The sequence below is a fragment of the Dipodomys merriami genome, unplaced genomic scaffold, assembly GCF_024711535.1.
Source record: "Dipodomys merriami isolate MVZ:Mamm:240054 unplaced genomic scaffold, mDipMer1.0.p SCAF_81, whole genome shotgun sequence".
Lineage (NCBI taxonomy): Eukaryota > Metazoa > Chordata > Mammalia > Rodentia > Heteromyidae > Dipodomys > Dipodomys merriami.
Genome location: NW_027206413.1, coordinates 729,030 through 850,623, shown reverse-complemented (window position 1 = coordinate 850,623; position 121,594 = coordinate 729,030). Strand labels below are relative to the sequence as shown.

General features: G+C 41.0%; 1 protein-coding gene across 16 annotated transcripts; it reads left to right on the top strand.

Moving 5' to 3' along the window:
• Positions 1–32,373: 32,373 nt before the first annotated feature.
• LOC138819658 (protein PRRC2C-like) lies at positions 32,374–107,825 on the top strand. 16 transcript variants are annotated; one of them, XM_070011144.1, is made up of 36 exons: positions 32,374–32,585; positions 51,188–51,354; positions 51,918–52,095; positions 53,358–53,467; positions 54,687–54,812; positions 55,786–56,000; positions 58,435–58,517; positions 59,847–59,980; positions 60,057–60,144; positions 61,260–61,404; positions 62,884–62,937; positions 63,294–63,891; positions 66,667–66,836; positions 67,109–67,373; positions 68,803–69,013; positions 70,462–72,702; positions 75,250–75,458; positions 78,432–78,586; positions 79,472–80,324; positions 80,561–80,646; positions 84,599–84,784; positions 84,917–85,168; positions 86,646–86,738; positions 90,206–90,307; positions 92,160–92,361; positions 95,028–95,231; positions 96,686–96,798; positions 97,145–97,281; positions 99,798–100,029; positions 100,370–100,492; positions 101,773–101,991; positions 102,321–102,424; positions 102,536–102,680; positions 103,534–103,770; positions 105,467–105,519; positions 105,965–106,137. In XM_070011144.1, exons 2-36 carry the CDS (start codon positions 51,243–51,245, stop codon positions 106,035–106,037), a joined length of 8,508 nt encoding a protein of 2,835 aa, XP_069867245.1. In that variant the 5' UTR covers positions 32,374–32,585; positions 51,188–51,242; the 3' UTR covers positions 106,038–106,137. The 16 variants fall into 16 exon arrangements, with proteins under 16 accessions (XP_069867245.1, XP_069867240.1, XP_069867243.1 ...); XM_070011139.1 differs by lacking the exon at positions 105,467–105,519 and having other exon boundaries at positions 51,924–52,095; positions 53,358–53,452; positions 105,965–107,825; XM_070011142.1 differs by lacking the exon at positions 105,467–105,519 and having other exon boundaries at positions 51,924–52,095; positions 100,370–100,477; positions 102,554–102,680; positions 105,965–107,825.
• Positions 107,826–121,594: the final 13,769 nt, after the last annotated feature.

The following is a 121,594-nucleotide window of genomic DNA, read 5'->3' as shown; positions in this document are numbered from 1 at the left end:
GAATATGTAGGAATGATTTATGTTTGAGGAAATGGAAGTTGTATTGCCCTAATTTGACCATTATACATTCATTATATATACATGGAATTATCCTGCATACCAATATAGCATTAAAAGTAAACACACAATGTCATTTAAGCTATAATGCTATTGTTGGCTCTAGATGGAGACAGTGAAGGTCAAAAGGATCTGGCAGATTTCAGGTACATTTTGAAGAATAAATTCATATATTTCAAATCTACATGACTTGGAGATGAATTGGATATATATTGTAAAGAAGTTGTGAGAGATATTCCTGGTTCTCTAGCATGAAAATTGACTGGATAGGTGAACCATTTCCTGACATGCTCAAGATAGGAGGAAAGTCAAATTTGAGAGTAGGAGTGTCAATAGTTCAGCTTAAGATGGGAAGAAAATCGTTTTGAGTTTGTGAGACTTCCAAATGAGGCTATCCAGTAGGTAGTGAGAAATGGAAATAGGAAGATAGAGTTGACAGAATTTATATAATATTAATGTTTATTAATAACTTATAGAATATATTTTATATGTGCAAGTTATATAGATGCAAGTCATCTTCAGCTCTTCAGCTCAAGGCTAGCACTCTACCACTTGAGCCACAAAGCCACTTCTGGCTTTTTTCTGCTTATGTGGTGCTGAGGAATCAAACTCAGGGCCTCATGCATGCAAGGAAAGCACTCTACCACTGAGCCACCTTCCCAGCCCTTCAATGTTGTTTTGATTTGCATTTCTTTTATGGCCAGCGATATTGAACATTTCTTCATGTGTCTATTGGCCATTCTTATTTCTTCTCCAGAGAAGTCTCTTTTTAATTCTTTAGCCCACTTGTTAATGGGGTGGTTGTTTCTTTGAGGGTTTGTTATTGGGGGCATTAATTTTTTGAGTTCTAGATATATTTTTAATATGAGACCCTCCTCTGTTGTATTGCTAGTGAAGATCTTCTCCCAGTCTGTGGGCTTTCTGTTTATCTTGCTAGCTATGCCCTTTGCCATGCAGAAGCTCTGCAATTTCATGCAGTCCCATTTGTCCAACCTTTCTTTGATTTGTTCTGTTTCTGATCTTTATTTAGGAAGTTTGACCTGTGCCAAGGAGCCCTAGCATATCCCCTATCCCTTCCTGTAGTATTTTCAGGGTCTTTGCTCTTACCTCAAGGTCTTTGATCCATTTGGAGCTCATTCTGGTGCAGGGTGATATATAAGAATCAAACTTCAGGTTTCTAAATGTGTGTAGCCAATTCTGCCAGTGCCATTTATTGAAGAGGCTGTCTTTCTTCCATCTGATATTTTTGGCTCCTTTATCCAAGATTAGGTGGCCGTAGGTCTGTGGGTTCATTTCTGGGTCTTCAGTTCTAGTCCATTGGTCCTCAGGCCTGTTCCTGTGCCACTACCACGCTTCTTTTATAACTACAGCTTTATAATAGAGTTTGAAGTCTGATATTGATGTTCCTACAGCACTGTTCTTCCTGCTAAAGATTGTCTTTATATGAAAGTGATTCTATAGGATAGATTCCTACAAGTCAGAATAGATAAAACTTGGATAGAAACTGCTGAATTGCCCATTACAATTTATACTCCTTCGCAGTGGCCTTTCATTCACACTCTTACCAAATCTATATAGTATGAATCTTTTTATTAGCACCCTTACATAAATTTTAATGTCCTATATCACTATTTATGAATAAATGTGAAAAAACAAATCTGGCTTTGATTCACTTCATCCCAATTGAATAATCTTCAAAGGAAGTAAGCCAGTTGTATTTCAGCCTTTGTGGTCTTTACCTGACCTTTCTAAAACGATTATTAATGTTTTATAAGCATTAGCCCTTGCTGTTATGTTGCAGGCATTTTCTCCTAGATCACCTCTTGTCTTCTGTGCATTTGGGGCAATGTCTGTCATGAAGACACTTTCAATTCTATAAGAGCACATTTGTGTCTTGTGCCTGACCCTTCCAAAAACTCAAAGGTAAGCTTTGCTTTCATTTAGCATAGCAAAGATTTGGCTTTCATCCTTTGGGATCTATACTGAAAATTTATATAATGCATCCATGAGACAGGAATGAACTTTTTTGTTTACATGACTGGTTTTCTCAGTAAGCATTTACTGAATATACCATCCCCCTACTGATATGAAAAGCCATTGATATAAATGTTAAAATACTCATTTCCCATTGATAAACACACCAGTGTTAATTAATTAAAGTTGGTGTAAGGTGTTCTTTCAGCAATAAGAAAAAAAGAGATTTACAGAAACAGGACATTAGTTCCTAATAATAAAATACTGGTCTCAGCATATGTGCCCCTATCTCTTTGGCAGGAGGTCCTACAACCAGCTCAGCTAATGGCAATCCATTACAGAACCTCTGCTTTAAAGGCGAGTGTAGACTGTATCACGTCCTAACCCAGCTCTGCAGGGTCCATTAAGATTAAGATGCTGTCTTAGCTTCCATAGTTCCCTGGCTATAGGAAGCTCTACAGCTTAGTTCAGAGTAGATTCTTCACCTCAGAAGTAAATGTCAAAGGAATATCAATAAAGGTTTCAGGCAACCATATGCTGTTTGTATGAGGCTTGCCACAGGAGATCAGTAAGACGATGGTCAACAATGGATGAGTAGTTCTAAATCTCTGGTACTTGCCCTATGAATACCTAAGAGACCTCAACTGGAATTTCTCTAGAACAAAACTAACCAGCAAGAATTCTAGATTTAATAGCTAGTAAACTAAAGGCCTATTGTCAAAAGGGAATAGAGAACTGACCTTTAACACACACACACACACACACACATACACACACACACACACACACACATACACACACACACACACACACACACACACACACACACACACACACACACACACACACACACACACACACACACACACACACACACAACACCACATCCTAGCACTTTAATGAAGTTTAAACACAAGATGTGCTACTGACTAGAAGCCAGGCAACTTCTACCACTTATTTTCTTTATTGGAGCCATGCTATGTGAGAAAAGTTCTCAACTCAGAAAAAGGTCCATCTTATTTGGCTTTTCCTACTGTTATAAGACTAATAAAACAGGAGCTAGGATTCTGAGTTGAGTTAGTCCTCCTAGTGTTTTCATTCAAACCAGAGTGGTTTATTAAATACTTCTCAAAATCCCTGATAGCAAAATGGCCACTAGTTATTAAGCAATTTGTGTATGCCAGTCGGGATCCTAAGTACTACATTTTAATTCTAGTATTTCCAACAGCCCTATTAAATAAGTATCTTTGCCCTTCTTTTACAGATGACAAAGAAGCTTAAAGAAGCTGAGTGACTTAAAGCTAGCTCATGACATGGCCTGATTCAGACCTGGTCCAGCTCATTCTGGAGGTTATGTTCAAAGTAAGGACAAGATTGGAGGACTACAGCAATGCATGTTAGGCAAGTGGACTATATAATATCTGTATAGCAATAAGCATACTAGAAATTATGTTTTATATCATTTTTATTGAAAGAAACGATACAAAACTATTCCATTTGATTAAAAACCAGGTTCTATGAGTCATCTTATAGCTGTGGAGCTGTGGTTTTTATTTTAAGAGTTGATGCTTAGTAATCAGATGATTTTTTTTTAACTGAGTTTTTTTTTTCCCCCTCTTGGACAAAAGGCAGGCTCATTAAAAGGCAATCCAAGTTAACAACTATTTTGTCAAAATTTTCATACTCCTACTACAAATGTCTTAATTTTGTTTCCAGCTATAGTTAAAAGTAGATTGTCTTTCCGTACTGAGTGAAAGGGAATAAATCTCTGCTTAATGCTGGCGCTGACGCCATTAGATTTGTGTCAGGGATATATAGTTTGATTCTATTATAAGTAAGAGACTTGGTTCCATAGCCATGCAGTAAGCATAATCTGTTGGCTTCTAGCCAAATCTGCTGCAATGACTGGTCCAGGTTATGAGAGTGGAGAGCTGAGTAGAAAAGGAAGTCAATGGCTGGTGCATTTCTTATCTTTTACATAGGTGGAAACTATGCATCACATTAGGAAGAAAAGAAATAGCTGGTGAAATGGAACGATTTTCTTTAAAATCTGAATGAAATCCAGAGCTATCTTTTACTTTCAGAGTTCAAAAAACCAACGAAGGTGAATGAAATAAAGTAACTGGGCCAGCTGCCTCCCGTGCAGGCCTACACCTGAGCTATCAAGGCTACGCAGAGCCCCGACGCAGAGGCTAACCCCAGTACCAGGGGAGTGTCCACTGCTCCCTGCCTGCACCAGAGCCTCAACCTGATGAAGAGGAGGTTTGCCCCTCACAGCCTTGAACTGAAAGTAGCTGCGAATGATTTCACCACATCTTTTGTTCTCCTAGATCTAGCCAAGGATGTAATTCAAAACATCAAATCACACTCAGAATATACCTTTAGAATTTTCTTCCCTATCTATCCAATATGTCAGACAAGATGTGATCACAGACTAACCTTGCTCAGGATGTGGATGGTTCTATCAGTAGAGGATGGTAGGAAGCATTGGCACAACTGTCCTTCCTGAGAGGAAATTGTCCCAGAATAATGATCTTGCCATAAATTGAGAAACAGAAACAGGAAGATGAATGGACAAGTTAAGGGCATTTTCTACTTCCTGTACACATTCCAAATATCGTATTTCATTCTAAAAATCACTCTAATAGAGATATTGATAAAGTGGAATATAACCAGCAGGGGGTGCTCAGGACGGTGAACTGCCAGGATGTCAGCCTTTATCATTGGGTGATTCTCTCAATGGGACGCTGGATATGCCTGACTGGCCCAATATTCTGTCCTTGAACTGTTCAGACCTGTTCTCAAAACACTTCCTCCCCCCCCCCAAAAAAATGCTCCCTCTTCCATACACTCAACCCCCTCCTAGTCCCTGCCTACTGCCGCCCGGACCATAATCCTTCCCAAGTGGATGGCTTCCTTCCCCTCCATCCAGCACATCACAACAGGGATGGCACAGGTACTCTTGCTCCTCAGTCCTCCAAGCCAGAGTGTCCCCCGGGGCAGGACATGCACTGATAGGATGCCTCACTACACAGGCTGAAAGAAGCATTCAGAAACCCACAGAAGCCTCCGGAGATCCAGAGGTCCAGAGCAGAATCTCACCTGACCACTTCCAGGTTCTGAATAAATTACTTGAACCTGTTTCTCGCACAAGGGTTTTTGTAATAGTTACAGGCAATACCGAGCACGAGTAAGTGCTTGATAAATGTAAGTTACCAACATTAAAATCACCAGTCCAGCGATTCAATCCCCAGCCCTCCCCCCTGAATCGTAATCTCAAAGGCAAGATGCACGGTTTCCCCTTCTTCGCACAGAAGAACAAAGTACAAATGTGTGATTGTGTTGGCTGTGAACACAAAGTTAGATACAAACATCACTGCAACCACAGTCTCTTCTGTTGTGACTGTAGAACACGGTGTCTCCCCCTGGGATACAGCCTGTGGGGTGAGTCCGGAAGATCGGGCCTCTTGGGCTTCGACCCCATCTTCTCACCCTCTGAGAGCATGCAACTCTGCAGAAGCCCCTCGTTCTCTGCTGGGGGTACTGGGAATTTCAAGTGGTGCTCCTGTTTCAGGTGTGTCCACCCGCGCTGGTCCTGTAGCCTCCCACGCTGCAAAGCGTCCCACTGACGCACCGCACAGCCCTCACCCTCCCCGCACTCTCCTCACCCCCCCACCTGTACTTCCTGCCAGGGCCTGTCAGCAAGCCTGCCTTCCCCTGCCTTTTCAGGCAGAATCTGAATGCTTCCAGCGTACTCAGAAGTCCCTGACTGTGTGGGTCCCGCTGCATAATAAGAATCCTTGAGGGTTCTAGAACTGATACCAACAGCGAACATGCCCCTCCTTTAGGCAAGTACCCTAGAATTTGCTTCTAACCAATATCTATTGTCTCACATAACTCCAATCATCTCTACACTGACCTACAGTATCCAATACAATGTTAATGCCACATACATAGTTACTGTACTGTGTTACTTGGGGACAATAACAAGAAAACTATATGTGCATGTTTGATTCGGGTATTATTTTGTGTGCCAATCCTGGGACTTGAACTCAGGGTCTGGGTGCTGAAGTTTTTCCTCAAGTTTTTTGCTCAAGGCTAGCTCTCTACCACTTGAGCCAAAGCTCCACTTCCAGCTTTTTTCTTTTTTCAATGGTTATGGGCAAATAAGAGGCTCACAGACTAGATGGCTTTGAACCTGGATCCTCAGATCTCTGCCTCCTGAATGGCTACGATTACAGGCATGGGTCCCCCAAAACAGATGGCCCACTGTATATATTCTGCAAATATTTTGAAGTCATCTCAAGTTCCCTTATAAATTCCTTAAATTTCCTGAGTGATGTGTCTTTTACTGTAATATCTGGTTTTTGTAAACAGCTCCTAAGCTTTGTAATTTTCTAAGGAATGGAAATCTCTTATTGTCCACAATCAGCCCTTGGGATCCTTTCTGAGTTTAGTAAGTAACTTAGGAAACTCCTGGCCTCTGAATGGGGTCAGTTAGTTACCTGAAAGACCAAGTGATGAGAAGACGGAACTTTGGGGCTTTATTCACTAGCAAGCACTGGAGGTGGAGCTCCATAAACACTGCTGGACAGTGAGATGGTCTACACTTCTGGTTGCTAGGCACGAGGGGTACGGATGGGTGGTGCAGTCAGGACCTGCCAGAGGCAGGCCTCTCCCTCATTCCTTACCGCACCCACTTCTTCCTCTGACTGTACTATCCTTCACAACATCCTCTACACCTCTTTAGTAAATGTAAATGATGGACTTTCCCCAGCTCTGTGAATTGCTCTAGCAGAGACAGCAAAAAGAGGAAGAGGGTCATGGAACCCCCATTTGTAGCAGATCCATCCAAAGTATGGATCACAATCTATGGAATCTGACCCTCTTTCAGAAAGTATAAACAAACCATAAATCACAGTAAAAGTCCTTTTCACAAGAGGACAAGACATCCCATTCTGGTGGCTGCTGAGGACTGTGAACCTCGGTCACCTCTCCTCTGACTACAGGCAGAGGGACTGATCGCACAAGTACATGGGGCCTGAGGCCCAAGACAGGTATCAAGAGGTTTTGCAACATTTCTATTCTCTGTGCATCGTCACTTCCTTATCTTCTATCAGACAGGTAAGGTAGCCTGCTCCTTCTCAGCACTCAACTGCCCACTTTCCCTGCCTCCCTTGGGGCATTGGTTCAAAGCTATCTGATCTGGTGTCTCTCATAAGTCCCCAGATAAAGTTCGTGTTCCCTCTTGCAGTTTCAGAGTTTGGACTGATGGACTTAGGAGACTTGGGTGATAGCTGTTTTAGAACAGCTCAGTTGGGGGGCAGGGAGTTTCCCTACATGCTGCTCACAGAAAGTGTTCCATGCTGACTGTAAGAGTAGTGAGGGGAAAATTGTTAGGTTTTTCCCTAAGCACAGAGACCTAATCTCTTTCTCCTTTCCTGGGGTGCCAGGAAAGCTGCACCAAGTCACTGTGGCCACTGGTACAACTGTGGATACACTGTATCAATAGATACATTCCTGGGGGAACCTGGGCAATGCTTCCCTGGAGGCTCAGACAAACTACAGTGTCCACAATCCTCAGACAAAAACTACAGTGGCCACAATCTTTACACAAAAACTACAGTGTCCACAATCCTCAGACAAAAACTACAGTGTCCACAATCCTCAGACAAAAACTACAGTGTCCATAATCCTCAGACAAAAACTACAGTGTCCACAATCCTCAGACAAAAACTACAGTGTCCACAATCCTCAGACAAAAACTACAGTGTCCACAATCCTCAGACAAAAACTACAGTGACCACAATCCTTACACAAAAACTACAATGACCACAATTCTCAGACAAAAACTACAGTGACCACAATCCTCAGACAAGACCTACAGTGACCACAATCCTCACACAAGACCTACAGTGACCACAATCCTCACACAAGACCTACAGTGACCACAATCCTCACACAAGACCTACAGTGAGCACAATCCTCAGACAAAAACTACAGGAGGTAAAAGGAAACTTATAAGTAAGAAATTTTTTGAAACATAAATAGTATTTTTAAAAGGAGAGTGAAAAATGGAGTGTGGAAAGATTGTGTATACAAACAAGGTTTTGGCTTAAAAGCAAAGGATTTTGTAAAATGCAAACAAATAAGGACAAAATCAGGAGGATAAAAGTGTGTTGCAAAGAATTGTGATAAGGTTTATCATGAAATATAGTTGATTTTTTAAAATGCTATATTGATAAATTTATAAAAGACTCTGAAATTTCCTCCTCAATCCCCAATAAATCTGGGGCACAAAAAAAGTGCACTGAAGATTTTTCTGAGATGACCCCACTCCTTTTTGAGAGTACGTTCTTACTGTTCCTACGTTTTGCATCTTGCTTGACCCTTTTCTCTCAGAGGAATACAAGAACCAAGACCCTGACCAGAACTTTACGTAACAACAGACTCAAGTCCATATTGCACAGTACCTTTTTGTCTCCTCTTCCATCCAAAGGAATCAAGGGGAAAAGTCTTAAGGCCACAGGACCATTCTGTACTCAAAGTCTTTTCTCCAAGATCACAGTCTAGAAAGTTAGCAATCAATTTATTCGAGGTGATTAGAACTTGGGAATGTGAGTCATACAGCTCCACCTCATACAATGCCCACATCCTTGGAACACATCTTTAAACCTTCAATGTTCATGTCCATAGCCCTTCTAACATTCTAATTTTCTGGATTATCGGTTCCCTCGACTTTGGAGATGACAATTTCTACCTCATTCGGCTTCCCGTTATTATGATCATACTTGACTATCACCTGGAATTGTCCTACTGATTAAGTTTAAACCACAGTAATGCATCCTATGACAGGGACCTCTCTTCTTCCAAGGACCCATAGACAGTCTGTCTCCGACCATCTGTCACCCATCTCTTGATCATTTCATGTATAGCACACCAATCTTCTCCCGAACAATGAAACCAGACAATCTCTTGGATGCAAATTTTTAAACAATCACAGGTGGTCTGCCTCCAGTGGAGCCTTGTATTTGCCAAGACTTCCAGGACAGTTTTCCCTAATCTTTCTTCTTATACACCAATATCACGGTAGTGAAAATGTTGTAGGGCATGTTGTTTTAAAATGTGAGTGTTTCCTCCTCTCAGTAACTAATGTAAGTTAATAAAAAATAAAATAATAGTGCCTGAATTTCCACTAAGATCAGACATTTTGTAAAGACAACAACAAGACACCAACTTGATTTTTAGTTGGCATTACTGAAAGAAAAGTAATAATAATAGGCGTATGCCCAGTTTGAACCACACTTAAAGTGTTGGTTGAAAGCCCAAAGAAAAGGATAAGAGAGGTCTTAAAAAACAAACTAAAAGAAGTAAGTGGGGGGGGGGTAGTTGTGGAGGTGGGGAAGGAAGGGATGGAAGGGGAAAAACAAAGGAGGAGGCAACAGTGTTCGATAGGAAATGTACTCATTACCTTGCTCCTGTAACTGTAACCCCTCTGTACAGTATTTTTACAATAAAAACATACGAAAAAAAGAAATAAGTAGCATTTCTACATGTGAATAGCAAAGAAAGGACTTCTAAGTGAGGAAACAGCACAAAAAAAAATTGAAGTAACTCTTGGATGGCTGGGGCACAACCATATTGAGAATTAGCATATGTAGACCTAAAGGCCAAATCCTTGATCTTTATGTGTCATATTAAGCTCCATTAGGGCCAAGATAATTTCATTCATCCTGTATCTTTACTAACTCTGGTACAGTACTTCATGCATAGAAGCAGATTATTAAATATCTGTTACATGAAAGAACAAATAAGTGAAACTACATTTACTCATGCATAGTTGAGTCAGGTGACCTAAATGCTGTGAGAAATTCAGGCAAATGGAAGAGGCAGTGTGAGTCAGGCTAGGAAATTTGCACGAGTTATGTGTATTGCTTTATGAGCTCACTAGATGATTCAGAAACTGTTTTCCCAACATTCCTGTAAAAATCAGATGGCAGTAACTTCCTTAAAGTAAAAAAAAAATTTTTTTTAAGTATGCTCACTTCAGAAAATCTGGGGCATATCCCAAAATTTTAATGACTATTTAAATCCTTGTAATCTTTCCAACTAAGGATACAACACCATAACAAAAACATTTTCTCCTGTCCTCAAAGATTCCGTTAAAGAGTGATTACAGTGATATGATTTGTCTATTAGCATATACATGTCTACTTTTCATTAAATAATTTATCTATTATTAAACAGATAAACAATTTCCAAATGTTTACTTCACCTCCATAAATACATGTTTAAAATCATCTCTAATAATTTCCATACCTATTAACCCTAACTATACACTGGGCAACAGTGGCTCATGCCTGTAATCCTAGCTACATGGAAGACTGAGTTTGAAAGATCTGTACACAAGGCTAGCTCAGGCATATACCCAAGCCTCCTTCTCACCCAATAGCTGAGCACAATGGTATGTCCCTGTCATCTCAACTATGTAGGAAGCTGAGAGGATTTCCACGACAGGCCAGCCATGGCAGAAATGTTCATGAGACACTATCTCAAAGGAGCTGGGTAGAATGACAATGCCTGTCATCCCGGAAATGATAGAAAGTGTAAAACAGGCACATCACAGTCCAGAGATGCACCCAGGCAAAAGACAAAACTCTACCTCAAAAATAACCAATGTGGAAAAAGGCTGGAAGCCCATGACTCAGCGCCTGCCTAGGAAATATGAGATTCTGGTATCAAGCCTAAAAACCTAAACGTAGTCTTCCAAACTCCGCTGAAGACCTACAAGATGGCCATAAAAGATATATCATCATGCTTACATAAAACATATTAAGAGTAAAAATATGTAGGTTCATCTCAAAGGTAAGTAGATATACATTTCTAACATATTTTCAGTAAACATTCTAGCAGGATTTTGAGGGAGATGTAACAAGCTGATTCTAAAAAGAATAAAGAATACCTAAGATACAAATAACCAAGTTAACCTCCCTCCCTCTCCTCTCCTATACTGAGGTTCTGAACTCCAGGTTTTGTGTTTGCTGGACAGCTGAGCTATGCCCTCTGGTCCTTACCTTATTTTGAAACCCAAACTATATGAATGACAAAATGAAACAAGATTGCCTGTCTGTACACAGTGGTGGCCATTACACAGACTGTGTTGCTGCTTGGATGTCTACCTATTTTTTTTTTTAGCCTTTGGTTTTGAGTCTAAAAGTTTCAGATTCCAGCTTAGGTCAGCCTAGTCAACAACACTTGTAGAGGATCTGGAACAGAAAACCATTTTTTTAGTGTAAACGAGAAGGCAGAAGTGGGGATAGACAAGGGAAGCACCATATATTTAGGTGTTGCTCCTGTAGTTACATGTTAATCCTGAAATAAACTAAGAAGAAATGGAAAAATTTTACTTAGATGAATTAAGATAAATCACAAGACCACCACAAAGGAATTAATAGTGGCACAGAAACAAATAGATGGAACAAAATAGGAAGCCCCAAAGTAGACCCACATGTACGTGGAAACTGTATATAATATAGATGTCATCCAATTCTATAAGATTGATTATTGAGTAAATGGTATTAGGAAAACTGGAGACAAACATACTAGGTTTTGTAGTTTATAGGACTTTAACCTATACCCCCTCTAAAACTAGAATGATTATATGTATCATTATTACATAATTACTATATGTTAATCATATATAACATTGTTATTAAGTATATATTTAGATATATTAGTAATTTATGATATATTAAAGTGTATATATTTATAAATATAAATGTTATATAATATATATAATAAAATGTATGTTATACATTATATAGTATATAGTACATATCTAGTGTATTGTATATAATATAGTATATATAGTACCATATATGTGTGTGCTATATTATGTATGTACTATATCTCATATATTATATAGTATATAAAATATGTAAATATAGTATATAAAATATAGTATATATACCCTATATATGTATTCTACTATATTTTGGGGGAATAATGACAAGAAAAATGTATATAATATACAGTATATTATATACACTATAGTATATGTATATAGTATATGTATATGTATAATATACATATACTATATATAATATATATAGTATATTATACAGTATATTATATACTGTATAGTATATGTATATAGTATGTGTATATGTATATACAGTATATTATATACAGTATAGTATATGTATATAGTATATGTATATATATAGTATATGTATATGTATATAGTATATGTATATGTATATAGTATATGTATATGTATAGTATATGTATATGTATAGTATATGTATATGTATATAGTATATGTATATGTATAATATACATATACTATACTGTATATAATATACTGTATATTATATGTATACTATATAATATACAGTATATTATATACAGTATAGTATATGTATACTGTATAGTATATATTATCTATAGTATATATAGTATGTATAATACATATATTTATCATATGTAATGTATAGTATGTATACTAGAGTATATACTATCGTATGTGTGCTATATTATATACTTTGTATACATACTATACTATACATAATATGTATACATAGTACATATATATAGCTTTATATACTATGTATAACGTATATACTATAGTACATGTATTATATTAGTTGATCATCTCCTCTTGTATATATTTGCCATTTGTGTTTCTCTGGTATGATGTGAGTTCTAGATCTTTTTTTTTTTAATCACCATGCCCATGCATCTTTTGCCTACATGAGGGCTGCTGTTTCAAATCGTGCACCAGGTAAATTCTTGTTAAAACTTTTGAATTATTTTGAAAGAAGTCAGGGAGCAAGCAGTTTGCAACTTGAGAGAAAGAATATTGCAGGCAAGGGAAAGATAGCTGCGAAAGCCTGAGTCAGGAATGTATTTATGTTCTAGGATAGCAAAGGACCTGAACAGGCTGCAGAAGTGGCCAGGGGAGAGTCTAAGTAGATAAAGCTAGGGGAGTCACTGGTGTGACTTTGTGTGCCCTTTTGACTTTGCTTTAATTTGAGTAAGGCAGCAAACCAGATGGTCTTAAAGTGGGTGACATCTAATTTATGTTTAATAAGATTGTTCATAATGATCTGTTATGTAAATGTGATCACTATTGACTTCAAGATATCTCTTACCTGGTTAATAGTCTCCTATGATCATAAAACAATGTAAAAGAAAAATGTCACATAGTTAAACATTGTGTAAGGGAACAGAAAAGCACTACACATTACTCTAAACATAATGCTACCAACTAAACAAGCAAAAGTCAATTCTGATTGGTGCCCACCCATACTTTCAATAAATGAAAATTGTGTGAATCGTTAGAATGTTAGATGTGAAAAGCCATAGAAGTGTATTTTTTCAGTCTGATTTTAAACTAAGTATAACATATTTTAACTTTAAAAACAGGGAGAGAGGAATTCCTCCTTCCAATGTGTATTAAATTTTACAGAGAGATTTAAATAGTCTCAGCAGTTCACAGCCAGCTTACTCTAGATCCACAATGAAAACCTGAGTGACAAACAAACAAGGAAAGCAGGAAAGCAGCCCAGCCTTTGAAAGTAAGCCTTTGAAGTGACTAGTGTTTGGGAACCAGTTCCTTAGAGAGCTAGACAGAAAGTTACTAGGCTAATTATTCAATCTAGCAATGACAGAGAACCTATGTGTGGCTATTTTTCATATCCTCTTGGGATTTTATTATACAGACAGACAATAACAATAGTTTGCTGACTGGGTGTTATGTATGTTTTTCTCTTATGTATAATTTTTGTAGGGAAGTATGCAATTCTTTTTGTGTGACCAGCCAGCTGCTAGACGCTCACATCTGTAATCCTAGCTACTCAGGAGGCTGAGACCTGAGGAACAGGAGACTATTGTTCCAAATAACTACCAGAAAAGCCAGACGAGGAGCTGTGGCTCAAAGTGATAGAATGCTAGCCTGGAACATAACAGTTCAGGAACAGTGCCCAGGGCCTACAGCCAAGCCCGACTACAGGCACCATACATACATACATACATACATACATACATACATACATACATACATACATACATACATACATACCAATTTCCATACCTATAACTTGCATCTAGGTTCCTATTTTCTAAACTTTTCTTCATGTCTCTCTCATATAAATTCATATTTCAAAGCCAAATTTTCTGTCCCCATCATAATAAGCACGTTTGCAAGTCATGCACACACACTTCCAAAAATTTATCATGGTGGCATGGTCAAAAGTGGAATTCCACTCAGGCTAATGCATCGTGTAGGAGGAAAGTGGTCTGTGTGTCAGTAGTTCACACTCTGTGATATCACATTCAAATGAACGGTTTTACTTCGCCACACACTTTTGGAGTTTCAGTGATCAAACTTCTTATGCTGCTCCTCTGTAGTGCCGAGTCTCCTTCTAATATTTTAGGCAGCATTCCCTTGACTAGTTGGTCATTCTTCCCACTGTGGGAAAACCACACCCCGTCTGTGCAGGGCAACACGCGGAATTACACACATTCAAGCTCATTCCCTGCTGGAACAGAATCAGTGATCCTGGAAGTTTTCTACTGGGCAGGATGGTGAGGGTGAAGCTCAGACACCCCATTTTTTCCCCACAGCAATAACTGCTGCCTTCCCACTTAGACACAGGCACCATCCTAACGCTTTCACCAGGCCATTTTTATACACAGACAGCCCACGGGGAGCACATAATAACTTCTCCTCCTCTCACCTCCTCCTCCTCCTATCGAAGGAATTAAACCCTAAAGAAAGTGAACATGTGGATAAGCTAATTTAAGAAATTGTGGGTGAAGTTGCAAGCCTGTTTGGGGATGAAGAACTTCTAAACTAGCAGCTTTCCAAACCACAGATAACTGTGGTTCTTCACGTGAGAAGTCATGACACTTATTTATATTAATCAGATGACAATAGGAGTTGCTAAACATTCACATTTCAACTTTCTAAAATATTAAAATATGTGGATGCTCAAGTTGCTTATATAAAATAATCTAGTATTTGAATATATATGTGCATATGTATGTATATACACATACATATATATAGCCAGTCCTGGGGCTTGACCTCAGGGCCTGGGCACTGTCCCCAGGCTTCTTTTGCTCAAATCTAGCACTCTACCACTTGAGCCACAGTGCCACTTCTGACTTTTTGTGTGTATGTGGTACTGAGGAATCCAACCCAGGGCTTCATCCATGCTAGGCAAGCACTCTACCACTAAGCCACATTCCCAGTCCTTGAATATATTTTAAATCAACCTGTGCTTGTTCCTAATACATAATGCAAAATAAATGCTATGGAAATCATTGCTACATTGCATCTCTTAGAAGGAAAGAAAAAGTCTGAATGTCCTCAATATAAACACAATTGTCGTTGCAGTATTTTTGATATAAGGTTGGTCGAAACCACAGATGTAGACATCTTGGGTCTAGAGGGTGATAGGACTGATTTAGGTTGACTTGATGTTTTTTTGTTTTGTTTTGTTTGACTTCGTGGTTTGTTTTTTTAATTTTTTTTTTTTTGGGGGGGGTCCGGTCATGGGGCCTGAACTCTGGGCCTGGGCGCTGTCCCTCAGCTCTTCAGCTCAAGGCTAGCGCTCTACCACTTGAGCCACAGCACCACTTCCAGCTTTTTTCTTTTTGCTTATGTGGTGCTGAGGAATCGAACCCAGGGCCTCAGGCATGCGAGGCAAGCGCTCTACCACAGAGCCACCTTCCCAGCCCGACTTCATGGTTTTTATGCTGCCAGGAGAAAATATATGTATATCTGTCCACTTGTTTATTGTCTTTCCCTGCCAGAATGAAAGCTCAATCATCTCAGGGACTTTTTTTGTTTTTTGGGGTTTTTGGGGTTTTTTGTTTGTTTGTTTGTTTTTGCGTCCGGTCGTGGAGCCTGTACTCTGGGCCTGGGTGCTGTCCCTCAGCTCTTCAGCTCAAGGCTAGCACTCTACCACTTGAGCCACAGCGCCACTTCGGCTTTTTTTTTTCTGCTTATGTGGTGCTGAGGAATCGAACCCAGGGCCTCATGCATGCAAGGCAAGCACTCTACCAATGAGCCACCTTCCCAGCCCTCAGGGACTTTTTTTCTCTTCTTCTGCTTTGCATGCTACTTAGAACATACTAGGAGCTGTAGAACATACTAGGAGCTCAATAGTTATTTGTTGAGTGAATAAATACATGTCATTACCTAACTATATTGTTCCCTTCTTGCGTCTGTGTGAGCTACCTGGGTCTATCTTTGCCTCTCACTCAATCTTTAATGCTCTCCTAACTCACTACCACATTGCTTTAGAGAGAGTCAACTGCGGTTCACTAACAAACTACCTCAAAGGTATTCCATGGCGCCAGCATGAGTCATCAAAGCTACTATTCCTCAGAGTTTTCACAGTAGTCTCTTGATACAAATCTAAGACATTTACAAGAGGTGAGTCTACACCAGCTGAGGACTCTTGGGAAGTTTACAAACTGTTAAACTAGTAAAACCAATAGTTACTTCTCTTGCATAGACTGAGTTCCCCTCAGTTCACAAGCTGAGCATCAGCAGATGCACAGAAGTACTGAGCCAAGCTTGTCATTTGTAAACAGGATTTTTCTAAGATCCAGTCAGCCTGGAAAGAGAAGCAGACTATTTTAATCCATCTGTTTCATCCTCTCTGTGTCTGCGTGGTGATTCACAGAAGCAAGAGTGGATCTGAACCATGGTGGTTCTCAGATTCACAGAAGCAAGAGTGGCTGTTGTGCACCAAACTTCCCTCATTATCAGTCCTTCTCACATCCCAATCTTATCCAAACTTTTGGATGAACCTCTCCTGAGAGAGTATCTCTGGTGCCATTTGACTCAATTTCATTCAGATGGTTACAGTAGGAAGTACTTTTCCAAACTTGCCAGATTAGGAAAAAAATGTGAATATTATTATTTTTTTTTCTTGGTCATGGGGCTTGAACTCTGGGCTTGGGCGCTGTCCCTGTGCTCTTCAGCTCAAGGCAAGCACTCTACCGCTTGAGCCACAGCTCCATTTCCGGTTTCCTAGTGGTTTACTGGAGATAAGAGTCTCACAGACTTTCCTGCCCGGGCTGGCTTTGAACCAGGATCCTCAGATCTCAGCCTCCTGAGGAGTTAGGATTATAGGTGTGAGCCACCAGCACCCAGCGTGAATATTAATTTTTAAATGCAACTCCCAATGAACTGCAAAATGATCATAGTCGTATAAATCTCTAGCCTCCTGAAAAGCAGACAAGGCAACAATGAAGACAATAATAACACAGACATAGACACATGATGTGTACATATAGTGATGCTCATGGCACCATAACCCACAGCTGTCAAAAAAGCAAGTCTCCAACAAGAGCTGTATGGAGGAACCCAATGTGGAGCAATGCAACTGAGTATCATTCAGACTTCAAAGGAGCATAATTCCGATATATGCTATAACATAAGTAAACACTGAAGGTATTACACTAAATGAAATAAGCTATATACAAAAGGGTACATGTGTAATTTCACTCAAATTTCCTATAATAGTCACAGTCATAGAAATAAATAGGAAGTAGAAGGGTAGTTCCAGGGCTTTAGGGCTAAGATAGATGGGAATGAGAATTAGTGCTTCATGTTTCAATAAGAAACGAGAGAGACATCTCCAGATATCTGTAGTCATCAGTTGTAATAGTTACATAAATATCTGAATACAAATAATGCTATTGAACTGTAAACTTAAACATGATTAGTGAATGTTTTATATTTTATGCTTTAAACATGGTTGAAATATATTTTATGTTTTGTATATATTATTGTATAGATAATTAGAAATAATACACGTTTGGGTATATGCATATGCACATACATATACATATATAATATATCTATATATAGGTATATATGTATATATCTACAGAAGAAGCTCATTGTTGTGGTGTGTGCTTGTCAACCCAACCACAGTGGTGTGAGGTAAAAAGATCACAGTGTAGGTGCTGGCTCATGTAAAAGGAATGACTTTTAGCCAGGCACCCATGGCTCACACCTGTAATCCTCACTACTTAGGAGACTGAGATTTGAGGATCAAGTTTTAAAGCTAGCTTGGGCGGGAAAGTCCATGAAACTCTTTATCTCCAATAAACCAGGAAATGAAACAGAAATTGAGCCAAGTGTGTTCCAAGTGGTAGAACATAGTCCTGATTACAAAAGCTCAAGGGCAGTGCCCAGGAACTGGATTCAAGACCCGGGAGCAGCACGTGTGCGCACACGCGCGCGCGCACACACACACACACACACACACACACACACACACACACACACACGACATTTAAAAATAGCCAACACAAGATTAAACCAGAGTCATAGCTTAGCATTAGAGCCAATGTCTGGAAAGCACATGGCCCTGAGTTCCAATGCTAGTACTGCCAAATAAGCAAATAAATAAACCACTCCATTTCAACAAAACTAATTTAGAGATAGTAACTACACGCACCAAAACATGTACTAAAGCAGCTGACCATGCAGGGAGTGCCTTCCCCCCATGAAACCAGAAGGGAGGAAGGAAAGAGAAGTGATAAAGCTCTTGCCTAGCATGTACTAAGCCTGGGTTTAATCTCTAGCCCCCTGTGATGATGATGATGGTGGTGGTGGTGGTGGTGGTGGTGGTGGTGTCATTGTAGAAACACCTGCTCACAATGAACAGATCACACTCCTTTTGAATCCTCTCCTGTCAGCAACAGCTGTATTATTCAAGTGTGCTGAATTTGTACTTGTGAACAAAGAATAGGAAATAGAACATCCTTATTAACATTCTACATGTGCTTTTGGAACAAAGCCTTATGCAGTGAATGTTTGTGCCTTCCAAAGGCCATGTATTAGAGCCTTGGCCTCGAATTCAGTGGAATTCGCACGTAGGCGGTAGTTAGGTTTCGGGGAGTTTTGGGAGCCCCCGTGATTTGATCAGCGCTCTTACAAGAAGAGACATGACCCCTCTCCCGGCACCCAGAGCTCTAGAAAGCCCTCATGGGGAGGGACGTCAGCCGGCCTTGCTGTTGTACTGCCCGCCCTGGAACCTCGTGAGAAATAAGTATATCCGTCGGTTAAGCCACCCCATGGGTATTTTGTTAGGATAAGCTGGACACATTTCTAGAGAGGTTGAAGAAAAAAATAGTGTTGTAAAAGGTGTTATGGAGAAAAGCCTTTAGAAATATTTCATTGAGGTGAGGTTTAGAGAGAACATAATGAGCACCATATACGTGCGTCCCACTTTAAGCAATTATCAACACGTGGCATCTGTTGCATGTGGTTCTCTATTTTCGCTTTGTTTTTGTGGAGTATTTTTAAAGCAAAATCTTCACATGGTATCATTTTACCTATAAATATTTCTGTAAGGACCTCTACAAAAGGAAGATTACAAAAACCCAACATGACCACATTTAGCTTTATCATACCCTATAAAATTATTGACATCCTTAAATTAGCCAATGTCTAGTCCCAGAGAATCTTTAAATGGATTAGGTTGCCAAGCAATAATTTTTCAATGAATCTAAAAAAATTTAAGAAGAGGTTTAAAACTAATACTGCAATGTCATTTTTCTGTATTGCCCTGAAAATATAAATCTTGGTGTTCCGATGCTAGAAGAGTATAAAAATAGGCTGTGAATCAAAACCATTAATCACGTCCTGTTATTTTTAGTTACCAGTTTCTTCCTGATATTTTAACTTAGCATCAGTTTACTAAATTTAATCATTATTTTCCAGGGAAAACGTTGTAGATAAATCATGGAAAATTTTGACCAAAAGTAAAATTGAAAGCTAAAGCAAGGTAGTTTTCAGAACCTGTTTCCATGTCCTTGTTTACTTAGTTAATAGTCTGTCCTATAACTCAGCCATCTGCCACAGACATAGTATGACACAGTCTCAGAAACCTCACATCTAGAAATGTAAAAATGAGGAGGGAAGAGATGGTAGGGGAAAAACAAAGGAGGAGGTAACAATGCTCAATAGGAAATGTACTCATTACCTTATTCATGTAACTGTAACCTCTCTGTCCTGTATCTTTACAATAATAAATATATACTTAAAAAATAAAAATGTAAAAATTACAAAATACAAATGACAGTTGGCAGCAGTCCATAGGACCCTCCATACTACAGATAATAACAACAGAAACTTAAGAGGCCACTGGCCTATGAAATATTTGCATTTAGACAAATTTACAAAGTATCACTGGCTTTTTTAATGTTACTATGATCTTTAAGTAGTCATACACAGGAGTTGCTACAATGCATCTTGATCGATATCAACCTTTCCAACATTCTCTTATGCTGCACTCCACAGGTTCTCAAAAAATTGACTGAATTTTGCTGAACTCCAAGTTTCCAACATAACAACAATTAACACCTAATGGTGTAAAATATATCGCCTGGAACTGAGTAGGAAAAAGCTTTTTTTTTAATTAATACATTTTATCTGTATTCAGTGCATTTCCTGCTATGACACAGTTGTACATTTGTACTTAAGAATCTGTGTCAGCAGTCCAGCACTGTGACAAAATGGCTGTTATGAACAACTTAAGGAAGGGAGGGAGAGAAGGAGGGAGGGAGGGAGGGAGGAAGGAAGGAAGGAAGGAAGGAAGGAAGGAAGGAAGGAAGGAAGGAAGGAAGGAAGGAAGGAAGGAAGGCAGGCAGGCAGGCAGGGAAGGAGGGAGGAAGGCAGGCAGGGAAGGAGGGAGGAAGGCAGGCAGGAAGGAAGGAAGGAAGGAAAGAAGGAAGGAAGGAAGGAAGGAAGGAAGGGAGGGAGGAAGGCAGGCAGGTAGGCAGAGAGGGAGGGAGGGAGGGAGGGAGGGAGGCAGGAAGGGAGGAAGGAAGGAAGGAAGGAAGGCAGGCAGGCAGAGAGGGAGGGAGGGAGGGAGGGAGGGAGGGAGGGAAGAAGGAGAGAGAGAGAAAGGAAAGAAAGAAAGAAAGAAAGAAAGAAAGAAAGAAAGAAAGGAAGGAAGGAAGGAAGGAGAAAGAAAGAAAGAAAAAAAGAAAGAAAGAAAGAAAGAAAGAAAGAAAGAAAAAGAAAGAAAGAAAGAGAAACAACAAAAGGAAAGAAAGATAAAGAGAGTAAGGAAGGAATGAAAGAACGAAGGATGGAATGAAGGGAGGGAAAGAGGGAGGGAGAAAGGGAGGGAGGGAGGGAGGGACGAGAAGGAGGGAGGGAGGGAGGGAAGAGGGAAGAAGAGAGGGAGGAGGAGAGGGAGGAGAAGAGGGACAAAAGAGAGGGAGGGAAGGAGGGAAGGGAGAGAGGGAGGAAGGGAAGAAAAGAAAAGGAAAAAGAAAAGAAAAAGAAGGTTTATTTTGGCCCATAGTTTCAGAAATTTCAGATTACAATGTGAGCCTTGCTAGGTCTGTCCTGTGGTGGACAGTACCCTGCGTGAGAACACGTGACTGCATGCACTTGTGTGAGGAGACCTCCCAGGACTCAGGCTGCATGCACTTGTGTGAGAGAAGACCTCCCAGGACTCAGGCTGCATGCATTTATTTGTGTGAGGGGAGACCTCCCAGCACTCAGGCTGCATGCATCTGTGTGAGGAGACCTCCCAGGACTCAGGCTGCATGCATCTGTGTGAGGGGAGACCTCCCAGCACTCAGGCTGCATGCATCTGTGTGAGGAGACCTCCCAGGACTCAGGCTGCATGCACTTGTGTGAGGGGAGACCTCCCAGGACTCAGGCTGCATGCACTTGTGTGAGAAGACCTCCCAGGACTCAGGCTGCATGCACTTGTGTGAGGAGACACCTCCCAGGACTCAGGCTGCATGCATTTGTGTGAGGGGAGACCTCCCAGCACTCAGGCTGCATGCATCTGTGTGAGGAGACCTCCCAGGACTCAGGCTGCATGCATCTGTGTGAGGGGAGACCTCCCAGCACTCAGGCTGCATGCATCTGTGTGAGGAGACCTCCCAGGACTCAGGCTGCATGCACTTGTGTGAGGGGAGACCTCCCAGGACTCAGGCTGCATGCACTTGTGTGAGAAGACCTCCCAGCACTCAGGCTGCATGCACTTGTGTGAGGAGACCTCCCAGGACTCAGGCTTCATGCATTTGTGTGAGGGGAGACCTCCCAGCACTCAGGCTGCATGCATTTGTGTGAGAGGAGACCTCCCAGCACTCAGGCTGCATGCATTTGTGTGAGAGGAGACCTCCCAGCACTCAGGCTGCATGCATCTGTGTGAGGAGACCTCCCAGCACTCAGGCTTCATGCATTTGTGTGAGAGGAGACCTCCCAGGACTCAGGCTGCATGCATCTGTGTGAGGAGACCTCCCAGGACTCAGGCTGCATGCATCTGTGTGAGGAGAGACCTCCCAGCACTCAGGCTGCATGCACTTGTGTGAGGAGACCTCCCAGGACTCAGGCTGCATGCACTTGTGTGAGGGGAGACCTCCCAGCACTCAGGCTGCATGCACTTGTGTGAGAAGACCTCCCAGGACTCAGGCTTCATGCACTTGTGTGAGGAGACCTCCCAGGACTCAGGCTGCATGCACTTGTGTGAGAGAAGACCTCCCAGGACTCAGGCTGCATGCATCTGTGTGAGGGGACCTCCCAGCACTCAGGCTGCATGCATTTGTGTGAGGAGACCTCCCAGGACTCAGGCTGCATGCATTTGTGTGAGAGGAGACCTCCCAGCACTCAGGCTGCATGCACTTGTGTGAGAGGAGACCTCTGGCATCCCTGCTGACTACCATTCTCAACTCAGGCAATGAGTAATAGTGGAGACATTTTCCTTATGGAAGGGCTCCTCTCAGTACTATTTATGTGTCAGCAAAGTACAGATTCTTCTGAATGAACAGCCAATTTGATAAAGATGTCATACCTGTCAAACCCAATGCCTGAATTTGCTGTATCTAAAAAGTTTACCGGGGCTGGGAAGGTGGCTCAGTGGTAGAGTGCTTGCCTTGCATGCCTGAGGCCCTGGGTTCAATTCCTCAGCACCACATAAGCAAAAAAGAAAAAAGCCGGAAGTGGCGCTGTGGCTCAAGTGGTAGAGCGCTAGCCTTGAGCTGACGAGCTGAGGGACAGCACCCAGGCCCAGAGTTCAGGCTTCACGACCAGACCCAAAAAAAAAAAAAAGTTTACGGGCTTATATAGAAACACATTCCATCAGCCGGAGTACTGTTCCATAGGACAACTTTATTCTCAATTTTAGTAGCATAAATATATCTCTTAGCCAGAAGCTGGTGGCTCACGCCTGTCATCCTGCTACTCAGGAAGCTGAGATTTAAGGATCACAGTTCAAAGTCAGTCCAGACAGGAAAGTCCATGAGACTTTGATCTCCAATAAACCACTCAGAAAAAGCCAAAAGTGGCACTGTGGATCAAGTGGTAGTGCTCTATCCTTCAGCACAAAGAGACTCAAGGACAGCATCCAGGCCGAGGACTAGAAAAAAAAATCAACCTGCTATATGAAGTTTTAGGCTGTGTTTTTCAGCCCAAATTTAAAAGAAAGAGTTTACTTGGTTTTCTTTATGCAACATTTACTCTTCTCCTAGACATGTGAAGTGGTATAGTGCCTGTAGAACATTTCCCCTATCAGAATGATACATCAAAATCACATGCAATATCTTAATTGGTATGGGGTGTGTGTGTGTCTGTGTGTGTGTGTGTATATATACTGATACTGGAGATGGTACTCTAGACCTCATGCTGTTGTTTAGCTTTTTAGATCAGGGATGGGGATTTATCACTTGAACCACACCTGGATTTTTTAACTGGTTAATTGGAAATAACACATTTGTCTGGGCTGGCTTTAAACTATAATCCTCAAACCAGTGCCCTATATATGAAAACTTTGTTTTTAAAACAAAACGTGTGTGTGTGTGTGTGTGTGTGTGTGTGTGTGTGTGTGTATGTGTGTGTTCACCGAACAGCCCACAGAACAAGTGTGTGTGTGTGTGTGTGTGTGTGTGTGTGTGTGTGTGTGTGTGTGTTCACCGAACAGCCCACAGAACAAGTCATGGTGGGCACATACTTGTAATACCAGCACCAGGAGGCTGAGCTGGAGAAGGACAACTTCAATGCCACCCTGGGGCATGACACCGAAAAACACCTTCAGAATGGTCCTGAGAGGAGGTGAGCCTTTACACGCTTGTAGGGACCAGTCATCTGACAGTGCTTGACTCTGAAAGAAGGTCTGTCTACGGGCCGGAAGCTGCCTCTAGAAGGCGATCCTATTTGAAGGCAGGCCCTTCTCAACCAGCGCTCCCAGGAGCTAGGGAAACAAACCATTCCTTCCCAGAACGAGATCTGAGGACACAACTCAGGGCCCCCAAGATAGTGGCTCTCGCACAGACACGCAGAACACTCTTTCTCAGATTGATAATGTGGAACATGAGAAAGCTGCATCATCAGTGAAGTACTACACTAGTTTATTAGTGAGATTTTGACTATGATACTTAAAAAGGAGTTTTAGAAGCCTTGTCTTCTCCAAACAAATCACTGAAAGAATAACTTCCACGTCCTTAGGTGATTAAGGTGAGGTTTCTACAGAGTTCAAACACTGGGGGGCGCTGGCTCTGCTTCCTTCTCCCCATCCTGACAGCATTCAGTAGCCCCAACCCTTTCCAGCGCCCTCCCAAGTCCTGGCATTGTCATCAGAGGCTCCTACCAGAGCCGCTGTTCCACACACTAGAGCCAAACAAACGTTTCATGCAGTGACACTTACATCTCCCTCAGCTGGCACTGCCCCAGACACCGTGCAGGCTCAGTATCTCTAAGTAAATAAACCATTAAGCAATAGTATACATTAAGCTATATTTCAATAAAAATCATGCGGTCTGCCTGACTTACACGATATTCTAGATTAAACCTGACTTTCAGTTCTTGAATAGAATATAAATTCAATTTATCAAACTTTTCCAACTCTCATTTCTCCCTTTGAAGTTCTGATCTTTGTCTTTTTCTCCCTTTTTATTTTTCACTTTCTAAGCCACAGTGCTATTGGGAGACTTTAAAATCCTGAAATGCCAGGTACTGGTGGCTTACACCTGTACTCCTAGCACTTCAGGCTGAGATCTGAGGATCGTGATTTGAGGCCAACTCTGGCAGAAAAGTTCGCAAAACTCTTATCTCCAGTTAACCACCAAAAAGCCAGAAGTGGAGGTGTGACTCAAGGGGTAGAGCACCAACCGTGAGTGAAAGCATAAGGCCCTGAGTTCAGGTCCCAGTCAGTACAGGCACATACACCTTTCTTTCTCTCTCTCTCTCTCTCTCTCTCTCTCTCTCTCTCTCTCTCTCTCTCCTTCAGAATGAACAACCAGCCTTTCTCTAATATCACAGGAGGCTCCATTCTTGTTGGTGGTCCCTAAAAAGACCATCTTCTTGGGCAGACAGAAGAAACCACAAAGGTGAGTTTAATGTGAACTGAGCCTGAGACTATAATCTAGAAACTCCACTCCATTGTGGCCACCGTGGGGTGACCAACTGTCCTTCTTTGCCCTGGGTCAAATTGTTGCTTGGGTCATGGGACATCTATGCTAACCCAGGGCATGAAAACTGGGACCTTCTCAAAATCGGGTGAGTGGTCTGGTCACATGTAACCTCATCATTATAGCGATTGAGACTTCCCAATGCATTGAGTTGATATTGAGTATTGAAACTTTTTTAATGCAGCTTACCCAGGATGTTAAATACCTGAAACACTTTTTAATGTTCTTTTTCCTATTACTATTCCTACCAAGACTATCTGCCATATGAATTTAACAACGGCGCACAGGATGCAGTGCTGTATTAATTCCCATCGGAAGCAATTATCTCACCAAGGTTCTGAACAACTCAAAGAAATATTTCTGAAATAACTAATTAACCCCAGCAGAAATAAGGGAGAACACAAGCAAGCAAACAGAACAGAAGTAGGCATGGGTTACAGGTAGCTTTGTTAACACATGAAATTCCTTTTTGCACTAGGTATTGTTCAAAATACCTCGTTCCAGTGCTAATGAAGAAATGGACTGCCAACTTTATCTCCCCATTCTTGCATTTTGAATGTGCAGATGTTATATCAGAATGAGAATTGACACACTCAACCTTACTTAATTACCACGAAGCAATGAAAGAACTGCAACAAGGTAGTTCCACTCAGAATTGCTTGTACAATTGGTTAGGCAGGAAATTCAAAAGTACCTTATACCTTGAGAAATGCTAAAAGCAGCCACCAGAATTGCAGTTTCAAAAATAATTATTGAGAACTGGTCATAATTATATTCATCAGCATGATCTGAAGTTTCTATGCTCTGATCTAAAAATTAAAATCCCTTTTCTTCTTCCACTAGCTGACTTGCTATTTCCCTTTTTCCCTCATTTTTCTGTTCTGCATCTGCCGGGCCTGAAACACTTTCCCCTTGCTATCTCCCCCGTATCATGCTGGCTTCACGACCAGAACTTCCAGCCAGCCTAAGGCAAAGCTGTGCACCACTGATGTTTTTCCTCCCTCCTTTCCTCCTCTAGCTCCATGAGGGACCAAGTATCACAGATAACGTTCTCTGCTCCATAAAACACGATACCCTGTTTTATAACCAGGCCTCCAAAAACTTAGCTTCTCTCAGCCCAGAAAAAATTGGGGGGGGGGGGGAGAGATGGTAAATTAGAGTTAATTTTAACGTTAGCAACTTGTGACAATGACAACTTTTTTTACCCAAAATATACCTCTGATCAATTATAAAGGGGCTGGGAAGGTGGCTCAGTGGTAGAGCGTTTGCCTTGCATGCCTGAGGCCCTGGGTTCCATTCCTCAGCACCACATAAGCAAAAAGAAAAAAGCCGGAAGTGATGCTGTGGCTCAAGTGGTAGAGCGCTAGCCTTGAGCTGAAGAGCTGAGGAACAGCGTCCAGGCCCAGAGTTCAGGCCCCACAACTGGAACCAAAAAAATAAAATAAAATAAAATAAATCAATTATAAAATGTTTGCTGCGTAGATATGGTGACTTATGCCTGTAATTCCAGCTACTCACAAAACGGAGATCAGGAAGATTATGCCTAGGCTGGCCAGGTTAAAAAAAAATCAGTGTGAGTCCCATTTCAACAAACAAATTAGGTGTGGTGATAAATAGTCTATGAGCTATATGGAAGGCATAAGTAGGAAAAAGGGTCCTACTTAGGCATCCTTATTTTAAAACACACTAAAGCAAAATGTGGTATAGCTTAAATGATAGAGTGCTTGCCTGGCAAGCACAAGGCCCTGAGTTCAAAACCCAGCACCTCCAAAGGAAAACAAAGGTTTGCCTCCAAGTGTGGTAGGACACATCATTCATCTCAGCACTTGCAGATGGAGCAGGAGTACCGAAGTTTTGGCTCAGCCTGACATGTCTAGCAAGGTCTTGTCTCAAAGGAAATGTGCCAAGACAATTAATGATAGACTAGTAAGTAACAATATTTTATCCAACTTCATATTTAGTGCAAAATTTTACATACTATGTATATGACAGTTTAGTAAATAATTTCTTACAAGCTGGCAAAAAGTATTGACAGTGTTGTCATTATCTTCATTTGCAAACTTACCACTTCTGGCAACAGTTATAAGACAAGATCACCTTTTCTTGCAGTGTTTAGGAATTATGCTGTTCTTTTGCTAGTTTTTGCCTGGTTTTGGCAGAACTGGGGTTTGAACTTAGGGCCTCACACTTTGTAAGCAGATGCTCTACAAGTTTCATTATATCTGGCATATGATTTACAGTAAATATGGCTTACTGGGCCATTAATATTGTGAAGTGAAAATTGTTTTGTCTTCATAAGCACTTAAGAAACAGTATTATTTGCATGTTTGGTGCTAATGGCTCAGGTCTATAATTTTCACTACTCAGGAGGCTGAGAATCTCGGTTCCAAGCCAGCCATGGCAGACAAATCTGAGAGACTCTTACTTCCAAGTGAAGAAGTAGAGGTGTGGATCAACTGGTAGAGCTCTAGCCTTGAGCAAAAAAGCCAAGAGACAGCATGAGGCCCAGAGCTCAAGCCCCAGTACTACCACACACGAAAAGGATGAAAATGACAGGGGTTTTTGTTTTGTTTTGTTTTTTGTTTTTGTCCATTGTGGGCTTGAACTTAGGGCCTGGTAATTGTCCCTGTGCCTCAAGGCTAGTGCTCTACCACTTGAGCCACAGTGCTATTTCTGGGTTTTGAGTGGTTTAATTGGAGATGAGTCTCACAGTGACTTTTCTGCCTGGGCTGGCTTCAAACCACAATCCTCAGATCTCAGCCTCCTGAGTAGCTAAGATTATGGGCATAAGCCACTAGAACCTGGCTAAGAAAAATAATTATTTGCAACTTACTTTCTCATAAAATTTCAACAGCCATGGATTGGCAGTTACAAAATCAATCCCAAAGAAAATGTAAAATTAATAAAAACCATTTCTAAAGAAGGCAGGGCAATCACAAGTAAGACCATCAATTTGTTTTCAGGAAGAAACTAGTTTGCCTGATTTCATACTGCTAGGTAACAATTTGATAATGTTATCCTAAAATTATCATTTAATAATCTGTACTGAAAGTTAACTGGTAAGATCTCATGTAATGTGCCATAAGGTATTGTTTGTGTGTGTGCAGGTACTAGGGCTTGAATTCAGGGACTCACATTCTTCACTTGGCTTTTTTGCTCAAGCCTGGTGTTCTACCACTTGAGCCACAGCTCCATTTCTGGCTCTTTGCTAGTTAATTGGAGGCAAGAGTCACACAGACTTTTCTGCTCCTGTGGACTTCAAACAACAATGCTCAGAATCAGTGTCTCCTGAATAGCAAGGATTACAGATGTGATCTACTGGCACCCAGCCTCTCATGAGGTATTTTTGTATCACATCTTCTTAGCTTGATTAAAAGTGGCATTAAAAAAAAACTAAGACAAAGTTAAAAACACATTTATTAGCTGGGCAACGGTGGCTCATACCTGTAATCCTAGCTACTCAGGAGGCTGAGATCTGAGGACCATGGTTCAAAGCCAGCCCGGGCAGGAAAAACCATGAGACTCTTATCTCCAATAAACCACTAGAAAACCAGAAGTGGTGCTGTGGCTCAAGCGGTAGAGCGCTCACCTTGAGCTGAAGAGCTCAGGGACAGCGCCCCAGCCCAAGAGTTCAAGCCCTATGACTGTCAAAAATAAAAATAAATAAATATATATATATATATTTTTGGTCAGTCAAGGGGCTTGAACTCTGGGCTTGAGCACTGTTCCTGTGCTCTTCAGCTCAAGGTGAGCGCTCTACTGCTTGAGCCACAGCACCACTTCTGGTTTTCCGCTGGTTAACTGGAGATAAAGAATCTCACGGACTTTCCTGCCCGGGCTGGCTTTGAACTGTGATTCTCAGATCTCAGCCTCCTGAGTAGCTAGGATTACAGGCATGAGCCAAAAGCATCTGGCCTTTAAAACATATTTATTGGGTTTTTGATATTGTACCAATACATGAAGGTTTCATTCAGATATTTTCCCCAAGAAATTGAAAACAAAAGAAATAAGCCTGAGAATTGAAATAGATTTCCTACAATGAATAAAAGCAAAAATAAGTAAAGTCACATTTAAAGCATAAACTGGCATGACTTAACTGCTACTTGGTTTTTATTCCAAGAACATTGCTAAGAGGTAGCCATGGACACAGAAGGAGGAAGCTATCTCAGCACTCCACGGCTGCTGCCCAGCGAAGTTTTGTCAAGGAGGAAAGGAGCTTAAATCAAGAACAGAGTTAGAATATCCTTACAATATTGGAGATCAGTGCAGAAAATTGCAGCCACTGGAAATTGAGTACTTTTTTTTTAATCTTTGGGTCAAAATAATCCTGCTGTGAAAATAGGAATTGAGAAGTGTGTGTGTGTGTGTGTGTGTGTGTGTGTGTGTGTGTGTGTGTGTACATATGTGTATCACTCTACTTATTTTGAATCTGTGCTATCATGCACCTTTGAATCACGCCTTATTTTCCTGAGGAGGTTTAGCTACCCAGCTGCTACTCAGATGTACAAATTATAGCTCTTGGAAGTTAACACACTATTCTGCTTCTATATGACAGTCTCATAACTTTGATTAATATAAGCTGATTTGATTGCCAAAGGTACTCTTCTTTATTCAAGAAAGATTTCAAGCCAGGAGCAGTGGTTCAAGGCTGTAATTTGAGAGAGAGAGAGAGAGAGAGAGAGAGAGAGAGAGAGAGAGAGAGAGAGAGAGAGAGAGAGAGAGAGAGAGAGAGATCAGGGCATCATGATTCAGGGACAGCCTTGGTATAAAGGTTCATGAGACCTCCTCTCAGGCGCTGTTGGCACATCAGTTATCCTGGCTACAGGGAGAGCACAAGGCTGGTACGGTGGTGTGCACTAATCAGCCAGTGGTGACTCAGAGAAGTACACATGGGAGGAGAGCAGCCCAGGCATAAAAGCCAGACCCTGGGCTGGGAAGGTGGTAGAGCGCTTGCCTTGCATACCTGAGGCCCTGGGTTCGATTCTTCAGCACCACATAAGCAAAAAGAAAAAAGCCGGAAGTTCAGGCCCCATGACCAGACCCCCCCCCCAAAAAAAAGCCAGACCCTACCTCAAAAATAACCACACAAAAACGAGGCTGGAGGCATGTCTCAAGTAGAACAGCAACCTACTTGCAAACACAAGGCCTAGTTCAATCCCAGGTTGACCTAATTCCCGCCCCCCAAACCAAAAAAAGATATTTCAAGACCAAGACACCCTAGACCAGGTTCTAGAAATTCATCGAAGTTATGCTTCTTTGTTCTCTTAGGGACAGCCACCAGGCCTTCCCTTGATAATGACATAATATCAATCTGCCAAGCTTTCCTGGTTGCTATGTGGTTCAAGGCTACAGCACCTGCACGGCATGGAAAAAGGCCTGCGTCCAATCCCTAGCGGAGTCGAGGAAACAAGACGAATCAGGAAAGGGATGCCTGTACTCTACCTTTCTGTGTCTCTTCCTCCTCCTTCCTCTTCCTTCCTTCCTCCCTCCCTTCTTTCTCCCTCCCTTCCCCCCGCGGCCCCCCTTCCCTCCCTCCCTTCTATTTGTCAGTAGCAGGTCTTGAAGTCCTGACCTCGTACCTGGTTCACATCTGTCCTTCTGTCACCTGAGTCGCGCCTCCGGCCTGGCCTTGTGTTGGCGGGAGACGGGTTTCCTGGGCTCTTCTGCCCGGACAGACCCGGGTTCTCAGGCCCCGGGCAGCCCGGGCAGCCCCGGCAGCCCCGGCTAGCAGGCCCCGGCGGCCCCGGCAGTCCCGGCTCGCAGGCCGCAGCCCCGGCTCGCAGGCCCCGGCAGCCCCGGCTCGCAGGCCCCGGCAGCCCAGGCTCGCAGGCCCCGGCAGCCCCGGCTCGCAGGCCCAGGCGGCCCCGGCTCGCAGGCCCCGGCAGCCCCGGCGGCCCCGGCAGCCCCGGCTCGCAGGCCCCGGCGGCCCCGGCTCGCAGGCCCCGGCGGCCCCGGCTCGCAGGCCCCGGCAGCCCCGGCTCGCAGGCCCCGGCGGCCCCGGCAGCCCCGGCTCGCAGGCCGCAGCCCCGGCTCGCAGGCCCCGGCAGCCCAGGCTCGCAGGCCCCGGCTCGCAGCCCCCGGCGGCCCCGGCAGCCCCGGCTCGCAGGCCCCGGCGGCCCCGGCTCGCAGGCCCCGGCGGCCCCGGCAGCCCCGGCTCGCAGGCCCCGGCAGCCCCGGCTCGCAGGCCCCGGCGGCCCCGGCTCGCAGGCCCCGGCGGCCCCGGCTCGCAGGCCCAGGCGGCCCCGGCTCGCAGGCCCCGGCAGCCCCGGCTCGCAGGCCCCGGCGGCCCCGGCTCGCAGGCCCCGGCGGCCCCGGCTCGCAGGCCCCGGCGGCCCCGGCCGCATTACAACGATCGGTATTCCCCTCAGCCTCGGCCGCCACGGCCCAGCGGGCCGGTCATCCGGGTACTTGCTCTGTTGCTCGCCGGAGAGCTAAACCCTGCCAACCAAGCCGCGCTGAAAAGGAAGAAGATTCCAGAAGGCGATGCTCTCCACCTGCTCCCCGCAAGGCCTTCCAGGCCGCGCCGCAGACTCCCCGCACACCACGCCTTCTCGGCCTCAAGAGAACATTCTGGAAAACTCCCGTCAGCAGTGTGACAGGCCCGTCCGTCAGATGTCCAGTTCACTGAGGTGTGCCAATTTGTAACCGAGTTCTAGAACCTTCCCGGCTTGAGCAGCTTTGTCCCGCCAGGGCTCTGTCTGCAGGAGCCGCCTTTCTCCAGTAGGAGGCGCCATTTCCTTCCGTCAGCTCGCGGGGAGGAGGGGCGGGCCCGCCACGGAGGCGTCACGTGACCCGGCCGCCTCCACGCCAGGGGGCGGTCTTGCGGAGATTACTTTACGTCCGTGCGCGGCGTCGTGACGTAGCACGCCGGGGCTGGCTGGCCGCCATCTTGCCTCTTTTTCCTCGCTCGCTCTCTCTCCCCCTCGGCCAGCAGCGAAAGTGCTTGTGGCGGTTTGGACGTCCGCGGCCTCGGCCCCGAGTCCCGCGGCCCTTCCCGGCCCCTCCTCGCCTCCCCGGCCCCGGCCCGCCCGCCCTCGCCTGCGCCCCGGGCTCGGCGCGACCCTCGTGCGCGGACCTGACATCCACCCTGGCGGGTAAGGAGGAAGCCGCGGGCGGAGGAAGGGCCCCGACGGGGCGGCGTGGGGCGGCCGGGGGGGGGGCGGAGGGAGGGGCGGCCGGGGGGAGGGGGGCGGAGGGAGGGGCGGCCTGGGACCCCGGGGGGGGGGGCCTGGGACGGGAGGGAGGGGCGGCCTGGGACCCCGGGAGGGAGGGGCGGCCTGGGACCCCGGGAGGGGGGCCTGGGACGGGAGGGAGGGGCGGCCTGGGACCCCGGGGGGGGGCCTGGGACGGGGGGGGGCGGAGGGAGGGGCGGCCTGGGACCCCGGGGGGGGCCTGGGACGGGAGGGAGGGGCGGCCTGGGACCCCGGGGGGGGGGGCCTGGGACGGGAGGGAGGGGCGGCCTGGGACCCCGGGGGGGGGCCTGGGACGGGGGGGGCGGAGGGAGGGGCGGCCTGGGACCCCGGGGGGGGCCTGGGACGGGAGGGAGGGGCGGCCTGGGACCCCGGGGGGGGGGCCTGGGACGGGAGGGAGGGGCGGCCTGGGACCCCGGGAGGGGGGCCTGGGACGGGAGGGAGGGGCGGCCTGGGACCCCGGGTGGGGGGGCCTGGGACGGGGGGGGCGGAGGGAGGGGCGGCCTGGGACCCCGGGAGGGGGGCCTGGGATCCGGGGGGGGGCCGGAGGGAGGGGCGGCCTTGGACGGGAGGGAGGGGGGCCTGGGACCCCGGGAGGGGGGGCCTGGGACCGGGGGAGCCGGAGGGATGGGGGGCCTGGGACCGGGGGGGGGCCCGGAGGAAGAGGCCGCCTGGGACCCCAGGGGGGGGACGGCCCAGGACCGGGAGGGCCGGAGGGAGGGGGGGCCTGGGACTGGGGGGGGGTGGCCCGGAGGGAAGGGCGGCCTGGGACCCGGGGGGGGGCGCTGGGACCCAGGGGGGGCGGCGGGATCGGCCCCAGGCCGGGCGGGAAGGCCGAGGCCGCGCTGCGAGCGGGAGTGCACCGGGCCGGCCGGCGGGCGGGAGGCCCGACTCCATCCCGCCCGAGCGGGCGGCGGCGCGCGGCCTTCCCGGGCGCGCGTGTGCGTGCCTTCCCCGAGCCCACGCGAGGGCCCGGCCGCGGGTCGGGCGTGTGTGCAGGCGTGAGCTGAGCGTCTTCCTTCCGGAATGGAGGGTGCGGCCCCTGCCGGGCCCGGTCCCCCTCCGGGCCCGGGCTCCCCGTCCACCCGGGCCCCGGCCCGCCCCGGCCGCCGTCCCGAGGCAGGCCCCGCGGCTCCCGTGGGGGCGGGGCGTGCTCCCTGGCGCCAGGCCGCCCGGCCCCTCGCGCCCGCGGGTGGTGAGGGGCCGGTCCGTCCGCCCCGTCCGCCCCGCCCCGGGGGGAGGCCGGTGCACGTGGTGGGTACGGCCGGCCGGCCCCTCACCTGAAGGGGGCTCGCCCGGCAGCACGGCCTCCTGCCCTCTGGGACCCAGTGTTCGGGTTCCAGATTGGGGAGTCCGAGGCGCTTGGCGTGATTGGCGCCACCATTTTACTGTGCGTGAGTCCAGCAAGATGGACAAGGCTCCGCTCGGGAGTTGTTCTTGATTCCCAGACTCCTCAGAGGCGCTTCCCCTACCCTTATTGTACCGACAGGGAAATGAGTTCAGATGAGAGAAATTCGCCCAAGGTCACACAGCAGTTCCTGCTGACATTATATATACATCCAGACCCGTGGGTGAGACCCAGCTGTCCAACTGCCTTCTTGTTCCTTTTAACTTTATCTATCTCTGGGTTGCAGTATGTACAACGCCGCTGTATTGTAAAGGTGAATGCGTTGCTGGGTCTCAAAATGGGCTATAATCTACATATATGTCTCTCTATATAGATCCATCCCTCGTTGTTTAGGGGGTGTGTGTGTGTTCTCCTCATTTTAAGAATTTGAGAGAATGTTGGTAGAGTATTTCTCATTTGTGAAGTGGGGTAGTAGCTCTTCTCAAAGATTTGCGGGACAGGTTAAAAAGATTGTGTATGTAAAAGGCTTATTTCGATTTCAGTACATTGAAAAAGTCCTAATAATGAAGGGAGAAGAGTAATCTGTATTCTCAGGTTTGAACAAAGTTTTTCCTGGGTACTTAACATAATTTTTGTTCTCTTTTTCCTTACATTTAGACTGGATTTATATCTTAAATGTTTGTTCTTTTTGTTTTATATATTAGATAGCTCTGAGATCAGCTTCTTCTAAGGAAAAAATGCAGTATTTCTGCCTTCAACTTTTCTCCTTTCTCTACCTTATGGGAAAAAAATGTCTTTGAAGGTTATATTATGTCTCCAAGTACCCCTACCACACCTACACTGCTCAGTTTGTAAATTTGTTTGGTAACGTGTCTTTATGCTATTTATGTCATACTGTCATCAGCAAGAATTGACCATTGGTAAAATTTTGAACAGAACTGTATTCATAAAAGGAGATCCAGAAATTGTGCCTGAATTATGACTAACATTCTTTTTAGTAAAGCAAAACTTGTCATCGTATGCATTGGGTAATAATGAAAACTTAGTCATAGCACTGTAAGTTTTAGGATAATGCTGTTGGTGGAGCAGTCAGAACATTTTTGCAGTTCAGAGTATTCTGTAGGGGTAACTTCAGCTTTTTTCCATGAGAAAAGACAGAAATAGTGCTAGTTCAAATCCTGACTTTGCTCTAGATTGATAGAATGCTAGCCATGTTTTGTGGCTTGTGTCTGCATTTGTTTGCTGGCATGAGCTGAGTTTCAGCAGGGAACTTGTGTCTCCTTGGCAGATGTGGTTGACATACACTAAGAGTCTGGGGGCTGGGAAGGTGGCTCAGTGGTAGAGCACTTGCCTTGCATGCCTGAGGCCCTGGGTTCGATTCCTCAGCACCACATAAGCAAAAAAGAAAAAAGCCGGAAGTGGTGCTGTGACTCAAGTGGTAGAGCGCTAGCCTTGAGCTGAAGAGCTGAGGAACAGCGCCCAGGCCCAGAGTTCAGGCCCCACGACTGGACCCCCCCCCCAAAAAAAAGGGAGGGGCTGAAATTATTGCTGCCAAAATGATGTAATCATCCCTGTGTGGTGGTCTTGGTGCACCATATTAAAAAGGGGATAATCACCATGTACAGATCACATCTAGTATTTTTAAAACACAACTGTTTATTCATGTAGCGTGCTGTCTAGTTTTTTTTTTTTCAGTTTACCTTCTGTGTTCCTAAATTTTTCTTTACTGAGCTATTTCAGTGTTCTCATCTTGTGTAGTGATTGGAATATAGTTTTTGTGGATTATTTAGTGACAACAGGTTTGAATTACCAAAGGATAAATACTCACCTAATGATAACTAATACGCATAGTAGTTCAAAAAAAGCACTCACCTTGTCTGTTGTTTCCTTTTATTTTCCCATTTGAATAATGTTGCAGATAGTTATTGTAGAATTAATAGATTTACTTGTACAATATTTTCCTTAAATTGTAGTTTTATCCAAGAACTAAACATCCTTACAACTTTACAAGGCCCACAGAATCATGGAAACAGAAATAAGATTCTACCAACATATTCACAGTTTCAAAGGTTAATATTAACTAAATGTTATGTTGGAACTAGGGTGATAGAATACTTGCCTTAAGGTATTTGAGGGCCTGGGGCAGTCCCCAGTACTGCCCTATCTTCCCTCAAAAAAAATTTTGGAGTCATGCCAAAAGGTGAAAACAAAGGTATATAAGAAGATAATAGAAATTTGGTGGAGATAAATCCATAAATAGAAAAATGTCAGAGTATGGATCTGGTTTATTACAAATGAATAGATAAGATTGGTGGCTAAAGGGTAAAAATAACTGTAGGTTTGTTTTGTATTTGTGCAGGCTACCTTGAACTCAGGGTCCTCTGGCCTTGGGGCTTGAAGGGTTGGGAATTTTTGGCCTATGCCATCACACGTGTCTGGTCTGGCAAGGGTTTCTCTATTCCTTGTCTTCTTGATATGGATCATCAAAGCCAAGCTCTTGCATGTGCGAGGCAAATGCTCCAGTAGACAGTGTTGGGGGGGAGGGGAACAGGAAATTTCCTCTCCTTCAAAACTATTAGCTACTGCAAAGAGTACCTGTATCTTCCCCTCAAAGATGGGTTTTTCTGTTTGCCCAGAGGCCAATGTACATTAAGAAAAAGCTCCTGGGGGAAAAATTAAGAGTACATTTAGAACAGCACAGAAAAAAAAAAAAACAATTGAGAGACTGGAGAAATGGTCACTAAGGAGCAAACATTTTTGAGCATTTTACTTAGATTACAGGTGGCTGAGCAAGTTTAGAACTGAAATTTTCCAATATATCTTCAAGTTAACTATTTTATTAACATTTTTTAGTAAATGGGAAATGCTATACTAAATACCAAACATGATCAGATTTCAAAGGAGCCAGAGAACATGTAAGTGCAGTTAATACACTTCATTCTTCAGATAGAATTGTTGATTTGAATTAAAATTGAGAGGGGGGGGGGCGCAATATGGCTATTGTAGCTTTGTCTGTATTTTTGAAGTACCTTGACATTAGATTTAAGTTTTGTAGATCTTAATTGAAGGAGCACAACATGAGGAGTACAGAATTACTTCTGAAGGTTATGGAAATGGAACAGATGGGGAAATTCTAGTTTAAAAATAAGAAAAAGACTATTGGAGGATGGTTGAAACAGTTTTGTTATGTGACCCAAACTGTCGTTGAACTAACGCACCCCAGTCCTCTTGCGTCTGCCTACCAGGTGCAGGCATTACCAGATATATGTGCCACTACACCCAGCTTAGGGGAAGAATGTAACTGAATGCAGGTGTTTGACCTAGAAGCGAGGGTTCATTGTATTGCTCTATGCGTTTGTCAAGTTTGTATTTTAAAAAATGGACTCTGGTTTTATAGTTCAGCCAGTTTTTATCACATCGGATTTGTGTATCCCCCACTAAAGTTAGGATATTATATAGGCTGTAGAAAGATGAAACACCTCTCATCAGTAAACAGGTTTTTTGGCATTTTAGAGGCAAAGTTGTTGCTGCTGTTGTTTCATTTTGTTTTTTTGTGCTGAAGAGCTCTTAACAGATGGGAAAGGCCAAAAGTTGCCCACATGTGCTGATGAATTTTCTGACCAGAAAGAAAGTGAATATCTGATGCCTAGATTGTTTAAGAAATGTCTGTTTTTACTATTTTTCTGTAATACTATTCATATAGAAGCATTCTACATATGTATGGCAGTATCCTTAACTTTAATATTATAGCAGTTGATAAAACTTTAAGACCATTTCCCATTCTTTACACAAAGCAATGGTAAGTGAGGTGATGGTTATACCAGTTATCTAATAATCATTACTCATTATGTGTGATTATGTGGTACTTAAAAATAAACGTTTGAAATCCATTTGATGTTATTTTAGACTTTAGAATTGCTGATTATAATACACTTTAGAATTACTAATGGATTATAACAATTAGATATGGAAGAGACCTTAGTAAGTTAGTGAGTTCAACTTTTTCCCAAAACAATTGCCATGACAACAGATTAACTTGATTATGCTAGGATTCCTCCAGTCAAAAAAAAAAAATGGATCAGGAGTTCAGGACAGTTGACCTTTAACATTCACAGGGCATGTATTCTACAATCTTCTAATTTTCTAGATTTGTAGATATACTAACATTCAAACCCCTTCACTTTGTCTCTCTTCATTTCTTTTCTGTTATATCTCCCAGAAGAAAACAAAGTGCCCCCGGGGCCTGGGGAAGGCCCCATGAAGGAAATAATGTGAAATACCTCCATTTTTCCCTTAGAAGCATCCACCTAGAAGTATATCTGGTGTCATTGGATGCAGATTTTGTGTTTCAGCAAAACTAAATCTTTTCACAGCTCTCTGGGTTGCCTGGCAAATTGTATAAATGGAATGCTAAGAGTTTTAAGATAACTCATTTCTACTCATGGATAAATGGCCAGTTAGAAAGATTTTACTTTGTATTCAATCTAAATGGTTATTTCTAGATGGTTAAGCCTGGAATTGAGATACTTTAAAGCATGATGAATATGAAATTTGTAGAAGCTTAGAATTTCAGATTTGTGCCTAGGTATTTATTAAAATAACAATTTTTATAGAATAGGGATATAATATTACTAGCTGTCACAGACCTTAGAATCTTTTCTTGCAGACACACTGGGTCTGTATTCTGCATTTGGAAATTTAGTGTATGGGGGTTTGTTTTTTGAGACTGTGTTTCCTAGTTCTGGTCTTCGATTTCTGAGTTTAGGTTATCCCCTGCCTAGCCTCTTCAGTTGCTAGAATTATAGTCACCTATCACCAAGGGCAATGACATTTTGGTTTTGATCCAAGAGTGATCTGCATGCCATTCCAAGACCATTTAAAAGAGGGTAGACACATGCACACGTGCACATGCCAGTGTCCTGAGGCTTGAACTTAAGGCCTGGGCACTGTCCCTGAGCTTTAAAATAAAGCTCCAGGCTAGCACTTTACCACTTGAACCACAGCTCTACTTCAGGCTTTTTGCTGGTTAATTGGAGAGTCTCATGGACTTGGCTGCCAGGGCTGGCTTCAAACCCAGAGAGATCTTCAGATCTCAGCTTCCTGAATTATTAGGATTACAGGCATGAGCCACCAATACTGAGCTCCGATACCTTTTTAAAGCTTAGAAAGTCATCGAAAGACTGAATTCATTGTTCCGATGAATGTATTTCATTCACCATATCTCCTTTACAGTTCTTTATTCAAACTTAACAAAAGTCATTGAAATGAACAGTGTACAAAATTGTTTAATTGTTTAGACCATGTTATAAGCATCCTTCGGTATCTTTAGAAATAACCCTCATGCCAAAATCCACGAATGCATATATAAAATGTGTTGTTTGCATATAACATGTACAGGCTGTGTATTCCAAATCATTTCCACATTGCTTAATACCTAAGATAATATAAATACTGTGTGCGTAGTTATACTGTAATGGTTTTTTAACTGGGTTTATCTTTCATTTAAATATTTGAAATATATTTCAGGAATTTCAGTCTTTATTATTATAAAAAATATTCAATGTATTTTTTAATATTTTCTGCCCACGGTTGAATCTGTGGACATGGAATTTGTGGATACCAAGAGTTAACTGTAGTTCATATTGATCACAATCTTTATTAAGTCTAAATTGTTTTTCTCCTTCAAATACTCTAGTTCTCATTTGTGTTGTATGCATTTAATGAGGGATGTGTAGGGACTTTTTGAATAATTGGTTTATAAAAATTAAACAGGAAGGAGAAGTAGGTGTATGTATAGAACACAGGCAGATCTCTGATGTTAGTTTGTGAAAAGTAAACATCAAAGATTACCACGGTGTAGGCTGGAGGCATGGAACAAGCAGTAGAGCACTTGCCTAGCAAATGTGAGGCTGAATTCAAACCTCAGCACTCCAAACAACAAAGATGAGCAAGAAATAACATGCTTGGGAGAACAGATTAGTGTTTGGGGAGTGGGGTAATCACTTCAGTTTTATAGAAAAGTTTCAGTAATGGTATAGAATTCCCCTATTGCTTCATCTAGATCACACTGTGTGGCGTTTTTTTCATGTTACCTTATAGCATTCTATATGCACCAGTTGAGGTGTGTCCCCACACCACCTGATGGTAAGGGAGGAGGGAGGTGAAGCTAAAAACTTAGGTCGACCTAGAAATCAAAGAGAATGCTTTCCGTTGAGCCATTTGCCAAACTTTGTGTTTGGTATTTGGCTCTTATAAATAGTATGTATGTATATGTGTGTATAAGATCTTGATATATTCAGTAAATGTTTGTTAAATGCCTACAGTATGTTTTTCTGAAAATGGTTACACATTATTTTTTATGTTAACACAACTGCAGGACATTAGTTCCTCTTGAAAATACAGTCTAAACTTAGAACCATATGAATAATTAGGACAACAGTAAACAGATACTTAGAAACCCTCAAATGATTGAAAAGATAATTGTGTTGTTAAATTTGGTAAATTACAGTTTACTGAAATTAAAAAACTACTTCTCCACATATACTAGATTTTAAATGTTAATATTTTCAGTATTGAAAACTGGAATCTTACAAGCTTGTATGCTAAAGGAATTTCAGGGATCATAGCTAATTTTTTTCTATAGATGTAGAAAACAAAGGTTTTCTTCCACAGCATTTTAAATGATAGCTTTTAAACAAAACCACTGAAGCTTTATTACATGGTTATTTACAAAGAAAAATGAATCAAATATCCCAATTCTGCTGATTATAGAAAACGTGCTTATGAGAGCATTTCTACCATATAGAAATTCTTTTTCTTAACATTTGGGGTAAACTTGTCCTTTCTGGTTTTCATGAAAACCATCTTTTTGTTATCACTGTTTGGTGTTGTGTTTCTTCTTTTTGTCAGTCCTGTGAACTCAAGGCCTGAGCTTTTTTGCTCAAGGCTAGCACCATACCATTTAGAGCCACAGCGCCACTTCCTGTTTTCTAGTGGTTAATTGGAGTTGTGTCACGGACTTTCCTGCTCTGGCTGGCTTTGAACTTCCATCCTCAGATCTCAGCCTCCTTAGTAGCTAGGATTACAGGTGTAAGCCAGGGCTCTGGGCCCATCCTTTCATTTTGAAAGGTTGATACTGCCTTCCAAATTTCTAAAGCTTTTAGGAACAATGCATTTGCTTCAAAAGCACTGGCTTCCTTCTTTTCCCCCTTTATTTGTTTCTTTTTCTTTTCTCTTCCCCGCCCCCTCCTCTTTTCTTTCTTCCTGCTGGGGTTTGAGCTCCAATACAGTGCTAGGCAGGCAGTCTACCACTTGAACCCTGCTGCCGTGGCGGTCGTAGGGTTTTAACTCAGGATTTCACACTTGTTAGGAAAGTACTCTTACTACTTGAACTGCACTGCCAGCCCTTTCCTTTCAGTGCTTTTCTGCTAGAAACCTGTTAAAAGACAAATATACTTTTTGTGCATAATTTGGAAAAGGTACCTGTTTTGTTGTATCTAATTTCAGTAAAAACTGTTGGGGTGTTTTTTGGGGTTTTTTTGTCATTGCTATTTAAACAGTGACAGGATTTTTTTTAAGGCTTTGTTTTTGCAGACATGCTGGACTTTAGTAATTTAGATGTTAGGGTGCATGGTCAGCAAAAGGGTAATCTAGAAGTATTGTTACCATTGTATTAGTAAGGAAAAGCTTTTTTGATGGCTATAGTTTCTTTTGAAGTCAATTTGGCAAGCTGAAGACAAATGCGCCTGTTGAGCTCATTGTTTGAAGGGGGTTAGTGTATTAGCTGTACATGAATCAGTTTAAGATGTGTTTGTTATATTGTGTGCAACCATGTATTTAACAGCAGTTCAGATGTTTTAACCGGTGTTTTCCTCTATTTGCTCTTGATAGCATTTAGAATAAATGCTAGGGTAATACTTTTTCTTAGTCTAGTAGACTGTGAAGTTTGACAACTCTGTTTATTTTGGCTTCATCTTCTGGCTCTCACCCTTAACCATAATTTTTATACTTTATACTTCTAGATCAAAATGGGTTTATTTCAAAAGTTCTCATTTGTGGCTATACTGTGGATAGACATTCTTGGAGAGTTTTTTTTTTTAAAGAATACTTTGAAATTATTCCATAATACTGTCAGATGTAGTCCCAGAAGTTCTGCTTTGTCTGGCATGCAGCTTTGGAAAGTGTGTGTACACTTGCATGTGTGTGTGTGTGTGTGTGTGTGAGAGAGAGAGAGAGAGAGAGAGAGAGAGAGAGAGAGAGAAATCTGTGCAGCCTGCATTGAGAATTCGTTTTTTTCTTGACTCATCACCTAATCAGAAAGGTCTTACTGAGCTTTACTACCCCTCTACTAAAGTCCTTCTCTCCCTTTTTGCGGTCCCTTTACCTAGTTATGTTTTTTCATTGCTATGATTTTATATTCTTGTTGAAAGTTCCAAATTGCTCTAGCAGGTTTAAAAGGACATTTTCATTACTTAAGGTTGTAGTATTCAAGAATTACAACATACAGTAGTAAAGTGTATTATCCTTTAGAATAATGGGTAGAATAATGTGGATTAGGTTCCCATGCCAGGAGCACATAGGCATGTGCACGGTGATGGAAGAAGAGTTAATGGCAGTGATATAGTTAATGTTCAGGTAGTTATGTGCATGTATTTATAAATAACCTTTTGCTCATGTTACTTGTTGCCTAAGTACATAAGAAGTTGGGGTTTTTTTTTAAGCTTTTGCTTATCAACTACTTTTTTTCCATGTTCACCTGTGGTTTTTGTTAACATTCTTATGTTGTGTATGTATTGGGACTGCCAGTATGGATAAATTTGAATCCTTTCCTTTCCTCTTCTATTTCCTTATTTTTGAGATTGGTTCTCACTAAGCAGCCCAGGTTGGACTCAAACTCAGATTCTTGGTCTCAGCCTCCTCACTGCTGGGATTACAAGTGTGACCAGCATTCCCAGCTTGACTAATAAAAATATATGGTTATTACCATGTTTTAAGAGAACATAGAGTCTTAAATACTCTAGTGAAGCACTTAAATGCTTTTTCATTCTATCCTTTGGGATATAGCTGCAGTAACAAAGGAATGTAGCATAGGATTAGGAAATAATTGTAGTTGATTAAGACCAAATTCTTATCCTTTTCATATTCATTTGTTTTTATATGGATGTATTTTTTTCTTTTTTTTTTCTTTTTTTTTGTTTTGTTTTGTTCATCATGGGGCTTGAACTCAGGGCCTGGACACTGTCCCTGAGCTCCTTTGCTCAAGACTAGCACTCTACCACTTTGAGCACAGTGCCACTTCCGGTTTTGTCATAGTTAATTGGAGGTAAGAGTCTCCTGGACTTCTCCTGTCTGGGCTGGCTTCGAACCATGATCCTCAGATACCAGCTTCCTGAGTAGCTGGGATTACAAGTATAAGCCACCAACACCCAGCTTAATATGTATATTTTTAATTTTATGGTCTTGAAATCAGTTGTGGGTTTTGTTTGTTTCCAAATCACCATGCCTGGGGCTGGGAAGGTGGCTCAAAGGTAGAGCACTTGCCTTGCATGCATGAGGCCCTGGGTTCTATTCCTCAGCACCACATAAGCAAAAAGAAAAAAGCCGGAAGTGGTGCTTTTTAAGAACCATTTTGGTATTAGGGAATGATGGGTATGTATGACTTCTCATCCTGGTAAGCGGAGGACTAAAGGACAAAATAAACCAGATTGGGGTTGAAATTTAGATTTGCAAAACACCAGGAAGTGGTGGGGTTACATGAAAGAGATGAAGTGGGGCCAAAGGGACAGTGGTAGACAGATGAAGCGTAGAAGAAGGGGGGAATGCAGTCAGGAATCCAGAATATCTTACAAAGTGAACAAGAGTGAGAGAAGGGCTGAGTAGGGGAAGGAGGTGTGAGAATATTGAAATTTGTCACATTGATCAAGATATATTGTATTCATTAACCAGTTTGTTAAATAGCAGTTTTTTTTATTTTTATGTATTTATTTATTTTGTCGGTCATGGGGCTTGAACTCTGGGCCTGGGTGCTGCCCTTGAGCTCTTTCTTCAGCTCAAGGCGAATACTCTACCACTTGAGCCACAGCACTACTTCCAGTTTCCTAGTGGTTAATTGGAAATAAAGAGTCTCATGGCCGGGCGCTGGTGGCTCTCACCTGTAATCCTAGCTACTCAGGAGGCTGAGATCTGAGGATCGCGGTTCAAAGCCAGCCCGGGCAGGAGAGACCGTGAGACTATCTCCAATAAACCACCAGAAAACCGGAAGTGGCGCTGTAGCTCAAGTGGTAGAGCGCTCGCCTTGAGCTGAAGAGCTGAGGGACAGTGCCCAGGCCCAGAGTTCAAGCCCCACGACCGACAAAAAAAAAAAAAGAGTCTCATGGACTTTTCTGCCCAGCTAGCTTTGAACTGTGATCCTCAGATCTCATCCTCCTGAGCAGCGAGGATTACAGGTGTAAGCCATGGTCACCTTGCCCCAAGTGTGATTTAAAAAAAAAAAATAGACAATTGTATAATTTGCATGAAAAGTATATAACAGAGGAGCCATAGTTCTAGCTTGTTTTACTCAGCATAATCATGCTGAGAGTTATCCTTGTTATTATTACCTGTTCATTGTTTAGTAAGATTGTACAAAAATTAGTTGCTTTTCTTTGTAACATCAGTAACAATCCAAAACTGAAAGTAAATGCAATATTTAAAAAATTCTGACAATCTATTCTGTTAAGATGTATAAGATCTGTATATTAAAAACTACAAAGCATTAAACCCTAGATAAGTGTATGTATGTCCCCATGTTAAAGGTGTCAAGACTCAAAATTAAACTGAGAATTCCTACAAATTCATCTACAGATTTAAAACAATTACTGGAAGAAAGCTCAGAAGAAAAAATTGTGGTATAAGAGACAGGGCAGGCAGAATTTTAAAAGCTTATTCTAAAATACAGAAAGAAGTGGACAAGGACCTACAGTAGTCTAATAGAATAAAAATTGAGAGTTAACACCTGATTTAAGAGTCAAAGTAGTAAAGTTGTGTGGCTCTGGTTGTAAAAATAACAATTAGGCCAATGGAATATAATAGAATCTAAAAATATCTGATTTTTGACAATTAGAAGGAATGCCCTGGGTAAAGAAAGATGGTCTTTCCTATAAATGATATAGGAACCATTAGGTGTGTATAATATAGAAAAAGAAACATGTGTATGTGGTTAGACAGGTTGTGCATAGTGCATGTCTTATTCTATACGTTTTGATCTATTCATCTTTTATGTCTGAATTCAGCCATTACTGAACTTGTTGGACAAGTAGTATGATATGCTTACTTTATTTTGTCGGTCATGGGGCTTGCATTCTGGGCCTTAAGCCACAGTGCCACTTCCTATGATACGCTTATAAAATAACATTCCTGTCCACTAACTATAGTAACTGCAAAAATGCTGGGCATTTTTCAGTGGATTGTTCTTTTTTTTTTTTTTTTTGGTCGGTCATGGGGTTTGAACTCTGGGCCTGGGTGCTGTCCCTCAGCTCTTCAGCTCAAGGCGAGCACTCTACCACTTGAGCCACAGTGCCACTTCCAGTTTTCTAGTGGTTTTATTGGAGATAAGAGTCTCCCGGATTTTCCTACCCAGGCTGGCTTTGAACCTCCATCCTCAGATCTCAGCCTCCTGAGTAGTTAGGATTACAGGTGTGAACTACCAGTGCCCAACTGATTGTTCTTTTTTTTATTGTTTTGTGTTTCTTGCTTCTTTGCCTACATGATAATACTTGTTTTTGAAATAGTGTCTTGCTACACAGCCTAGTATTCTTTAAATTTGTTTTGGGACACACCCCCTACCGTTGCTTCTCTGCAAATCTTTACCGTTTTCTTGATGCTTCTAGTAGAGCACTCTTTCTGGTGGCTGCCTTGCTCTCCCTGAACTATCAGCTTCAATTTTTTTCAGCTGAAGGACCTACCAACCTTCAGTTTAATTTCTTTCCTTGTGCCAAGCTTGTAGACCTCCCTTAGACAGTAAATTTAGGCAGCTGGATGGTTCAACCTCATTGTTTCCCAGGTATCAGGAATCCCTGCCCTTTTTTTGCTTCTGTTCAGTTCAGTACCTTAAGCTGTTGGTTCTATACGTGTGTGGGTGTGGGTGTGGGTGTGGGTGGGTGTGTGTGTGTGTGTGTGTGTGTGTGTGTGTGTGTGTGTGTGTGTGTGTGTGTGTGTGTGTGTGTGTGTGTGTGTGTGTGTGTGTGTGTGTGTACCTATACAGTTTAGCTTTTGAGTTGTTTCAAAAATGGAGGAAATCTCACTTCTGTTACACATCTTGACTGAACGTATAAGGCTATTAGTGTGGGTCTAAAGAAAGTCTTAGATAGCCATGGTTCTTTGATTCATTCTAGGTATCCAGACAGGAGTCAGGTCTTTCTTTTTAATCTTTAAATAAATTGTACAAAACAAAGTTAAGCCCTAGTATGATACCTCTTCTGAGTTGCTTGGATTCTTTTGATAGTCTTTCCTAGAAGTAGTCTTCATTTTTAAAGAGTTTATTATCATTTTTCACATGTATAGAGTGAAAATTCAGCCTAATTCAGAATTTCTGGGTGTTTCCCAAGCCTTCAAAAAGGAAGACACCAGAAAAGGAAAGAAGGTTAAGTTAAACTTTGGCTGTAAGCTCAAAACACCCACAACTGACTAGCAAGCCATAGTGGGATTGCCTTTCTCAGTTATCCAGTCAGATCCCTTTTTGGGGTACAGTAAGTCATAGTTCCTCTTTATATTTGATGGAACTGTCCCCTTGCTTTGCACCTGTACTGTGATCATGAGCTTTTTGATGTGTTCTTTTTGTGGTATAGTTGGTACTATAGAACTTAAGATTGAGTTTCTCATAACCTTCAAGAAGCATAAATATTCTGTTCTAGTGCTTTGAAAATAGTTGATTCTTTGTGCACTTTTCTTACCTTAGAGAGTGTACCATGTGTGTACTTTGTTTACCTTTTCTTTGAGAAAGAGTGCATTACTGAAAAGTATATATAAACTAGTTTATTCATAGTGAAAGAAGAGACTTTACAGAACTTTGATCTAAAACGCACTACTCATTATAGCATAGGAGCTTTTATTTTGGTTTTTTGTAGAATCATCATTTTGTGACTTTTAGGAATAATAGTATGTTCTTTTTTGGTATATGCAAATTCCTTATTTATAGAAAAGTTTTGTTTTTGCTCTTTTAATTTTTTCATGTGTGTGTGTGTGTGTGTGTGTGTGTGTGTGTGTGTGTATGTACATGCTGCTTGAAACACTGTGAGATGACCCCTACAGTTAAGCAAATTAACCTCTTGTTAGCCACCATGATTGTCACTTGAAATTTACTCAGCAAATTTGAACAATACAGTACTCGGCTATTACCTGTAACCTTCACATGGTGCACTAGATCTCTGAGTCTGTTCATCTTACGTGAGTGAAAAGTTGTTTGTTTCTTTACAATTCTGTATGCAAGATTGTAGTATTTGTTATGTTCCCTTTGTACATCTGGTTTGTTTCACTTAGCATAATGTCCTATAGGTTCATCCTTGTTGTTGCTAATGTTGTTTTCTTAAGGCTGGAAAATTGTGTGTGTGCGTGCACACATGCATATATGCATGTGTCATGGCCATATACACATCACAATTTCATTCATCCATGAATGGATTGTTTCCATGCCCTGACTAATGTGAATAAAGCTACCATGAACATGGAAACATATGTCCATGAGGTAATTATTTACATCCTTTTGGGTCCCCAAAGAGGGATTTAGACAGTCATTTACCTGCTATACTGTTGTTATCTGTAATAGCCATACTAAATTACATTGGGACCAACAGTATACAAAGGTTGCCTTGCCTCCATGCTCTTGGCAGACTTTTTCTTTTATAACAACCTTAATTACAAGTGTTTTTTTGCTTTTTTCCTTTGTAGTAAATTTCATTTCCTTCACAATTACCTTTTCACATTTATTGGCTATGGTTATATTTTTTGTCTATTCAAGTATCTTTATTTCTGGGCCCTTTGTTTTATTTCATTAGTCTATTTGCATTATACACTACTGGGATTATAACGATGTTATAATTGGAAAAGAGAGTTTGCTGTCTTAGGCTTTTTCTTTCTTGAAATGAATTTTAGCCTGTCACAGTTGGCAGGCTTGGGTAGGAGACTTTTTTGTGCCCAGGAGTTAAAGCATAGCAACTGGATAACATGCAGATTCCATCATAAACAAAGATGATGACTTTATTTGTATCTTTAATTTCTTTCATCGGTGTTTAATAATGTTCAGTGTACAGATCTTTACAGATCTTTCGTTTCCTTTGTTAAATTTGTTCCTAAGTATTTTGTTAATTTTGCTGCTGTGGGAAATAGAATTGTTTCTTGATTTCAAATAGTACTGGTGAAAAGAAAAGCAGCTGAATTTTTGGGTGCCTTACTGAATTTTTTTGAAATCTTTAGTGTTTTGCATGTTAACTACAAATAGGTAATCTTACGTATTTTTTTTTCTTTTTCTTTTTTTTGTCAGTCCTGGGGCTTGAACTCTGGGCTTGGGCGCTGTCCCTCAGCTTTTCAGCTCAAGACAAGCACTCTACCACTTGAGCCACAGCACCATTTCTGGTTTTCTGGTGGTTTATTGGAAATGAGAGTCTCACGGACTTTCCTGCCCGGGCTGGCTTTGAACCGTGATCCTCAGATCTCAGCCTTCTAAGTAGCTAGGATTACAGGCATGAGCTACCAGCGCCCAGCCAATTTTACTTATTTCTTTGGGGCTTGGATTACTCCCCTCTTTTTTTATCTTTTATTGTTCTTGCTATAGTAATTACAGTTCTTCATTGAATAGAACTGGTGATATGACATACTAATTTATACCACATCTTAGTGGAATTGTTTTGGGTTTTCTATTTGACTCTGTTAGCTTTGGTAATTCTCATTCCGTTGACACTATTTTCTTGTGTATCTATTTTGTTGAGCTTTTTTTATTAAAAGATGAGAGCTTTTTCTGCATTTACTGAGATGATCAATGTATTTAACTTTCTGATATATAACATTGACTGGTTTTGTTTCTCTGTGATAAATCATACTTCATCTTGGGTGGCATATAATCTAGATGTATTGTTGAATTCAGATTTCTGTTGTTGGAGATTTTTGCAAATGTGTTCATAATGGTCTGTAGGTGCCTTTGTCTGGCTTTGGTATCAAGAGGAAAATATCCTCATAAGTTTGGAAGTATACCTGTCCTTTCAATTTAGGGAAGAATTTAAAGGTTGGTATTAATTGGCTCACATTTAATGAGGAAGTTAAGGTTCATTTTATGATTCTCTCCATTCTGTGACAGCTAGAGTTAAAGCAGATAATGTGTAATGCTGTTTAAATTGTGTGATGTTGCTAACCTCGTGTAAGGAAATGGACAAACTAAACATGCTATCTTATTTTGAATTTGACTTATAGTATGAAATTGACTTATAGTACATTTGCTCACTAGTTTTTGTGGTAAGTTATTTGAGATTTAATGTTTATGATTCTTGAGTGTCGGGCACTGGTAATATATTTACGGGTTTTTATGTTTCATCAACTGTTTATATTACCTGTCAATGCTTTAACTACCATTTTCTTCTGCTAGTCAGACTTCATTCTTCACCCTTTGATATGAATAGATGTCCATGTTCTAGATAAAGTCAAAACTACTGGGATTGAAACTAGTACTGCTAACCACTGTAGCAGTAGGTAGAAGAGAAAAAAGATAGGTATAGATTCAAGTGGTCTTATAGATTTGCTCCTAGGAAGTTGTATTGTGATATTGTTGTCTCTTGGGTAAGAGAGAAGGAAAGGTGTGCTGCTCAAGATAGTTGGCTTGAGTAGTGGTGTTCTAAGAGTCTGGTATTGAATGATGTTTAGTTATGAACCGTCGAGTGAGGGTGAAAGAAAGTGCTCGCGTTGACTTTTTCATGATGCATTAGTTCCCTTTTTTTCACCTAGCAAAGTATCTCTTTGAATTTTAGCATATAGTAAATATTTGCTGTCCTTTTTTGTCACTATAATTGTTCTTCCTTTTTCATGCTGTTCGTGAGAGCTTTTCCAATGGGTTAGATTTCTAGGAGTACATCTCTTCAAATCAAATTACCCCTGAAGATAATATTTAATTGAACATGACAGTAAATGCACAATGTGTTATTGTAGGATTTTGTTGTTGAGCTGGAATTTTGAACTAAAGCATGTGCTCACATGTCCTGAGGCTTGAACTCAAGGCCTGGAGTGCTGTCCCTGAGCTTAGCTTTTTTCTTCCCCCGAGGCTAGTACTCTGCCACTTGACACAGCTCCACTTCTAGCTTTTTGGTGGTTAAAAGATAAGTCTCACAGACTTTCTTGCTTGGGCTAGCTTCAAACTGCAGTCCTCAGATCTCAGCCTCCTGAGTAGTTAGGGTCAGCACCCTGATTTCAAGCCCTAGGACAGGCTTTAAAGGGGGAAAATATATATATCTACTCAACATTTAGCACTTGCCTAAATAGTATGCACAAGAGTCCCTAAGTTTTAGGGCATGAAAAAACCTTGTTCTCTGACATGTTTATACTTTATATGATTTTTTTAAATGTATATGTGGAATTTACACTAACTTTGATTGTTCTGCTTCTATTGTCAGTGTCTTTCTTAGTAGTTTCTGTGGTTGAATTAGCCACTTAATTCAACCGTAACTTCCAGAACAAATGTTTAGGTTGTAGGAATAGTATAAACTGTCTTTCTCCTACTTATTAATAGGCTAGTTTTAGGTTGGTATGCATCTCCCAAAATTAGGATACATTTTGGGGAATGATAAAAGTTTAATTATATGGATTCTGTATATGTACGTAGGCTGGTGGTGCCAGTCATTTACAAGCCTTATAAGTTATATTCATCTTTACTAAGTAGACAATCTCTACAAATTCTTTATATTTGAAACATGCAGTATTCTCTGTAATGCCATTAAGTGAATATAAACCATAGATAATACATTCAAGTGTTTATTTTGATTAACTTCAGCACATAGTAAAATGGTTGGTAAAATATTGATGTTAAATTACTGCAAATAGATAACTTCATTTCTCATTTAAAGAATTGTTAATATATGAGTATACTGTTTTTAGGCAGCTAATTCTAAAATATTTCTTCTTTTTTTTCATGTACATATTAAAGACTGATTTTAAGGGGTGTGACCAGGAGGTTTTGGACTAGATGAGTTTCCACCGAAATGTCGGAGAAGTCAGGCCAGAGCACAAAAGCAAAGGATGGGAAAAAGTATGCAACACTCAGTTTATTTAATACTTACAAGGGAAAATCATTAGAAACTCAGAAAACTACAGGTGAGTAAAATGAAGTGCCATTTAATATTTTCTGTGCTTTTGTTTTCTAAGTTTAATTCAACCTTACATTGGCCTTTTTATGAAGGCATTCAGTTTTCAAGATACACAAATTAAATATGCTAAAATTGAAAATTCATACCTCTGAACTTTACTTAAATGTTTTCGCTTTGAATTATGTCACAGGTTTGTAAGCTGAGTCTTACAAATCCTTTTCTTAGTATTAAGAATAATCAAGCGGGCACCAGTGGCTCACGCCTGTAATCCTTGCTACTCTGGAGTCTGAGATCTGAGGATCGCGGTTCAAAGCCAGCCCAGGCAAGAAAATCCGTGAGACTCTTATCTCCAAAAAACCACTAGAAAACTGGAAGTGGTGCTGTGGCTTAAGCGGTAGAGCACTCGCCTTGAGCTGAAGAGCGCAAGGACAGCCCCCAAGCCCAGAGTTCAAGCCCCTTGATCAACCAAAAAAAAAAAAAAATTCAAAGAGTCTGTTAATTCTTATTGTTCTATATGATTGGAAGAATAAAATAGGTCTTCTAAGAAAGTTGATGTTACTGATCTTTTAGTTGCAGCTCGACATGGGTTACAGAGTCTTGGAAAAGTTGGAATTTCGCGGCGTATGCCTCCACCAGCTAACCTCCCAAGCCTCAAAGCAGAAAACAAAGGCAATGATCCTAATGTAAACATTGTGCCTAAAGATGGCACCGGATGGGCATCAAAACAAGAGCAACATGAAGAAGAAAAGTAAGTCAGAATTACTAAGGAGTGAAACCCTACTCCTTTCTTTGTGGAGAACTTAGGCTTCCTACTGGGCGCTAAATAATACACTGCTTATCTTACATATTCAAAACTCTTTAAAGTCTTGATTGCATAGTAGCTTTTGGTTAATTTTCCCTTTGGTCTAGTAGTAATATCTATTTGTCATAGTAGAACAGATAATAGAGTTGCTAATGAACTTTGCCTATATCAGTCTCTCCTTTCTCATCAAATCAGATGATTTGATGCCTGGTTCTTTTTCTAATATGAAACAATTCTGTCACCCTAATTTCATTGATGCTAAAGATTTTGCCTGCTTAGTTCACTGTGTATCTTTAGCGTTGACATTGTACATGAAGCATTAAAATACTCTTTATTGAATAAAGAGCAAGAAAGCAGAAATCAGTTTTGTAGTGTCTCTCAATCATGATTCATTCAGGTATTTGCTCTTTGTCAAGCATTGTGTAGGACTTTTAACTGACCCAGCTAAATAGCAGTAATTTTACTTAAAAAGAAGTCAGCTGTTGAATACTTGATTGGGTTTGAGGGCTTATATCTATTATCAAATTCCTGCCCTACTTATATAGAGCTTGAAATAGTGAATTTGATCACTTGTTAGTGATCAAATTTGTAGACTATTGTGCTCTGAATTTTAGTTATAATAAAATTACTTTATAGTAACAAGTCAATTGTAGGTCCTAAGTGTGCTAGAAATGTATTGACATTTGCATCTCTTAACTACTTTTTTACTTTTAAGCATTACCACAGCACAAGGATTGTGTAAAACAAGATTGTGTAGACCATTTTAAGTGTCTTTTTCTCATGGGAATGGATCAGGCAGGTTGCTGTTACCTGTTTGAATTACAGTATAAGTGCAGTGGTGAACCTGTTGACTGCCAAGTGGAGAGCTTGCCTAGCCTTAGCCTGGCTCATTGTACAGATTGTATGTATTTACGTATATATTTAAATTTCTGCTTACCAGTGTTTGCTTCAAAACATTGTGTTGCTGTGGCTATTTCTAATAATAAGCCAGCATTGGGAAGCAAAGCTGTCATTTTTACCATTGTGCAATGATAGAGATAAGTAAGAACAAAAACAGCTACGATTTTAAAGGGATGTTGCAGAGAGAAACCATCTGAGTGGATCTGTAGCTCCGACACCTAGCACGCAGATGTACCTTACATGTAATACTGATTTTATTTTACTTAAATATGTAATGTCTGAAATAATGGATTCACATTTTTTTAAAGAGCACCAGAAGTGTCACCAGCACAGCCAAAACCTGGGGTAACAGCTCCCCCAGAAGTAGCTCCTGCTCCCAAATCATGGGCCAGTAACAAGCAAGGTGGGCAAGGAGATGGTAAGTGGCCATTAGCTGGGGAATATGGTCAGGTCTGATAGTTACTGAACAGCCATGCAGAAGATTAGGTGTGAAAAGCATTGTCAACAGATCTATTCAGATCTTTTTTTAAAAAATTATCTTTAGTTGTATAAAGGGATTTCACTTCAACATTCAGATTATTAAAATGGACCCTTTAAAAATCTGAGGTAATTAAATTTTTTTTAAGAGGCATGCATGATCCAGTGATACTGCTTAAAAAGGGAGTCTTTAAAGGTCTTTCTTCATCCCTACGCAGCAAGAGAAAGTCTGTACTGTCAATATTTTGAAACATACATATTTGTAGCCATACATTGTACTGATTACTCAAAACTCATTTCTGTCTGTTTCAAATACTTTGTCATGAGAGGAAGAGCTAATAGTGAACACACTTGCCTCCAAGCAATTGTGGACTTGCAAAACAGAAACTCAGTAAAGTAGAATTCTGTGAAAGAGCAAGTCTAAGCACTAAGCTAGTAAAATTAGCAATATAAAGACATATAAAAACCAGTACATAAGTGGGGGTGAATAGTTAATAGTGAAGTACAAGTAGTTACTCAGTGGTAGGTTAAAGACATTTCCAACTGCCAGTACAAGGCTGTTTTCAGTAATAACAATTTAATTGTTACTGTTTTCTATTTGTTTCCTTTTTGTTGTTTTTTTCTCAGTCCTGGGACCTATGAACTGTCCCTGGGCTCCTTTTGCTCAAGGCTAGCACTGCCATTTGAGCCATAGCACCACTCCAAGCTTTTCTGTGATTAATTGGAGTCTTAAAGACTTTCTTGCCTAGGCTGGCTTTGAACAACAATTCTCAGATATCAAGCTCCTGAGTAGCTAGGATTGCAGGCATGAGAGCCACTGTTGCTCAGTTGGTTCAATTTTAATAAAGGAATTGGTTTTGGCTTGTGCTGTATTGTCAGAGAGTCATAATAAAAGAGGAAAAGGGCAGAATTCTACTTACATGGCAGATCTTCATGAATGAGTCCTTTAGGATATACCTGGCAGGCTCTTTAGGTTTTTATCTCTTCATGGCTGTTCAATAACTTTGCAAAAGATTTGAGGAGATAAATTTTTTATGGATATGAACAGTATTGAAATAAGGAATAATTTATAAGAAAGATGAAAGAAACTATCCTGGGAGGGCTGTTTGAACTACTATTAGTATAAAAGTTATCTTTAATGTGTTTTTTAACAAATCTAGGTATCCAGGTGAATAGCCAGTTTCAGCAGGAATTTCCTAGCCTGCAAGCAGCTGGAGACCAAGAAAAAAAAGAAAAGGAAGCAAATGATGACAACTATGGACCTGGACCCAGTTTACGACCACCAAGTAAGCGTATGCTTTCTACCTACCTATGAAAACTGCACAACAAAATCGTACTGTTTTATCTTGGATGTACTTTCTAAATGTTCTTGGATTATGTGACCTGCCTAGTGTGAAAACACAGACTACCACTGTACTATTGTTATTTTTTTTTGCTGCATGAAACATTTTGTGATACATTTTTCCTATTGCATCTTGGGATCATGAATTCAAGAGCAATTTATGGGTTATGGCTAATGGATTCTTACAGGCCACAATAAAGCTGGGAGCTAAAGCTGTCTTGGATTGGGGTGTACTTCCTGGATCCCTTGCACAGCTTTTGGCTGAGGCTGTTCACAACACAGCTTCCTTAAAATATGTGAAGAGAAACAGGCTTTCTGAACCCCAAAAGAACCCCCCACTGTTTTTGAAAGGGACACACACTGTTACTTCCGCTGTAATTCTGCAGGTTTGCAGACCGACCCTGGTCTACTGTGAGGAGGCCACACAGAGTAAGTGTGAGGTAGAGGCCGGTTAAGCCATCGAGGAGGAGGCTGGCCACCATATGGGGTCTCTTGGCTTAATACCACATAGTGATTGTACTTGGTTAAGCCAGAGGTTACTAAATTTGGGCACCTGGGCACATGGTGATTAGCAGAACTGAATGAAATAGATGAGAGCACTGCCACCACTGGTGGGTGAGAAATTCTCACCTCTTCCTTAGAAAGCTCAGCTGACCCCGTCACACAGGTCAGATGAGAACCGTGATTTTAGGATGCACGGTCATAGATTGGAATGTGGAGTGCACTGAGTTTTAGTCTCTGTTTTGGAAGACACTACTCTAGACTACCTAAATATTAGCCTTAGTAGAGTTCATTAAATAACTAGCCCTCCTCCTTCACTGTACTGCTTTGCTTATTTTCTTGAAATGTGCTTAAGTTGCTTTCAGTGTTCATGTTCAAATATTTCCTTAGTCCTTTTTTTTTTCTTTCCACACCAGATGTTGCTTGTTGGAGAGATGGTGGTAAGTCTGCCGGCCCATCTGACCAGGATGAAAAGCTTCTTAACCAGGATGAAAACCCAGCTATATCATCAGAACAAAATGACATCCTCAAGGTTGTGGAAAAGAGAATAGCTTGCGGTCCTCCCCAGGCCAAACTCAATGGGCAGCAGCCTGCCCTTGCTTCCCAGTACAGAGCTATGATGCCTCCTTACGTAAGTATGTTAGTCTATGGTATTAGGAGAGAATTGGAATGGGGATAGGTTTAAGGCTATCTAACTGAAAATTAACATTTAAAAAAATAGTAAGCATAGTAAAAAATTGCACGTGTATATCAACTGAAATCACAGGTTGTTTCACTTCATATTACATTGAACATTTCTTCAAAACGTAATTGATCCCGCATGTATAGACTATTTTAGGACTTAATAAAACAGCATGTAGCACAAATGTTTATTTTTGAAAAGTTTTATGGTTAGTAGAGTTTTAGTACAATTATTTTTGAATTACATATTTTAGATAATGAGTGTAAAACATTTCTCTGAGAAGAAATCTTGCAGGACTAACATTGCCAAAGGGATGTGTTTTATGGCACAAAAAAGAGCCAAGAGTATTTGCTTTAATTTGAACGTTGGGTTTTGTTTTGTCAATGTGCATGTGTTTGTTTTCAGTGTATTGCTATATAGCCCAGGGTAGCTAGCCTTGAACTTAGAACCCTTATACCTCAGCTTCCTGAGTGCTGTGTGTGTGCTGCTACGCCTGTATAAATTTTTAAGATCATCGTTAGTTGTACAAAAGGGTTTCAATTCAGCATGCCAGTTTATAAGTACAGTGTATCTTGATCAATGTCAATCCTTTTAATTGCTTCCCCACCCACCCCTCATACTAAACAAAGTTTAAACAGCTACAAAAAGAGTGAATTTTCCTTCCATCATTTTAGACTACTAAAAAAAAAAAAGATGTTATTTTGTCGCTACCGCCTCGGCCGGTAATGACGACGCGACACCGGACTCTTCTCTCCGCAGTTTATTCAGGACCTTTTAGTAATCTTCTGACCCCAACCCCGGGGAGAATTCCCCACAGCCTTAAATACCCGCTGGGTAGCCAACCCTGATACGCCACGTGGGAACCGCCAATAGGTTCAGGTGCACAGAAGCAAGCCAGATTCTTTGCCTTAGCCATATCAGGAGTTGTTTACCACGAGAGCACTCGCCATCGGGAAGGCGGAGGGCGGAAGCCGGCGCCATCTTCCAGGTGCGGCCTCTCGCAGCTCTCTACATTATTTCATCTACTAGTAGTTTGCATTGTATTTTTAAAGGTTTTTCAGGGACAAATACATAATATTAACACATCTATAAAGCAAATAATTCCTCACCATCAGATTTGAAACTTTTTGTACTGCAAGAGGAAAGACATTAGAACTAAAAAGTTCCTGCACAGCTAAGGATGTAGTTCCCAACCAGTTGGGAAAGGATCTTTATCAGCAATGCATCAGACAAAGGCCTAATATTTAATATATACAAGGCGCTCAAGAAATTAACCCCTCCCAGACTTAATAAACCAATCACAAATGGACAAGGGAGCTAAGGAGAGACTGCTCAGAAGAAGGTGTAAGAATGGCAAAGAAACACCTGAGCAAATGCTCATCCCTGGCCATAAAGGAAATGCAAATCAGAACAACCCTGAGATGCTGTCTCATCCAAGTAAGATTGGACAACATTGTGAATTCAGACAACAACAAATGCTGGCGGGGATGTGGGGGGAAGGGAACCCAGGGAACCCTGCTGCTGGTGAGAATGTAAACTAGTACAACCACTCTACCCTGAGCATCACGAGCCAGGATATGATAAGGACACCTGCACATCCATGTTAACTGCTGTACTATTCACAACATCCAAGATATGGAAACAGCTCAGCTGCCCCCCACAAGAGAGTGGATCAGAAAAATGTGGTGCTTGTACATAATGGAATTTTATACAGCCATTAGAAAGAATAGAATAAGGTCATTTGCAGGGAAATGGGTAGAACTAGAACAAATCATGTTTGATGAGGTAAGCCAATACCAAAGAGATACAGCACGTAATTTTTTTATATTTATGTAAAATAATATGTATACTGAAACAGACTCATGGAAACAAAAGACTTTGTTTTTTCTTTGTCTGATGATTCTGTATTCTTTACCTTATATATGGTGTATTTACATGTATATCTATGGGAGCAGGTGAGGATTAGCATAGAACTCAAAAAAGGGTGAAAAAAGTGGCAATGGAAAGTACTGGACATTGATGAAAGTGAACTGTACAGCTCAAGGGAGAAGAAGGGAGAGAATAGGGGAACAGATGACACTGCAAAGGAAGTGTACTTTCTACTTGACCCATTCAACCCCTCTGTACATCACCTCTATAATAACAGTAAGTTTTTAAAAGAAAATATGTAAGGACAGATAAAATGGCTCAAGCCTAAAACCCTAGTACTTAGGAGGCCGTGGTCCTGTAAATGGCTTGGTTTGGGGTGGGAGGTTGTCTATACCTAGTAAATAAAATATGGAATTAGTGATAAAAAATAGTATTAATGTTATGATTTTACACCTAGTCAAATTGAAAATATTTGGCAAGTAAGTGATAAAATGTATTTTTTTTCTTCATTCAGATGTTTCAGCAGTACCCAAGAATGGCATATCCTCCTCTCCATGGTCCCATGCGTTTCCCACCCTCTTTATCTGAAACAAACAAGTAAGACTATGAAAAGAAAACAGCAGATGTCTAGAAGAGTCACATGTGCTCATGAAACTTTCTGAATGCTGTATGGATTGAGGATTTATTTTGTGTTCTCATGAGTATAGTTGCTGTTCATACCTTACAGTGATAAAGCCTCAATGTTTAAGAAGTGGAATTGTTAAAGAACTTTGTTGTCAGGCACTAGTAGTGGCTTAAGCCTGTAATCCCCAGGTACTTGAGAGGCCGAGGTTGTTTAGACCGAGTTCCAGACCTACCTAGGCCAGGAGAAGAAAAGCTCATTGGACACCTTCTCAAGGAAGAGATGCAGTGTGGCAAGAGCCTGCTGTCTTAGCTTCCAAGCCTATCATAGGTGGATTGTGTCCAGAACAGGAAGAGAGGCCCTATTTCAGAAATCACAGATTAAAAACTCAGGGCTGGAGGTGTGGCTCTATGATAAGAATGCATGTCTAGCAAGTATTAGGACCAGAGTGCAAAACCCAAGTATTGTAAAAAATAATAATAATTCTGCCTAAAATTGACAACACATTTTTTTCTCCCTTTTACTTTCCATGATATTAATCCCTGTTCCCTTTCCCTCTTCTTCCTTCCCTCCCTCCCTTTCTCCTGAGCTTATTTTGGTGGTGTGGAGGTAGTATTTAACAGGATGTGGTTTGAGCTCAGCTGACACTCATTTGAACCACGCTTCCATCCCTGGTTGTGTCTGGTTAGTTATTTTTAGGGATAATAGTCCTACCTAGGCTGGCTTTGAACTTTGATTATCTAGATCTCAGTCTCTTAGAATTACAGGCATGAGCACCAATACCCTCCTTGAACATTTTTTTCTTTTTCTTTTTTTTTTTCTTTTTGCTAGGCCTGGAGCTTTAATTCCGGGCCAGGGCACTGTTCCTGAGCTATTATTCTTTTTGTTCTTGTTTTTGCTTAAGGCTGTTGCTCTACCACTTAAGCCACAGTCAGTCCCATTTCTGGCTTTTTGGTGATTAGTTGGAAACAAGATGCCTAGGCTGGCTTTGAACCTCAGTCCTTAGAGTAGACAGGATTACAATTAACTGAGCCACCGGTGCCCTGTGTTGAAAATTTCCTTAATATGGTAGTTTTCTTTATTACGGTTTTATATTTTGAAATTTAGTTTAATGTTAGCCTTTACCATATTTCATATTTGAGTCTATAAGAGTTTTTAAAACTTTCCAGCTATTATAACAATTGTGCATTATTACATTTGTGTGCCAATACTAATTAAACACTAATTTCCTATCTTAAACGTGCACCTAGTTTTGTATCATTAAAACTTGACCTTTTTCCACCATGCCCTCTCTCATTCATTAGAGGACCTCGAGGAAGGGGCCCTCCCCCTTCATGGGCCTCGGAGCCTGAGCGCCCATCCATCCTCAGTGCATCAGAACTGAAGGAACTTGATAAGTTTGATAACCTAGATGCTGAAGCTGATGAAGGTTGGGCAGGTAAGATGCAAAATTAGTTAAGTGTTTGAGGTTGTTTACTTTAAGCAGTCTGTCTGAGTTTGCCTTGATTTGACAGGTGCTCAGATGGAAGTAGATTACACAGAACAGCTGAATTTCAGTGATGATGATGAACAAGGAAGTAGCAGTCCTAAAGAGATCAGCAGGTAACTTGTGATATTTTCTACTAGTACCAATTTGAAGTTCACAGAAGAACAACTTCTGAGTTGTTTTTCAAGGAGTTTTTACGGCACTTAGGAAAGTAATAACTCATATTGTGCAGCTAACGAAATAATTGAGGTGGAATTTGCATAGGAAGGGACAGTTTATAAAGGATATTTGGGTGCTTGACATTTGACTAGAGATGTTTTGATATAAGGTATCAGGGACCATTTTAGATTTTTACTTGGATGACCCCGTATTTGAAAAACTGGAAAAAAATTCCTTGGGTTTACATAGCTGCTTCAAACTTCTTGATTTTTTTTATTTAAACATTCAAACTGACTACTGGATAGACACATAACATTGTTACAAAACAATTGCAGAGCATAATAGTGCTCTGTAAAAGTCTTTCCTTGATTTTATTAAACTTAGCATTAGGGTGTTAGAGGAGCTTTGTATTTTCTGCCTTTTTAAAAAAAATAAAAAGAATAAAAAATATGGGTTATGTATCATAAAGGTTGGGAGTTAGATTTTTTTGTTTTTTTGTGTGTTTTGTTTTTATTGCCAACCCTGGGGCTTGAATTCTGGGCCTGGGTATTACCCCCAAGCTTCTTTTTGCTCAAGGCTAATGCTCTACCACTAGAGCTATAGCACTACTTACGGCTTGTTCAGAGTAGTTTATTAGGGATAAGAGTTTCGTGGACTTTACTGCTTGGGGCTGACTTCAAACAGCAATTCTCAGATGTCAGCCTCCTGAATTGCTAGAATTAACAGGTGTGAGCCACTGGCACCCAGCAAGTTGAGCTTTTAAACTATTCAAGGAGTTTATACTGGTATAGTTACTCAGATATGGCATTGTGATTTGTTCAGATTTATAAAAACTATAATTTGGTTTATGTTTTCTCACTAAATCAATAAATTGAAATGCAGTTAATATTAAATGATGGGCTTATATTCTTTTGTAGCAGGTTTGAGTAATGTCACTAAGCCATACTCAGCTCATTCTTTTGATATATTTTTGCCCCCAGAGCCATACAGAAACTGTTGTTTTTCCTAGAAAAATCATATTTGCTTATATCATCCTTCACTTTCTTATTTCTTATATTTTTTCATTTTTCAGTGAAGATCAAACTTCAAAAGTCTCTGAAAATACTGAAAACCAGAAAGAAGCAGAAGAAGTTCGCAATACTAAATCACCTTCCCAGACACCTGCTCAACCACCAGTGACAAAAGGACCCTATGCGAAAGGACCTACGTTTAGTCAGGTCTGCTGAGCTCATACAAATCTTTCATCATTACTGATAATGTGGGTGAATTAGTTTTGGGATGGGGACTTTAAAATGGGAACTTCATCTTTTTTGTAAGTTTCCTGGATCTCTGATTTATTACACTAAATAGTGGCTAACATGACCAAGCAAAAGCTAAAGTTTACCTTTTTTTTTTTTTTCCTTCTTCTTAGGTATGTCTAAATGGAAGGATAATACTGTTTTTCTAAAGTAAAAGTAAACATTTATCAATTACTGAATATATTTTACTATCTAGTTGGGTCTATGTATGAGGTGGTATGCTGTCTTTGTAGATAAATAACACCTACTGACAATGCTTGTCAAAGAAAGAAGTCTGGATCATTGTTGGGGAAGTATGGGGAACAAGTATATTTGATTCTATTTATGTTATTGTAAATGTTAATGGGAACTAGAAATGAAGGGTACCTTCAAGAGTTCACTTAACTCTCCTTAAGGAATCACAACATAGTTGGTCTATATTTGTTGAATTTGTGCAGAACAAGTATTTCTCTTTTTGGGAAGCTAAAAGAAGGTAGCTGACAGTCTCAAAGGATAAAGAACAGCTAATAAGCATGAGTATATTTAATGCACTATGATATATAGTAAGGCTGAGTTCACAGTGTGATGTCTTAAAGATTATAAGTTCAGGCAAAGGCTTTGCAAAGACTTAATACTTGAGCCAGTTCTTAAAACAGTAATTGCCCATTAAACAAAAGTAAGAGTGTGGTTTCAAGTTCTAGGAAGAAAAAAGAGGTAAGGAAGTCAAATTTAAGAAATACTGAGCCGGGCACCGGTGGCTCACACCTGTCATCCTAGCTACTCAGGAGACTGAGATCTGAGGATCACGGTTCAAAGCCAGCCCGGGCAGAAAAGTCTGTGAGACTCTTATTTCCAATAACCCACTAGAAAACCAGAAGTGGTGCTGTGGTTCAAGCAGTAGAGCGCTCACCTTGAGCTGAATTGCTGAGGGATAGCACCCAGGCCCAGAGTTCAAGCCCCACAACCAACAAAAAAGAAAAAAGAAAAAAAAAAATACTGAGTAGTAAGCTATATAAGAACCATTTGTTGGAGCTGAATTATGTAAATGAATGGTATTCAAAGGCATTAAGTTTGGTTAGTATGTGCAAGGGTCTGAGTTCATTCCCAGCAATGTCAAAGAACAAGAGGATGCTGTAAGAAGAGTTTGGATTTTATTCCAAAGGCATTGATGATCATTGAAGAATGAACTAAGGAATCCTATCAAAGGAGGATTTTTCACATACTACTAAAGTTTTTGTCTTATATAACATTAATATAATCAGGAATGAGGGTTTCTTCATGGAAGAATGGAGAACTGCATCTTGAACTTTTTGCAAGTTTAATCAAGTAAATATTCCATATATTATATCTAGGTCTCATAAAGAGAAAAGGATAGATGGATTTTACTGTGTTGTCATTGAAATTCTGTCTTTATAATAGGAACGAGGACCATCTTCACACCTACCACCACCTCCAAAATTGCTTGCACAGCAGGTAAGTTTTTTAGAAGTCTTGTTATGTTATTTATATTATGTTTTAGATAATAGTTTTAAATATACTTTTCTTGATATTTCAGTCTAAACATAGATCTGTCTCCACCCATGTTGATTTCTTCTTGGTGTTAATAGCCCTTCTTTCTCCATCTTTTTAATTTATCTGATTCCTCCACACTGTTGCATGCTGACCTTCCTAGGCACATGTGCTGCTATCCTGAATATTTTGCACCTACTAAAGTGCTCACACTCCTAAATATCCTCGATCTGTCCATTTTTTCTTCATACTTTTCCATACCTGTGACGCCCAGTAATGGTCAGAATTCCTCATTCTCATCTAAAATCTGAATGTTCTAGCATCCACCTCCAGATCGGCAGCCAGTGTCTGGAAGACCAGGCTCCTTTCCTCCCAAGCAGCAAGTACCTGATGAAGATGAGATATGGAAGCAAAGGCGAAAACAACAGTCAGAAGTTTCTGCAGCAGTGGAGCGTGCTCGTAAACGGCGTGAAGAAGAAGAGCGCAGAATGGAGGAGCAGAGAAAGGCGGCTTGCGCAGAGAAGCTGAAGCGCTTAGATGAGAAGCGTGCCATTGTGCAGAAGCAACCTTCTCCAGAGGAGATGCAGAGGGAAAAAGAACGAGAACGTGAGAAAGAACTTGAAAAAGAACAAGAACAGGAGCGGGAGCGGGAAAAGGAGAGACAGCAGGAAAAGGAGAAAGAGCTAGAGAAAGAGCAGGAAAAACAGAGAGAAATGGAGAAGGAAAGAAAGCAAGAAAAAGAGAAAGAATTAGAACAACTGAGGGAAAAGGAGAAAGAACTACAAAAGATTAAAGAACAGGAAAAGGAGAGTGAATTGAAGACGGAAAGGGAGAAGCTGGAGGAAAAAATTGAACCCAAGGAATCTCCTTTAGAGCCTGTGGCAGAAAAACAAGAAAGTGAAAACAGCTGTAATAAAGGTACTGTTGCTAATTCATTGTTCTAGATTTGTTTGATAGAATTGAAAAAAGGCCTTGTGCAAACTAGACAAATGCTTTACCATTGAATTGTATCCACCCTATCTTGTTCATTCTTACATAAACCTTATAAATGTATAATTAGTTCAATCATGGGTATTTGTATCTTGTTCATATAAACAGGTGACTGTTTTGAGGTACCATTTGTAGTACTAAAAGGATTATAGCCATCTATTCTAATTTTATATATAAATACCGTGTTTCTTGAAATTATGAAATGAGCTTCAGTTTTATTTTGTCTGCAGATATAATTGGTTTCATAGTCTAATGTGGTTTTTTTTTTCTCTGACATTTACCTTACAAAATTTTATTTACTGACTTTGATTCATACCTTTAAAACTGAACTGGAATAGCCCTTCATAAAAATGCTCCCTTCTCAGCCAGACGCCTGTCATCCTAGCGACTCAGGAGGCTGAGATCTGAGGATCACAGTTCAAAACCAATCCGGGCAGGAAAGTCTGTGAGACTCTTATCTCCAATAAACCACTAGAAAACCAGAAGTGGTGCTGTGGCTCAAGCAGTAGAGCGCTCGCCTTGAGCCAGAGAGATGAGAGACAGTGCCCAGGCTCAGAGTTCAAACTCCATGACTGACAAAATGTTGCATTTTCATAATTAAGTGACTATACCAGTTTAAATTTGGCTTTTTCCTACATTAAATTCACCAGCTTCCAAGCTGTAGCTTATTATGCTATTAAGACTGTAATTTTTAACTTTTAAAAAAATTATTCTTGTTAAAAGTCTTAAGAAAATGAAAATGTAGTACAAAACCATTACTAATTTGTAGTGGAGCTAATTTCTAATGAGTGGCTTGAGATAGAATAAAAATAAAATTTCCGTTACTTGATTTCATTTGTATTTGGAGGGGGCAGTACTGGGGTTTGGACTTAAGGCTTCAGACTTGCTAAGCATTTACTCTGCCACTAAACTAGAGTCTTGAATTTCCCCTTCATCTCCCTCTCTCCTCATCCTCCAGCCTGGTTTGGATTGAAATCCTATTTCCTACCATAAATACAATGATACCCAGCTTTTTTTTTGTTTTGTTTTTGAATAATATTGACTCAGACTGGCCTCAAACTATAATCTTCCATTCTCTACTTCCCAAGTATCTGGCATTATAAGCATGGCTGCTAGTGCCCAACCCATAATATTTTTGGAAATACTTTGATATTAATATTAGCTTATATATTATTTATATGATTAAGTCTATAAATGCATAAGAAAATTGTTCACAACACCAAAAAAAGCAAAATGTAATGTAGCACAACAGAGATTAGTAACATTGTTATACTTGAATGTTCATAAATTCTATAATCATCCTTTAGGAATCTGATTTAATAGTGAGAAGACTGAATTAAAAAATAGGAAAGTAATTGTAAAGCTGCCACTGAATACATGTATTAACATTGATGAGTTTGATTTTTGAATGGTAACAATATCTAAAATCATTTTAATTGTCTCTTTAATAATCTTTATTCATTAGCATTGTACTATCACTTATCTCTGTACTAGGATTTGAGCATAGCATTTGGGGGGGGGGAATGGGTCAGTTGTGGGTCTTGAACTCTGTCTGGGCTTGGGTGCCGTCCCTGAACTCTTCAGCTCAAGGAGAACACTACCACTTGAACCACAGCACCACTTTGGTTTTCTGGTGGTTTATTGGAGATAAAGAGTCTCCCAGACTTTCCTGCCCATGCTGGCTTTGAACTGTGATCCTTCCTGGGTAGTTGGGATTACAGGCATGGTGCCCAGCTAAGATTAGCACTTTTTAGGCAGTTACTCTGTCACTTTAGCTTTGCCTCCAAATGTGTTCTCTCGTTGCAGTTTAAATTTAGCTAGCTTTCCATTGAGGGGCACCTATTCAATTTTTAATTATAGCACCTATATTACTATATATTTTATCATTCATGATAGTAAATATAATACAAAAAAGATAAATGTATTTGATTCTTGACAACATTTTTACATTGGCAAAAAAAATTTCCTTTTAACATTCATCACTAGTCATCTGAGAAAAGAATTTGTAACATATTTCTGTAATTGTTGATATATGACATTCTCTAGAATTACCACTAATTTTCATTACCATAAAAACCTTAATGTGGAAGTGGCGCTGTAGCTCAAGCGGTAGAGGGCTCGCCTTGAGCTGAAATGCTGAGGGACAGTGCTCAGGCCCAGAGTTCAAGCCCCATGACAGACAAAAACAAAAACCTGTAATGTGTGTGCATATGCATGTGTCTGTGATTCTTTTAGTACATAGTAATTGACTGAGTGAATACTAATTATGAATAATTCTTTTGTTGGAAAGTAGCTAGCTGGCACTGTTGCCTTCATATTTAAGCTCAGTAAGGTGTTTTTTTTAATAGATAATAGTTATTTAATCCAGTAAGTATGTTAATGAATCAATGCGCTCTATTCTTAAGTATTTATAAGCCAGTTTTCATATAGGTCCTACTAAGATTGACATTAAATATTTCCTTGATATTTATGGAAATTAATGGAAAATAGAAACAATATTTGTGCAACAAAGTATTTTGCACTGTGGTCTCTCACAATCAAGTTTTGGGGAAATCTAAGGTTTTAATAACACTATCTTAGGACTTCCAATTTAGAATATAAAGAGATGTTTTGAAGTGTTGTAGATGTTTCTTATTACATTTCCTTGTACTTCAGTCTGGTCATTAATACGTTTGACAGTTCTTTTACCTTTTCCTCATACAGAAGGGGAGCCAGTTTTCACTAGACAAGACAGCAATCGCAGTGAAAAGGAGACCACTCAAGTAGCACACGAATCAGAACCAGAATCGGGGTCTCAACCCCGTCCTGCTGTATTATCTGGTTATTTCAAACAGTTTCAGAAGTCATTACCACCAAGATTCCAAAGGCAGCAGGTAATGATGCAAAAAGGGTTTTAACATGAATATGTGAGATTGTTTCATGGTCTCTGTCTAATTTATAGATACTGTCTTTTGACTTTTCAGAATGATTCTATAGTGTAAGATCAAATTTTGTTACTTGTTCTTTTGGTCTTTTCACCTGGCCAACTTTCATCATTGTCTTTTCCCTCATGGATTCAAAAAAGGCCATTATTTGTGATGTAGTTGATTTTATTGATTCATGACGTGTGACTCGAATCCTAACACATGAGGTCTTGTTCATTCAGGAACAAATGAAGCAGCAGCAATGGCAGCAGCAGCAGCAGCAGCAGCAGCAACAGCAGGGTGTACTTCCACAAACCGTCCCTTCACAGCCGTCGGGTGGTGCTGGTCCTCCGCCACCACACAGACCTCTTTACCAGCCCTTGCAACCTCACCCCCAGCATTTGGCCTCCATGGGTTTTGATCCGAGGTGGCTGATGATGCAGTCCTACATGGATCCTCGGATGATGTCTGGAAGACCTGCTATGGACATACCACCCATTCATCCTGGTCAGTCCGGACTGCCAAACCTTCCTTGCGGTTTGTTTCCCTCCCCCCTCATTTAGTCTCAATTTTAGAGTTGTAATCTAATAAGAGTTTAAATAGGAACTCTAGGTTTTCATAATATAAATCTCAGCCCAGAAAAACACACACACACACAAACAATCCAGGTAACTTACATCAACTGTGTGGCAAAACCAAAATATTTCCTTTTGTTTTATGAATATTCTTTAAATTTTTAAATGACAGTTATTCCATGTCTTCTAAATGCCTGCCGTTGGTTAAAATGGTTTTATTTTAAATCTCTTTCTCTCAGTGGTGCTGAGATTTGAGCTCTGAGACATTTCTTTAGTAATTCATTATTTAAATGTTACCTATTTTTACAGGGGAGGGAGAGCCGTCAGTTCCCAGCTTTATACCATCTTTTTAAATCCTTGTATTGTTTACTATTCTAACACTGAATTTATTTGTGTTAGTCAAAATAATTAGTGCCTTTATGAAATCCATTAGAATAAATCCAAATCATCAATTATCAAAATGATACTGAGGAAAACAAAGTGTCATAAGAAGCTGATCAGTAATCACAACTTGAACCAGCACAAGATGACTCACATGTAATCCTAGCACTCTGGGAGATGAAGCAGGAGTTTGTGGCCAGACTAGGTTACATAGCAAGACACTGTTTTTGCTCCCATCCCCACCACAGTCCTCCTAAAAAAGAATTTGCTATAGCAAATAGTTTTCTCTGGAAAATTATCCTGTTGCTATAATTCTGATGTTTTGTATTAACATGCTTACAATTACAGTGTGTGGATTTTATCTGTTGTTGTTTTTTGTTTGTTTTGTTTTTTTGTTTTGTTTTTTGTTTTTTTTTATGCTACGGAGGAATTGAACCCAGGGCTTCATGCATGCTAGGCCAACACTCTACCACTAAGCACATTCCCAGCCCATTAGTATCTGTTTTTATGCCTATTCCCCCCCCTTGGAAGTAGACTGTTATTTTGGTTTCAGTATTTTCAGAGCAATAGCAAAATCAAATTCCCATAACAGTTTGTTGTTTTGTTTTTGGTGTCAGTCCTGGGGCTTGACCTCAGAGTCTAGGCTCTGTCCCTGAGCCTTTATGCTCAAGACTACCACTTAAGCCACAGCTCCACTTCAAGCTTTTTGCTGGTTGAGACAAGAGTCTCAGGGACTGTCCTGCACAAGCTTGCTTTGAACTGTGATCCTCACATCTTGGCCTCCTGAGTCACTCTAGAATTATAGGCATGAGTTTCTGATTCCTAGCCCAGAACAGCTTTTATATAATTTCTCAACAACCTTCAGTATTACTCAAAATAACAACAACAAAAAAAAAACCTAAAAAAAAAAATTCCAAGTAATTAATGATGCATGTTTTGTCTTCAATTCTGATTTATCTCTCTGTAAACCTGTGTTACAGGAATGATTCCTACTAAGCCATTAATGAGAAGAGACCAGATAGAAGGATCACCAAACAGTTCTGAATCATTTGAACATATAGCTCGATCTGCAAGAGATCATGCAATTTCCCTTTCTGAGCCTCGTATGATGTGGGGGTCAGAACCCTATCCTCACACTGAGCCTCAGCCTGCAACTACTCCAAAGGCTCCTGAAGAACCTGAAGATCCAAGGTTACAAATTATTGAGATTATTAAAGAAAATCATATTAGTGGACTAAATGGAATATTGTGGCTAAAAGGAAAGCTGTGCTGTCCTAAAAGATTATTCTGAGCCATACCATTTAGTTTCTTCGCTTTGTCTTTGGGCATATTTTCTTCATTCCTTCCTCTGTCCTTTTTAAAATTTCAGATGAAACCTTTTTTTATTAATTAGATCGGGAAATTTAGCATTAAATGTTCAGACCAAACTGAAACATATTGTAGATTATGTATAAAGAAGTTTATTTGTATCTACCATGCTTATTCAACCTGGCTATAGTGTTGATACAGTTCTTCTGGTAGAAAGAAATGGTAGAAATTTAATGGTCAGTATCTTAAGAAAAATTACTGAAACCACAAGTTAAGGAGATGTGCTAATTTATGAAGTTGTTTTGTACTTACAGAAACAATTGATGGTAACCTATAGTAAGCTATAACAATATAATTGTTCTTTTGTGGAGTCTTTTTTTAAGTATAATATTTTATAATGAGTTGTAATTAATTGGGAGAGTTAAATTCTAGGTGGAAACTAGTCTTTTTTGGTAAGGTTTACAGTTTTTTACTAGATTTTATTATCTTTAAATAGTTCCATGAAGGGGTTGTCATTCAACATGTCAGTTTATGAGTATAATGCATTGTGATTGATAAGTTTTTAAAACCCCACATAATTTTAGGTCTAACTTGTGAGTTTCCAATATAGTATTGCAAGTATAAGGCCAGTGTTCTATAACAGAGCTTTGTAACATTATCTTTCATTATTGAAATTTTATAACATTGGAATAAAATAAGAAATAGCATCATCACCATTTTCACCTATCTTCAGCCCCTGGTGTATTTTTTTTTTTTCTCCTCCTGTGCTATAATTGAATATTCCCTATTATAGCGGGGTCATCTGGTAGTTGTCTTTAGTAGTATATGACAGGGATGTTCTGAGGGTTTGAACTCAAGGCCTGGGTGCCATCTCTGAGCTTTTTAGCTCAAAGCTAACACTCTACCACTTGAGTCACATTTTTGGTTGTTTAATTGGAGACAAGACTCTCAAGGACTTTCCAGTCCTAGCTTACTTCAATCCTTGATCCTCAGATCTCAGCCTCCAGAATAGCTAGGATTATAGGAGTGAACCACAGGCACCCAGCTTGACAGTCATTCCTTTTTATATCCTTGAGTAATTTAACACTCCCATTTTATGTATATACCACATTTTTCTTACTCTTTAATCTGTAGCTAGATGTTTGGACCATATCCACTTGGCTACTGTGAATAATGATGCTCTATTTTTTCCTATCAAAATGCCAAAGATAACTCATCATGATTAAGGTTCATAGTTCTGTATTTTAAATTTGGACTGGTTATTTTTCTATATATTTGCATATGTGAAAGATTGTTACGTCAATTAAGCTTTTGAATTGCTTCCATCGTAGGCCTGAAACTGCATTGGAGCAGGAGCACATTTCTGCTGCTTACCCCGTGGAACACAGTCAGCTGGAAGCCCATCCAAAAACAGACTGCGTCAGACCACCAGATGACACAGAAGTGCCTAAGTTTTTAAGCAGATCTGTGGAAGACATCAGACCTCACCATACTGATACAAATAATCAGTCTGGTGGCTTTGAAGTACCTGATCAAAAGACCTTATCTACTCCAGCAGATGAGAGGATCTCCATACTAGAAAGTCAACCTGCTCGGAAAAGAAGTGTTTCCCATGGATCTAGCCATACCCAAAAGTCAGAGGAGCAAAGAAATGAGCCGTCATCTGTAAGCATTCCTAAAGTAACAAGCAGATGTCTTGATTCAAAAGAGGCGTCAGAAAGACCAGAGGAGAAGCCGAGGAAGGAAGGCTTTATAAGATCCTCTGAAGGACCAAAACCAGAAAAAGTATATAAATCTAAATCAGAAACTCGCTGGGGCCCAAGGCCATCTTCCAATAGAAGGGAAGAAGGTAATGATAGACCTGTGAGAAGATCAGGTCCCATTAAAAAACCTGTACTTAGGGATATGAAGGAGGAACGCGAACAAAGGAAAGAGAAAGAAGGGGAAAAGCTTGAGAAGTTTCCTGAAAAGGTGGTTAAACCCGAAAAGATTGAAAAAAAAGATCTCCCTTCTCCCCCACCACCTCCCGCGCCAATTCCACCACAGCCAGTTCCATCAGTACAGCCAGAACCGGAAAAAGAGAAAGTACCTTCAACAGAAACGTCAGCTTTGGCTCAAAAGCCTTCTCAAGATACTGAGAAGCCTTTGGAACCTGCGACTGGTGTTCAGGTAGAGCCTACAGTTAAAACTGCAAACCAACAAACTGTTGCGGCACCAACCTCCAAGGAAGAGAAACAGCCTGAGAAAATCATCAGCAAAGATATTGCTACAGATAGACCTCGACAGGACTCAAGACCAGTAGTTTCCAATAGGCCCCCTAGGACCTATTGGAAAGAAGCTAGAGACAGAGATTGGTTTCCAGATCAAGGGTATAGAGGCCGAGGACGAGGTGAATATTATTCAAGAGGGCGAAGCTACAGAGGCTCTTACGGAGGACGTGGCCGGGGTGGTAGAGGGCATGCGCGAGACTATCCTCAATATAGAGACAGTAAGCCCCGAACAGAACATGTGCCCTCAGGCCCTCACAGACAGCGAGAAGAAAGTGAAACGCGAAGTGAGAGTTCTGATTTTGAAGTTGTCCCCAAAAGGAGGAGGCAGCGGGGTTCAGAGACTGACACAGACAGTGAGGTTCATGAAAGTGCAAGTGACAAAGACAGTTTAAGCAAAGGCAAACTGCCCAAAAGAGAGGAGCGATCTGAGAACAAAAAATCCATAAAGCCCCAGTCCTCTTTCAAACCTGAAAGTCACGTCCGAGTAGATAACAGGCCACTAGAAAAGCCTTGTTTAAGGGACGATGATAAACCTAAACCAGGCTTCCTACCTAAAGGAGAGCCAACCAGGCGAGGCAGGGGGGGCACCTTCAGACGTGGTGGGAGGGACCCAGGAAGCCGTCCTTCACGCCCTTCTACCCTAAGGAGACCTGCTTATAGGGATAATCAGTGGGATCCAAGGCAAGCAGAGGCTCCTAAAACAGAGGATGGAGAGACAAGAAGACATGAGCAGTTTATTCCTGTACCAGCAGATAAACGGCCTCCGAAGTTTGAGCGAAAATTTGACCCAGCTAGAGAAAGGCCTCGAAGGCAACGCCCTACCCGACCACCAAGGCAGGACAAGCCGCCTCGGTTCAGACGGCTTCGAGAGCGGGAGGCAGCCTCAAAGCCAGATGAGGTCCCAGTGCCCACAAGCAGCACCATGAGTAGTGTCATTCAAGAGCCAGTTAGTGCTTCTGGGGATATTTCTGGGAATAAGACACCAGATTTATCTAATCAGAACTCTTCCGATCAGGCAAATGAAGAGTGGGAGACAGCCTCTGAAAGCAGCGATTTCAATGAGAGGCGAGAGAGGGGTGAGAAAAAAAATGCGGATCTGAGTACACAGGCAGTTGTAAAGACTGGGGAGAATGTTGTTCCACCAAAGAGAGACATAGCGAAGAGAAGCTTTTCTAGTCAGAGACCTGGAATCGATCGCCAGAATCGACGTGGAAACACTGGGCCACCCAAATCAGGAAGGAATTTTTCAGGTCCTAGGAATGAAAGAAGAAATGGCCCACCATCAAAAAGTGGGAAGAGAGGGTGAGTATTTTGGATATAAAAATTGTGTACTACTAAATAAGCCAAGAGTAGAACTCTTAGTTGAATTAGGCAAGAAGCCAATGAAGATGAGATATCCTCAAGTGTTTTTCTATTCTCAAAATGTAAGGGTGCTTAACAAAGAGGTTAAATGGGGAATCTTCAATCTGCAAAGGAAACGCCTTTCAGAGGAGTCCTCATGGGAATTTGTAACTTTGAAAAAGTGCATATGGGGGGAGGGGAGATACGGTATCTTCATTTGGTAGGCTATCTTATTCCTTATGAGCTCCCTTATAAACCTCTGGTGTTGTACCAAATGTCCTTTGAGACCTAATGTGAAATTATGCTCCATTACTATGTGCTGTTTGTCTGGAGTCAAAATTGAACCTTAAAGATAAATTATATTCCCACATTATATTCCCTTCTGGAAATCCAACATGATAAGCCCAAGAAACAAATCCCACCCAACCACCATGACCACCAGTGTCTGTGGTGGTTTTTAATTTTCTTTTTTTGGGGGGGAAGGGGGCGGGGGGTCCAGTCGTGGGACCTGAACTCTGGGCCTGGGTGCTGTCCCTCAGCTCTTCAGCTCAAGGCTAGCGCTCTACAACTTGAGCCACAGCGCCACTTCCAGCTTTTTTTTTCTTTTTGCTTATGTGGTGCTGAGGAATCGAACCCAGGGTCTCAGGCATGCAACAAGGCAAGCGCTCTACCACTGAGCCACCTTCCCACCCCTGTGGTGGTTTTTAAATTGCTAAACTTCAGTATTGGAAAAGGAGGAGGCATTGCAAACTTGACACATGAGGTTCATAATGGCTCTGTTGAAATCTGGACTCTGCTACTTTGTAGTTGGTTCCTCATGAGTAAAATAGGGAGAAAATAATAGTGTTCATAAGGATTTATGAAGAACATCAAGTGATTATTCTTGGTACACCTGTAGTAACACCTGGTATATAGTAAGCAAGTATTATGGTAGGTCCTGTTTTTAGACCAAATTCCTAGATTTACAACCAGAACTGAGGTTTGTTTATGAAATACATTAGTTCAGTTCCTAGTTACACATTCTGGTAGTGGAAAGTATTTTTACTTTTCAGAGAATTCAGAGAAAGTTCAAAGACATAACAATGGCCAGTTGCATTTCCTGAATACCTTCTTACCTAAGAATATGCACATCCCTTTAATAAAAGTCTGATAGCAGCATAATACCTGTCCTGAGCCAAGTACCAATGGCTCACATCTCTTAGCCTACCTACTTGGGAAGCTACAATCTGAAAGTTTGCAGTTTGAGACTACCAGCCCAGACAGAAAAGTTTAGAAGATCCATCTCTAAAATAACCAACCCAACGCTAGTCTGGCTGCATAGCTCAAGTAACAGAGCACCACCCTAGTAAGCACAAGACCCTGACTTCAAACCCTAACACCACACACAAAAACAATACTGAGTAAACTGGGTGGGTAGGGCACATTTTTAATCCCTGCAACATAAAGAATAGAGGGAGGAGGCCAGTCTAAGCAAGATAAACCATCTCTAACAACAAGCTGGGTGTTAGTGGTACATGCTATATCCAGCTTTGAACCTGTGCAAAACAGTGGCTGATTGTAGTAAAGACAAATCCTATTTACATGATGATGCTAATTCATTTTCAGATCTTTGAAAATGTATATCATCTTTTACTGTAGTGTAATATAAGCTAACATGAAAATCAATAGTAAACCACTCTGTCATTTATTTTTGTCTGGAATTGTTTTTAAAGCATTCCTGAGAATTACTAGTTAAAGAACAAGAACTAGAAATATATTAGGTTTGTGACGTGAAATATTTCTGTAGCTAAAGTGTGGAAGGTAGCATTAGGCATTCAACCCCAAGTCTGGAGCATGCTGGGTAAGGCTTCTTCCACTTGAACCATATTCCCATTTATTTTGTTCCTGTGGTGTTTTGATGTAGTGTTTCCCTAATTTTGTTGTACCAGCCTTCATGATCCTACATCTGCTTCCCAAGCAGCATGGGCACAACAGGCTTGTACCACACACCTGACAGTGTTTTTCAGTATGTATCTGCACATGTTGTGTAAACAGATGCTGGCTGGTTTGGTTTGGTTTGATTTTTAAGCTTTATTTTCTTACATTGCCCACCTTTAGGGGGGAGGATCCAGTTCTAAATACTTCAAACTTGATAAGATTGCAGAAACTTTCTGCTATGAACAGTGCTAAATGGTTGATTTATAATGATTTACAAAATGGATGTAATGAAAAATCTTCTGAAGTAATTTAGAATTCTGGAACTTAGTTGCTGAAAAGAACTAAAAAAAGTAGTGGAGCTGTAGCTCAAGTGGTCTAGCACGCTCACCTTGAGCTGAAGAGCTGAGGGACAGCGCTCAGGCCCAGAGTTCAAGCCCCATGATGGACAAAAAAAAAGAAGAATAATTTTAAAAAGTTGCTCTGACTTGTTAATATTAGATTTGGAATCTATTATCGCAGTGCTGTTTTCATCTTGGGGAATCATCAAGAGTGTTTTTGTTTTGTTAGGATTAATGTCTCATTTCTTCGTAGGCCATTTGATGACCCGTCTGCAGGCACTACTGGTAGTGATTCTGTCAATGGCAGTTCTTCACACCACCAGGAAGGAACACCTAATGGTACAGGCCAAAAGAATCTCAAAGATGCCACTGGGAAGAAAAGAGAAGACACCAAACCTGCTCCTAAAAAACCCAAAGAGAAAGTAGATGCTTTATCACAGTTTGATCTCAATAATTACGCAAGTATGTCATGGTTCCAAGTATGTCATGGTTCCATAGGTTTGTTTCATTTAGGGGGATACTATAAGAAGTCAGTCATCCAACAAGACGATGATAAAAGCTGATTAGGAAACACTGTTTTAACGCAAGCTAAAATTATATCAGCTCTTAGTGTAGCCTTGAATGCTTAATAATCCCACAAGGTTTTACTGTTTTTTGTTTTTGTTTTTTGATGAAAAATTTTACCCATCCTACCTTGTTAAGAAAAAGCATGAAAAACGTAATTATCTGTATTGTTTTATTCTTTAAAATAGGAAAAAAAATGTTAGGCTCTGTGGCTCATGTCTGTAGTCCTAGCTACTTGGAAGGTAGAATATCTGCTTGGTATGGTACATGTTTATCATCCCATCTTGAAAGAAGTTGTAAATAGGAGAATTACAGGTATCCATGCAAAACTGTTTGAAAAATGAAACAAAAATGGGCTGTGGCTTAAGTGGATGATTGCTTGCTTCATTGTAGGCACACCCAAGGCTCTGAATTCCCAGTACCACTACCAAAAAGGGTAGAAATATAACACAACAAATTGTGTGCTTGGTAAAATTAATTTCTAAGATAACCATAGAGAATAAGTGATAGAATGGGAGACAGTGTTACTATTGGTAAGTACTTTAGGAAAATCATGAAATCATCTGTCAAATTTGAAGAATAACAAGAAGATTGGATAAGAAATATCCATGAATAATAGACATTTATACAGTTAAAATGTACAATCTGCCATTATTACAGGTGAAATGGAAACTGAAAATACTTTAAAATTGACTTACTGATTTGCTTAAAGTTAAGCCCATATCATAGTAATGGGAAAGTTGAGTTAGCATAGTTATTTTGGTATTAGTGCTATAGATGGATTTTTGTTCTACTTAGTAATTGTAAATATTAAGAGTAATTTAGTCAATTCTTTGGACACTATTTCTGGACCACTTTCTCAAAGTGTGGTCCTCAGTGTCATCTGGGTCATTTCTACTCCAAACTTTTGAGAATGGATGCTAGGAATAACACTCAACTTGAGTAACTTGTTTTCTTAGGGAGCATATACTCTCTGAAAGTTTTGGGTTTTCTGTTTTTTGGGTTTTTTGTTGTGGGACCTGAACTCTGGGCCTGGGCGTTGTCCCTCAGCTCTTCAGCTCAAGGCTAGTGCTCTACCACTTGAACTACAGCACCACTTCCAGTTTTCTGATGGTTTATTGGAGAAATGAGACTTATGGACTTTACTGCCCTTGGCTGGCTTTGAACTGGAATCGTCAGATCTCAGCCTCCTGAGCAGCTAAGATTACAGGAATGAGCCACTGGCTCCCAGCTTGTGAAACATTTTCAGTTCTAAGAAGCTGGGGTAAAGTGCTATTGGTATCTTAGGTAGGCTAACAATTCTGTTAAATGTCCCATGATAGTGATCTTTAAAATGTTAGACGTGTAACACTTACATTGGAATGAGTATGTGTCATAGTTAATTTCTTTAAAGGATTTAAAAGCAGAAGTACATTTTAGATATTAATAATCAGTTGGCTGCTTTTTCTTTTTAAGTCAAGCTTTACTAGAGAAACGGTATGACAGTAATTTTAAAAGGATGGAAACCTTTTTCATGCTCCTTTAGTCTACCTGAATGTGAGTGAGTGTTCAGTATGTTTACCAAAAAAGCATGGAAATTCTTGAGAAATCATTGCCAGTGGCTTATTGATGTAATCCTAGATACTCAGGAGGCTGAGGTCTGAACTTCCGCAGTTCAAAGGCAGTTCAAAGCCAGCTCGGGCAGGAAAAACCTGTTAGACTCTTCAGTTAACCACCTTAAAATCCGAAGGGGACCTGTGGTTTAAAGTGATAGAGCACTAGCCTTGAGCTAAAAAAGCTCAGGGACAGTGCCCAGGCCCTGAATCCAATCCTAAGAGCTGCATAAAACAAAACAAAAAAAAGGCAAATCTCTTGGATTATATAATTAAAACTATAGTCAAAAATCATATCTGTTTGCTGGTGGCTCACACCTGTAATCCTATAATCCTAGCTACTCAGGAGGCTGAGATCTGAGGATCACGGTTCAAAACCAAGCCCAGGCAGGAAAGTCCTTGAGACTCTAACCTCCAATAAACCACTGGGAAAGTGGAAGTGGAGCTGTGGCTCAAGCGGTAGAGCACTCGTCTTGAGCTGAGGGATAGCGCCCATGCCCAGAGTTCAAGCCCCACAACCAGGGGAAAAAAAATCATATCTGTTAAACTAAGCTGATTTTATTTGAAATACTATTTATCCTGATTCAAATATTTTTGGTTTTATGTGATATGTGTGTGTGTGTTACTAAGAGATGAACTCGTCTTCTAGCCTGCTAAGCAGGCAAAGACTCAAACATTTGAGTCACCACCACCCCCAATCAGTTTACCGCCATTAAGTTGATTTTAATTCTTGTACATCTATGCCACTTTATAGTGACATTTTAACAACTACAAATTATATAGGGGTCCTTGTAAATACAAGCATTAAAATTTATATGGGTAGCTACACTAGTCACCTTACTTTTAGTAAATCAGCTTCTTAGAGCTTATTTATCCTTTGTAAAAAGGAATAAGCTACCTCTTAGAATGGTAAGGTGTAAATATGGTAAAGCACTAAAAAAATTTTTAGATCTGATGTTTAAGAGTTAAGTCATGTAATAATTTGTGTTTGGGGTGTTTTGTTTATTTATTTTCCTAGACATTAACTTTTATTGCTTAAGGAAAAACCAAAATATTATTGAAAGCATATAGTTTTAGGACTTAATGAATTTTTCATAATTCTGAAACTTTCTAAATCTTACTAATGAATTGCCACCCATCTTACAAGGTAGAGGGTACATTATTATACCCCAAAATGATGAGAACTAGACCTCTAGCTTTTATTTTAGCTATTGGACAAACATTTCTACTTCATTTAACATGAGTAAAGTATTAATTAAATTGCTTTTCCTACTGGCAGGTGTTGTTATAATTGATGATCATCCTGAAGTCACAGTGGTTGAAGATCCCCAGTCAAATTTAAATGATGATGGTTTTACTGAAGTGGTATCTAAGAAACAACAAAAACGTTTACAGGATGAGGAACGCCGGAAGAAGGAAGAACAAGTCATACAGGTTTAAAGCTTTATCAGTTGTTAGTTATGTAGATTATTGTTTAAAGAATAGTATACAAACGATTCAGGTTTTTGTGTTTATTACAAGTTTTGAGTGATTTCTATATTCATAGTTTAAACTCATAAACTAGGTGTATTTTATTTATTTGCTATATGATAATTTCTGATGACCTTGGAAATCTAAACACAAATGCCATGAGCTACTATTAAAACTATAGATTCTTAGTATATAAAAGTTCCCATTTAATCTAATTTAGCTTATTCAAATACACAGCTTAGCTGGGTGGTATTGGCTCAAGCCTGTAATCCTAGCTTAATGAAGAGGCTGAGATTTGAAAATCAATCAGCCCAGGCATGAAAGTCTTGAGTCTCTTAAAGTGGCACAGTGGCTCAAGTGGTAGAGTGCTAGCCTTGAGCAAAAGGAGCTCAGAGACCACTCCCAGGACCAGCAAAAATAATAGTAATAAATGCATAGCTATTTAAGTACATATTTGAGTCAATTGAATTCCTAGCGCTTAGATTCAGATACTTTCAGAAGTGAGGGAATTTAAAGTTATTAAGAATAGTGCACGTACTCTATAGTAAAACACTAGCCATACTCTGAAGTTTTGTTTTTGTGGCTAAAGTGAGTTAAAGATATTGTAAACTATTTCAGCCCAAGCCAAGTTTTAATGCCAAATTTATTACAAACATCCTTTATCTCAGAATTTAGAGTAAACACTGAAATATATGGTGTATATATGTGGATATTATCTTGGATTCTTATTAGCAACCTTAACAATGAGTATCTAATACAAGCTAGTAAAAAGATCTTTTAAATACTATATGCATGAACTGTTACTTTTAGCTATATAGTTGACCTAAATGATTCCCACCAATTTTACAGGTCTGGAACAAAAAGAATACAAGTGACAAAGGAAGAAATCAGACTTCCAAGCTTCCTCCAAGATTTGCCAAAAAGCAGGCTACAGGGACCCAGCAAATCCAGTCTCCTCTCTCTGCTGCAACCACAGCTCCAGTCCCAATCTCGACTTCAGTTTCTGTTCTGACTCCACCCTCAGCTTCTGCCCCAGCCTCAACCATAGCTCCAGTTCTAGCATCTCCTTCAGTTCTAGTTCCAGCTTCAACCCCAGTTCCGGTCCTAAATTCAACCTCAGCTCCTATTCCAACCTCAGCTTCAGCTCCAGGAACCTCCACTTCAACTATATCCACAGCCTCTTCTTCACCTCCAGCTTCAGCCCCTGCTCCAACCCCTGTCCCGTCCTCAGCTCCAACCACAGTCTCTGTTCCAGTTCTTGCCTCATCCTCAGTTCCTGTCCTTGCTTCAGCCCTAGCCCCAACGTCAGCTTCACCTCCAACCTCAGTGCCAACCCCATCTGTACCAACCATTTCAGCCCCAACTTCCCCAGCTTCAGCCCCCACCACCTCAGTCCCACTTCCCCCAGCCGCGGCTGCATCCCCTTCCCCAGCTCCAGCCCCAGCCCCAGCCCCAACTGCTCCAGCCCCGACTCAGGCACAGACCCACAAACCAATTCAGAGCCCACTACAAGCTTCAACACCATCTGCAAAACAACCACCACCTTCAATTCGGTTACCTTCAGCTCAAACATCCAATGGCACAGATTATGTAGCTCCAGGAAAATCCATTCAGACCCCACAATCACATAGCACTCTTACAGCTGAATTATGGGATAATAAAGTGGCCCCTCCAGCTGTGCTAAATGACATCTCTAAGAAATGTAAGTGCAACCCGGAATTGTGGGGTGGATAACGGCATGGAAGTGCTGAGCTTTTTTCAGTCCATGTAATTAACTTGGCCAAGGAACTTGCTTTTAAGAACAACTTTATGTGTGACAGTCCTTTTTTTTTTTAACTGCCTGACTATTACCAAAAAGAAGTGTTAAAGGAATGGAAATTATTCACTTTTAAATTTTAAAGGCCACGTTCCTTCTTTCTTTTTTTTTTTTTTTTCCAGTAGGTCCAATTAGTCCTCTGCAGCCACCTACAGTCAGTGCATGGAATAAACCCTTAACATCATTTGGATCAGCTACTTCATCAGAGGTAGGAATGGACATAATGGCATTTGGAAGAGGTGGGAAGCTATGCTAATTAGTGGCAAAGGACCAAAGTAGTACAGAAGGAATAATCAGTCTGGGAATGGGAATTTGTATAGAGTTGGATGAGACCATCAAAAAACAATGATTATGAAAGTAGTTCAGAAAGAGAATCAAAACGTCAGTGTTGGGGCTTTTCCACCTCAGGTATAGGAGACATAGAACCTCTGTGATTGGATAAGTATCCTAAAAGCCACGTTTTCTCTTTATTTTTTTTTTTTTTTGTCCAGTCGTGGGGCCTGAACTCTGGGCCTAGGCGCTGTCCCTCAGCTCTTCAGCTCAAGGCTAGCGCTCTACCACTTGAGCCACAGCGCCACTTCCGGCTTTTTTCTTTTTGCTTATATGGTGCTGAGGAATCGAACCCAGGGCCTCAGGCTTGCAAGGCAAGCACTCTACCACTGAGCCACCTTCCCAGCCCTACGTTTTCTCTTTAAAGAGAAAGATGAGTTTATCTAAGAAGGAATAGATGAAGTATGTCAAATGCTGCTGCTGATAGAAGTCATGTGATAAAGTCACTGGATTGAGGTGACTATATGGAGTTCACTGGAGACTTTACATAACATTTTGGTAAAGACATCAGTGATGGGCCATGGGTACCACAGTACCCACAGCCTCATGAGTCCCATGAGACTATTACCTAGAAACATGGGACTTTCATAAACACTATGGTACTTATTTTTAAAAAAAATCAGTTATTGCCAGGCACCAGTGGCTCACACCTATAATCCTAGCTACTGAGGAGGCTGAGATCTGAGGATCACAGTTCAAAGCCAGCCCTGGCAGGAAAGTCCATGAGACTCTTACCTTCAACAGGAAGTGCTGCTATGGCTCAAGTGGCAGAGCACTAGCCTTGAACTGTAGAGCTGAGGAACCATGCCCAGGCCCAGAGTTCAAGCCCAAGAACTGACCAAAAACAAAAGTCAGTTATCTTAAGTATGTCTTCTTAAGAACACACTGTCATTATAAGAGTAAAACAGGAGGGGCTGGGAAGGTGACTCAATGGTAGAGTGCGCCTTGCACCACGTAAGCAGAATAGGCCTGAAGTGGCACTGTGGCTCCAGTGATAGAGCACTAGCCTTGAGCTGAAGAGCTGAGGGACAGCGCCCAGGCCCAGAGTTCAGGTCCCACAACCGACAAAATAAAAAAAGAACACAGAGCACAGCAGAATAGGCCAGTAGATGGAGGATGAACAAAGATTTAAGATTTTGTTTCCTCTTTATAGCATTGTTGAGCGAAGTAAGCCAGACATTCACATACAGTGAGACCAGACATTCACATACAGTGAGACCAGAGGAGGTTATTCTCAGGCACAGTATCTATGTGTTTGTTTTTTTGTTTGTTTGTTTGTCAGTCGTGGGGCTTGAACTCTGGGCCTGGGCGCTGTCCAAGGCGAGCGCTCTACCACTTGAGCTACAGCGCCACTTCCGGTTTTCTGGTGATTTATTGGAGATAGGAGTCTCATGGTCTCTCCTGCCCGGGCTGGCAGGAGATGCTCAGATCTCAGCCTCCTGAGTAGCTAGGATTACAGGCGTGAGCCACCAGCGCCCGGCTCTATGTGTATTTGATCATATAAAATACCATCAAAATGAACTCAAGAAAATGATGAAAAGAGGTTTTTTTTTCCTTCGTTGCTGTTGTTTTCCTTTTATCTGTCTTTTTTTGGGGAGGGGAAGGGGGGACAGAAATTGTGGAACACAGGGTGAACAAATGTCAGCAGTGATATTCACTAGACTCTTGAAGACGAACTACAACTTGGGTGGAGGCCATGGGAGGGAAAAACTGGGAGAAGGCAAGGGGAAGTGATAATGTTCAAAAAGAAATGTACTTTTTATCTGACCTGTATAACAGGAGCCGCTCTGTCCATCACCTTTATAATAACAATAAAAAACGTTTTTCAAATGCATGGGAAAAAATCTTGATGCCACCTCACCTGCCACTCTGGTTTTCAGATATAGCTGGTCCAGAGTAGGCCTCTTTCGGTATTAAACTTTTTTAGAGAACTCTGCACAACCAGTATCAAATCACTGGATTTACTGTTCAGGAACTTTCATACTTTTGTTGTTACATTAATCCTAGAGACTGTTCCTTAAACACACCTTCAGCTCATCTGTGCCAGTGGAAGGATATATTGGAGTGTTATTTTTCCACAGATGTTTCTTGTAGACATCTGCAGCATTACCGTGCGGGATGTTTCTGCCCTGACCTTTAGTCCATATGGGACCTACATGTTTTGGAAGTTCCTCCACACTTTTTTTGTTCATCTTTATGATCAGAAGATGATTTTTTTTTTTTTTTTTTTTTTTTTGGTCGGTCGTGGGGCTTGAACTCTGGGCCTGGGCGCTGTCCCTCAGCTCAAGGCGAGCGCTCTACCACTTGAGCTACAGCGCCACTTCCGGTTTTCTGGTGGTTTATTGGAGATAGGAGTCTCATGGTCTTTCCTGCCCGGGCTGGCTTTGAACCGCGATCCTCAGATCTCAGCCTCCTGAGTAGCTAGGATTACAGGCGTGAGCCACCAGCGCCCGGCTCAGAAGATGATTTTTTTGTCTTTTGTTCTTAATAGAAAAAAATTGTTGAACTTTCAAATCAGAGTTGACATTTCACAAGGTAGAAAGAAAGCATTTCAACGGTACTCTTTTGAATGACTCTAATGAAGTAGAGTCATTATTTGTTCTGTATTTATAGGCATTTTTTATTTCAATGGTTATGGTGCTCTTAAAAAATTGTCTTAATAGTTGCTAAACCTTTTTCTGTTTATGAATGAGGTCTTAATTATTTTGTACAGAAGCTTTCACAGTCATGAATATACTACAGTATGTTACTCCTTTTTTTTTTTTTTTTGCCAGTCCTGGGGCTTGAATTCAGGGCCCGGGCACTGTCCCTGAGATGCTTTTGCTCAAGGCTAGCACTCTACCACTTGAACCACAGCGCCACTTCTGACATTTTGTGTTTATGTGATACTGAGGAATTGAACCCAGGGTTTCATGCATGCTAGGCAAGCACTCTACCACTAAGCCACATTCCCAGCCCAGCATGTTACTCTTAATACTAATAAGTTTATATTTACCTGATTGTAGGATTTCCACATTGACCAGGAGAAAAGGACATTTTTATTGAAACTTAGATCAACATTTGCCTATATTTGAAAGTGAATGTAAAGCGAAACTGATAGACTGCAATGTAGCGTCTAATCACATTAAGTTCAAGAATACCAAAGTAGCCATAGGCCAAAACTGTAGTTGAACTTTGTGCCTGGTTTAATCTGTAATGAAGCCCTGTGCCATCCATCTCTGTCACTAATGCTGCTGTACTCCATTCTCATGGCCCTTTTTGTATTTGTTTATGGTAGATGTGTTTTTATGCTGAAACACTTCCTATGGATTTCATTCAGTATCAATATGTTCTCTTCAGGAACTAACAACACTCTTTAGAGATTTTTGTTTTGTCTCTTAATCACTTGAATCCAAATTACATTGCCTAGCACAAAGACTGTACTCAGTAACTTGTTGAATTGATTTTGTTTTCCAAGATCTAAGTGGCACTGGTATTCCTTGCTTGCTTTTCTTCACAGTTTTGTCTGTTTCATAGTATCTTTGTGTACTTGTTGCTTTTACAGTTGTTTTTAAGGGATGAAACGATTTGAAGCTATGATTCACTCATGATCACCACACTTACAAGATCTAGGCCTTTACACATTAAATTTTTTTCCTAGTTTTCATAATTCGTTTTCTATTACAAGCCAAGAGTGCTTCAGGAAATGTTCCCCTAAAACGCCAATTGATGTCAGTTAATATTCAAATTAAACTTCTGCTGTACTGTTTTATATGGTAGTATTGCATAAACCATTTTCAATCAAATCTGAACATTGCTTTGATAACAGATTTTAAATATTCTTACAATAGGGGACAAAGAATAATCAAGAGAGTAGCGTTGAAATTGGAATTGACACGATTCAGTTTGGTGCTCCAGCTTCAAATGGTGGTGAAAATGAAGTAGTCCCTGTGCTTCCTGAAAAATCTGAAAAGATAGCTGAGCCTAAAGAGCAGCGGCAGAAACCGCCACGGGCAGGACCTATCAAAGCCCAGAAGGTAAACATAATCTTACGATCACTGCAGGAAAACCACTGCACTGCACTTACAGAAAGCAAACCATTTTAAAATCAAATTGGGTTTTTAATAAATGTTTCACATGGTAGTCCGTCTTATAAACATTGATTTTAGCTTCCAGATTTGAATCTCATAGAAAACAAAGAACATAAACCTGGTCCCATTGGAAAGGAAAGATCACTCAAAAATAGAAAAGTAAAAGACGCCCAACAGGTGGAGCCAGAAGGGCAAGAGAAGCCCAGCTCTCCTACAGTCAGAAGCACAGATCCTGTTTCAACAAAGGAAACCAAAGCAGTCTCTGAGATGTCTACTGAAATCGGAACAATGATCTCTGTGTCATCTGCAGAATACAGTGCTAATGCAAAGGTAAGGTTCATGTGTGGATTACCAGTTCACTTGATGTACAGGCTATATCTAAAATAAACCAGAATAACAGCAGTGTACTTTTTTTTGCTGAGGCAGATAAGCATGGAGCCTCTGAGTTATTCTGCCAAGTAGATGTTCTTCCTTTGGGTGGGGAAGGGGACCATCGTAGTAGTTGCTCTTAAACTCAGGGCCTCGCTCTTTTGCTGGTAGTTAGACATGAGAGTCTGAGATATGTTTGCCTAAGCTATCTTTGAACAAGGATCCTCATGTCCTCATGTCTTAGCCTGCTGAATAGCATGAGCCACCAGCACCTGGATACAAAGTAGATTTCCATGGTGTCCATCTGTAATATGTAATTGTTGGTAGTAAATTTTTGTAGAAATTCCTTTGTACTGAGTTGCTTCAATTGGAAAATGTCTACATGAAATGGGAATCTTTTTTGTTATGTTTGTAGGCTTTGCTAGAATGGCTCTAAGCTACTTTTTATTTTGCTAAAAGTGAGGAAAATGGCCAGTTTATAGTAACTACCAACTACCATACAGCCAGTTGTCTGTCTTGTCTTCTCTTTTTTTTTTTTTCCTTGGTTGTGGTGCTTGGACTCTGGGCCAGTTGTCTTTCATGAGTGGAACCATTACGTTTCTTTGGTTAAACACTAAATGTTGATTGGATTTAAGGGCCAAATTGAATAAAGATAGATGTCTTTTAATATATGGTCTGCCCTCATCTGTGAGCTCACCATCCATGAATTCAACCAGCTGCATATCACAATCACCCCTCCCCACCCCTGCAAACAAAACTTGGATCTGTATTGAACAAGGACTCAACCACTGAGATATATCCTCTGCCCTTGACTATTTCCTAAACGAAATAGTGCAACTAAGTGTATTCTGAGTGTGAGCGTGTGTGTGTGAGTATGTGTATCAGGCATCACTGGTAATCTGTAGAGATTTATTGAAGGTATACTTGAATGTGTGCATATTTTATATAAGCAACTGAAGCTTCAACAAATTCTGATGTCTAGGGGTCCTGAAACTAGTTTGCCATAGATACCAACAGGACAACTATATTTATTGAGGCAAATTTCTGTTTGCCATCTTGTGTTCACTCCAGTACATACAGTCATGAGAAGGAATATAGATTTGATCTCATCATATAATTCAAAATGTATAACCTATAGATAAGTATGGGAAATGCATAAAATATTTAACATGAAAATAAATATTTGGTACTATTAATGACCTCCTAGTACTATGCAGTGCATTTTTTAAATATGAAAAGGCTCAGTAATAAAGTTATTCAGCATATGAATATATCACCACTGCTGTTTGAGAATTTAGTTTTAAACGAAGTCTTAACTATTTGCCCTCCACTGCTTTCTTCCAAAACAATGTTACTGTTAGGGCTATCACTAAAAATGTGTTTTATTTGTTCACTTTGTAAAAAAGTTCTTTTTTTTTCTCTTACTCTTCTTCCACAGGAGTCTGTAACAGATTATACTACACCTTCTTCTTCTCTGCCTACTACTGTGGCTACTAATAGTACAAAGATGGAGGATACTTTGGTTAATAATGTAAGTAATCACTTGAGATTTTGACAAGTTTGGCTAGGAATCTTGAAGTTACCTCAGGTCTTTTACTACTATTATGTCCAATATTTGACTTACCAGGGAAAAACTGATAGTAAATTTGTTTCTGTAAGCATTGTATTATAAGTCATAACAATAATCAAAAATAGGCCTTGTTTTGAAGCAGTATTGGTGATTGACGTAAGGCCTGCTTATGAGAAAATTGCTATACCTCTTGAGCATGTGCCAGGCAAAGTAAACTTTTACTTTTCCTTGAAATCGTCAGCTTTCCAAAGATGTTATTATTTCTTTTTCAGTTTATGTCTTTGCCAACATTGCTGCTATGAAAATTGAGCTATACTGTGTACAATTATATATGTGTACGTTATGTTGAGCTATAATGAAGTATCTAAAACTACTTCCAAACTCAAATACTCTCATATTAGGTGGTGTTGAATCCCATTGTAAGTTGAATCCCAGTCTCTCGGAGTAAACATGCTATAGTTGAAGTTTATGGTAAAAGCTATACAGCCAGTCTCATACAGTTGGCTCATAGTGGTTGTCCTAGCTACTCAGGAGGTTGGACCCTTACCTCCAATTAACCGCCAAAAAGCCAGAAATGGAATTGGGTCTCAAGTGCTAGAGCACTAGCCTTGAACACAGAAGCTCAGGGACAGTGCTTAGCCCCTTAGTTCAAGCCCTAAGACTAGTACCAAAAGAAGAATAGTTAAGATAATTTATCATTTTGTCCAGCTCACTGATAGAAACGTTGTAAACTGAAAAATGTTAATAACAGTATAACTTAAGAGCAGCGCTTTAGAAGTAATTTACGTGCAGCTGTCCTTTAGAAGAAAAATGTTGCAGTAATATTGTCAGCTGATCTTTGAAATACAAACCTCTATTCAAAAGCTATGAGACTAAACTTAAAATATTAATTTTCAAAAGTATCTTTTACATGTACATATTGTAAGGTTTTTCACAAAGAACTTTATCATTTTGAATATAATTATCTTAACTTTGGCCTTGCATTTTTCCCCATGCTGTTTCCTCTAATAGCAAGTATACGGAATTTTAGAAAAGTGATGTACATGTAATCCAATTTTGGAGCTCCAGTGGAAAGACTTAATGGAATGGAGAAGAATGAGTGATACTTTCTCATAATGTTAAGAGCAAAAGAGCTGTGACATTTCGTCCAGTTTTTGATACTAAATTTTGATGTGTCAAACTAGGCCTCCCAAACATATCTTTTTGAGTGGCTTGAATATTTTTTGTTAACTCCTTGTGTGGTAGAAAACCTAGGAAATAGAAGATGTCCCTTCATTTTAAATACTAATATCAATTCCTAGATTATCTAAATACTGAAACAGTAAAAAATTAAGTATAATTTGCTCATTTTAAAAATATCAAATACTTAGCCGGGCACCGGTGGCTCACGCCTATAATCCTAGCTACTCAGGAGGCTGAGACCTGAGGATCACGGTTCAAAGCCAGCCCAGGCAGGAAAGACCGTGAGACTCTGATCTCCAATAAAACCACAAGAAAACCGGAAGTGGCGCTGTAGCTCAAGTGGTAGAGCACTCGCCTTGAGCTGAAGAGCTGAGGGGACAGCGCCCAAGCCCAGAGTTCAAGCTCCATGACCAACCAAAAAAAAAAATCAAATACTTGTAGCACATTCAGTTCGCCAAAAAAAAAAAAGTATATGATGCTTCTTCTCTCAACCATCTGAAATAATATTTATTAAAATGTGGGGATAGCCAGACACTGATGTCTCATGCCTGTAATCCTAACTATTCAGGAGGCTGAGAGAGATCTGAGGATCATGGTTTCAAGCCAGCCCAGACAAGAAATTCCATGAGACTCTTCTCCAATTTACCACAAAAGGCTAGAAGTAGAGTTGTGGCTCAGGTGATAAGAGTGCTAGCTTTGAGCAGAAAAGCTCAGGGATGATGCTTAGGGCCTGAATTCAAGCCCCACAACCAATCCAAAAAAAAAAAAAAAGTGAGTATAGAAGAAAAAAAATTCCCAGAACCTTGAAAATTTTGTCTTGAGGATGAACATATGATCATTTTAATATTTTGTGCATGTTCTGTAAATGCATGGCTTATACATTGAAAACAACCAGAGGAACAAGACCCAGTCTCATGTAAATAGTCTGCAGTTTAATTATTAGCAGCATACTTGGGATATGTTTGGAGATAGAACTGTTAAGTTTGGGTCATGGAACATCATAGAGTTATTTCAGTTTTGCCTTATGCCGTATGTTGCAGGGATTCTGGACTTACTGTAGTAGTCAAAAGTCTCACATAGGAAAAATTTAAGTCCTTTTGAAGTTTTTCTTTTCAACTTTATACATAACTTTTTGTTTTCTTAACTAAGTTATATTTCAGTTTATTTCTGTTACTGATGCTTAATACAGTTTTTTTCTCACTGTCTTAATTGATACTTACTGAATAGTATTACCCATTACCTGTTTTTGTTTTCCTGAAGATTTAAAAGGAAGTGGCATTTTTATTATAATAGAGCATAATTTAGATACTTAAAAGAACCTACATTAAGTAATCCAGGCTGTGAAAGCTCTCTATGAGCTAGTCCATAGTATCTCAGAATGATAATTTAAAAAAAAAAAAAACTCAAGCATTTGGGGCTGGGAAGGTGGCTCAGTGGTAGAGCGCTTGCCTTGCATGCTCAAGGCCCTGGGTTCGATTGCTCAGCACCACATAAGAAAAAAAGAGCTGAGGGACAGCGCCCAGGTCCAGAGTTCAGGCTCCACGACCGGACCCAAAAAAAAAAAACTCAAGCATTTTTTTTCCTGAACAGCTGGGTAAACCAAAAACAGATAAACGGAAGCAATAAAATTCCAAGATAATAGAGGGAAAAGGGGGAAAACATATGTATGGGCAGTGAGTGGGTTTCCCATAATTGTTGTTATTAATTAGAATACTAGTAGAACAATTCTTGTTATAAAGACATAAGAATAATCTATACTCCAAGAATTACTTTTGTTCTTAAATATAGCTCTCAGAAGGTGGCATTTCAACAAAGAGATAAATATCATGTATTTCCAGTGTTAGATTCAGTACTCATGGTAGAACCTATGGTGAAATAGTATTCCTTAGAGCCTTGCTACTACACACTTGGCACTTGGACGTGCAATAGCATCATCACCTGGGAGCTTGTTAGACCCACGTGATTTCAGGTCTTAACCCTGACAAGCATAATCAAAAATTTAACATTTTAGCAGCAGTCTTGGGTGAGTCACACACGTTAAATGTGAGCAGCATCACCTCAGGTGTTTCTCTTTGTAACTTTACCATAATTATTAACTGTAGGTCGTTCTGTCGTGCCACAGATGGTGTAAATTAGTATCCCTGTTGACTCTGCTGAAAACCACAGCCTTGTGGTCGCCCTCTCCTTAGTGGGCATCCGTACATAGCACAGCTAGCGTGATACCTACCTGTCGCCTGCCTTTTCAGGTCCCCTTGCCCAGCACTCTGCCCCTCCCCAAGAGGGAGGCTGCACAACAGAGCTCCAGCCTCACTTCCGTTCCTCCCACTACTTTCAGCCTCACCTTTAAGGTATGTACAACGTACATCTCAAAAGGTCCATTATTAATGATTGCATGCACCAGTACGTAAACTAGAAAGACTTTATACTTTAAAATCTTACTAACCCTTAACACCACTTACCAGTGGTTTGACACCCTCTTGTTTAAAGCAAGCCCTATTGTGCTGTCTTTAAAATACAGGACATTTCTTGTTTGTGATTTATTTTCCAATAAATAATAATGGTAAGAATGTTGGTTTGTTTTGTTTTGTTTTTGTCTTTCCTGAGTCATGAATGAATTGGAATAATACAGGGTAGTGACAAATATTAGATGAAAGAGCAGTTAAAACAAGTTGTTTGCCTTGGGGTTAAGAGCTTAAGAAAAACAGGATATGAATTGTGGTGCTTATTCATGATCTGAGCAAATTAACATGACTTCTGTTACAGTTGGTCTTTCTGATGCATTGTTTGACAATGAATTTAGATAGCTTTCAAGAGAAGGAAAGAAAACCAAGTCTTTAGTCATGTGAACATTGTTGGTTTCTGGACTCTTCTGTTTGAGTCGTAAGCCTCATAATAACTTTCAGACTTGGAGATGGGGAATTTTATATAGCTAACTTGTGCTTTGTGTCATCCCTGGTTACAGCCACCAGTCACTTAACAGTTTGCTACTAACTCCTGTTTGCTTTTACTGTTGTTTTTCCAGTTGAATGAATGTCTCAACCTGTGTTCTTTAGTCTTAAAATGTATATGATTTTTATCATTAGAATAGAATGCCACATAAGCAGATGTATTATCTTCTGTAATGATTTTTAAACCAGCCAATTCTGTAAAATCCCTATTCAAACTTTGCCTTTCACTCATTTGGTGTCATTCAGTTAAGTTGCATTACCTTAAAACTTCCTCTGGTTCCATTTATTTTTATTTTTTATGTCATCTCTCTGAGAAGTGAATAAATTATTAAAAGGTTTTGTTTGGATTTCATTGGCTGTATATGCAATTAAATATTGTTAATTAGTTTGCTTGAAGCCAGAAATAGAACATTTTAGTTTGTTGTAAATGATTTAGTTTAATGTTTGGCATGTTAGGGTTGGAACTCTTACCTTGTGCTTGTAGCAAGCACTCTGCAGCTTCCTGCCCTAGGCTTCTCTTCAGAATGTGTAATTATGGCAGTCATTAAGAAAAGGTTAAGTAGTATGTGTATTTTTTTTTTACAGGAAATAGAGTAAAATATGTACTATTTCTCAAATTTTTAAAGTAGGTTAAAACTTCAGAAATGTGTACCTCAAAGACCCACTTTCCTAACAGTGCTATTAAAAATTGAATGTGCCAGATGGCAGTGCTTGGGCCTGTAATCCTAGCTGCTCAGGAGGCTGAGATCTGAGGATCACAGCTCAAAGTCAGTCTGGGCAGGAAAGTCCACAAGATGCTTAAACTCCAGTTAACTCATCCAAAAGCCCTAAGTGGAGCTGTGGCTCAAGTAGTAGAACACTAAAAGATCAAGAATAGCACTCAGGCCCTCAGCTCAAGCCCCAGAAATGGCAACAACAAAAAAAAAATTGCTTATATAAACCATTACAACTCAGTCTTAAGGAGATTATCTTCAACCCAATTTTTGCACTGGTTCTGCTAAAAATCATCAAAATATGCACACTTTTATTATTAAGTATGCTCATATTTGTGATAATTGTCTTGTATGCTCCATCTTATTAGATATGTGTAGCTATTGATCACGTGAACTATGTCTAATTTGAGGTGTGCTACAAGAACAAAATACTAGAGGGCTGGTAGATTGTCTCAGTTTGAGTAAAGGAGCAAATGAAAAATGTAATCATAGGGTTATATTTTATGTTAACATTGTTATAAATATCTATGTTACTGCAGATGGAATCTGCACGCAAAGCGTGGGAGAATTCTCCGAGCATAAGGGAAAAGGGGTCTCCAGTAACCTCGACAGCTCCCCCAATGGCAGCTGGAGTCAGCAGTAGCACTAGTGGACCAAGCCCTGCTAACTACAATTCATTCTCTAGTGCGTCCGTGCCTCCGATTCCTGTGGCTTCTGTCACTCCTACAACATCACTGTCTGGTAGAACTTCTTTTATACCCTTTCCTTAAATCTTTTTTTTTTTTTTCTTTTTTGGGGGGAGGAGAGGAGGGCCTTGAACTTAAGGGTTTGTAAGTTATATTGCTCAAGGCTAGCTCTACCACTCTGAGCCCCAGCTCCACTTCCAGCATTTTGGAGATAGGAGTCTTGTGGGCTTTCCTGCCCAGACGTCACACCTCTATCCTCTGATCTTAGCCTCCTGAGTAGCTAGGATTGCAAGCATGAACCACTGGTGCCCATGCTTAAATATCTTTTTGTGATACTGGAGATTGAATCTAAAGGTCATAAGCAGGGCTGGGAAGGTGGCTCAGTGGTAGAGCGCTTGCCTTGCAGGCATGAGGCCCTGGGTTCAATTCCTCAGCATTACATAAGCAAAAAGAAAAAAGCAGAAGTGGCGCAGTGGCTCAAGTGGTAGAGCACTAGCCTTGAGGGACAGCGCCCAGGCCCAGAGTTCAAGCCCCACTACTGTACCCAAAAAAAAAAAAACTAAAGGTCTTAAGCATTCTAGGTAGGCACTCTACTACTGAGCAGCATCTCAGCTTAAATATCTTTGATTATTTAGAATTTCCTATAATCTTCATTAAACATGAAATAGTTATCATTTCTTTTATAAACTACTCCTTTACCCTCTCAGAATTTGGATTAGTATGAAAAACATTTTATTGGTGGCTTACTAAAATAGATTTTGCTAGATCCTCATGCATACTCCAGATACTAGATCAGGCATTGATGAAAAGAAATAATATCTTCTAAATTTTTCTGTAAATTTACCTTTTAATTTGCATTTTCATATATACACAGCTACTTAGATCACAGAATGGCACGGTGTTTAAATAGTTTACAGTCTATCAAATTTAAAGGTACCATTTGCCTAAACCTGTGGGAGTAATTTATTTTTTCTAATGACATTTTATATGTAAAGCCAGGTTCAGTGTACATGTACGATCAGCTGGTCAAGGGGAGTGGGAATGAAGACAGAAAGCATTGTTAGGGCCATCTCAAAAAGCTAGACAAACAGAAGTTTTCTGTAATTCCGGCCATGCACGAAGAGTTGATAGGAGGGTCATGGTCCCAAGCCAGCCCTGTGGAGCAAAAGGGTTAAAGAGTTAGGAGTTCCCACCTGAATAAAGCAAAGAAGTATTACAAATGTGGCTCAATTGATGGGGTACCTAGCTAGCTAGCAAGCTTGAGACCCTGCTTTCAAACCTCTAGTAACACTGAAAATAAGAAGTAATTTTGGGTTAGTTGTATTTTGTTTGTGTTTGAGGTGTAGGCTGAAATGCATTATATTTTGGATTGGTTTGGTTTGATTGGGTTGTTTACTCCAATTTTGAATTTGTTTTGGTTTGTTTACTTTGATTGTCTTATTAGTGCCTGAGGCTAGTGTTTTTCTTCCCTATTTTCTTAAATTTTCACTGGTGTAGAATCTTTTCAAACTGTCCATTTGGACCCTCTCTGCCTCTAAAAGAAATACATTTTCCTAAAATGCTTGACTCTAGAAAAATTGCACCCTTTACTTAATATATAATCATGGTTCTTATAAAATAACTAAAATAGATATTTTGGCTGAGCACCAGTGATAGCAGTATTATTGTACCAATTAGAATTTTCAGTTTGTTCTGTTTATATTACTATGATCACATAGCTCATTGATTAACACACTTAATTGGCTCTTTAGGGTCTAAATTTTACAATTTCACCTCGTTACTCATCTTTATTTGTATCTTAAGATACATCAGTTTCACAGAAGAGAAAAATCTAATCTTAATGAATGACTTTTAGGAGTAATTATGATCTCTCAAAGCCCATTTGCATTTATAATTAGACCTAATATGCAGCACTTTATAAATTATCCTGGTTTTTTTGTTCAGTTGTTGGGCTTGAACTCAGAGCCTGGGCCCTGTCCCTCACCTCTTTTGTTCAAGAGTCACAGTTCCATTTCTTAACTACCCTTTTACTCAGTCGTCTTTTTTTTTTTTTTTTTTTTTTTTTTGTCCGTGTGGGGCTTGAACTCTTAGCTCTTCATATCAAGGCGAGCACTCTACCACTTGAGCCACAGCCCCACTTCTGGCTTTTTCTGCTTATGTGGTGCTGCAGAATCCAACCCAGGGCCTCATGCCTGCAAGGCAAGCACTCTACCACTGAGCCACCAGCCTTTTTTTTTTTTTTTTTTTAACTATCTTATATCTACTTCTGGCCTAAGGCAATTTGAGAATGGTTTCAGGTCCCATCCATGATCATAACTGAAATCTAAATCCTCAAATCATTTCCATAAAATGCCATATTTGCATGTGTCCTACATACACCCTCTAGTATACATTGAATTGCTTCTAGATTGCTTAAAATACACACAGAGCAGTGATACTAGATACTACATTAAAAATGAACTATACAGCTTGTGGGTGGGGATGGGAGGGAACAACTGAGATAGAACAAGGGAAGGGGCGACATTGTCTAAAAAGAAATGGACTCTTTATCTGACTTTTTCTCAAAATTTTTCAGTACTACAGTATTTGAATACTCCAGTGTAGAACCCATCCATATGAAGAGCATACTTTATATGTTGGGTGTAAACATTAATTTTCTCAGTTCCTGGTTGGCTTTTTTAAATATGCTGTATTTTCCTCTTGTCCCTTCACCAAATACAGGAGCTGGTACATACACTACCTCTTCTTTGAGTACAAAATCTACGACCACATCAGACCCTCCTAATATTTGTAAAGTGAAACCGCAACAGTTACAGACAAGCAGCCTGCCTTCTGCAAGTCATTTTTCACAGCTAAGCTGTATGCCTTCTCTTATTGCCCAGCAACAACAGAGTCCACAGGTTTACGTTTCTCAGTCTGCAGCAGGTAATATTGTAAAGAGTGGCAAGAATGAAGATTTTTTAACATCATTTTTTTTCTCTTATCTAATGCTTTCCAGATTAGTTTTTTTTTATATGCTTTATAAATATGTCCCTCTACAGAGTTTAATTCTATCCCTCCTTAACAAGAATTTTAGGACTCTCGGGCACTGTGGATGTGTACCAATATTTCTTGTACATTTCTGACACGATGATCTGATAGCTTGCAAACTAATATATAAGTATGCCATATTTATATGCCATATTTTCATACAAATAATAAACAATAAAGGTTACAGACTGAGAGTAGAGTATCTGAAACTTTTGAATATCACCGTTCATCTGTAATATTTGAAGTACCTAAACTCAGTAATCATTTAAATTTAAAATAGGTGCATTTTTTTTATCTTGTATAAGGTTAGTAAGTACCGTCTGTTAATAATCATTACCTATCAGTTATTATCTGCCTGTACGAGGCAGTATTAATACTATATATTGACATAATTATTTTTGAAAATTGTCTTAGAAGATTTATGAGTATATAATATCACTTTGGTTAACAGATGTAAGAGTCCTATCTGACAACTATGATAGTGACAAATTAAAAGTTACGAGTTTTCTAGAGTATACTGCTGTATAAAAACAATCACAAAAGCTGTGTGCCAGTGGCTCACGCCTGAAATCCTAGCTACTTAGGAGACTGAGATCTGAGGATCACGGTTAAAAGCCAGCCCAGGCAGGAAAGTCCATGAGACTCTTTATCTCCATAAAAGCACTAGAAAACCAGAAGTGGCGCTGTGGCTCAAAGGGTAGAGTGTTCGCCTTGAGCTGAAGAGCGCAAGGACAGCGCCCAAGCCCAGAGTTCAAGCCCCATGACCAACCAAAAAAAAAAAAATCACAAAGTAGTAAGATACGTTGTATTAAATACACTATATATTAGTTAAGTTTCTGCTAAATTGTAATGAGAATATTTCAGATGGAGTACATTGCTTGTTGGGTGTGTAGGTTTGTTTATGAAGCGTTACTAGCATAGTCTCTATTCATGATAACTTTTTTTTTTTGCTGGTTGTGGGATTTGAAATCAAGCCCTGTACGTTCCCTGCTTACTTGCTTGGTTGGTACTCTACCACTTAATACTTGCTTTCAACCTGGCTTTTTGCTGTTCATTTGGAGATGGAGTCTCATGGACTTTTGGCACCGGCTGGCATTGAGTTGCCCATCTCCTGAGTAGCTAAGGTTATAGATGTGACCCACTGGCACCAGCTTACATTTTACATTTCCTTCTCTCAAAAATTTTACATCTTTTTGAGTGGTATGTTTTTACATTTCTAATTTTTCAAATGTAACTATTTTCATATGATTCATTTGAAATCTCTATAAAACTATTTGCTATTTGGAAAACGTTGAAATTTAGACACTTATTATTGTTCATTATGTTTTGTTTTTCCTGATGGTCTACAGCTCAAATCCCAGCTTTCTATATGGACACAAGTCATTTATTCAATACTCAGCATGCACGGTTAGCTCCACCATCCCTTGCTCAGCAACAGGGCTTTCAGCCAGGTCTCTCTCAGGTAAATATCAAAGACTACTTTGTCGTCCTATATTCGTTTCTTGACATTTTTATGGTTTTAATATTTTTGTTGAACTCCCATAATAAGCTCCTTGATGTTATATACTTACATAGTTATGGTCTTACCTTGCATAAGGGACTAGCAGAATTTTTAAGCCTCTGCAAATTTGCCAGTGCTGAATTCAGCTAGCTAATAATGTTAAATTAATTAAAGGGGAAATTTGTGTAAAATAAATTAATATTCTATCCTTGTGTCTTTTTTTTTCTGAATCTTCTAATTTGTATTACGTGTTCATATGTTGCATATATACCATTTACGTATGCATGTACTTTTCACTGTGTTGCAGCCAACTTCAGTCCAGCAGATTCCAATCCCTATTTACGCACCATTGCAAGGGCAGCATCAGGCCCAACTGAGTTTAGGGGCTGGACCTGCTGTTTCCCAGGCTCAGGACTTATTCAGTTCTTCACTTCAACCATATAGGTAATTTCTTTCAAAGTTGTTTGCATTTAATCAAAGTAGTATAGTTATTGGTTTTCCTTACCATAATCCCAACAACTCCCCCAAAAGCTGGGGTGACCTTGTGGTAAATCATACTAAATAATTCAAGCATCTTAGTTAAATGTTGTGAGCTTTAGTCTCTGATAATTCAACCTCAGACTATCTTGATAAAGTAGGCAACAGCTCCCACACAGCATTTAAAAATCATTGAAAATAGCTGCTGAGAACCTTAAAGGTTTACTTCATAAATCTGTTTAAGCTGAGGCATGGCAAATAACTACCATGTGTTAGGAGCAGAGAACTGAAAAGAAAGGAGTAAATACAATGTCAGATAAAGAACAGAAGCAGTATGATAGTGGTGACCAAATAAAGCTGTGTTGTACAAAAGAAAAACGAAAGTTAGATGCCCTTATTTACCATTACAATTAGAATAATGAAAACATTTTATTAACTGTTCCTTACATGTGATAACTGTCCAACCTTTCACATGTAGTAAATTGTATGCTTTCCGTCCAATATCAATGGAAATTGGGCATCAAGATAAAGCATTTTTACCCCAGATTACAATGTAAGAGACAGCCTGGGTTGAACCCCAGGATCTCTGTTCTTCTCTCTTTGACTTAACAGTAGGAATTGTGTTGGGGGAGTCAGGTGGTGGGAACGACGCACTGCACCGTGACATAGGTTGCTGTTACAGGTGTTGAAAGGTAAATTGTATTTAGTTAGATGATAGACACAATCTGTTTGCCTTTGGATATTTGTTTTCTTCTGTTTTTTTATACATGGTTTATAACTTCTATAACTTCTAAGTTTGGCTTCAATTGGTAAGCTTATTTCTTTTAGATAATTCCTTTTACTTTTTTGTTTTGATTAAAAGTTTTTGGTAGAATCTAGTATGTCTGTATTGTTACAGGTATAATACTTCCTTTTTATTCTGGTCTTACTGTTTTATTTAACTGGGCTATTTCTTTTTTTTTTAGGGAGGGGGTTCAGTCATGGGGCCTGAACTCTGGGCCTGGGTGCTGTCCCTCAGCTCTTCAGCTCAAGGCTAGCACTCTACCACTTGAGCCACAGCGCCACTTCCGGCTTTTTTCTTTTTTGCTTATGTGGTGCTGAGGAATCGAACCCAGGGCCTCAGGCATGCAAGGCAAGCGCTCTACCACTGAACCACCTTCCCAGCCCCTAGGCTATTTCTTTTACATTCTTCTGTAGAATTGTTTACCCTTACAGAAGATGGAAGTAATTTCTTTTTTTTGTTTGGTTGTTTGGGTTTTTTTAACTGTATTTTTTTTTTTTTTGTCTTTTTTGGTACTGGGAATCGAACCCAGGACGTTGCACTTGCTAGGCAAGCGCTTTGCCACTTCTTTCATTCTCAAAAGCCAGGGTTGTTTTTGCTGTTGCTGGAGATCAGATCTAGCACTCCCATCCCATTAATTGATGCTGGCTGCTTGAAACAAAGTTTCCATTGTGTGTTTTGTCAAAAAGAATACAATGATAAATTAGTATTGTCCACCATAGCCATGGAAAATACAGTAGCAGTGCACTGACTAATTGTATTGGAAAGCACAGGCTTAGATTTTCAGCATATTAAGTCCCTAAGTACAGTTTGTTTCGGTTTCTGATGCTTGGGAGTTTTTTATTTGTTTTTGTGGCACCACTGAGCACCCCCATTGTTTTTTGCCTGAGCTAGTCTAGGTCTCAGTCCTTCTACTGAGGCTTCCTATATACCCAGGTTTGAGGTGTGAGCAACACTCAGCTACTCTTTGCTTTCTTTATAACCTCATTGGCATAGTCCTTATTTAGGACATTGCTGCCTTAATTTCATCAAGTACAGGATAGGATATAGGATATATTAAACAGTATGTTCATTTTTTCCCCATATTTAAAACAAATTATAAAGCAGACAGTATGAAGATTTACTTATCTAACTATCACACTTGCTTAAATTACTGGCTTTTTCTTCTGCCACAGAACAGGTTTAACAAAGGATAGAATTAATTCATATAATCTTAGAAACTTAGAAGTATAGTTTTGAGGCATCTTTCCCAAAGATGACAAGGAAGCCTTTGGTTAAAGTCCAGTATTAAGTTTTTAGAAAGGAAGTAAACCTTGTGCAAATCCTGATTAAAGCTACATTGCTGTAATTTATAGAGGACTTAAAGCTATATGTATAGGAAAATAATAAGACACAAATAATGAAAGGGTTGTTCAATACTATAAGTTGGAATTTAATGTCCCAAAGATAAAAATAAATTTAGTTGTCAGCTTCAAGAAGTAACGACAATCAGTTTCTTGGCAATAGTAAGCTTTTTGCAGAATTTCTACATGTGGAATTTTGTTAGATGCAGATCTCTAAATCTTGAAATCTCTAAATCTTGCCACTTTTCTTCAGTTGTGTACTAATTGCAGTGCTTGGTCATCATAAAATAGTCATTCTTAAGAATTTTAGATCCCAAATAAAATGAATTTGTAACACAAGCTTTTCCTCTTGTACGTAGGTCTCAGCCAGCCTTTATGCAAAGCAGTCTTTCCCAGCCATCTGTGGTGCTTTCTGGAACTGCTATCCACAACTTCCCAGCTGTACAACACCAAGAACTTGCCAAGGCACAGTCGGGTCTTGCCTTTCAGCAGACTTCAAATACCCAGCCTATCCCTATATTGTATGAACATCAACTGGGGCAGGCATCAGGACTGGGAAGCTCCCAGTTGATTGATACACACCTTCTCCAGGTAAGGCAAAGGCCAGAACAACGTACAATCATTGCATTCCGATTTCAAAATACATCCAGAAAGAAAAAAATAATTACCCGACACTGGTGGCATATACCTATAATCGTAGGCACTCAAGAAACTGAAATCTGAGGATCTCAGTTCAGAGTCAGCTGAGCAGAAACTAGTTCATTAACTAGCAAAAAGCTGGATCTGGAGATGTAGCTCAAATGGAAGATTAAAGTCTTTTATCTACTGCTAGTATTGTTAACAGTTTGCTTTGAAATACTAGTATCCATAGATGAATTAGCAATTTTTCATTAATTTACTGCTGCTTTTAAATTTTTTTTTTCTTTCCTAGGCTAGAGCAAATCTTACTCAGGCTTCAAATCTTTATTCTGGACAAGTACAGCAGCCTGGTCAAACAAATTTTTATAACACTGCCCAATCACCAAGTGCTCTCCAGCAGGTAAACTATGGCATGGTAAATTTCCTCACTTTTCTTTTTATTATTATTATTAATTAAAGTTTGAATATTTATGGAGTGGAGGTAAAAAAGCTTGGTTTTCAAACTTCTCTGCAGAAGCCTGGGAACGCCTTTGTGTCCACTAGGAGGAAGTGAGGGCTTCATTCAGTCTCTTCGCACCAGTCTCCGCACTCCTCCCCAGAGCCTTACTTCAGGCAGTTCTGGTTATACCTCTTATACTCAAAATATGTTTCCATATCATAGTTTATTTGGACCAAAAAAAATCCATGAACATGGAAGTTTGAAAACCATCTTTTAAGTATAATTAGGATAGATGATTTGCCCATTTAGTGTTAGAAGTAAAGGAAGACTAAAGAATTTCAGCCGGGTTGGTGGTGGTTCACGCCTATCATCCTAACTAATACCTGAGGTGGGGGTGACAGGATGACAGAGAACAAATGACAAATGCCTAAAATACGGATTCAGTAATACTTTAGAGTATTTTTCACATTTAGAGTGAAAATTTGGTTGAATTTTTTAAAATTTAATGATGTTATGCTTTAAAAGCTGGTGGGATGCTGACAAAAAGCAAACTAACATGTATATGAGAATCTGATGCTTGTTCATTCTTATTCAAGTTTACTCAAATATTTTGTAGTTATTTAATATATACTGTGGACAGTTTAGTCATAATTATTTCAGAACTCCAGTCATACGCTACCTGATATTTCTACTAACAGACTGCTTGATATTATTAAGATAATATTACCTGTAAAGTGTGGTGTACACCTATGTACTGGAGGTCGAGGTAGGAGAATGTGACTTGAGCCCAAGATCTTTAAGGCCAGCCTGGGCAGTACTGCATGCCCTGGTCATCTCAAAAAGAAGTCACCTTAGTTTGTGGAGGTATCCTCTCATGCTGCACATGATGAAGTTGCCCAAGCAGCGAGACGTTTGCCATCACTAAGTCCTACCTACTGTTTTGTTGTTGTTTTATGAGTACAATGCATCTCTTAATTTTGTACATTAAGTAGTGGTACAAAAGTAGTTATAACAAAGTAGCTTATGAATACAGTGCACTTGGTCAGTGCCACCCGTTAACATTCTCACCCCCTTCCACCCATTTCTTCCCTTACTTTTTGTTGCACATTAAAGAAAAGAATGAAAGCAGTAACTTACTGAAGCTTAAGATTTGTGTCTGAGACATATCAGTTATACCTACAATAGATGCATGTATGTGTATATATACACAATAATCATAAGCAAATTGCTGCAGTTTTTGTTTGATTGCTTCCTAGGTTACAGTACCTTTGCCAGCATCCCAGCTTTCCTTGACTAATTTTGGATCTACAGGACAGCCTCTGATTGCTTTGCCTCAGACTCTTCAGCCCCCATTACAACATAGCACCCCACAAGCACAGGCTCCAAGCCTGAGCCGTCCTCCACAAGTAGGCCAGGCTTTCCGAGGGTTAATCCCTGCTGGGACTCAGCATAGCATGATGGCCACCACAGGAAAGGTAAGTAAAGAGAGACTTGGACAGCCTCTTCCAGATTTTAAAGCTGGGTGTTTGTATCATCTACATAGTCTATAAAAATAAATCTGTTTTTTAACACCCTGCAAAAAAGAAACCCTGAGATAACGCAGATGTAAGACACATTGTGGAGAAGTTATGTTTACAGAGTCACTTGCTTAGTATAAGTCTTAACTGCTTTGTTGATTCCATGGAATTTGAAACCTAAATGTTTTCCCTAAGGTCTTTACCTCTTTTCTGGGTTGAGCCTTTGTATTTAGAGATTAAGTGCTGTACTGAAAGAATGTTAAGTTTTATTTTATACTTTTTCTCAGATGTCTGAAATGGAACTGAAAGCCTTTGGAAGTGGCATTGATATAAAACCTGGCACACCTCCAATCAGTGGTAGAAGCACCACACCAACATCTAGTCCCTTCCGGTAAGATGGACACTTAAGTATTTCAAAGTAACGGATCACCATGTGTTAAATACTTAAAGAATCATTAGAAATCTAATGGTGTTTCTCATTTGGTGCTACTGTACTGACCAGTGATGGATTCCTTCCAAGGGCTACTTCAACAAGTCCGAACAGCCAGTCCAGCAAAATGAGCAGCATTGTCTATCAGAAGCAGTTCCAGTCAGCCCCTGCGGCTGTGAGAATGACACAGCCATTTCCTACACAGTTTGCTCCCCAGGTAGGTAGATAGAAGAAAGAATGAGTGTGGTTTACTCAGATTTGATCGTTAGTCTGAGTAAATGTCCAGTTTTGCGATCTTACATGTTAGTCAGTTTACCAAGAACTTTTGAATGGAAAATCTCCAGATTCATATATGTTTATGGTATTCAAGTGCATTCCTTGAAGTATGTAGCTCAACACAGGCAGTAATTGTTTAGTTAGAAAGCAGACAAGAAATTCTTAGAAGAGTCCCCACACAGCTCTGGTCATTTGAAGCCTGTTCCTTTTATCTTTTTTTGAGGAAGCTGATTTTTCAGCGAAGGGTCCCAATGCTTGCTGTTTTCTAGGCCCCAAGTGGTTTTTATATGTTAGAGTTTTTGTGCAGCTTAAGTAAAATTTTCAGGAAGATGTTTTCAGTAAATATGTAAAAAATGGCTTTTCTTCCCTTCATTGGTCATATTGAAAGACTAACAAAAAATTGATTAAAATGTTTCACAAACTTGAAACACACAATTGTTGGATTAGGTCTGTTTATCATCAAATTGCATTTGTTTTAGATGTGGATCTCTTCTGCATTCATACCTTTCTTAAAGATACCCTAATTAATAGCCTTTCTACTCAGTTATTCAATTTAGGGTCTAGCTGAGAAGCTAGAACCAACTGAAGTGCCATAGAGTACTTTGCCTAATTTTTCTGTTCAACTTTCCAGTCACAGCCTGCCTGTCCTTTGTCCTCATTAATGAAATAACATAACCCATAAACTGCCTTTTGTTGGCACAGTGGGCAGGTTTACTCTGGGATAAGCAGACCCGGTCTGATGGGCAATTTTTTTTTTAACAGTTGAATGTTGTATGTTTTGTCTTTTCACTCAGATTCTCTCCCAGCCTAACCTGGTCCCTCCATTGGTAAGAGCCCCACATACTAACACCTTCCCAGCGCCTGTACAGAGGCCACCAGTGGCTCTGGCCAGCCAGATGCCTCCTCCGCTGACCACAGGCCTCATGAGCCACGCTCGTGTGCCACACGTAGCCAGGGGCCCTTGTGGATCACTGTCTGGAGTCAGAGGTAATCAGGCCCAGGCTGTGCTGAAGGCTGAACAAGATCTGAAGGTTAGTACAGCGTTAACAGCCAGCAGATCAAGAGTCTGTCTCTGAACGTCTTAAAATGCCTTGGGACCCATGGTCACAAATCCGGGCATTCATTGTGTTAGCATACTAAACCACGCTAACGACTTTGATTCCTTCCTTTTTTTTTTTTTTCTTTTTTTTTTTAACTTTGATTTTTTTGTTGTTGTTGTTTTTTCCTCCCACCTACCCTCACCTTTTTCCCCTTTTTTTTTCCTTTTTGTTTTTTGGTTTGTTGGAGTTGGGATTTGGGGTGTTTTGTTAATTGGTTTTTGGGGTTGGGTTTTTTGGGGTTTTTTTCTCTTTGGGGGATTTTTTTGTTTTGTTTTTGTTTTTGCAACTATAGTTAGCAAATTAACATTTTAAACTCTGCAGCCAAATGAATTGCTTATAAAACAAGTGTTTGATGGAGATCTGAGTTCATGTGTTACATTTTTTTGAAATAGCAAAGAAGTAATATGGTTTGGTGGTTTATTTATAAGCTTCCTCATTTTCTTTTTCTTTTTTTTTTTATTCCTTGTTTTTCTTCCTTACCTCTCCCTACCCTGCCCCCACTGCAAAATGTAGCTTAATATGTAATCATGGTTCTTTGAAAGCTCTGAAATGGGTAAGACTTGTTACTATCTTGACCTTTCTTCCTTTATAAGTCACTTGAAATTTCCTCAGGCAGTGTTCACATAGTGTTTTGCCTGCCACTTAAGGAAGCCATTTTCCACAATGTGCAGTTGTACATGACAAACTTAAAAGCACCTTGGGATCCTTCATGATGAAAGTCACAAATAAACATGAGGTTTGCTAAAGCAGGTGCCTTTAGGAGTCTGTGTGGGGACAGTTCTTGGAGCATAAGCCTATCTGTCTGCCTGTCCAGCCAGTTGCAGTGTTTCACTGAAGATTAGCTTCAGAGTTCTTAGTAGGCATTTTGCCTGTTTTGCCACTATGTAGACCAAGAGATTGACTTTAGAGATCTTAGTAGGCATTTTACCTGTTTGCCACTATGTAAACCAGGCTACAACAAAGAACATACTACTTACAAACAGGGGAGTGTACACAGCATGGCTTTATACTAAACTAGAAACATATGTGATAATGCTCTTATAGAATTCAAATGGCAGAATTTCTTTTTGGAGTTGACATCCTTTGTATTTCTGATGATGAATAATAATCAGATTATAGACTACCAGAGGCCTTAATATCTTATTAGGCCATGTGCCTTGGATTTTTTTTCACTAAAAAATACTAGTGTGCTAAAAAGTTTTGGAGGTAATTTGGCCTTGGTTCCAACTCTGCTCCTAGCTATTTACCACTTGGTTTTCACACATTCCTATTAGAATTGCCATTAGAACTTTTCATGGGGTGGGAGAGGATACAGAATTTCTTAAATTGCTCTAAATCTTTGGTTAGTATAGGTTACCTTGAGAACATGAATTTGTTATATGAAACTTATTATATATATATGTGTGTGTGTGTATTATATATATATATATATATATATATATATATATATATATATATATATATATATATATTACACTGTATATAGTAACGTAAGTATAATCTTTGGGGCACATAGTGAGTGAAACTAGGAAACTATTTTACCAGCTCAGAATTGTGGTAGGAGCTATCAGAACTTAGTGATCAAGTGAAGTTGTAGTTACTAATTTCTGATGCTCTTCCCCTGCAGAAGAGAGCTGTGGGAAGAGGACTCAGCCACAAGACATTTGGTCCTAGGTGTTGGTAATGCCACAATATAAGTGCTTCCTTTTCATTTTATTGTAGACCACATATTGATAACTAGAAGTTTTTTAAGTGTTACATGTATGTTTTCAGACTTGCAAGCAGCCTCCTTGAATAAAATATATCAATAAGCTATCCCAGAAAAGATACAGTCCAGCAGCAATTTGTATTTTATTGCTAAGAGGGCAGACTGGAAAATGGTGGGAGGTGGTTCTTGTTTCAAATGTAAAAATAAAAATATAATGGAATATTTTCAGAGATAGGAAGAAGTCTATACATTGAAAGTTGAAAGATCAATGAGGTACTTTTGGCTTGGGCCAAACCAAGATAGAGAAAAATGATTTGTGATTGGTAAAAGAACTTGGACTGAGATTGATTTGACAGGCTTAGATAATGCTGAAACATTTTAAATTATTGTTTCTCTTTTTTTTTTTTTTTTTTTAAGGCAAAGCAGAGAGCAGAGGTTCTTCAGTCCACGCAGCGGTTCTTCTCTGAACAACAACAGAGCAAACAGATAGGAGGCAAAGCTCAGAAAGTGGACAGTGATTCAAGTAAAACTCCTGAAACACGGACCGACCCTCCTGGTGTCTGTCAGGAAAAAGTAGAAGAAAAGCCGCCCCCTGCACCTGCCATAGCTACCAAGCCTGTTAGAACTGGACCAATCAAACCTCAGGCAATCAAAACTGAAGAAACAAAATCGTAAAGGCTGTAGTTTCCTGCAGGGTATGGAGGGAGAATAGGGAGAATGAAGTCTGATAATGCCAGCAGCCACAGAGGAAAATTGGTCTGTGACGTTACCTTGTGTAGAGCTTGGAGAGAGATGCACATGGGGCACAGGAGCAATTACATTGACACACAGCTGCTGTGCCAGTTCAAATGAACCTTCGCAAGCTAACACCTATACAACTTTCACTCAGTTGATGGACATGCATCTTCAGTCAGAATGTATATACAGATACATGCACATAGTCCTTGAGTGCATACAACTTAGATCTAAAAATCTCTTAATGGTTAGGTGAAACGCCAAAAATAGGAAGAAAGTAATACCACAGAGGATAAACAGTTCAACCTGAACAATGTGTTGGTCCCAGCTAATACATCAGAACGCTGAGTCTTTACCTCCCTTCCTTGCATTCTTTGGAGATGGTTATGATGTGTATGGTTTGGAAGTGAACTAAAGATAATTGGTGCTGGGTAGAGGAGCCTTATTTTCTATTATGGCAGCTTGCTATTTTTATAACATGGTAATTGGATTGCACACAATCAAAGTACCGTAGTAACTGATCTCCCCTTCCTGGATGAGTGAGCAAATGGTGAACTATTAATGACAGCATCCAAACGTGCAGGGCCTGGCTACTCTGTCATCTGGCTCTGTGAGGTTCTCGCCATTCAAACATAAAACAGACAGGTTGAGTCTTGCTTGCCTTCACTCAGTCATCTTTGTATGAGTCCAGTGGTTGTGGGGTATGGTTTTTGTTTTGTTGTTTGGGTTTTTTTTTCCCCCTTCCTGCTCCCGCACCTCCAATTTCAAACGGTTTGTAGCTGATGTTCACTAAGAGACTGAGTACTTGGAACTGTCCCACTGATGGAAGGAACTCCTATCTAAGAAAGTGCATTTCTTCACAGAGCTGTGTCATACCATCCTTTGGCCCTCTGCTGGAAAAGTAGAATCAAGTCTCAATAATGCCTTTTTAATTGTATCCTCTAGTATTATAGACGTAGGACAGTACTGTATCATCCCTCTGTGAATATAAATACCTTGTACCTGCTTTATGATACGTAGTAGTGACTGTGCTTTATCAGAGCTGTTTTTAATGATGTTACTCAAGAATGTTTTCTTTCCAGATGATGATTGAGAAGTTAATAAAAAAAAAATGGTGCCAGGTACCACAACAGTAACAGAACTTCGCATTTTTCTGGGGTTTTGTTTTTTTATCTTTTTTTTTTCTTTTTATTAATGGATGTGCTGGATGTCTAATTTTGTTCAGATGACTGCAGAACCTGGAAAAGCTGTTGCTGCTATTGATGCATAACATACTGCTATTATTGGTCTTTTATATAAATATAAATATATATATATATACATATATATAATTTGAATTTTTGGAAACTTTAGCTGTGCTGTCAACTTTGGAAAAAGTATCTCAGTTTACCGTGTTGAGTTGGCATTGTACAGAAATTAATAGCCATATTGGTCTAGAAATGTTAAACTTAATTTTTTTCCATTTGTACAGGGGTAAACGCACTGTATTAAATATGTAAGGTCTTATCTACGTGGGTTTGATTACAGAAACTAATAAAGTATTCTCTAAATAATGAATTTTGGTGCTTTTAATCCATTCCTGAAATCTAAAGTTTGTATGTACCAAAAATAATACATCTTCCAAAGACTTAACTTCTGCCTTTCCATGGCTATGAAGCTTTCTCAGAGTCAGTATTTGCAGGAGATAATAGTTATAGCTTCTTTTCTCAAAGTGGTCAAACTTAGAAATAAAAATAATTTGTCAGGGAGGAATAAATGTAGCATAATTTCCCCATTTTTCTTCGAGAAAAGTTGAAGGACCAAAAAATAGGAAATATGTATTGTACATTTATATTTTGCATATTTCCCTACAGAGTATTTAGCCTACTGAAGAAGACTAGGACATTACTTTTTCATTTACTGAGTTCATGTAATGCTGTCAGATTGTGATTGCTTATTCTAAAACTCATACTCAGAACATAACCTTGTAGGCAAAGCTTTAGCAGAACTGGTACAGCCACCAGTGTTATATGTGCTTCTTTACTTATGGATAGTATTATTAAGCACTAAAAATATTCCAACCTTGACCTATGCTTTTTTTTCTCAAGATATGCTCTACATTAGTGGAAATGGTATGATAAGGTTGGCACTCTTAACTGTACCAGAGAGCCATGACCACTTCACGTATTTACCTTCTTACCATGCCACTTCTGTTGTGTCTGTTTTTCTTTAAGTAAATTACTTCCAAGTTTTAGGATCTAAAAGGTGACCCACTATATTGCTTGTATTATCTTCACATATCACCAAGTATGTGTACTCACTCAATTGTATTAACTTAAAATACCACTGTTAACTTGGCCTAGGAGTTGAAAGACTAAACCTAAATGCATTAAGTCCATCTTTTGCAGTGGGGCACCGGTGAGGTGGTTTGGTGGTTCATACTGGCACGACAAATGGAGATAAGCAGTGCTTGTAAATAGCACCTTTATTTGACAAGCTTGAGGGTTATATTTTTGGGAAGGTAGAACGGTGGTATAGCCTCGGCCATATCATTTGTATGCTTTGTTTTGAAGTTGGTCCTGCTGCCTTAGCCTCCTGAGTGCTTGCGTTTACCTGGTGCTTTTGTTTTATCTTGGTTTTGTGCTGGTACTGAGGCTTCAGCTAGGGGAGGGTTCTGTCTTTACAGCTCACTTAAACTTTTCTGTGTTAAGTTAGAAAACTTGTGTGCCGGTCTTCATGCCTTCAGTGTAGGAATCTCTGGACTTCGCTAAAAATAGGAGCTATAGATGGTTTCCCTGAAAGGCTATGCTATTTCTTTGAGATGTTTGCGAGCTTTTTACATACATAGCTGTAGTTTTCAGTTTTGTCTGTAAAGTGGCATGGTTGATTATAAAGAAGCCTGAGTATAGGCTTTGTTTTTGTTTCTTGGCACTATTGAGATTTGAAGTCAGGCCATTGTGATTTGAGTCACACTCCAGACTTTGTCAGTTCTGGGTTGGTTTTTTTTTTCTTTATTTTTCAGAAGTGGGCTAATGTATTTGTCTCCACTAGGCTGGGACCATTTTCCTCTTACCTCTGCCTCCTGCACAGGTAAGCAATAGTTGGAGTTACAGGCATGTATTACCATGGCTGTCTTGCTGAAATGGAGTATCATTAACTTCCTGGCTTCTGTCTGCACTTCCAGCAGTGGGCTGGGAATCACAGAGATACCCAGAGTCACACAGGGTCGGACACACAGGATCTCTTCACTCTTCCCACCCTGCCTCCTTTCAGACTGTTGCAGATGAACTACTTGTAGCATTCAACCCCAGAGATGTTTGGTGGAAATGCATTTCCCACATCTGCATCCACACTGACGGGCTGCCTGTGATGTAGAGGAGCATGGGGTGGGTGGTCCATGGACTCCAGGTCCTGATGGCAGAAAACATTGCAGGACTTGTCCCACGCCTGTCACGGTAGAGCACCGTGTGACTGCAGGAAAGCCATGCTGCTTGGCCTTCAGATCTGACCTGACACATTGGACTAACTCCCTGGCCTCACAGCAAGTAAACAAACCTAAGAAAAAGCAGCATCTCCATCTTCATAGCAAGGAAGAATCAGCATCGTCTTCATCCTATTCCTAAGTCGCTGCTCGTAACTGCATCCTATACACTTCTCAGCATCGTCTTCATCCTATTCCTAAGTCGCTGCCCATAACTTCATCCTATACACTTCTCAGCATGGTCTCCATCCTATTCCTAAGTCGCTGCTTGTAACTGCATCCTATATACTTCTCAGAACTGTCTTCATCCTATTCCTAAGTCGCTGCTTGTAACTGCATCCTATACACTTCTCAGCATGGTCTCCATCCTATTCCTAAGTCGCTGCCCGTAACTGCATCCTATACACTTCTCCCCTCTTGGAGGTCTTGATTTTTCTTTTTTCCCTTTTTAAGTTCTATGAAGTTGTAACTCCTTTTCTGTCCTTATTGAAATATCTGGTTTGATTTTGAGTTGAAGACCTCAAGTGAAGGCTTTTCACTAAAAAGGTCCCCATTTAAAACAGGTATCCTCCCAAAGACATAAATGCATGGCAGTATTGAAACATGATATGGAGCTATGGCTCAAGAGGTAGAGTGCTAGCACAAAAGCTCAGGGACAGCAAACCAGGCCCTGAGTTCAAGCCCCAGGATCACCACCAAAAAAAAAAGGAATATGGGGGAGGGGTCAAAATAGGACATCTCCAAAAGTTTGTAAATTTTTTTTAGTCCAAAGAAATACAAAAGAATTTCAAAAAAAATTATTTAAAAAAACAGGTGACAGGTACACAAATGGAGAAAGGTTGTTTCAAGACTTCAATAAGAGTAGTAAAAAGGGATGACATTAATAAAGATGTGTGGGGCTGGGAAGGTGGCTCAGTGGTAGAGCACTTGCCTTGCAAGCCTGAGGCCCTGGGTTCGATTCCTCAGCACCATATACGCAAAAAGAAAAAAGCCGGAAGTGGCGCTGTGGCTCAAGTGGTAGAGTGCTAGCCTTGAGCTGAAGAGCTGAGGGACAGCGCCCAGGCCCAGAGTTCAGGCCCCACAACCGGACCCAAAAAAAAAAATAAATAAAGATGTGTTGTACTCAACCTGATATTGAATCAAATGGAGAAAGGTTGTTTCAAGACTTCAATAAGAGTAGTAAAAAGGGCATTAATAAAGATGTGTTGTACTCAACCTGATGAATCGCAGCTCCCATTGTACAGCTAAAGATAATTATATGTGTGTGTGCGTATATGTACATGTATACAGAAAAGTACTTGTATAATAAATTCACCAAGAGGTTTGGGGAAGACTACCTGAAATCTGGGAAATGAAAAGCTTTAAGAAGTCAATTTTTTTAAAAAAAATTAAGACTACATGAAATAGAGGAGAAAATATAAGGGTTTGAAGGGAAAGGTTGCATTCAGATAAGCAAGTCAGAGTTCTGAAACATGGTTAAGAGACCACATACCCAAAGATTCAGTGTGGGGGAAGGAATTGAGATACAAATGAAAATCACAGAAAACCCATTCAATAAGATTGAAAATTGTCCAAATCTCAGGGAATAAGGAATTTGGAATCCAGTAACATGGCTAAAATGCCAACTGTACAGAATGCAAAGGTGCTCAGCTTCTTTTACCTAGGAAACATCGAAGTTACATCAGACCTTTTCAGCAGAAACCCTAAAACAACAATGTATAGAATGATACTCAGCATTTGCAGTAAATATCTGCAAATGAAGAGCCCAATATCCAGCAGTTATCTTTAAAACCTGCTGAAATATTTGCCCTCCCTCCACTGTGCCAGAAGATACTTAGAGAAATCTTGCACATGGATGAAGTCACCATCCTGACTGCTCAATAAGAGTTTTGTGTCAAGCATCAGCTCGGTATACTAGCAAACTGCTAAGATAACTAAAACAAGGTTTGAATTGGAAAAACAATTACAGGGATTACAGGCATAAGCCTGTACCTGTCACTAATAGGCATAAAAGTGATCTTTAAAGAGGTAGACTGTCCTTGTTGGATTTTACAATTGAGATTGAGCTGCTTACTCTCCAAGAGATGCTGGCAAAAAAAAAAAAAAAAAGAAGAGGAAAGAATGGAAATCAACATTCTTCCAAGTAAATGGAGTCCAAAAGAACTGGAGTAGTGTTACTATCCGACATCAGCATCAAACCCAAGTTAGAAAAGCTAGAAACCGTGCACGAATAGAGGAAACAGTTCATCAAGAAGACACACATACCCAGTGAACCAATCACCAGCTCCAGACTGCAGAGGGGAAGAAGGGAGGACAGGAGACACTACAAGCAGTGCAGACCATAGAAATGGGAGAAGCTGTTGGGACTGGAAGAGGCTGTCCCAGGAGCCTGGAAGCCGTGCTAGGGAGTGGGGCCCAGCAGTTGGCTGGACAACTATCTCCCGACTACCAGCCTGGTGAAGGAAGGTTTTCCTAAAACAGAAACACACTTAGGAAGCTATGTCATCTAAAAAGATCAGAACAGGAGCCCTGACGCCTTTAGACCTTAATATAAGCCCAAGATGGTGCTTTACCATCTACAATAACCTTTGAAACCAAGCTTGCTCACCTGGAAATAATTATAAATACTAGCGGGCATAAAAGGTACAGTAGTAGTGGGAGATTTCCATACCCCACCCTCACACTGAGACAAAAAATTAACCAAGTTTAACTGTCTTAACAAGTGAACCTGAACCATACATAGGTCAAGTGGACTTAGGCATCTACAGAATATTCCATACCGTTGCAGGGGAAAAATTCTCAGCAGCTCACAGAACTTTCTCCAAGATAGTTCACACAGTAGGCCATATAACAAGTCTTAAAAACGTACCAAAAAGTTATTCCTTGTATCTTAACAGATCCTTGAAGAAAGTCAATACCAATACCAAGAGAAACTAAGAAACGGAGATTGAGCCCTGCGGTAGAGCCTTGGGTATATAATTCCCTGCCATTGAAGAGGAGCAGTGAATGTTCCGGACAGTTGATGGTAACAAGACCAACTGAACACTTCTCTGCCTCAGCTCACCCGGTGATGGTGGCTCACACCTGTCACCCTAGCTACTCAGGAGGCTGAGATCTGAGGACCATAGTTCAAAACCAGACCAGGCACAAAGGTGCATGAGCAAACGAGAAGTGGCTCTATGGCTTAAGTGGTAGAATGCTAGCCTTGAGCAAAAGAAGCTCAGGGACAGAGCCCAGGCCCAGAGGTTTGAGCCCTCGGACTGGCAAAAAGAAGGAGGAAGAGGGAAAGAGGAAGAAGAGAAGGGAGGAAGGGAGGGAAGCGGAAGAAGGAGCAGGATAATGTTGACCATGTTTTGTCAAGACAGAAGCAGACTTCCCATTTGAATGGTTGAAGAAATCAGGAGAAATGTGAAGGTTCCTAGTCAAATGAAAAATACGGGGCTGGGAAGGTGGCTCAGTGGTAGAGCGCTTGCCTTGCATGCCTGAGGCCCTGGGTTCGATTCCTCAGCACCACATAAGCAAAAAGAAAAAAAGCCAGAAGTGGCGCTATGGCTCAAGTGGTAGAGCGCTAGCCTTGAGCTGAAGAGCTGAGGGACAGCGCCCAGGCCCAGAGTTCGGGCTCCAGGACCGACCAAAAAAATAAAAAAATAAAAAATAAAAAAAAACCTTGTGAGACTTCATCTTCAGGAATGGCTGGTGCTGGAGGCATCTCCTGCTGCCATGCACAGCAGCCATGACCTGTTCCTCTGGAGGGAAGCAGAGCCACACAACTAGAAGCCCAGCCCAGCCCAGCCCAGCGCGGCCTAGAACCTAACCAATGAGCCTTCCAGAAAGGAAGAATGGAGATTAGAGGCGAAACTGAGGAGCACAAACCAAAATTAAAAGAACGAAATAAAAAGAGGGCTCTCTGAAAAGATGAACAAGATGGACAAGTCCTTAACCACAGCAGCCAAAAGCAAGCATGAAACCGCAGTGAAACAGATCGCCACAACAGATATTCCTGAAATTCAGTCCTTAACCACAGCAACCAAAAGCAAGCATAAAACCAGCGAAATAGAATGTCACAACTGATATTCCTGAAATTCAGGGAATCATTAAGGAATCGATTCAGAACTATACTCCCACAAGTTGGAAAATCTGGAAGAGATGGATACATTTCTACACTCATATCCTATAGATAGATCAATTTCTACACACACACGTCCTATCAAAATTGAACCAGATCTCCAATGAGCAATGAGACTGAATCATCATAGCCTCCCAACCAGGAAAACCCGAAGCTCCATGCAGAATTCTACCAGACCTGTAAAGAACTAACCCTAGTGCTTGCCAAAGTATTCCATCAAGTAGAAAAAAGGAGGGACATTTCTAAACTTACAAAGCCAGTATTACTCTCTGTTAACACTGCATAAGAACATTAGAAGAAAACTGGGACTAATTTCCCTGATGAACAGGGACTCAAAACCACAATGAAAATCTTATCAACTAAACTGAACAACACATTAAAAGGATCCTGCACTACAATCGTGTTGGTTTCACACCATAGATCCAGGGATGGTTCGACCTTCACAAGTCAACAAATGCACTGCAGCACATGCACAGAGTGAAGGCAGACAACAGGTTGTGACAGTGCCGCTGTTTGCCAGCCAAGTGCGGTGTCCAGCTTGCCAAGAGCTATCGATTCTTCACACTAAGGAGAGGATTCTCCGTACCTGGTTTTCCAGTGTTTAAAAAGAAAGCAAGAAACGAAAAACAAAAATCTCTTTGAGAATCCATTTCCTTAAGCCTCTGCTAGCACCAGTTGTGTTCCATCAAGTCCGCCGGAACATCAACACTGAGGTAAAGACTGGGGCAGAATGCGTGTGAAGGGGGTGGGGCGGAGGGGCCCTGGGCCCGGGGAAGCTGTGGGGGAAGGGGGGAGGACTGGACGGAGAGTGACAGCAGAGGCCAGCTGCCATGACAGGCAGCAGGTTCACAGGCGCCAGGCGCCGGCTCTTATGTCTCTAGGGGAAGGGCATAAACCTGGTTAAGACAGCTGTCTTAGCTGACAGCAACGCCAGCCAAGCTCTCGCTAAGAACCGGCAGCCAACATGACCGACCCAGGGGACCACCAGCTAGAAAGAAGTGCGTCCGCCAGAAAGGAGAGCTGGGCAGGGCTCACTGCTGCAGCGATCCCTGCACCGCAGAGCTGGCTGCACACAGCCGCCAACAAAGGTAGCAGACAAAAGCCACGCGTCTCTACCCTTGCCATGGAGGGCTCAGTAAGGCATCACTGCGCGGACTGTACTGAGGGTAGACTCGAAGAGAGGGATCGTGCACCTGTTTGGAGAAAGAATATTCCAGGCAGAGGCGACAGCAAACACAAAAACCTGGCTTCAAGGGGCATTGTCCCCGGCTGGTTGAGCCACAGTCATGGGGACAGAGTTGAACAGGGGAAGCCGTCAGAGACGGGTGGGAAAGAAGGCAGACATGTCCGGTTTCCTCGGAGTGAGGCGGACGTCCTTAGAGCAGAGAAGGCAGTATTGCTTAACACTTTAAAAAACAAAATGAACCATGGTTGTGGCTGAAGGAGGGACATGTCAAATACAGGCCAGACAGGAAGCCTTTGAGGCTCCCGGCCAAAAATAATGAGCTGAACCAGGAGCTAAGGACGGAGCTGGTGAGAAGAGACTGGGTCCGGATAGCTGAACACCTCCCTGTGGAGGGACTTAATGTGGGGTTGAGGGGAGAGGGAGGGAGGGAGGGAGGGAGGGAAAGAGACGAAGAGGGCCAGAGAGGGAACTTCTCAAATGGAGGCTTGAACAGGAGGAACCATTAGCAGACACGGGAATGACGGCTGGCGGGACGGGTCAGCTCCCATGCCAGTAGCGTGCATATTGGTCTTGGTGTTACACACACACACACACACACACACACACGCACGCACGCACGCACGCATTTATACATACACACACACGCACACAAATGTTGACAGATGGGCGTCAGTACCAAGAAGTCGTTTTGTTTCACCAAGTCCTAGCTTTCTGAATGTGTTATGCTTCTTTTTTCTTCCAGGTAGCAAAGGACTTTATTTCCCCTGTGTCCAGCATGATGCCGCGCCGCAGCAGGCTCTCGCACGCTCCGCTCACCACCGCCTTGTTCTGCTGTGAACCGACAACACTTGCGGTTGATATGCCTTCCAAGGTGTGTTCAATAAGAAGGACAGGGAAAACAACTTGAAGCTCCACAGCCATCGCGGTCTCGCAGCATCAAAGCCACAGCGCCCGCCACCCCCGCCGAGTGCTGTGGGAGCGAGGACGGCGCCATTCGGAACACGTGGTCCGTGGACACAGGTGAGGACGTGTGCGTAGCGCTGAGGCTCCCGTGGCCTGCGGCACGGAAGGCGCTCTGCGCTCTGCGCTCTGCGCTCTCTGCTTGGGATTGCTTCCTGCCCCGCACACCTGTGGGGCTTCTCAAGGCCAGGTCATCAGGGATCATTTGTGTCAGCTGCGTCCATCGAAGGGCGCAAATGGATCCTATTCATCGAGCTCCTGAGAGAGCCTGCCGCTACGAGATAAAAGCTGAAGGAAAGACGGTGATCTAGGTGTTCTCGTGGACTTCACCCTTGCCGGATAGGTGGGTACCGGGGACAATGACAGCATTTCGTCGCCAAACCACAAGCCAGAGAGTGGACACGCCCAGACTCTAAGCAGACCCGGATTCCAAGGTGAGTGCCAAGGGCAAGGAGGAGCGAGCTGGGGGATGCAGGCCTTGCTCAGGTCGCCTCACGGGGTGTCACTGCGGGTGTGACCCAGGGAACAGGCAGGGCCACTCGGCCCGTTCCTTCAGAGAAGGTGTAGCACTGAAGCACAACTGGAGGTTGTTCAGCTCTGTTGTGAAGAGAAGGGGTTCTGTGGTTCCTGGTAAAGCCCCTAGTGTCCCCCCACCCTGCCTCCGCCCCCCCCACATCTCCCATTTGTCTCATGGGAGTTGGGGGGCGGGGTCCTGCAGGTCACAATATCATAGCCACGGCGTCTGCTTTGAATTAGGTGGCTGCCATGGCTTCCACAGTGGAGGTCCAGCCTTAGCACTGACACCCGCTGCCGGCCCGGGAAGCGGCCTGGCCCCCCAGCCCTCTTCGCTTATTCCTTCCCATCCTTTGGGAAGGAAGGGGTCTGGGAAGAAGTCCCCAGAGGGAAGGACCCCTGTCAAGAGAGCCAGCCGGCCCTGCTGGGGAGAATCACGTGACCTCTGTGGGCACCAGTTGCTCAGCCCTACCTGGGGCTGACACTGCCCTGTGTCCTGGGCTTCGTTCCCGTGGCTGGGGTGGCCGGGTGTGGCTCCTGCAGACAGCCCTGGGCTGCGCCCTCTCCTTCCTCCTCCCCAAGCGGCTGAGGAAGGAAGGGCGTGGAAGAACAGCTCCCCCCATGGAGCCCAGCATCCCCAACACCTGCAGAGCCTGTGTGATCACCCAGCTTTCCTTCCCAGCTGCCACGCATCCCAGGCCCTCCCGAGCTCTGGGGGCGGCCATGGCCCAGGAGAGTTCCGTGGACACCGCGCTCAACCTGCTCTGCAGAGACCTGGAGACAGAGGTGTCCAGACGCAGACTTAACATGGCCACGAGGTACCGCACAGCTCGCTCGCTAGCTCACTTACGGGTTTGGGATGGAGAACCCCACCAGGCGTGCAAGAGACATGGGTTTATGTAACTTTATTCCTCTGCTTAAACGGAGCGGAGGAATACATCTGCTTGTGCAAGAGGGAGATGGGAGAGAATTTTCTCCCAGGTCCCTCAGGAGGCAATGAGTGTTACTTGTTGGAGTCTCTCGTAGGAGCGATGGATGAACTTTGGATCAGTAGCTCTTCTCTTCTGTGCTGTGTGCGTGCATGTGTGCCAAGCCTGGGGCTTGAACTTGGGACCTGAGTGCTCTCCCTGCGCTTTTTTGGCCAGTGCACTATCTACCCCTTATGCTACAGCTCTACTGCTGGCTTTTGGGTGGTCAATGGAGATGAGAGTCTCACAGACTTTCCTGTCCAGGCTGGCTTTGAACCGTGACCCTCAGATCTCAGCCTCCGGCGTAGCTAGGATGACGTGAGCTGCCAGAGTCCAGCCATGTCAGTAGCTCTTCATGAAATGTGCGATCCCTTTGGAAATAATGATATAGCCTCTTAGGAAGAAAATGCACACTTTTACAAAGTCTGGGGACAACCTTGGTTTTCTGAAAGCTCACTCTCATTCCCAACAGAGCTGTGTGGGGGATTGTGTGTGTCCCCTCTACCGCTCGATGCCTAGCACCAGGTACTGGGCCTGAGGATCCTTAGAAGAGACCTTGGCCAGCTTGCTTGGCTGGTCCAAAGGGGAGGGTTTTCCTGAGTACCGTGTATGGTGCCACCTGGACTGTGCCCTTCAGTCCTAAGATGCCTGGCACCTTCTTAAGGCGAGTGGTAGTATTGGCACAGAAAATAGGGGCTGGGAAGTTGGCTCAGTGGTAGAGTGCTTGCCTCGCATGCATGAGGCCCTGGGTTCGATTCTTCAGCACCACATAAGCAGAAAAAGCTGGAAGTGGTGCTGTGGCTCAAGTGGCAGAGTACTAGCCTTGAGCTGAAGAGCTGAGGGACAGCACCCAGGCCCAGAGCTCAGGCCCCACAACCAACAACAACAACAAAATAGAGGATGCTCATCTAATGTACAATATTTGAAGCGTAATATTTTTGATCTCTTGAAAAGTGCTCACTGTTCACCTGAAGTGTGAGTCTAACAGGGCAGCCTCTGTTTTCATCTGCTACCTGTGGCCTTGCATTGTTAACCACTGTGGGGTTGACCTCGTTCTCTGGCCTGGTCCAGCTCAGTGCCCAAAGCCCCCCAAAAGGCAGAGAAAGAAGATGGCCGGACGCTAAAATGAAACTCCACTGGAATTGCCAGTCTGTGTGTCACATTCTGTGTGTCACATTCTGTGTCACATTCTGTGTCACATTCCGATCCTTCCTGATAGGGTGGAGGGCAAGGCTGATCCGTTTTCAGTGAATGCTAACCTGCTGTCGTTTACTTGACTTCGTGGATTTACCAGCTATGTAATTTAGTCTTGGTTAAAAAAGAGACATGTACTCTAAAAAAAACTCTCTTCCAAGAAAACCCAGGCTAAAATCATTCAAACATTGCAATTACAAGTTTAAGTTCTTTGTCCTGTATATTATTTAGCTTAAAAATAACCATCTCATTGGGCACTGGTGTCTCACACCGATATTCCTAGCTACTCAGGAGGCTGAGATCTGAGGATTCCAGTTCAAAGCCAGTTTGGGCAGGAAAGTCTATCAGACTCACCTCCAATTAACCTCCAAAAGCCTGGAACAGGAGCTGTGGCTCAAGTGGTACAGTGCTATCCTTGAGCAAATAAAAGCTCAGAGAGAGAGAACCAGGCCCTGAGTTCAAGCCCCAGGACCAGCACAAAAAATGTTTTTGTCTGTTTGTCAAAGAAATAAAACATATTGAATTGTTTATAATATCCCTTTGGTTTAGGGTTTAAAGTAAGGTAGGTATACATGTGGGCGTTGGAAACCTTGGCTGACAGGTGCATAGCCGACTGACATCCATCTGTGATCTAGACCATGAGAGCACATCATTTCCAAGAGACTGTGGTCAGAATGTCCACCCAAAAGGAGAAATACACTGTGCTATGGCCTCTCCTAGCCACCAAGTACCACTGCCCACGGGAGCCCGTCTCTTCTCAATGGTTTGAGGAAATCCACTCTCACTGAAAGATGGCAGCAGGAAATTCACAGCCAGACTAGATCCTAGTTTTGCCTTTTACTGACCCACATCCTGGGAAAATTACCTTAGGTCTCAGATTTCAGCTGAAGGATTAAGACTTAGGATTCTGGGGCACGGTTGAGAATCCATACACAACTCATTTCTAGTTTAGAGATATTCTTTAGAACCTGGAACTTAGTAACTGTTCAGGGAGCCACTGGATCTGAATCTGTAATAGCTTGACACGCTAATCCAAGCACCTTGGAGCAGGATGGCCAAGTCCTGGTCTTGAAGGATCCTTCCAGCCCTGAAGGCTGGAGAGGAGGAAGAGTCGGGACTGAAGGAGGTTGAACTAAATCTAAGATTGGACCGGGCTTGTGAACAGATGAATACAGATGAAACCTTGAGAGAGCCGGCTCCAGGCTGAACGTGACAGAGAACCAGTTGGTAGGATTGCAGAGGGCCAAAAAGCAGGAGAACTGCTTGTTCTAAGCCCAAAAAACCTCGTATGAGGATGCAGAGCGCGAGCCCCGGCGCCGCAGGCCCCTCGTATGAGGATGCAGAGCGCGAGCCCCGGCGCCCCAGGCTGGGGACGATTGGCGACGACCGACTTCCCTCGGAAAAGAGCGATGCGTTCCTGGGGTTTATCTCGGTTTTTCAAGGGAGCAAGTCTCTAAGTGTGGTGGAAGAGGTCTCCGTGTTAGAGAGTATCCCAGCACCTGGGAGACTCGGGCTGGAGGGTTGCAAGTTCCAGACCGATATGGACAACAGTTCAAGGCCAGCTTGAGCTATATAGTGAGACCATGTCTTAGCAACAATAAATCCACATAAGTTTTGTTTTTTTAAAGTGTTCCTCTTGCATTGTTGGTATCTAGGCCTTTCTTCCTTGCTTCGTTTTCCTTTTACTCTCCTGTTTTGTCCGTAGTGGGGCGTGAACTCAGGGCCTCGTGCTTACTAGGCTAGCACTCTACCATTTAAGCCATGCCTCTATCCATGCTTTCTGCTGATCATTTTTTGGAGACAGAGCCTCAAGAATTTTTCTGCCCAGGCTGGCCTGAGGCCACTCTCTTCTAGATGTCAGACTCTTTTTTTTGGGGGGGGGGGTCCAGTCATGGGGCCTGAACTCTGGGCCTGGGCGCTGTCCCTCAGCTCTTCAGTTCAAGGCTGGTGTTCTACCACTTGAGCCACAGCTTTTTTCTTTTTTTGCTTATGTGGTGCTGAGGAATCGAACCCAAGGCCTCAGGCATGCAAGGCAAGCGCTCTACCACTGAGCCACCTTCCCAGCCCTAGATGTTAGACTCTTGAGTAGCTAGAAATAAAGGTATGAGCCACCAGCACGCTGTTTATCATGTTTTTATTTAAATGGAGTCTAATGTGAGTCTTTCTTTCTAGAGAAGAGCTGATCACCATGGAAAATGATGCAGTGAAGGAGATATCCTTCTATTTGGACACCGAACAAGAGACTTCTCCCAGCCAGACATCTTCCCCCCTACCTCCTGCACCTCCTCCGTCTCCAGCAAAGGATTTTGCAGACTGGCAAGCAAGTACAATTTAAATTACTTAAAGTACGGGTTCAGTGACGTTTTTGACGACCATCTTACATATCTTTATTCTTTTCTCTTTTCCTTCTCCTAGAATGGCTGTTGAACACTGTTTATCCTCACTCATGTACATATCGGATTTTGAGTTTTCAAACTAAGTTTCTGATATATATATATGTCTATGTACACATAGACAAATATGTATATATATATATGGATGTTATGTTGTAGAACACTTGTGGTAGTCGGCAGTATTTGAATTAAAAGTATAGTTATTGGGCCTTGTTTGTTGTTAACTCTAACTCAGTAAAAACTGTAGGCATCTGTGACGTTAGCTGGCAGGATCTCAGGTTCAGGCTGCTGAGGAGCAGGGTTCAAGTCTACTATTGTAACGGCCAGATCATCCTAGTGTAGCTGAGCTACACACCTCTTCTGCGTGTGAGTTAGGGTCATCAAGGTTTGTATTTACTGACTATGTTGTCAGTTTACCTGCAGGAAGTTGAAGTGACTTTCAGACACTTTCAGAAGGAAAGCACAGGATGGTTTAGTGGGAAGAAGTCCATTTCCTGGGTCGCCTGTGAAGA

Excerpts from the sequence above, each read along its gene's own strand:
- LOC138819658 (XM_070011131.1), top strand. The coding sequence starts at position 51,243 with ATGTCGGAGAAGTCAGGCCAGAGCACAAAAGCAAAGGATGGGAAAAAG. Across the intron at positions 53,468-54,686 it reads GCAAGGTGGGCAAGGAGATG|GTATCCAGGTGAATAGCCAG; the intron begins GTAAGTGGCCAT and ends TAACAAATCTAG. Across the intron at positions 54,813-55,785 it reads ACCCAGTTTACGACCACCAA|ATGTTGCTTGTTGGAGAGAT; the intron begins GTAAGCGTATGC and ends TTTCCACACCAG.